The sequence below is a fragment of the Cydia strobilella genome, chromosome 4 (assembly GCF_947568885.1).
Source record: "Cydia strobilella chromosome 4, ilCydStro3.1, whole genome shotgun sequence".
Lineage (NCBI taxonomy): Eukaryota > Metazoa > Arthropoda > Insecta > Lepidoptera > Tortricidae > Cydia > Cydia strobilella.
In genome coordinates this window covers 2112080-2234335 of record NC_086044.1, presented here as the reverse complement: position 1 = coordinate 2234335, position 122256 = coordinate 2112080, and the positions used below count along the sequence as shown (strand labels likewise).

At 43.2% G+C, this 122256-nt stretch overlaps 4 protein-coding genes across 4 annotated transcripts; 2 read left to right on the top strand and 2 right to left on the bottom strand.

The window, feature by feature from the left end:
• Nucleotides 1–21528: 21528 nt before the first annotated feature.
• Nucleotides 21529–78705, bottom strand: LOC134740512 (dedicator of cytokinesis protein 7). Its single transcript, XM_063673018.1, has 39 exons — nt 78551–78705; nt 78392–78464; nt 75830–75990; nt 74380–74557; nt 73512–73708; nt 72581–72721; nt 71664–71943; nt 70863–71016; nt 65266–65441; nt 64089–64269; nt 63253–63407; nt 59811–59929; nt 58443–58596; nt 54501–54689; nt 53608–53711; nt 53021–53189; nt 51656–51788; nt 50733–50832; nt 48689–48838; nt 48285–48462; nt 47342–47559; nt 46370–46548; nt 45993–46072; nt 45653–45829; nt 45090–45216; nt 44810–44973; nt 40533–40667; nt 39817–39957; nt 35056–35214; nt 32741–32917; nt 32169–32342; nt 30778–30908; nt 29810–29981; nt 26693–26873; nt 25533–25660; nt 24233–24298; nt 22982–23098; nt 22543–22631; nt 21529–21683 (listed from the first exon to the last, which is right to left on the bottom strand). Exons 1-39 carry the CDS (start codon nt 78583–78585, stop codon nt 21530–21532), a joined length of 5796 nt encoding a protein of 1931 aa, XP_063529088.1. The 5' UTR covers nt 78586–78705; the 3' UTR covers nt 21529.
• A 3437-nt stretch (nt 78706–82142) lies between these two features.
• LOC134741127 (uncharacterized) lies at nt 82143–91422 on the top strand. Its single transcript, XM_063673896.1, has 8 exons — nt 82143–82497; nt 82613–82772; nt 83027–83223; nt 84321–84419; nt 87049–87496; nt 88157–88290; nt 89568–89705; nt 90148–91422. The coding sequence occupies exons 2-8, from the start codon at nt 82613–82615 to the stop codon at nt 90223–90225; spliced, it is 1254 nt and encodes a 417-aa protein (XP_063529966.1). The 5' UTR covers nt 82143–82497; the 3' UTR covers nt 90226–91422.
• Nucleotides 91423–91886: 464 nt separating this feature from the next.
• Nucleotides 91887–102798, bottom strand: LOC134741126 (uncharacterized). The gene is made up of 8 exons (XM_063673894.1): nt 102672–102798; nt 102423–102579; nt 101499–101704; nt 100198–100290; nt 98976–99384; nt 97837–97964; nt 94619–94801; nt 91887–92359 (listed from the first exon to the last, which is right to left on the bottom strand). The coding sequence occupies exons 2-8, from the start codon at nt 102577–102579 to the stop codon at nt 92156–92158; spliced, it is 1380 nt and encodes a 459-aa protein (XP_063529964.1). The 5' UTR covers nt 102672–102798; the 3' UTR covers nt 91887–92155.
• Nucleotides 102799–103675: 877 nt separating this feature from the next.
• Nucleotides 103676–120478, top strand: LOC134740446 (uncharacterized). The gene is made up of 8 exons (XM_063672881.1): nt 103676–103829; nt 103931–104087; nt 104685–104887; nt 105702–105800; nt 113227–113674; nt 115144–115277; nt 116901–117038; nt 119424–120478. Exons 2-8 carry the CDS (start codon nt 103931–103933, stop codon nt 119490–119492), a joined length of 1248 nt encoding a protein of 415 aa, XP_063528951.1. The 5' UTR covers nt 103676–103829; the 3' UTR covers nt 119493–120478.
• The last annotated feature ends 1778 nt before the right edge of the window (nt 120479–122256 follow it).

Below are 122256 nucleotides of genomic sequence, written 5' to 3'. Positions count from 1 at the left end.
TATAAGTGAACATATAGTAGTCATAGCGTAATTATTTGTATAAAGAGGAAATCAAATAGTAAAATTAATTTCAATTAATCTCATGCATTGTAGGACACGATGTAAGTTAATGTCGCTTTTGATAGCAATGACTATGTTTTGAAAAAAATATTGCCTTCAAATAAATTGTATAAATAAAAACTATTACAACGATTTTGCCGTGACCGTATGCTAGCCAGCATTTTATTGAAACTACCAAATACGTAAATTATCTTTATCTTGACTCGTATTCGTGTCGTATTTTGGAGGGAAAAGGTTGCCGAGAAACGAGACACGGCAGTTTATAGTATAGCTATATTCCGATTGACAAGACTGTTGCCGGGTGCAACCGGCTGACATGAATCATCTACCCGATATCTTAAACCTAACACGTATATTATGAATGGTATTAGTGCGCGTTTTTTCTAACTTTTCAGAATGTAACTGATGGTTTTTGTCATAGCTAAATTGTTGTAATGTGGCCAAAGGATGGCGTATTTAAGAACGGCACGAGTATGGGCTTTAATTAGCGCGGGAGGACATAATACTTGCGACTGAAGAAAACCTTGGAAATTAATCCCGAATTTAACGGCGGGTGCTTTCTCAAGTTCATCATTACTTATTAGTAAAAACAATATTAACGTGTATCTACACTGTTATTCCTAAATATCTCTCAGGTAGGTCTCGTATTATTATCGTCGGAATTACCTAAAAAAATGTTTTGATTCTCACTACTAGGTAGGCAATCTTTACTATATTCAGTCTTAGTATACCTATAAGTACTATAATTACTATTGTTATATATACTTTTTCTACTCGTCGAGTATAATCTGTGTATTACGACTTCACATGCAACACTACAACCTTACTCTTTTCAACGTTGGATAGTCTATGGCACTTCCGACGCAAGCATAAGAATTTTATCGATAAGGTTTAGTCAATGAGGGCTATCGTTTTTTTGCTCACCAGTTGGCGCCTCTGTTGATGGTGGTCCAAAAGACTATAGAAAAGCTGTCAGTCATTGAAGTGACAAGTGACATTTGACATTTCGAACTATGGAAAAGACCACCATCTACACTAGCGCCCCTAGCGGCGAATTCATACGCGTTAGCCCTCATTATAAAAATTTTGAAAATAAAACTTCATACATTTCAGTAAAATATTTCTTGTTTAAGGAGACTCGATTCAATGCAAATTAGTCTACTTAAACACGCTGCTGCGTCGTATCTGCTTTGTGATTGGTTGGCCAACAATTGCTTCATAAGTCATAAACGCGCATGTGACACCCTTCATATAGCAACATCCATATCCTACGAAAACCGCTTAGCGTTGCTTGTTAGTCTCCATAGGCTACGGTGGCCAAAATCGAGAAAAAAACTGTCTTAAAATTGAATTTAGCGCGGAGCAGGTACCAGGGTCTCATGAGTTACGAGGTGTCGTTGACCAACCCGCCGGGGGCGCCGGGCCCGGCGGCCGGTGCGCGTACGAGTATGAAGGTATCGCGGGCTGCGGCAGCTCGCGTATAGCTGTATACTTTTGGTTTGTTTACCTAAGTATATGATTCTACTAGTTGAAAGTATTATTTTTTTGTCTCGTAGAAAAAGTATTGTATACAATAGTGATATAATCAAGCTTTTCAATCTCGTACCTTGACTTAAGCAACTCAGCAAGCTTCGTTGCTTAAACACGGTACTCGACTGAAAAGCTCTCTATTATATCACGATTGTATAAAATACTATTGCACACGTCAATATTGGTTTTACAATAAATATATTTGAGAATGTTACCGGTCGAAGTTAGGTCACATACTTTCGCCACTACATGTCCGCAAATTGTGATATGTAACGAAAAATATTATTAGCTTAATGTCGACATAGTAGCTAAATATGTAAGTGTAAGGAAAACTGTACTGATGTGATTAGAGCAAAGATTTATTGTAATCATATAACAGATACTTTTTATAGTATGTTGAATGCTACATGTTAAATGTGCCATTACTGTGTGTAACCTTTAGTATAGTTAATGTAAGTGTAAATGACCCCTGAACCAAGACACTCACTGACAATTGTGACATGACAATGATGTTAAATACAATTAATAAATAATAAATCAAAGATATGTAGTTAAAAAGCTATCTTTATATCTGTCGCTTTTTGCGTAATCGGATAATAGACCATCCAATTATAAGGTATTTAGGACTGAACAGCTTGATTTTATTCGCTGACAGTAATTTTATAAAATTTCAAAAGTGAAAGCTTGATTTAAAGAGGAACTTTTCTTTACATATTAGACAGTTATGAATTGATCTTTATATATAAGAAGCTAAGCTAAGACCTACCGTTTAACTGATAGCCTTGACATCGTACCTATATACCCATATATGTGTCAATTCATAACTGTCAATGTATATAATATACTCTAATAGCAAGAGTAAAGTGACGAGCCGACGTACAGTCGCCATCAGATATATCGGAGCGGACGAGGTGCTCAAAAATATCTGAACAAGCACTCTAGCGCCTTGACAATAAGGGCGTGTTCAGATATTTGTGAGTACCTTGGCCGGTCCGATGTATCTGATGACGACTGTACATCCACTGAAAAAGCAAGATCAATAATTATTATGCTATCAAACTATCTAGCTTGCTTGTCATGTCATAGTTACCAGTTCTAAGTTTTGGTTTAGGGTAATTCATTTCGGCCGACTTGTACAACTTTTAATACATAACTGACATTTTTGAAAATCGAATACGCAACGTATACAGGAATAGGTGTGGTCTCAAAAAATCTGCCAAAAATTAAAATAATGACAATGTAACATGCACAGCGTATATGAACATACCTGTCCACAATTTTACTATAAGAGTGCCTTCAACTCGACACACAGAACCGATTTCAGGGACCAGAAACAATATAATTGTTCAATAGAATAAGGCTACGACAGGGGATATCAGTGCAATTAAAGTTTACAAAAGATTTCTTACATTTAGGACCAAAATAGCCAAGAGTTTACACTCAAGCACTTTAAACATTTTTGTATTAATCAATCAATTGAAACTTTCATTAAAATTTACCAGCTATATAAAAAACGCTTTGTTAAAAAAAATACGATTAAGTACCTATTATCAAATCGTTTAAAATAAAAATATTGATATACTTCAATAAAATAAATATTTGTAGATGAACAAGTTTGGGAACAAATCAAATTATTTTATTAAATATTTCGATTTGTGTTTTTTAAGTAGTCACACTACTATATATAGGCCTTTGCCCAGCAGTGGGACACTAAATTTGGCTAGTAAAAAAAAAAAAAACTGTAATAGATGTCATATATTAAAGAAAAAGTGACGAAGCCCACATCAATATAAACTCAACGAATAAACAGTACTTAACCGTAAATATTTTTTCAATGCACCATGCAAGGGATAATGCATTTGCATGCCACCAAAAAAAAAATAGAATATCTAACCTCTCTCTAATAGTTATAAAAATAGTTTGGTGTGTTCATTACCTTGAAATGTTCTCTAACATATCACAATTAGGTCAAAGTTCAAATTAATGATAGTCACAAATGATACAATTTATCGTCGTTTAGATGGTTGATGGATGGTTTATTTAAAATAAATTAAAATTAAAGGAAAATATATTTTGATTAAGAGAAAAGTTACAATGAAATGAAAGTTATATTTTGTTATACTTATAAGTTATAGCGCCAACTCTGGATCGTTAACCGGCTTGGTCGCCGAATGTTAAGTATGAGGTTGCCAGGCAACCGGCATACCGGCTTTGTCGCCGAATGTTAAGTATGAGGTTGCCAGGCAACCGACATACCGGCTTGGTTGCCGAATGTTAAGTATGAGATTGCCAGGCAACCGGCATACCGGCTTTGTCGCCGAATGTTAAGTATGAGATTGCCAGGCAACCGGCATACCGGCTTTGTCGCCGAATGTTAAGTATGAGGTTGCCAGGCAACCGACATGAATTTGTGATCGAGCCAATATTTTTCTATTTGAAAATTCAGTTGTAAACGTTTCAATGGACCAAGTCCCGTGTTAATGGTAACTTGTTAAATTTTCTAACATTATATAGTTCAAAACCTTATACCTAACATTAGTTAAATTTTCCAACATTATATAGTTCAAAACCTTATACCTATCATAAAGGGCGAAGGGAGCAAGCTTTGCAACCAAAAATTTTAATAACGTTATAAAGGTTACAAGTTTAAAAGGAACTTATTTATCCTTTTGGTTCACGTTTTCTTTTATGTTATCCTTGAACTCTTTGTTACTGGTTAAAGTAGTTGATCTCTCAAATCAAATTATATCGGTCACTGTTGTCTTCCAATTTGTATTAAGCGTTCACGAGAAAAATATTGCCGAGCTTATGTTTAAAATTAAATCATTGTATTCTCATCATAAATTAACACCTCATATTGTTTCTGTTTTGTCTTGATGCATCAGAAAATGGTACGACTGAAATTTTCAATTATACTTTATAATTTTGCATGTAAAATGCTGGTTGGATATTTTTCATGTGAACGTACATTTTTATCATGGATCTGATTCAATGCAATGTAATTTAAAATTCACCACTCGATATATTATTATATGGGAAAACGAAAGAAACTCGGTTGTTTGTTTAAATAAAATAAGAAAATAATACTATTCTATTCTTTCCATGTGTCCCTCTCAACTGTTTAGGAATAAAGATCATGAGTACTCTGAGAATTGATATCCAATATTGTGCTATTTTAACATTCAATTAATACGCCGCGCGCTCAGTAATATAAATACCAGTTAATAAACAAGTGTATTTAAATTTGAACCGTATGTTCATTTAGTTTTAGATTAAATTTTGAACGAATATTCCGTGTTTATATTACTAAACGTGTGATTCTGTATCGCTCGGTAGATCTCTAGTCGGTCCAATACATTCAATGCAACTTGCCGAAATGTATGTTATTTGTTTTGATGTACTAATTAATTAAATGTTTTGAAAATATATTAGTTTTATTTCCTTTTGATGATTACTAAAACCCTTATTAGTATACCTAAGGCGAGGAGTTAATACTTTCTGGGTAAACTGTCTATCGTTCCTAATTAGAAAGTAAAGTTCACAATGACCAGTTGAAGGCATCACTGCCATCACTACACCTTATATAAAACATAGTCCCCCGCCGCGTCTGTCTGTTTGTGTGTATGTACCTATATGTTCGCGATAAACTCGAAAACTTCAAAACGGATATTCATGCGGTTTTTACCTATCAATAGAGTGATTATTGAGGAAGGATTAGGTGTATAATTTGTTAAGGGTTTGTGTAACCCGTGCGATTAGTGACGATCGCTAGGCTGCATTCTTAACGCGTACGAATTATAAGGTATTTCGTCTTAGCGTGAAATCTTATTCAGGTTTAATCTGTAGGTATGTATAAATAAAATAGATTTTGATCATAAATTTGGATGTTTTATTTGGAATCGCATGTATACATGTCATGGAATAATCTACAAATATCTACAGACATAGAAAAATATTGAAATCTTGCACCATCAAGGTTAGGGAGAACCTGTGCCCTAAATCGTAAAGGTTTTCTACGTGGTCTACACGAGTCGCTTAACTTCAAACTCGGGCGCAGAATATATATAGTAGTAGGTACAGAAGATTCACTCCCTAACAAAACGCGACTACTACGCGCAAGGCGGCGCAAGCGCGTGCAGGCGTCCGTTCCATAGCGGTGTGCGGCAATTACTAAGGCAAAACCTCAAAATTGAGGCGGCCGCAGGTACTTGTAGCGACGCGACGAAATCGCGGAGTGAGACACGCCTGACACTGGTAATTCTATTCGACCCTCTTAGCAAATATCTACCCTATTACCTTTTCTTAATACCAAAATCGTATAATCTAACAGTTGGATTTACCCGAATTTGAAGTTAAGCGACACATTATTATGGTCCATTTCACCCTTAATCTGACACAAAGGGATTTCAAGTCAGTTCAAACTAATTCCTTAGCGCGCGTTTTTTTGTTTTTTCTATTCCAGATACTAATAACATTTAACCTTTTGACCGCCAAAGACGGTAAATCACGTCGTCGACATTTTGTGCCACTCACGCCGCCGACGTCATTTGCCGTCCAAACTTAATTTATCAAAAACTCTTTAATAAATAACTATATTTCTTTGTTTGTATTTGCATTATTTTATTTTGCCCTTCTACTTTATTGTATAACTTTATTACAATTCAACTATGAATAGAAGGTTAAAAAAAAACAACATTATGTTATAATACGACTTACCCAGTAAATAGCATAGCTAGCCACGCCAAAAACGGCACTTGACGTCGCCTAGTGATGTGACGAGTCATGGAGGAATAATATTATTATATGAAAGTAACAATCTCCTAATAGAAATCGTTTCGCGCAGTTCCGACAAACACGCTAGCGCCATCAATAATAGATATGGCTTAATCCCATACATTTTGTAATAGGAGTTGTTTTTGCTAAAATAACTGCTATTTGTGCTGTTACGGTACTTGTTTTCGTGCTTAATTTAAACAACTTGGTTTGAAAGACGGTACTGACCTTTTGTGATAATGTAACCCCTTATGCATTTATTTTATTGTAACGATACTGCAGTTTGCTAATTAGTAGGTAATAATAATCGACAACGGGTTTGCACATCTCTGAGTAACGCGCGCTTATCAGTGTTCCGTGCGCCCATGACGGCACTTCACGTCCGATGCCTGACGTCACCACCAAGTAGTGATGTGGCATTATTGAGAGATTTGAGTGGAAGTTACAAGTACATTTTGATATTTAAATACGTTATTTAAAGGTTTTTAGTAGAGCTAAAAGCCAGAATTATCTAATATTATATTGTAAAACACCTGTGTAGTGGTTCTTCTAATCTAAGTATGTCAAAAACGAAATCAGTGAAAATATCGATATCCTGTTTTGTAATCACTATTTGGTAGTGCCTTTATACCAATATTTAAGCGGAAAAAAAAGATGCGGGGAGATATGTATGGGAGCCCTCAAGACACCAGAAGGGAATTGAAATATTAAGTGGACTGTATCTAAAATTAACGAGAAGTACTTGTTTGACGCTTAGAATTAAGGGTGTTAGAAGAAATGCCTGCGCACATACCTTTGGAGCTCGTTGTGTGTCTCTTCGGCTGGCCAGCACTTCATAAAACTTTCACCAAGACTTCAGCGTCAATCACGTGTATCACATTCACTCCAGTTCAACAGTTTTTGCTAGTTTTCACACATTTTGATTTATTCAAATTAGAGACGATGCTGTTAGTCAAGCATCAATTCGGGAACTGACTTCGCCAAGATGGCGTCTCATATAAGTGCCGTAAAACGAGACGGCGATACGGCTTTGTGCGTGTTGGCAAGGGATAGGTAGCTTGGAAGGGTTTAGAGCGTTTTCACAAGTACCTACATTTTTAAAGTATTAAGAAAAAAAATAACTACCTTAAACAAAAAATATCAAATTTGAAACTCAACATCCCCCCGGCCTTGAAGGAACCCTTTAAAGAAAAGGAAGGGGAGAGCAAAAGTGCTCAAACTATAATAATATAATCGCGGCATATGGTCATTGTGCCAAGTTACTTGCTAAGTTCGTAATAAAAATTCAAACAAAAAATTTACCGAACACCACAACCAAAGAAAAAAGGTTTAAATAACAATGCACAACAATCGTGCTAATAACTAAGTAAGTTACGTAAAACGCAAGTATAAGCTAAGCTAACTTAAGTATTATATTTAATTGGTCTATATTAGACGTGAACTAAACCTAAGATTCTTAACTAAACATAAGACTACTATTGAGTCGGTAACGGACATAACCGTATGACGGGACGTTTATACGTTCCAGTCTTCGTCTTAACTTCCGCCACGCGTACGACTCCGTCTTGGCTATTAGGATAGACGTTGGTTATGATTCCTAATGGCCATTGTAAAGGCGGGGCGTTATCAACGCTTAATATTACTACGGTACCAATTTTAATTGGATTTGAGGGAGTATTCCACTTTTCCCGTTGCTGCAAATTATGTAAATACTCCGATTTGAATCTCTTCCAATACGACTGCACTAGCGAGTCCATTAATGAAAACCGAGACAGTAAGTCGGGGCGTTCATCAGATAAATCAGCCGCGGGTAAAAATTCCAACGGAGACGTGGTCAAAAAATGAGAAGGGGTAAGCGCGAGCGGTTCGGAAGGGTCCGAGCTTAAAGCATACAAAGGTCGACTGTTGAGCAAAGCTTCTACCTGAGTAAGGACGGTTTCCATCTCCTGAAAGGTTAGGATCTGCTTTCCTATGACTCTAAACAGTAAGGTCTTAGTGCTTTTTATATTAGCTTCCCATATACCTCCGAAATGGCTAGCGGTAGGAGGATTCATTTTCCAAGTGATACGATGTTTCGCGAGCTCGTCGCTGAAAGACTTATAGTAGTCGTCCGATTGTAAAACATCGTGAATCTCTTTAAAATAAGCTTTTGCGGATACGAAATTCGTCCCGTTATCCGAGTAAACAAAATTACAGGGACCTCGTCGCGATAGAAAGCGCTTGAAAGCGTCTATAAAACATGCAGAAGTTAGATTTGAGGCCAATTCTATATGAACGGCTTTAGTTACAAGGCAAATAAAAAGGCATATATAAGCCTTAACGCTGCGTATGCCGCGCTTCCGGTAAGGAGTAACATACAGGGGTCCAGCAAAGTCTATACCTGTATGCATAAAGGCTTTGCATTGCTCTAAGCGACATTTCGGCAAATCTGACATAAGAGGAAAAGTAGGTCTAGGGTTCAACCTAAAACAACGGTTACATTTTTGAGTGCGGTGCCGAACAATGCGACGCGAGGAAATAATCCAAAATTTAGTTTTTAATATTGCAACTAAATGCTGAGGCCCTGCATGCAGGTTTTTGCGGTGATAGAAATCAATTATTAATTCTACTATATGACCTTTTTTAGGTAGAATTATAGGGTGCTTAGATCCATAATCCAGCGATGAGTTCGATAAGCGACCTCCAACGCGTAAAATCCCATCAGAAAGGAAAGGAAACAGTTTCTGTAACTTTAGCGAGCATTTACGTCCTTTAGAAATGGACTTGATGTCAGCTGAGAAGTGTGCATCTTGTACCGCTTTTATAATTTTAAGTTCAGCGGTATTTAGGTCATTAGCGGTAATTACATCATTTCGCGGTAGCTTCTTCAGAAAACGAAGCACATAAACAGTAGTTCGAAGAAGTTTGTTCCAAGTAGAACAACGGAGGGCGAGCGTTAGTAGAGGATGTTCAATTTTAGTAACCTCCGTGGTCACGTGGGACAAGGTTTTCTCCTCGGGCAGGTGTGACCGATTCGGAACGAATCTTTGTATAGGCCAACACTCTGTAGGTTGTGATAACCAAGCGGGTCCTTTAAACCAAAGCTCATGCTGGAGCAATTGGGAAGGAGTAAGACCACGTGACACGCAGTCACCGGGGTTTTGCGAGCCTGCAACGTGATATAAGTTGTCAGGTGAAATATTGGTTTGAATTTGCGAAATGCGATTCGCGACGTAAGTGTCAAATCTATGTGGAGAGGCGACCGACCAACATAAGGCGACCTCTGAGTCTGAAAATGCAAAAATATTATTTATTTTATGCCTATTCGACATGGTGTCGTGAACTTCCTTAAGAAGTTTAGAAAGAAGTAATATCCCGCAAAGTTCCAAACGAGCAAGAGTAATTTTAGGTTTAGCGGAAGCTACTCTCGATTTCGAACAAAGCAACGAGACCACAGGCGGCCCGTTGCCATTCACAACGTGGGAATATATTACGCACCCATATGCGGATTCGCTGGCATCGGAAAAACCAACCAACGAAACTTGAGACCTCATCTCAATGCCTAAATGTCGAGGAAAACTAAGGCGAGATATTTGCGGTAGCTCGGCTAAATATTGTTGCCACTGCTTAACAATATGCGAGGGGGGCTCTTCGTCCCAATCGATAGAAAGAAGCCAAAGCTGCTTAATTATCAATTTGGCGTACAAAATAACTGGGCCGACGAGTCCTAAGACATCGTACAGGCGTGCGGTAGCCGAAAGAATGGCGCGCTTGGTACAAACGGACGGGGGACTCGAGATATCAAAAACAAAGCTGTCTCGTGCAGGTAACCATTTCAAACCTAAAACCTTAAAAGTACTTCCATCGTCGAAGGAAATAGATTTAGATTGTCGGTGCGACTCAGGTATGTGTTCGAGCAATTCGCGTGAATTGGAAGACCATTTGAGTAAATCAAATCCACCTGCTTTGAAAAGGGCGATCAATTCGTCTGCTATCTTAACAGCTTCCTCGGGTGAAGAAGCAGAAGAAGCGAGGTCGTCCATGTAGACATCTCTTTCGAGCACAGAGGCTGCATTCGGCCAGTTGTGCCGCTCATCGGCCGCTAACTGACGTAACGTCCGAATTGCCAAAAAGGCTGAAGGTCGAAGTCCAAACGTCACTCTCGTGAACGTTAACACTTCGAGCGGGTCGGTATCAGAAAACCGATATAAAATCCGTTGGTATTTGCGGTGCGAAGGGTTCACATAAATGCATAAGTACATTTGTTTTACATCAGCGAAAAATGCTGTTTTATAAATGCGCACATTTAATAAAATGTGAAAAATATTAGCCTGTAGGTTACATCCGGTATGTAAAATATCATTTAAAGATAAACCTGTATCTGTCCTTGAACTTCCGTCTAGGACAGGTCTCACTTTTGTACTTATTTTATCGCTGCGTAATACAGGGTGGTGCGGTAGATAAAATCCACGAGTATTAGATTCGTCATCAGTTGACGCGCGGGTGAGTATACCTTTATCAAGATAATCGTGAATAACTTCGTCGTATCCAGACTTAAGATCAGGATTTTTAGCGAATTTCTTTTCTAAAAGTAAAAAACGCCTTTTTGCAGTATTAAAAGAATCGCCCAATGTCTGAGGATTGTCTTTAAACGGAAGGTCCACCGTATAACTGCCGTCAGTATTACGGACAGTGGTAGAAGTGTAAATATTTTCACATTTTTGATCTTCTGGACTCAAAAAGGTACGCGAAGGTATCTCTTCTACTGCCCAAAAGTTCTCAACGAGCCTATGAAGCGGATCGCTAGTAAACGCGCAAAGCGTGCGAGAAGCGGTGGGCGGGTTAGCTATAGCGGCGTCACCCATTATTACGTACCCTAAGGTCGTTTCTAGCGCGGTAGGTATTGTAGGATCCGAACTCTCAATTTTCCTAGACAGCAATATTTTGCAATAAATATTAACCCCTAAGAGTATATCTATGGGTCCAGGTTCCGAGAAGCCACCGTCGGCGAGCGGTAAGTTGCGAGCAAAATCAATAACCTCTTTATTTACGCGCGAGTCGGGTAACTGTGAGGTTATGCGATTTACTATCAACGGACGGATCGAATATTTATGTGAATCATCTAATAAAGATGAAAAGGTGAGCGCGGTATTGCCCTTTGTCTCGAGAGCTATTTCTCCCAAGCCAGAGGCTTCAGTAGCGTGTAGCGGTTTATTTATAGCAAGCGCAAGGCGATTGCAACAGGCGACAGTAATATAATCCGACATTGATCCCGGATCAATTAATGCGCGAAGGATATGCGTGCGGTTTAAGGAATCAATAACCTTAATTTTAGCGGTTGCGAGTAAAGCGGTAGTTAGGCATGGACCACTATTGTCCTTACATGCCATCGTGCGGATGGACGCGGAAATTACCTCACGAGGAGGCGGCAAGCTATTTTCGACCTTAACTGCGGCAATTGCAGGGTCTATATTAGCTTGAGCGGGGTTATCGGCCCGTACAGCTGAAAAGGCTGGGGTCGAGTCATAAGCGGTAGCGGATGCGGGAGTAACAACATTATTTGTTATTGCGGGAAAACAATTATTAGAAGCGGGTGCGGATACCACTGCACTAACGTTGCAGTGAGATTTCTCTTTCGTATTAAAATGTAACATCGTATGATGTCTTAACGAACAATGAGAACAATGATGCTTGGAAGTGCAAGCTAATGTCTTATGTTTCACACTTAAGCAGTTATTGCAAAAAGAGTTTGATTTTATGAAATTGAACCTATCGTGCGGTGTCATTTTATTAAAAGATTGACATGAATATAAATGCTCATGTTGTTTATTTTTACACAATGAACATTTATCGCTGGCGCTTGTGCTATTGGCCGCATCTGTGTTTACAAACGACTTAGTTTTTTGTAACAAGCGTTGTTTAGCAGAATTATCAACCGGTTTATTAATTGTCGCATTTGGCGAACGAGATAAAACTTTATTTTGTTCTTTAACAAATTCAATCAAATTTTGATAAGAGGGAATTTTCTCTTTGCGGTATGTAATTTCGAACAATTTAATTGTATCGGAATCCAACTTTTGCAGCGCTAAATGTAAAAGCATGAAGTCGGTTAAGTCATTCAGGTGCAACTGCTTAAGGGCTTCTACAGACGAGTTAAATTTATTTATAAACAAATCCAAGCCGGCGGCGTTGGTTGCGGTTAATTGTTTAAATGTTAGCAGCTGATTAAAATACGCTGACGCTAACGAACGTGGATCATCGTATTTTTGTATTAATGCGTTCCAAATTATTGGATAATTTTCCGCGGTTGTGGGCAAGCCGGAGCAAACATTTGCTGCATTGCCAGTTAATTTGCCAACTAAATAGTACACCTTTTCGCTGTCAGTCAGCGATGCGTTTTCGTGAATAATACTTTTAAACTGTTGGTAAAACAAAGGCCAGTTTTTGACATCTCCGTCAAAAGAAACTAACTCCAATTTAGGCAGGCGGCATTTTGGTTTCGACGAATTTGTCGGTTCAGAGGGAACCTTGGATTCGTTATCTATCAGAACTTGCTTGATATAACAATACATTTCCTCAAAGGCCGTCCATGACTCGTAATCTATTTCTGAGTCAGGATGCAATTGTAATTGCAATAAATTATATGACTCCAAAACGGCTTCGTAATCTTCACGCAATTTATCTAAATTTAATGCACTCGTGTGAAATGGCCTATATTGAGTAGCATCGGTTTCCGCCTTATAAGCAAGTTCCAAGATGTTTTCTACGCGCTTGTATATAACATCGCGCCGAACTGTATAGAGGGCAAGCTGATTTTTGTTTGTATCGCTATGAGCGTCCTCGCTGCCTTTTCCATTCTTTGTTTGTTTTGTCATTCTTATTGGGTATGAATAAGTTTTGCAATAAAACTAAATTAAAACGTCGTAAATAAATAGTGTACCTACGAGTTATTTGTATGCAGGTGTAGTGTACTATTTAGTATAGCAATTTGACTAAACGTATTTATGTGAATGGAATATAATATATGCGGTTTAAATAAATGAGTTCCCTTTAAAAATAGGTATACCTAACGAATACAAGCCGCGAGTCAACGTTATATAGCGAACGGAATATTTTTCTACCCGAAATATTTGAGCGAGCGGTGTGACGTTAACTGTGCCGTGGAACGTGCAATCGTATAGGTGCGAAACGAGCGGAATAAATGAACTAGCCGAACAAATCCGAACTATCACGAATGAATTGAAATAATTATTTAGACTATTTCCAAGATGGCTAACAATTATGGAATGTGAACAAAGAAAAAGTGGAACACGTGTATAAGTATGTTTGTCATAAAATTAAAATAAATTAGGAAATAACCTACGATCTGTCGTGCTTAGCAACGCGGAGCGGAAACAAAACGAAATAACTGCCGATGCGGGAGATATAATAGGATAAATGACAGTATATTTCAGTTACGTAAACACAATGACCATATAGTTAGCGGTATATTTATGACAAATGGATATAGATCCGGCTCGAATGGATCAAAATATATGGTAGTGCCTTTATACCAATATTTAAGCGGAAAAAAAAGATGCGGGGAGATATGTATGGGAGCCCTCAAGACACCAGAAGGGAATTGAAATATTAAGTGGACTGTATCTAAAATTAACGAGAAGTACTTGTTTGACGCTTAGAATTAAGGGTGTTAGAAGAAATGCCTGCGCACATACCTTTGGAGCTCGTTGTGTGTCTCTTCGGCTGGCCAGCACTTCATAAAACTTTCACCAAGACTTCAGCGTCAATCACGTGTATCACATTCACTCCAGTTCAACAGTTTTTGCTAGTTTTCACACATTTTGATTTATTCAAATTAGAGACGATGCTGTTAGTCAAGCATCAATTCGGGAACTGACTTCGCCAAGATGGCGTCTCATATAAGTGCCGTAAAACGAGACGGCGATACGGCTTTGTGCGTGTTGGCAAGGGATAGGTAGCTTGGAAGGGTTTAGAGCGTTTTCACAAGTACCTACATTTTTAAAGTATTAAGAAAAAAAATAACTACCTTAAACAAAAAATATCAAATTTGAAACTCAACACTATTGTTCTCTAAGGTTTTATTTTGCTTCATTGCGGTGTCACGTCGAGTTACGTCAATGCTTGGCGTTCAAAAGGTTAATCGCCCCAATCTATCATTTTAACACAAAATTAAGGTGAATAGGCGAACCGAACTGTCATTTTAGTATCTGGTATTAAGCCTAGGTGGTATGCCACTTGTTAAGATCTTTGTCCAATGTGCATTGCGTCTCACATTTTTTGAAGCAAGATCTTTGTCCAATATGCATTGCGTCTCACGTTTTGCTTCAAAAAAATGTGAAACGCAATGCACATTGGACAAAGATCTTGCTTCAAAAAATGTGAGACGCAATGCATATTGGACAAAGATCTTGCTTCAAAAAATGTGAGACGCAATGCACATTGGACAAAGATCTTGCTTCAAAAAATGTGAGACGCAATGCACATTGGACAAAGATCTTGCTTCAAAAAATGTGAGACGCAATGCACATTGGACAAAGATCTTGGACAAACGGAATACCACCTGACCGGATCCTGACCGAATTTTTACCAATGTATTTGCATTTTTTCGAGAACAATTTTTTCTACTCAGCACAACCCACGATTTTGACCACCACACACCTATGAAAGGTTACACAGTTTAATTGTGATGGCGTCGCTTAGGAAATACGATTATGTTCAGTATTTTGTTTGTTGCCAGATTAAGGTCACAATGACCACTAAATGCATGGGAAAATTATAAGGAATTTATCATCCACAGCTGATGATTTTACATACTTCGATGTAACATTTACATTCACACATTGAATACAGATCTTTAAATTTAATTTAAGACTAAATTGGTAAGTACATTTTTTTTAATCAACTGATAATTTTATAGGTAGTGATTTTTTTATTATTATCGTTTGGAACACCCCAGTTTCACAGTAGTATGGAACTCCTATACTAGCTACTGACACACGAGTGTCACTAGGGCGTTCCACGGGTTATTGGATATTTATTTTATTGAAATGCCATTTTTAGGGTTCCGTACCCAAAGGGTAAAAACGGGACCCTATTACTAAGACTCCGCTGTCCGTCTGTCTGTCTGTCACCAGGCTGTATCTCATGAACCGTGATAGCTAGACAGTTGAAATTTTCACAGATGATGTATTTCTGTTGCCGCTATAACAACAAATACTAAAAAGTACGGACCCTCGGTGGGCGGTCAAACTCGCACTTGGCCGGTTTTTTACATAATTTTCCGGGTTTAAAATAATTCTGCCTTAAAATAAATATAACACTGGGAGATTTTCACACACACAAATATCAAACTTACAAGAAATAATAATACTCTTACAAATAAGATATTTAAGAATATAAAATTATTTGAATAAAGCATTATTCTTTGTGCAAATTAATACAAATATGTCGGTGGTTATTTAGTTATTTTCTTATACTCGTATCACGTTTTGATGTTTGAAAATAGTACCTTATGCGGTACGAATACGATTCAATTAAAAAGTATTGCAATCGTCCATTGTTAAACTTAACCTCAAATTATAAATTACATATTTTAATACTATTTACTTATACGAGTATACTTATAAGGCGAGTCACATGCTGGCGCCGCAATCTGCCACCGCGTGGCGATGGCGTATTCTATGATGATCATAATCATTTATTTGCATATAAAAAGCAATTATTTGCATTTCGTCAGGTGACAACCAAAAGTCAATTACCACCACAAGTTCATAGCCATAGTGAACCGTATCATTATCCGAATAAGGTTGATTTTTGTTAATTATTTTTTAGTGATTAGTGAGTTTTGGTTGTCACCTGACGATTTATTTGCATCAGTCGGGTAATAAATTATCTCCCCCCGCACTACACCGCAACGCTTAGGGTCGGTTGCACCGAACCGTCTGTCACCGTTAAAGCGTTCGCTAAATTTTATTGTATAGGAATTTTCATAGTACTCGATCGAGTGATGTTGATCAGTCTGTTAAGTATGTTTGGTGCAACTGACCCTTAATGTTGAGACAATGGTTATGACGTCATTATGCAAAGTGAACGGGTCTTACAGGATCGTGTTGGTTGCTCGTCTTGTACAATATAATGTACTTACAGCAATACAGAATGTTAGTTGAATCCATAATTTACGCTTGAAGCTTGTAGTCTGGTTTGCTGACGCCATTGCTGTGAATAAAAAAAAAGGATTTTTCAAAAGTTCGTTATATTTAGGCGTCGTTCGTTATTTTTTTAAATTTGGCTCTTGATAGTGTGAAGTAGTGACATTACAATTATTAGAAGTGAATGTTTAACTTCTCATAGATGTAATATAAATTCCGCTCGAGCTCGTGCTGGTACTCGCGCTGGTCGCTGTGGGTCAGGTTCTGGTTCCGGTTAGTACCTGAGCTGGTACTTGCGCTGGTCGCTGTGGGTCAGGTTCCGGTTCCGGTTAGTACCTGAGCTGGTACTCGCGCTGGTCGCTGTGGGTCAGGTTCCGGTTAGTACCTGAGCTGCGCCGCGTGCGAGTGTGCGGGCAGCACGAGCGGCGCGAGGCGCTCGGCGAAGCGCGCGTAGTTCCGCTCGAGCTCGCGCTGGTACTCGCGCTGGTCGCTGTGGGTCAGGTTCTGGTTCCGGTTAGTACCTGAGCTGGTACTTGCGCTGGTCGCTGTGGGTCAGGTTCCGGTTCCGGTTAGTACCTGAGCTGGTACTCGCGCTGGTCGCTGTGGGTCAGGTTCCGGTTCCGGTTAGTACCTGAGCTGGTACTCGCGCTGGTCGCTGTGGGTCAGGTTCCGGTTCCGGTTAGTACCAGAGCTGGTACTCGCGCTGGTCGCTGTGGGTCAGGTTCCGGTTCCAGTTAGTACCTGAGCTGCGCCGCGTGCGAGTGTGCGGGCAGCACGAGCGGCGCGAGGCGCTCGGCGAAGCGCGCGTAGTTCCGCTCGAGCTCGCGCTGGTACTTGCGCTGGTCGCTGTGGGTCAGGTTCTGGTTCCGGTTAGTACCTGAGCTGGTACTTGCGCTGGTCGCTGTGGGTCAGGTTCCGGTTCCGGTCAGTACCTGAGCTGGTACTCGCGCTGGTCGCTGTGGGTCAGGTTCCGGTTCCGGTTAGTACCTGAGCTGGTACTCGCGCTGGTCGCTGTGGGTCAGGTTCCGGTTCCGGTTAGTACCAGAGCTGGTACTCGCGCTGGTCGCTGTGGGTCAGGTTCCGGTTCCGGTTAGTACCTTACTAGTACCTTAATTGTAGTGACAGAGGCCAACGTGAGCGACCAGACTAAAAACCTATTTCATCTAGAAAACTACACGATGAACACGGCGTTACGAAAACATAGAAAAGGTGGCGGCATTATAGTGTATTCCCATAAAAGTGTAACATTTATGCAGAGTGACACGAACACAGCGTCGTTCGAATGTTTAAGTGGTGAAGTGATTTTGCCGTGCGGCTATATAACGTATATATGTGCCATTTATCGTCCGCCTAGTTCTAACGTGAGTGACTTTGTTGGTGAGTTAGCCAGACTATTAACTGCAGACCCAATGAACTGTAATTTATTATTATGCGGGGACATAAACATAGACATTAGCGTATCTAATCATATGTCAAACTACTACCAAGATACTTTAGCAGATAGAGGCCTCCAATGTTGCATCTCGCAGTACACAAGGATTGAATCTACTCTAAGAGGTACTTCCAAGTCGTGCATAGACCACATTTACTTTAGAGACATCTCAAATAATAATAGGCGGTCCCAACCCCACCATGTCAGTGCTGCGGTAGTGCGTGATGCAATAGCGGACCACTTCATTACTGGCTTCTCCCTGACTAGTCAAATAGTAAAAACAAACACAGTATGTAGTAAATTAGACAATAAAATTGTTCAGCAAGAGTTAATCAAAATAAATTGGGAGCCAGCTCTGAAAATGAAGGACCCAAATTGTATATACAACTGCATAAGTAACAATTTTGAAAATATATATGACAAGTGCACTATCCAAAAAACCACCAATAGCAAACCCAGGGAAAACTGTCTCTGGATAAATGACAAACTCTTAGAAATGTCACGTGTAAAAAATAAGTTACTACAAATTCATCTAAAAGACCCCAGTAATAAACAAAATGAGTTGTTGTATAAAAAATATAGGAATAAAACAAATAAGCTCATGAATAAAGCTAAAAATAACTATACTAAAAGGGAAATCTGTGTTAATTTTAGAAACCCCAAAAAGCTATGGCAAATTATAAATAGTCTAACAGGAAGAATTCTGAAAGCCGTTGATGATGTACTGCTGAAGTCATTCAAAATGAAAGCCGCTGCCCTGTGTAACAAGTTCTCTAAAGACTTTGAAAATAATGTTAAAAATATACTAAACTTGTGTGATATTCCATTGCTCGACCAAAATACCTATCAAAACACCCCAAACCTGACACTGAAAATTAGAAAACTAAGTGAAAAAGGTATGTATAAAATTGTTAATAACTTAAATGAAAAAAAGAGTACAGGCTATGACAGAATTAGGGCTAGAGATGTAAAGTACATAAGCAAGGAAATATCACCTGTCCTTACCCATCTTGCTAACCAATGTATTAGTAATTCAGTATATCCGGACAAATTAAAGGTAGGATTAATTAGGCCAATACATAAAAAAGGGAGCTATACTGACACAGACAATTATAGGCCTATTACTATATTGCCAGTAATTGACAAAATTCTAGAAAAACACCTAGGTAAAACATTAAATGATTTCCTGTCGGGCAATGGAATATTACATGAAAAACAATTCGGTTTCCAAAAGGGGAAAAACACTACCCAATTACTAGCACAATTTACTGATGAGATTAATATGCACCTTAATGAGAAAAAACATGTCCTAGCGGTAATGATTGACTTCAGCAAAGCATTTGATACCTTAAATCTTAATAAATTATATAATAAGTTACAACAAAGCGGTATACAGGGGCCGGCTCTGAACTTGATAAAGAACTATCACACAAATAGATACAATACGGTCAGCATTGCAGGAGAGCAAAGTGAGCTGCTGCAGTCTTACCAAGGCACAGCACAAGGCTCGGTGATCGGGCCAACCGAATACTTAGTTTATGTCAACGATATGTGCAACATATTCAGAGAGGCCTCCGTATACCAATTTGCAGATGATACTTGTCTAATAACAGCTGATACTGATATCTCAGAGGCACAACGCAGGTTGCAGCGCGAATTTGATGTGTTATGCAAATGGTCCCACGATGCAGGATTAACTATCAATTACCAAAAAACTAAAATATTGCATATAAGGTCACCTTACATCAAAACCAACATAATACCCAAGATTACAGCACACAAACACCCTTGTTTGCATGGGTCAGGTTCGAGCTGCGACTGTGAGCCCCTGGACTTAGTAGAACAGCATAAATACCTTGGACTTATAATAGATAATAAATTTAATTGGAGTCCGCACATTGACCATGTATGTAAGAGACTAAGAGCTGTACTCAGTAACCTGACAATACTTAAAAACAAAATGCCATATAATACACTCCGTCTAATATACATGGCCATGGCTGACTCGGTGATAAACTATGGAATATCTAGCTATGGCAGAACCCACAAAAGTCACCTACAGCGAATATATAGTTTACAGTTAAGAATCTTAAAATCCATTGTACCACTAAAAATCAAATATAAACATAAACATAATTATGATAACTTATTCCAACATTGTAGAATAATGAATGTGTATGATAAAGTGAAACTAGCGATAGTATTAGAATATAGACATAAATTGGAAAGTCTGAATAGGTATGACAGGCCAACTAACCTTAGAGTACTGTTAAATAAAAAATATTTCAATATACCAAGTAGCAACAACTATTATGGGCAAAGAGTCTGGTCGAGTTATTTGCCACACATCTTAAATAGTCTTCCTAGAGATATAATAGATAATTTAGAAGAGGGTAAGCCCCATAAAATTAAAATCATGATAAAAAGCACTGCCTGAATATTTAAGTTAACCTCATAATTGTCTATATATAGCATATTATACGTGTTAAATAAATAAACAGTAATAATATAAATGTAATAGAAATATTAGAATTAAGACCATACTTAGCATACAATCTATTAGAATGTAGATTAGGCTAAGTCTGTAAATAGTCTTTGTAATCTTTCTTGAAATAAACAGTTTAAATTTTTAAAAATAATTTAATTTTTTTTTTTTACCTGAGCTGGTACTCGCGCTGGTCACTGTGGGTCAGGTTCCGGTTCCGGTTAGTACCTGAGCTGGTACTCGCGCTGGTCGCTGTGGGTCAGGTTCCGGTTCCGGTTAGTACCAGAGCTGGTACTCGCGCTGGTCGCTGTGGCTCAGGTTCCGGTTCCGGTTAGTACCTGAGCTGGTACTCGCGCTGGTCGCTGTGGGTCAGGTTCCGGTTCCGGTTAGTACCTGAGCTGGTACTCGCGCTGGTCGCTGTGGGTCAGGTTCCGGTTCCGGTTAGTACCAGAGCTGGTACTCGCGCTGGTCGCTGTGGGTCAGGTTCCGGTTCCGGTTAGTACCTGAGCTGGTACTCGCGCTGGTCGCTGTGGGTCAGGTTCCGGTTCCGGTTAGTACCTGAGCTGGTACTCGCGCTGGTCGCTGTGGGTCAGGTTCCGGTTCCGGTTAGTACCAGAGCTGGTACTCGCGCTGGTCGCTGTGGGTCAGGTTCCGGTTCCGGTTAGTACCAGAGCTGGTACTCGCGCTGGTCGCTGTGGGTCAGGTTCCGGTTCCGGTTAGTACCTGAGCTGGTACTCGCGCTGGTCGCTGTGGGTCAGGTTCCGGTTCCGGTTAGTACCAGAGCTGGTACTCGCGCTGGTCGCTGTGGGTCAGGTTCCGGTTCCGGTTAGTACCAGAGCTGGTACTCGCGCTGGTCGCTGTGGGTCAGGTTCCGGTTCCGGTTAGTACCTGAGCTGGTACTCGCGCTGGTCGCTGTGGGTCAGGTTCCGGTTCCGGTTAGTACCAGAGCTGGTACTCGCGCTGGTCGCTGTGGGTCAGGTTCCGGTTCCGGTTAGTACCAGAGCTGGTACTCGCGCTGGTCGCTGTGGGTCAGGTTCCGGTTCCGGTTAGTACCTGAGCTGGTACTCGCGCTGGTCGCTGTGGGTCAGGTTCCGGTTCCGGTTAGTACCTGAGCTGCGCCGCGTGCGAGTGTGCGGGCAGCACGAGCGGCGCGAGGCGCTCGGCGAAGCGCGCGTAGTTCCGCTCGAGCTCGCGCTGGTACTCGCGCTGGTCGCTGCCGATCAGGTTCTTGTTCTTCTTCAGGGCGTCGTGACATCTGGATTCAATATTTGACAATGTCAGATCTAAATTTCATTGTAGTAACTACCGGGCACCAACAGGGGCATTCCAAAAAAGTGTCGGGTGAACAGTGTTTTTCAACAAGATACCACCTAATGATCTCGACGCTGGTCTTCCGTGGAGCGCAATTACACGCTAAAGGACAAATATTATATAAATTTAATAAGCCTATATTATTCAATTAAAAACCACAATAACAATTTAATAATTTAAATTACGGTGCCTAAACATGTTTGACTGCAGTCATTAATGTATCATACAAGGTGAAATATGGGAGACGTTCATTCAAGTAGGAATGCCACAGCAGTATACACAATAGTTACAATTTCAGTAAATTTAAAATGTGTTCTTTTTTATTGACTAAATGAACCAATTGATGTCGAGTTCCTCATAGGTGGAGGTATATTGTTCCAGCACTTCGTGGCAGAGTAATTCAAATTGCCCCGAAATATCTGCGGGTTATTAAGGTTGCTGCCACATACGTCCCCGACAAAGTAGATCTTTTTTTGAAATGCCCCAATAACCCGAACCCAGGAAATAATGCAAATGTCAGTATAATTGAAAATTATTAAAATTTCATCGAACTGAATAAGACAGTTTTTTTTTAACGGAGTGGGAATGCACTTACGCATGGTGTGTGTGACTCACCGCTCCTTTTCCCTCTCTTGGCGAGAGGGGGAGAGAATTTGGCCCTACCCACTAAACCCACTCCGGTGTTTCACCCTCTTTGCCGTTCGTGAGGACGCACTGGGATCGACGACATTCCACCACGGCAAATAAGTAAGACCGTGGGCCGTAGGAGGTTTAATATGGTATAATTAATATTTGTTACGTACTTCTTGGAGAAATCCTTGAAAGCCAATCTCAGCTTGTTGGTTAATCTCGTCGGCGGCTGCGAGCCGTCCGCCACCGGCGCCAAAAACACCTGAAACATAACTGTTGTTAATACTGTGCAGAGTTCGCAGTTGTATGATTTTAGAGGCAGATAACAGCTGAAGTGAGACAGTAGTAGTTTATTTTTATGTAAGTTACTGGTGGAATACCAACGATATATGACTTGCCGCATCATCATGCTGAGTCAGCGCCTTTTCTTTGACACATGGCTTCATTGTTTGTTTAGTAATTAAGTTTGCATGGTTTTATTTTATACTTTTTTGTTTTTAATCTGATGTCAATGCCTTGTATGTTGTGGGTATGAATAAGGAAATTATCTATCTATCTAAGAGTAAGGACAAATTGCAGTCACCATCCGCATTTATCTTAGGGGTTAGTTACCTGTGCGAGCTCGAGCGGGCCCTGGTTGACGGTGGTGCCGATGCAGCCCTGCACCACCATCTGCAGGATCTTAGGGTCGGCCGGCTCTTGACTTGTCGCTGCAAATAGCTCGTTTATCTAAAAACCAACAGAATTTGTATTACCTATCTCACCGGCGCAACTAATGTCAAATAATATTTAAAAATTAAGGAAAAGTAGAAAAACTCGCGACTCTAGGATACCAGCCCATCGCTCTCCCAACTGAGCTACCGAGACACACTCGATAACTGCGAATATTTACATTTTACACCATATCCCTCATACGCGCCTTAGGGAGGCGCCTAGCGACATCTACTGTAAGAGCATTACACTTCTTAAACGGCTACCGGAGTTCCAAGTTATATTGGAAATTGGACAATTTTTTTTTTCACTTTTCCTTTATATTTAAGCATTATGGTATCGTTTACAGACGTCTCTGCTTAATACAATAGTACATTGTGCAGCGTAAGTAAGGGTAAGTTAAATATTGTCTATATATTCACGACAGCCGCAAGCTGGAGTGAATTAAACAATCGAGTACCACCATCAGGCAGGGTATAGTGCTACAAATATTTATTTACCGCCACTGTAATCAGTTTGACATATACTCACAAATAAAAACACTTTGAACTTTGAGTAACAATATTCTTACCCCCGGAGTTACACACAATCTTTTTCATCACACTTGTAAAGAAAAAGCGAAATAATTCTTGAATACGGTGACATTTCAGACATTCGTCCGCCACATTGTCATTAGGGTTTCGTACCCAAAGGGTAAAAACGGGGCCCTATTACTAAGACTCCGCTGTCCGTCTGTCCGTCTGTCACCAGGCTGTATCTCATGAACGGTGATAGCTAGACAGTTGAAATTTTCACAGATGATGTATTTCTGTTACCGCTATAACAATAAATACTAAAAAGTACGTAACCCTCGGTGTGCGAGTCCGACTCGCACTTGGCCGGGTTTTTTTTTGACTAGTTAGGCATCGAAGGCACGGATCCGTCCACATTCAGACACGATTGAGAATTGTGTAAAAATATTTTAACCTTCGCGGGAACAATATAGGCCTTTACCCTTCAGTACACCTCCATGAAATAAGATATTTTTCAATCAGGTGTGATAGAAAATTAATTAAATGTAAAATAATCGAAGCATGCGCATGACATGTTGTGAGGGCCCTGCTCGCCGTTAGAGTGTGGCCAGGATGCCGAGCCTCCACGCATACTACTGACCTTCTTCTGGATGTCTTCAATGGCCACTTCGATCGGCGTGAGGATGATCTGACTTCTGGCTACCACCTGAAATTAAATAATCAATATATAGCCGGTCAAACAAGTTTGTCACTAGAAAAAGGCGCGAAATTCAAATTTTCTATGGAATGATACTTTACTAATTTTCTTAAATTTGATAAATATCCAAGGGCCTGACACTCTTTGATAGAGAAAGATAGTCTTATTGCGATTCCTAAAAGAGGAAAGAGAAAATCGTGCCCTGCTTTGTCCTTATCACCGACCGGGTTTTTTTATGGTCGGGTTATGGCAGCATAGGTAGGAGGCGATGGCGAAATACCGAAATTTATAAGAGTGAAAGAGAAAAAGGATTATGCTGCCATACATTAACCTGTCAATACATGAATATGTCTTTCTCTTACCCCTGGTCGCTCGGTTTCATGTCTATAACTACTATACTATGTCTATGTAAATATCTATTATTTAATTTTTACTTGATAGCCGCATAGCGCATTATTTATTTATTTATTTATTTTCGGAGAACCAACAGCTATCAATTATACAATAGTTATATAAGTAAATAACAAAAAGCCAATTATAGGTTCCCACCAATAGCAACAAGTTAACACATAATTGGTGGTTAGCACTAAAATTTTACAGCGTATTCAACTAATACTAATTTCAAAATGTGAATACCTACTTATCAAATACCCACAATTCAATACTCTTAATATACTGAGCTAAGAAAAACAAAACTTATTAATAAAATACATCAATCGATACAGTGATATTATTATGAATATGCTATCGCATACGACTCGCTCACTTAGGTAATTTGTTTGCCAGAATCCGTCTTATAGTTGTGATGTTACTATTAAAAACGTCAATATCACACTTTTTCGTTAGTTCATTTAGACTTTTACCAGCTCGCAATAGAAAGCTATTCTTTCTGTAATTACGTGATGAAAATGGAATTGAGAGGGGAGGGAAGTATCTTTTAGGTCTAGATGGAGTATTGAAGGAGAGCTTAGCGAGCAATTCAGGACAATCAATGTTACCATTTAAAATTATTAGATACATTGTGCGGTTCATGGAATTCTGAGCATCTTTCTCTAGCACCAAATCTCACAGACATCAATAGTTGAGCAAAAAGAATGCGCCATTAAGCTTTTTCATTTCGCCATTTTTCACAAGTAAATTTCTAGTTTCTGTTTCCGTGTGCTTGTCTGTCTGTGTGTACGTATATGCGCACCTCGACTAACGGAAAATCACTGTTTATCTGTCTGTCTGCTAGTGTGTGTACCTGTATGCGTGTCTTGACGTATGGGAAGTGGTGTGCGGTGGTGAGGATGGTCTTGCGCTTGCACTGCTCCGCGATGTCGCCGTGAGCGCGCCCGCCCACAGTGAATGGTGTCGCGTACATAAACCGCTCTGGAAATGAACAGAATATACTTGTTATACAGGGTGGCTAAAAATAAGTGCATTTCCGTTGCCAGGGAGGTTTTGGAATTATACTGAGCAACTTTTACTATGGGACCAACCACGAAATCGCGAAAAATTACCCTCCCATAGAAAATGGACCAGCCAAAATGTATGAAACAGACAAAAATTTTTGCGATTTCGGGTTTGGTCCCATAGTAAAAGTTGCTCAGTATAATCCCAAAACCTCCCTGGCAACGGGAATGCACTTATTTTTTAGCCATCGTGTGTAAGTAAAAAAGTAGCTTTGAATAATTTGAATAGTTGCTTAAACGTGTGAAATGCTAATTTTCCTTAAGCAAACTGTTACAAAAGAATTCATTCGTCGGAGAAATGAATTTGTGAGCAGATGTACTTTGAAAAAACCATACGAATGAGAAATATGTTTCCATACGGGAATAGTTATTTGGTTTACAAGGAGGCAAAGTTGTTGTTTAACCTCTCGTGCTAATATTGATACCCGAGCAAGCGAAAAAATCCAAAATTGAACCACAAGCGTAGCTAGTGGTTCGAAAAATGGAATCTTGAGCGTTACGAGGGTTTCAAGGCACGAGGGTTAAACAAATTTTGCCACCGAGTGGAACACAAAAAAAGTGTTGGTGCGACACAAAAAAAAATACTAACTGTAAAATATCAAACAAAATCAAAGCAAATCGATTCAAAATTAATGTTAATAAATATTTATCATTCAAAATCATCATTTAAAAGTCAATTCTACCAGCAAACATAAGAAAACAACTCAAAATTTGCATTTGATTACATTGCCTCAGTTTTTGTACGCCACCAGACAGGGTATAGTGCTACAAATATTTATTTACCGCCACTGTAATCAGTTTGACATATACTTACAAATAAAAACACTTTGAACTTTGTGCAAAAATGCAACTTTCTTATCAGTTTTTGAACAATCAAAAGAGCCTTTACCAGCTGGTGTGGTGAAAATAATCAAACACTATAATAAGTTCCTCGTATATTACGACTCACTGATGTTATAGTTCCGCTCCGAGTGTGTGGTCCGCGTGCGAAGCTCGTGGGGTTCGAAGTAGGGCTCCACGTATGTGATCTGAATGTGTGCCTTATCAGCTGGTAGTGTTGAAGAGTCCACGATGTTGCTGTCCTTTATTATCACCACGTTTTCGGCGCCGAAACGCTGACCGTAGAAGTTCTGTGGAAAACTTGATTAGTTTAGCACTTAAATCTTGAAAGTACAAGTTACTGAATAATGTGTGGAGGATCACGAAATTTAAAATGGGATTATTTATTTATTTATTTATGTTAAGGAGCACCAACAGCTACACTTACAATAAAAAACAAGATTAAAACAGGACGCCAATTATAGGAACTCACAGGTAGTTACAAAATATTCAATTTTAAACTAATGCTAGCAATTACGCACACACACATGCGTACAAAAAGGAGAGAAAAAAAAAGCACCTAATTGAAAATTAATGGCAATAGAACCCTTACAATAATCCTAAGCTTTGAACACTTAGTTCATTAGCCGAGGGGCTTCTAGTTATAGTTATTCCATAGAGTAACAAATACTAGAGCGGTACTGTTATAGTAAATTTTGAAACCCCAGTAAATTCACTACCATCTGTCGACACACTTTAAAACTAAAATTGAAGATTTGTAAAAATACGATAAAACGTATTTAAATATAGATAATGTTTTTTTTTATTTGCATTAATTATTTTGATGATTTTGACCCATGTTCTTTCACTGATATGCGTTAAAATTGTTAAATAACAAACGAAACCGTCAACGCCATCTATACGACTGTAGGCCAAAACTAGTAGCGCCCTCTGAACGAGAATCAAATTTTCTTGATTTTCGAGGCACGTTTTTTCCTTAGACTGTATCCATCTATTACGGAGTTATATCTATCTTTGGTTATTCTAATAACAACAGAGGTCTCAGAGTTCAAGATGAAAACAAACTAAAGTAAAATTTATCAGATTCAAATGAAGTTACAGAATACATATTTAGTGACAAGGCGCCAATACACTAAGTTGATAAATTCAATGCATTTCTTCGCGTAGTGAAAACGAAACAAAAAAAATTTACATGTACGAGTAACAATACATTAATAGAATCACGTGTGTTTGTCCGTATAAAAAAATAAAATTTCAAAATGTTTTGTTGTTTGTGAGGTCGGATGTTGGAATTGTTGGGTGAGGAGGGCGCTTTCTGATTTGAATCGTATTTCGAGCCCGCAAAACAAAGTGGGACCCTAGCAGGATCACAAATTTAGCCCCTGCGCTGTCGCAATACCCGAATCACGTTTTCACTAGAACATTTTGTCAAATAATACTTATTAATTAATTAAAGTATAACTTTTATTCTGTCGCCCCAAAATTTTTGGAATGTAGCGTGAAGCATTACATCATTAGTAAAATTCTACTTTATTCCTAGTACTCAGAGTTCATAGTCTTTAAAATAAGCATACGACTTTTTGTTTTTGAACATCACGGATCCAATGCTTAATTATTTAAGGCCGATATTAAAAAAAAAAAAAAAATATTTTCGTAAAATATACAGGTGTTTATAAGTAGGGGATGGTGCTGCCCGGTAAGCAAAATTTTCCTGTGTTGGGCAACTCCGCTCTTCCTTAATTAACAGATTGTTACACGAAACATTTTTTTAAGTACTAGTTTAAGTAATATAACATGTATACAATTAAAATTATATATAACATTTGTTTATAGAACTAAGTGAATAACTGGGTTGTTAGACATGCAGTAATAAAAAAGGAATTAAAGGAATTAAAAAAGGAGTAAAGGAGCCAGTAATTTTGTGTGTGTGTGTGTGTGTGTGTGTGTGTGTGTGTGTGTGTGTGTGTGTGTGTGTGTGTGTGTGTGTGTGAGCGTTTGTGTGCGTATGTATGTATGTATTTAGTAAGTTGATGTGTGAATCTCTAGTACCATATAGTATTTTGTATTTTATTTTTGTAAGTCTTCTATTTCCGCGTAGCTTTTGATATTTAGCTGTTATACACAATTTTAAGGACAGTAGACCTTATTAACCTTAAATACGGTAGCTTAAGCGGTAGGTAGCTTAAGGCACGTGGGAGGAACTAGAGCGCATCTAATGGAGGTACCTGCTTATACAAGAGATAAGACCTATGCCTGAAATTCTTCAGCTGCAAGATGGACCCGAATTATAACATTCATAACATCATTAATCATGTGTTAATTTTAAATACCCGGAGAGGTATGGGCACTGCGAATGACATCTCGCTTTGTGTGGTAGGGCACAGGACAGCGGATGTCATTCCAAATCTAGAGCAGAGCCCAACTGGGGAAGTACCTCCTCCTTACAGAAAACCGCAGCCAAATAACACTAGACCCTACTCATAGTGTTGTGTTCCTGCCGGTAAGTAAGGTTGCCAGAGCTCGAGGGAGAGGAGTGTTAGGGTCGGCAACGCGCATGTAACTTCTCTGGAGTTGCAGGCGTACATAGGCTACGGAGACTGCTTAACATCAGGCGGGCCGTATGCTTGTTTGCCACCGACGTAGAAAAAAAAAATATGGAGCAAACTGTGTGCGGAGCTACAGAGCGTGGCGTGGCGATATTACCCGAAATTATCCTAATGTGATACCTAATTATTGCAAAGAAAATGGATATCGAGTCAAAAGCTGCAAGCGGTGGATTTAACCTACTTGGTACTTACACCTGCTCTTATTAGTTATTATCTTTGTGTACCAAATTGAAAGCAATAAAAATACTTAATTTACTATTAGGTTTGTGTTATTTTCATTCCACTCTTTAAAACCTTTTGTACATAATATTCATTAAAATATAGAATTTTTCGAAAAATTTCAGTTAAATGCCTGCAATTTGAAAAAAGTTTCACTTGCACCGTGGTTTCCTAAAACCACACAATTATTTTCAGGGTTCCGTACCCAAAGGGTAAAAACGGGACCCTATTACTAAGACTCCGCTGTCCGTCTGTCTGTCTGTCACCGGGCTGTATCTCATGAACCGTGATAGCTAGACAGTTGAAATTTTCACAGATGATGTATTTCTGTTGCCGCTATAACAACAAGTACTAAAAAGTCCGACTCTCACTTGGCCGATTTTTTTTGATTAGTGTTTTACCTCGAGCCTGCTGAATATCTCGGGCAGCTTGGTGAGCGCGTGCTCCTTGTAGATGAACTCCTCGCCGTGCAGGTCGCCGAACAGCGCGCCGTAGAAGGACACTCTGAAGTAGGTCCCGAACACGCGCTTGCCGTGCAGCTGGTCGATGCGGGTGAACGCTTCGTTCAGTTTACTACAATAATGCATTATAAATAAAAATTAAATTCATTTATTTCCGACAATTCGGAATCCATATATCACATACATTAAAACTATATTACAAAATTACATTAAAATTAAATTTTAATCAATTGATATTATCATGTAATGAGTTCCTAAATTCCAATCTCCAGCAGATTCGTATTGACAGAAGTTAGAGTTCAAATCTCACGCTGGTGAATATATCCACTTTGACCTAAATATATATAAAAAAATCTGTTCACCAATTTGGTACCTATCACATTTTCCCACGAAACCTTACTCGACTCTACTTAGGATTTACTAAGGATCTTTGTTATTCTCGAATTTCAATCCATTTAGAAATAAATAAAATACGAATTTAATGTGATTAATAAAATTTAATAAGAACTGATCAAATATAAAAATAATACCTACGACCAACAGTGTGTAGAAGATTTAAGATTTATATCATATTATTATTATTAATCCATACTAATATTATAAATGCGAAAGTCTGTCTGTGTGTTACCTCTTAACGCTTAAACCGCTGAACCGATTTAGTTGATATTTGGCATAGAGATAGTTAGAGTCCCGGGAAAGGACATAGGATAGATTTATGTCGGAAATCATCAGGGTGAAACGGGGTGTGGAATTGAGATAATTAATGAAATGCCTGTTAAGCAATTAAGCATATGCTCGAATTGAATGATTGCCATTAGACTTTGTCCAGGCGCTACACTCACTTTAGCTGCTGTCACTAATTCCACGCAGACAAAGTGGCGGGCAAAAGCTAGTTATATAATAATTACCCGTGTATGTTAGCGAGTTTCTTATAATCGCGGTGTTCCTCGGCGATGGGTATGAGCACCTTGTACACTTCGTTGACGGCTTCATACATCCCCGCCGTCATCAGCTCACTCGCGGCGTGCTCCAGGAGTGCCTGCAAACGATTTTCAACTTTATGTTCTATGTAACAACGGCGCTTTTAGCACAGTTTTATTAGATCGACTTGTATGTAACTAACTATGTAATGGAATTTAAGGTAACTAATTTATCCATATTCCCGGTTTCCGACGAAGCTGAAAATTTGCATAGGCATGTGAGTCGGGTGACAATGCAATATTATGGTACCATCGAGCTGATCTGATGATGAAGACAGGAGGTGGTCATAGGAACACTGTGATTAAACAACGCAACCTAATTGTGTTTGGGGTTTTTAGAATTGTCTCCTAGTTGCCTGTGGAAAAAAAGTACAGTCAGCTATAAAAGCTTGTACCAAAAATGAAATTTTTGCCAAAAACCTATTAAAATTTGTGCCTTCTGGCACTTACGAAAGTATATATTAAGTAAGTTTATATTATGCATTTTTTTGTATGAAAAGGTAAAACGATTATTTTAAAAATCATATATCTCGTCCCTAAATTATACGAAAATGATATATAACTTGCCCTAGTTGCTGAGAGCAGGTAGAGAAATATAGCGTTGATTGGACCTGGGGAGCCGACTTTCCCTCGCCTCTTCATGGGGGGTACCCGCGGCACGGCTAGACGTGCGCGCCGCCGCCGCCGGTAGTTTAAAATTCGCCGAGACAGCGACGCGAAAGAGTGTTTTTGGTTGCTGGATTGCTTTTTACAGCCAAAAGGTCCCGGCTTAGTCCTTTTAGGGTGAACAAATAAATTTTTGTTCACGACAACTATAAAAATTGCAAACAAAATATTTCTATCACTAAGTGATCGAGTCATCTTTTCAGTTTACTTGTTATTTTGTTTAAGCGTGGTTTTTCATTATACGTCTTAATATTGCAAAGTTGAAAAATCCCACGCCGCCGCCGTGGATTTTTTCGTGGCGCGCCGCCGCACGATTCTTTTCAACCGGCGCGCGCGACTACCGGCACGACCTCGCGGCTACCGGCACGACCTCGCGGCTACCGGCACGACCTCGCGGCTACCGGCACGACCTCGCGGCTACCGGCACGACCTCGCGGCTACCGGCACGACCTCGCGGCTACCGGCACGACCTCGCGGCTACCGGCACGACCTCGCGGCTACCGGCACGACCTCGCGGCTACCGGCACGACCTCGCGGCTACCGGCACGACCTCGCGGCTACCGGCACGACCTCGCGGCTACCGGCTTCGCTAAAATTCAAAAGTGCATACTCACTGCACTTACTCACTATGTATATTGTCAATGTACTGTTACCTGCAGCTCGTGGTGTGTGAGGTGGTGGTGCAGCGTGTCGGCGCAGGACTCGTCGAGCGCGTTGTGGGTGACCTTCTCCAGGAGCGCGGCACCGCGGCCGCGCGCGTTCATCTGCTCCGCCACGAGCGCTGCTCCGTGCACGAGGCACATGCCCGCCTCGGTGTGGTTCGAACGCTGTAAAAAAAATTACGTTAATCTCTGTAATAAAATGTTCAAAAATTTGTAAATAGTAACGGCATAGTCAAACCAGCTCAACACAATCACTGCCAAGAACACGCTAGATGTGTTCGTTTTGTATTATAAATGGGGCGATTGGCACTGAAAGTGCCAAGGGAGTATTAACCTCCATGTGTTTCTGCGCCATGTTGTTCAGCCAGAACCAATACCATCTAATCGTGTCCGAAGAATTCTTTCATATAAACGCTGTACAGAGGGCAGCGATTTCTACGTCGCGCTAATGAATTTTTATTGGGATTGTATATATTAAGAGCGCCCCTTTTTTAAGGTATTAGGACTACGTATACCCTCGATTAGGTCTAGCATCTCTGGGTTCTGAACAGCAGCAGACTGACCTCCATGTGTTTCTGCGCCATGTTGTTGAGCCAGGTGAGCCTGAGGTCCGGGCTGTGCTGGTACCCGCGCGCGATGCGGTGCATGAGGTCCAGCAGCATCTCAGGGTCCTCCTGGAACTCCTTCATCTTCACCGTGTCCGACAGGATCATGTGCAGGTTGAACACGAGGTCCTTTACCTATAATTGTATGGATTATTTATAGTTTTTAAAGTTTAGACGGAAATATTTGCGAAGTTGTCTTTGAATTTTTTTAGATTGAAAATAAGTATAAAGTCTTACATAAAAACAATATTAAAAAAATCATAATTATGAAAGCTATTTTACGGAAAGATGACTACTACACCACATTACTTTATGTTCAATATGGAATATTCTATGTTATTTCTTCTGGAATAAGCTCACAACCGGGAGGAGTGGAAGGAGAGGGGGGAGGCCTTTGCCCAGCAGTGGGACACAATAGGCTCGTAATAATAATAAATAATATTTCTTTCATTTCAGAATCAGAGTTCTTTCAATCCTTATAAGAGGAAATAAAATTCCCAACCTGTTTCCATTCTTATACCATATTTAATACATTTATTTTTAAATGACTTATATTTATTTTATTATTTGTGTCGGAATGGATAGTACAAAAAAAGGCCATTTTGGGACATTTTTTTCTGCTATCAGGTTCGTTAGACTCGTTATTTCGAGTACAAATAATATAAAAAATTAAAAAAAACCAGTGATACGTATTGTATGGTACAAATGTCCGTAAAGTAACCCATTATTAATATTAAATAATTTCACGGTTTAGACACTTGTTTTAGTCACTCGCGCGACATGTTTGATGTTTGCGAGTGACTAAAACAAGTGAGGCTAAACCGTGAAATTGTTTAATGTTAGTATGTCTCACAACAGTTTAAATTCGACCATAAATAATAGTTCAGTATTACAATCGTGCTCATTACACCAAGAGATTGCAGTTGCATGCTTGCATAGTAAACTGACATGGCGGATCATTTTATTCAATTTGAGTGCTTTATACCGACTACCCAAAAACTAATAAATTTATTCAAAATGCTTACAAGAAACACGTCTTTAATGATGTTCGGGTCTTATTTACAACATGAATACGAAACAAAACAGAAAACCTTTCTTCCTTTTTTACACCATTTCTGAATTTTTGCTGTATAATTTTAACGCTTCTGATTTGACATGATAATAACTAGGTATTTATATAGATATGTAAATTTATATCGCAAGTTAGTATGTAAGGAAATTATTCAAGTTTTTGTACGCCATCAGGCAGGGTATAGTGCTACAAATATTTATTTACCGCCACTGTAATCAGTTTGACATATACTCACAAATAAAAACACTTTGAACTTTGAACTTTGAAGGATCATGACAATTTTAATTTACAAAATTATTATTTATTTCACTTGAAAAAGATTAACACACATTACATTAATTTGATTGATATGAGTTCATAATCGTTGTGCCATTATGACCTTACACTATATTGAAATGCTGTGTTTAAAGAATTGAATCAAAAATCGTGTTATTCTAGTAAACAAGGGTAATTCAAATAGTACATAACACAAGTATTTTTGCCTCGGTTCATGCTGATTTAAATGCTATGAAAATGAAGAAATGAAGGGGGTCAAACCAACTTACACCATCGGGACTATCGTCCCCATCTGTTCCCTGTATGAGATATAGCATCAGTATATATGTTACATATTATAAATTAATAGATAAGAATACACGTATGCATAAGTCAGTTTTTTGAAGACTTTTTACCATTGGCATAAGAGTTCCATGCTTCTCACAAGCGAATCGTGTTACGCATATTCTTATGCCTCTATATGTAAAGTTATTAGATGTAACCCCTTAGCTGGCATGTAGTTAGATGTACATACATTACATACTAGTAAATAGGGGTTTTCAGAAAAAATTGTAACATTTACTTTTTTTTTTAAACCATCAACTTTTCTCACTCACTGAGACTCAGAATCACGAGTACTATTGAATGAGACAAAGAAGAGTTTTTCATACAAATTTTGGGTGTCAGTTTTGTAACGGTCCATACAAAATGTATGTGAAAATGCGTTACAAAACTGTAATCTTTTTAAATCGATAGTCCTCGTGATTCCGAGTAGAAATAACCCAAAAGTTGATGCATTTTCTAAATAAAAACACTAAATGGTACACTTTTAAGTGAAAATGCCCTAACGTAGATTGAAAATATGTCAGATATTACTTCATATGCTTATAAAAATATAAAAAAGCTCATCAGCTGGGCGTATCGCGGTTGTGCGGCGGTGGGTTACCTGTTCAGGGAAGCTGGTCTGCTGCAGGTCGGGGTCCCTCTCGGCGTACACGAGGATAGTCTTGAGCGCGCGCCGCAGCGACTCCTCGCTGAAGGTGGTGGACGTGCCCACGAGCGATGACAGCGACATCGTCACTTGCATCTTCACGCGGCTGAAGCTCTGTGGACGCAGACAAAATAATATCCTCTTAGAATATAATAGAATAGAATACATTTATTAACGTCACATAATATGATGGATACATAAGAAAGTGTAAAAAAAGGAGCGGACGAAAAAAGGATGCCACGGCCGGCCGCAGCGCTAATTTTCAGTAGGGACCTGACTAATAACTAACTTAACATTAACATTAAAGTAACAACAAACAAACAATGAGAGAAAAAAGTAAACAACGAAAACAACAAACAAATAATGAGAAAAAAAGAAAACAATAAAAATGAATAGATTATTACAATTTACTGCCGTCGCTAAGTTTAAATTGGTTCAATGTCTATTGCAATTTTGCTTAGTGCGTGGAGGAGATGAAGGAAGTAAGTAATTCAGAAAAAAATAAAAAAGGTATGTAGTTGCTGTCGTTAGGTATTCTGTTGAGTCTTGAAAAACGTAATTCGACATTTTGTTTTGAAGGTGTTAAGTGTTTTAAGCGTTCGAACAGGTGGAGGCAGGTTGTTCCAACATTTGGTAGCGGCATATCTAAAACTGCCGCGAAATGCGGCTGTTTGGTGGGCAGGACAGATTGGGGTTCAATGTCCTAATACTAGTACAAGTTACTAATTTGAATCTTAATAAAATGGAACAGAGTTGCACAGCGCGGCGCAGTGCCGCAGCAGCACGCGGCAGATGCCGGACTCCTCGCCGCAGCACGACCACCCGAGCTGGTAGTACTCACGTTGCCGAGCTGGTAGTGGTGGCGCATGAGCGCGTAGAGCGCGGCGGCGGCGTGCGCGCGCGTGGCGGGGCACAGCGCGGCGCAGTGCCGCAGCAGCACGCGGCAGATGCCGGACTCCTCGCCGCAGCACGAGCACCCGAGCTGGTAGTACTCACGTTGCCGAGCTGGTAGTGGTGGCGCATGAGCGCGTAGAGCGCGGCGGCGGCGTGCGCGCGCGTGGCGGGGCACAGCGCGGCGCAGTGCCGCAGCAGCACGCGGCAGATGCCGGACTCCTCGCCGCAGCACGACCACCCGAGCTGGTAGTACTCACGTTGCCGAGCTGGTAGTGGTGGCGCATGAGCGCGTAGAGCGCGGCGGCGGCGTGCGCGCGCGTGGCGGGGCACAGCGCGGCGCAGTGCCGCAGCAGCACGCGGCAGATGCCGGACTCCTCGCCGCAGCACGACCACCCGAGCTGGTAGTACTCACGTTGCCGAGCTGGTAGTGGTGGCGCATGAGCGCGTAGAGCGCGGCGGCGGCGTGCGCGCGCGTGGCGGGGCACAGCGCGGCGCAGTGCCGCAGCAGCACGCGGCAGATGCCGGACTCCTCGCCGCAGCACGAGCACCCGAGCTGGTAGTACTCACGTTGCCGAGCTGGTAGTGGTGGCGCATGAGCGCGTAGAGCGCGGCGGCGGCGTGCGCGCGCGTGGCGGGGCACAGCGCGGCGCAGTGCCGCAGCAGCACGCGGCAGATGCCGGACTCCTCGCCGCAGCACGAGCACCCGAGCTGGTAGTACTCACGTTGCCGAGCTGGTAGTGGTGGCGCATGAGCGCGTAGAGCGCGGCGGCGGCGTGCGCGCGCGTGGCGGGGCACAGCGCGGCGCAGTGCCGCAGCAGCACGCGGCAGATGCCGGACTCCTCGCCGCAGCACGACCACCCGAGCTGGTAGTACTCACGTTGCCGAGCTGGTAGTGGTGGCGCATGAGCGCGTAGAGCGCGGCGGCGGCGTGCGCGCGCGTGGCGGGGCACAGCGCGGCGCAGTGCCGCAGCAGCACGCGGCAGATGCCGGACTCCTCGCCGCAGCACGACCACCCGAGCTGGTAGTACTCACGTTGCCGAGCTGGTAGTGGTGGCGCATGAGCGCGTAGAGCGCGGCGGCGGCGTGCGCGCGCGTGGCGGGGCACAGCGCGGCGCAGTGCCGCAGCAGCACGCGGCAGATGCCGGACTCCTCGCCGCAGCACGAGCACCCGAGCTGGTAGTACTCACGTTGCCGAGCTGGTAGTGGTGGCGCATGAGCGCGTAGAGCGCGGCGGCGGCGTGCGCGCGCGTGGCGGGGCACAGCGCGGCGCAGTGCCGCAGCAGCACGCGGCAGATGCCGGACTCCTCGCCGCAGCACGACCACCCGAGCTGGTAGTACTCACGTTGCCGAGCTGGTAGTGGTGGCGCATGAGCGCGTAGAGCGCGGCGGCGGCGTGCGCGCGCGTGGCGGGGCACAGCGCGGCGCAGTGCCGCAGCAGCACGCGGCAGATGCCGGACTCCTCGCCGCAGCACGACCACCCGAGCTGGTAGTACTCACGTTGCCGAGCTGGTAGTGGTGGCGCATGAGCGCGTAGAGCGCGGCGGCGGCGTGCGCGCGCTTGGCGGGGCACAGCGCGGCGCAGTGCCGCAGCAGCACGCGGCAGATGCCGGACTCCTCGCCGCAGCACGACCACCCGAGCTGGTAGTACTCACGTTGCCGAGCTGGTAGTGGTGGCGCATGAGCGCGTAGAGCGCGGCGGCGGCGTGCGCGCGCGTGGCGGGGCACAGCGCGGCGCAGTGCCGCAGCAGCACGCGGCAGATGCCGGACTCCTCGCCGCAGCACGAGCACCCGAGCTGGTAGTACTCACGTTGCCGAGCTGGTAGTGGTGGCGCATGAGCGCGTAGAGCGCGGCGGCGGCGTGCGCGCGCGTGGCGGGGCACAGCGCGGCGCAGTGCCGCAGCAGCACGCGGCAGATGCCGGACTCCTCGCCGCAGCACGACCACCCGAGCTGGTAGTACTCACGTTGCCGAGCTGGTAGTGGTGGCGCATGAGCGCGTAGAGCGCGGCGGCGGCGTGCGCGCGCGTGGCGGGGCACAGCGCGGCGCAGTGCCGCAGCAGCACGCGGCAGATGCCGGACTCCTCGCCGCAGCACGAGCACCCGAGCTGGTAGTACTCACGTTGCCGAGCTGGTAGTGGTGGCGCATGAGCGCGTAGAGCGCGGCGGCGGCGTGCGCGCGCGTGGCGGGGCACAGCGCGGCGCAGTGCCGCAGCAGCACGCGGCAGATGCCGGACTCCTCGCCGCAGCACGAGCACCCGAGCTGGTAGTACTCACGTTGCCGAGCTGGTAGTGGTGGCGCATGAGCGCGTAGAGCGCGGCGGCGGCGTGCGCGCGCTTGGCGGGGCACAGCGCGGCGCAGTGCCGCAGCAGCACGCGGCAGATGCCGGACTCCTCGCCGCAGCACGACCACCCGAGCTGGTAGTACTCACGTTGCCGAGCTGGTAGTGGTGGCGCATGAGCGCGTAGAGCGCGGCGGCGGCGTGCGCGCGCGTGGCGGGGCACAGCGCGGCGCAGTGCCGCAGCAGCACGCGGCAGATGCCGGACTCCTCGCCGCAGCACGAGCACCCGAGCTGGTAGTACTCACGTTGCCGAGCTGGTAGTGGTGGCGCATGAGCGCGTAGAGCGCGGCGGCGGCGTGCGCGCGCGTGGCGGGGCACAGCGCGGCGCAGTGCCGCAGCAGCACGCGGCAGATGCCGGACTCCTCGCCGCAGCACGAGCACCCGAGCTGGTAGTACTCACGTTGCCGAGCTGGTAGTGGTGGCGCATGAGCGCGTAGAGCGCGGCGGCGGCGTGCGCGCGCTTGGCGGGGCACAGCGCGGCGCAGTGCCGCAGCAGCACGCGGCAGATGCCGGACTCCTCGCCGCAGCACGACCACCCGAGCTGGTAGTACTCACGTTGCCGAGCTGGTAGTGGTGGCGCATGAGCGCGTAGAGCGCGGCGGCGGCGTGCGCACGCGTGGCGGGGCACAGCGCGGCGCAGTGCCGCAGCAGCACGCGGCAGATGCCGGACTCCTCGCCGCAGCACGAGCACCCGAGCTGGTAGTACTCACGTTGCCGAGCTGGTAGTGGTGGCGCATGAGCGCGTAGAGCGCGGCGGCGGCGTGCGCGCGCGTGGCGGGGCACAGCGCGGCGCAGTGCCGCAGCAGCACGCGGCAGATGCCGGACTCCTCGCCGCAGCACGACCACCCGAGCTGGTAGTACTCACGTTGCCGAGCTGGTAGTGGTGGCGCATGAGCGCGTAGAGCGCGGCGGCGGCGTGCGCGCGCGTGGCGGGGCACAGCGCGGCGCAGTGCCGCAGCAGCACGCGGCAGATGCCGGACTCCTCGCCGCAGCACGAGCACCCGAGCTGGTAGTACTCACGTTGCCGAGCTGGTAGTGGTGGCGCATGAGCGCGTAGAGCGCGGCGGCGGCGTGCGCGCGCGTGGCGGGGCACAGCGCGGCGCAGTGCCGCAGCAGCACGCGGCAGATGCCGGACTCCTCGCCGCAGCACGAGCACCCGAGCTGGTAGTACTCACGTTGCCGAGCTGGTAGTGGTGGCGCATGAGCGCGTAGAGCGCGGCGGCGGCGTGCGCGCGCGTGGCGGGGCACAGCGCGGCGCAGTGCCGCAGCAGCACGCGGCAGATGCCGGACTCCTCGCCGCAGCACGAGCACCCGAGCTGGTAGTACTCACGTTGCCGAGCTGGTAGTGGTGGCGCATGAGCGCGTAGAGCGCGGCGGCGGCGTGCGCGCGCGTGGCGGGGCACAGCGCGGCGCAGTGCCGCAGCAGCACGCGGCAGATGCCGGACTCCTCGCCGCAGCACGACCACCCGAGCTGGTAGTACTCACGTTGCCGAGCTGGTAGTGGTGGCGCATGAGCGCGTAGAGCGCGGCGGCGGCGTGCGCGCGCGTGGCGGGGCACAGCGCGGCGCAGTGCCGCAGCAGCACGCGGCAGATGCCGGACTCCTCGCCGCAGCACGACCACCCGAGCTGGTAGATAAAAATGTGGTTGCATATTAGATACTACTACTGTACCCTATGGAGGAACCTGGTCTTCAACAGAAGGACGTAACGATCCTCAGTATTGAGGGACCGACTGAAGAAGAAGACTAGTACTGTTGGACGGTCTAAATTTGAAATTGATTGAACAAAAACTACATTAAAAAATAGACGCTAGGAGCCTTTGTCAAATCCCAAGATTCGTTGCGTCAGTAAGAAATGAAGTAAAGAGATCCTTCTCGCGATCAGCGAGCGAACTGTAGCGAACATGTACTGCAGGATCGCGCTCTGGTTGAAAGTTGAAACACGACTCGAATCGCGGTATGTCATGAACTCATGAGATTTTTGTACAAATATTATACAAATTAAAATTACTTTTTTGGCGTGGCTTTATACATTTATTCATAAATATGCGGACTGCTACGAATATCTAATAGATGTTTACGTAGATATATTACGCGAACGAGTGTATTTTTCCATACAAATAAATAAATACGACTGAATCCAAAAATATTTTCAAACTGCTGTTAGTTCACTGTTTCTAATTTGAAGTATCAGATCCTCACCTTGACGATCAGCGAGCGAACTGTAGCGAACATATGTTGCAGCACAGCTGCACTCTGGTTGCGCTGCATAGCGCGCAACACGACCTGCAGCGCCGCGCTGCATACAGCTTGCCCCGATTCCAAGTTACTGCATGACTGTAAAAGAAAACAATATTTTAAAATTTATAAAATTACAATAAATAAATATTATAGGACAATTTTACTCAGACCGACCTAGTCCACAGCAAAGATAGATATAACTCCGTAATAGATGGATACAGTCTAAGGAAAAAACGTGCCTCGAAAATCAAGAAAATTTGATTCTCGTTCAGAGGGCGCTACTAGTTTTGGCCTACAGTCGTATAGATGGCGTTGACGGTTTCGTTTGTTATTTAACAATTTTAACGCATATTAGTGAAAGAACATGGGTAAAAATCATCAAAATAATTAATGCAAATAAAAAAAATCATTTATCTATATTTAAATACATTTTATCGTACTTTTACAAATCTTCAATTTTAGTTTTAAAGTGTGTCGACAGATGGCAGTGAATTTAATGGGGTTACAAAATTTACTATGACAGTACCGCTCTAGTATAAGTTACTCTATGTCCACAGTAAGCTCAATAAGGCTTGTGTTGTGGTACATAGGTATATATTAATAGTTATATACATAGTGCCGTCTCACCTGCACGATGGTCTCTAGCGCGTGCAGCAGAGTGAGCGAGACCTCGGCGGCGAGCGCGGCGGGCAGCGCGGGGTGCGGCGCGAGCGGGGAGGGGGGCGCGTCGCGGGCGCCGCGCCAGTCCTTGTCGTGTACACTGTAGACTATAGTGCCGTCTCACCTGCACGATGGTCTCTAGCGCGTGCAGCAGAGTGAGCGAGACCTCGGCGGCGAGCGCGGCGGGCAGCGCGGGGTGCGGCGCGAGCGGGGAGGGGGGCGCGTCGCGGGCGCCGCGCCAGTCCTTGTCGTGTACACTGTAGACTATAGTGCCGTCTCACCTGCACGATGGTCTCTAGCGCGTGCAGCAGAGTGAGCGAGACCTCGGCGGCGAGCGCGGCGGGCAGCGCGGGGTGCGGCGCGAGCGGGGAGGGGGGCGCGTCGCGGGCGCCGCGCCAGTCCTTGTCGTGTACACTGTAGACTATAGTGCCGTCTCACCTGCACGATGGTCTCTAGCGCGTGCAGCAGAGTGAGCGAGACCTCGGCGGCGAGCGCGGCGGGCAGCGCGGGGTGCGGCGCGAGCGGGGAGGGGGGCGCGTCGCGGGCGCCGCGCCAGTCCTTGTCGTGTACACTGTAGACTATAGTGCCGTCTCACCTGCACGATGGTCTCTAGCGCGTGCAGCAGAGTGAGCGAGACCTCAGCGGCGAGCGCGGCGGGCAGCGCGGGGTGCGGCGCGAGCGGGGAGGGGGGCGCGTCGCGGGCGCCGCGCCAGTCCTTGTCGTGTACACTGTAGACTATAGTGCCGTCTCACCTGCACGATGGTCTCTAGCGCGTGCAGCAGAGTGAGCGAGACCTCGGCGGCGAGCGCGGCGGGCAGCGCGGGGTGCGGCGCGAGCGGGGAGGGGGGCGCGTCGCGGGCGCCGCGCCAGTCCTTGTCGTGTACACTGTAGACTATAGTGCCGTCTCACCTGCACGATGGTCTCTAGCGCGTGCAGCAGAGTGAGCGAGACCTCGGCGGCGAGCGCGGCGGGCAGCGCGGGGTGCGGCGCGAGCGGGGAGGGGGGCGCGTCGCGGGCGCCGCGCCAGTCCTTGTCGTGTACACTGTAGACTATAGTGCCGTCTCACCTGCACGATGGTCTCTAGCGCGTGCAGCAGAGTGAGCGAGACCTCAGCGGCGAGCGCGGCGGGCAGCGCGGGGTGCGGCGCGAGCGGGGAGGGGGGCGCGTCGCGGGCGCCGCGCCAGTCCTTGTCGTGTACACTGTAGACTATAGTGCCGTCTCACCTGCACGATGGTCTCTAGCGCGTGCAGCAGAGTGAGCGAGACCTCGGCGGCGAGCGCGGCGGGCAGCGCGGGGTGCGGCGCGAGCGGGGAGGGGGGCGCGTCGCGGGCGCCGCGCCAGTCCTTGTCGTGTACACTGTAGACTATAGTGCCGTCTCACCTGCACGATGGTCTCTAGCGCGTGCAGCAGAGTGAGCGAGACCTCGGCGGCGAGCGCGGCGGGCAGCGCGGGGTGCGGCGCGAGCGGGGAGGGGGGCGCGTCGCGGGCGCCGCGCCAGTCCTTGTCGTGTACACTGTAGACTATAGTGCCGTCTCACCTGCACGATGGTCTCTAGCGCGTGCAGCAGAGTGAGCGAGACCTCGGCGGCGAGCGCGGCGGGCAGCGCGGGGTGCGGCGCGAGCGGGGAGGGGGGCGCGTCGCGGGCGCCGCGCCAGTCCTTGTCGTGTACACTGTAGACTATAGTGCCGTCTCACCTGCACGATGGTCTCGAGCGCGTGCAGCAGAGTGAGCGAGACCTCGGCGGCGAGCGCGGCGGGCAGCGCGGGGTGCGGCGCGAGCGGGGAGGGGGGCGCGTCGCGGGCGCCGCGCCAGTCCTTGTCGTGTACACTGTAGACTATAGTGCCGTCTCACCTGCACGATGGTCTCTAGCGCGTGCAGCAGAGTGAGCGAGACCTCGGCGGCGAGCGCGGCGGGCAGCGCGGGGTGCGGCGCGAGCGGGGAGGGGGGCGCGTCGCGGGCGCCGCGCCAGTCCTTGTCGTGTACACTGTAGACTATAGTGCCGTCTCACCTGCACGATGGTCTCTAGCGCGTGCAGCAGAGTGAGCGAGACCTCGGCGGCGAGCGCGGCGGGCAGCGCGGGGTGCGGCGCGAGCGGGGAGGGGGGCGCGTCGCGGGCGCCGCGCCAGTCCTTGTCGTGTACACTGTAGACTATAGTGCCGTCTCACCTGCACGATGGTCTCTAGCGCGTGCAGCAGAGTGAGCGAGACCTCGGCGGCGAGCGCGGCGGGCAGCGCGGGGTGCGGCGCGAGCGGGGAGGGGGGCGCGTCGCGGGCGCCGCGCCAGTCCTTGTCGTGTACACTGTAGACTATAGTGCCGTCTCACCTGCACGATGGTCTCTAGCGCGTGCAGCAGAGTGAGCGAGACCTCGGCGGCGAGCGCGGCGGGCAGCGCGGGGTGCGGCGCGAGCGGGGAGGGGGGCGCGTCGCGGGCGCCGCGCCAGTCCTTGTCGTGTACACTGTAGACTATAGTGCCGTCTCACCTGCACGATGGTCTCGAGCGCGTGCAGCAGAGTGAGCGAGACCTCGGCGGCGAGCGCGGCGGGCAGCGCGGGGTGCGGCGCGAGCGGGGAGGGGGGCGCGTCGCGGGCGCCGCGCCAGTCCTTGTCGTGTACACTGTAGACTATAGTGCCGTCTCACCTGCACGATGGTCTCTAGCGCGTGCAGCAGAGTGAGCGAGACCTCGGCGGCGAGCGCGGCGGGCAGCGCGGGGTGCGGCGCGAGCGGGGAGGGGGGCGCGTCGCGGGCGCCGCGCCAGTCCTTGTCGTGTACACTGTAGACTATAGTGCCGTCTCACCTGCACGATGGTCTCTAGCGCGTGCAGCAGAGTGAGCGAGACCTCGGCGGCGAGCGCGGCGGGCAGCGCGGGGTGCGGCGCGAGCGGGGAGGGGGGCGCGTCGCGGGCGCCGCGCCAGTCCTTGTCGTGTACACTGTAGACTATAGTGCCGTCTCACCTGCACGATGGTCTCTAGCGCGTGCAGCAGAGTGAGCGAGACCTCGGCGGCGAGCGCGGCGGGCAGCGCGGGGTGCGGCGCGAGCGGGGAGGGGGGCGCGTCGCGGGCGCCGCGCCAGTCCTTGTCGTGTACACTGTAGACTATAGTGCCGTCTCACCTGCACGATGGTCTCTAGCGCGTGCAGCAGAGTGAGCGAGACCTCGGCGGCGAGCGCGGCGGGCAGCGCGGGGTGCGGCGCGAGCGGGGAGGGGGGCGCGTCGCGGGCGCCGCGCCAGTCCTTGTCGTGTACACTGTAGACTATAGTGCCGTCTCACCTGCACGATGGTCTCTAGCGCGTGCAGCAGAGTGAGCGAGACCTCGGCGGCGAGCGCGGCGGGCAGCGCGGGGTGCGGCGCGAGCGGGGAGGGGGGCGCGTCGCGGGCGCCGCGCCAGTCCTTGTCGTGTACACTGTAGACTATAGTGCCGTCTCACCTGCACGATGGTCTCTAGCGCGTGCAGCAGAGTGAGCGAGACCTCGGCGGCGAGCGCGGCGGGCAGCGCGGGGTGCGGCGCGAGCGGGGAGGGGGGCGCGTCGCGGGCGCCGCGCCAGTCCTTGTCGTGTACACTGTAGACTATAGTGCCGTCTCACCTGCACGATGGTCTCTAGCGCGTGCAGCAGAGTGAGCGAGACCTCGGCGGCGAGCGCGGCGGGCAGCGCGGGGTGCGGCGCGAGCGGGGAGGGGGGCGCGTCGCGGGCGCCGCGCCAGTCCTTGCGCCAGCGCTCGCGCCGCCCCGGGACCGCCATAGACCCGCCTAAGAACCGATCACAACCTTATAATTTTTATAACGTTTGTCTTATTATAAATAGTTTCACATTTACACGTGCTAAATATTCTACCATTTATATATTTATTTTTACACAAACTAACCTTTCCGCCTCATAATTAAATCGGAGCGCGCAGATCCCTGCCCCAAGATGACATCTTCCAGTTTAGCTTTGATGTCGGTCGTCTTGCGTACATTCTGCTGCTGGCATTTGAGGAGCTCCTTGCGACCCTGTTGAGAATGTGTTAACGTAAATAACACAACCGTCGTTTACCGCTGCCTTAACATCCAGAGAAGTGGGCTAAACTGGCTGTATATATTTTTTTTTGAGAAATTTAAATAATATTTTAACAAATTTAAATAATATTTAGTATTAAAAGGTACATATCTCAAGTTGCATTCACCTTGTACACAAACTATTTTCATAACTTCGCTATAAGCGGAATGATAATTACAATTTATTAATAAGGTTTATATTTACAAAACAGATGGCACGCGCCGGAGGCGAAGCCCCGCTTCGCGGAGTTTTTGCGCTTACTTAGAAGAACAAGAGGTAACCTAACGAACCAAGCTCGGTACAGCTCCGTCAAGATTATAATCTGGGGGCAGGTTGTAGCAGCAGTGGTGTTGCACGGTGCGGGTGACGGGTGACGGGTGACGGGTGTACCTTGTACTCGTGCGCGATGAAGCAGAGATGCAGCAGGTGCAGCAGCGCGGGCAGGCGCGCGGGCGGCAGCTCGGCGCAGCACTGCGCCAGCGCGGCGCGGGAGCAGCTCTTCAGCAGCCACACGAGGCACATTAGCAGGTTGCGGTGGGTCTCGCTGTTGTATGGCGGTCGACCGGTCTGCAGAGAAAAAATGAAAATTGACTAAAATAGCATAAAACTAATCCTAGGAATTTTATAGATTCCGAGCGAAACGAGGAACATTTATGCGTATAATGTATATGTTTTTTGTATTTAAATGTCTAATTTTGAAATATTATATTTGCAAGTGTTTAAAACTCACCTGCTTACTGTCCGGATCGTTAGCCGACGGGTTATATAAACTGTTCAATTGACCCATCTCTCCATCAAATTGCATGACATCTGTAAAAAAGTTTTCACGTAAAAAAGAGGTATAAATTAAGCACTCGCTTAATATTTTTCTTTGAACCCATTCCTTTCTTGGTATTTCTCATAACAGTTTTTAGTACATTTCAACCCTTTTTTAATTTATTTAACCTACAAGCCTAACCTATACCGACGTTAGATATCATATCCTAGCTAATAAGATCAGTTATATAATTAGGCAACATGCGTCGTCAATACACATAGAAGGGCGTTTACAGCATTGAAATACAAGTCTCCTAGGCATTACAGCATGAAATCGCTAATGAAACTCACCTCTAGCCCCGGCCGAGCGGCTCAGCATGGGCGCGGCGTCGAGCACGATGCCCAGCAGAGGCATGTACAGCTGCGCCACCCGAGCGCGCACCTCCGGCGTCGCCAGGCGCGGGTCGGCATCGTGCGCCGTCAGTAGAGACAGGAGCGCGTTCACAGCGGCGCATTGAAGCACCGGACTCCTGGTGGACATTAAAGGAACTATTTTAGTTTGTGAAGACTGAAGACCATAAATGAAAGGGTAAGGCGATTCATGAGTGTGTGAGCGCGTGCGGTGGCGGGGCGGACGAGTGCGAGTGGGACGGCTAGTGTATACTGACTGCAGCTCCAGCGCGCCGGTGAGGTCGTGCAGCAGCAGCCCCGCGAGGTAGTGCCGCGAGCGGTGCTCGTGTGTGAGAGCGTGGGGTGGCGGGGCCGACGAGTGCGAGTGGGACGGCTAGTGTATACTGACTGCAGCTCCAGCGCGCCGGTGAGGTCGTGCAGCAGCAGCCCCGCGAGGTAGTGCCGCGAGCGGTGCTCGTGTGTGAGAGCGTGGGGTGGCGGGGCCGACGAGTGCGAGTGGGACGGCTAGTGTATACTGACTGCAGCTCCAGCGCGCCGGTGAGGTCGTGCAGCAGCAGCCCCGCGAGGTAGTGCCGCGAGCGGTGCTCGTGTGTGAGAGCGTGGGGTGGCGGGGCCGACGAGTGCGAGTGGGACGGCTAGTGTATACTGACTGCAGCTCCAGCGCGCCGGTGAGGTCGTGCAGCAGCAGCCCCGCGAGGTAGTGCCGCGAGCGGTGCTCGTGTGTGAGAGCGTGGGGTGGCGGGGCCGACGAGTGCGAGTGGGACGGCTAGTGTATACTGACTGCAGCTCCAGCGCGCCGGTGAGGTCGTGCAGCAGCAGCCCCGCGAGGTAGTGCCGCGAGCGGTGCTCGTGTGTGAGAGCGTGGGGTGGCGGGGCCGACGAGTGCGAGTGGGACGGCTAGTGTATACTGACTGCAGCTCCAGCGCGCCGGTGAGGTCGTGCAGCAGCAGCCCCGCGAGGTAGTGCCGCGAGCGGTGCTCGTGTGTGAGAGCGTGGGGTGGCGGGGCCGACGAGTGCGACGCGTGCGAGTGCACGGAGGGTGCGGGAGAGGCCGCGCCCGAGCTGGACCCCATGGGCAGGTTCAGGGCCACGTAGTGCTCGTGCGAGCAGATTATGCGGAGGAACGCCAGCTGGGGATAACAAAGTTTAGATAAGTTTAGAATGTCCCGATAGAAACAGTAAAGTTCAGAGTAGTATTCGTTGAACTGCTAGGAACTAGTTAAGAGGGGCATTCCAGAAAACTATCAAGTACGTGACGGTATTTTTTTTAACACTTTAGCATAAGTAAAAGCAGAAACTACACACAGCTTGTATCACGTAAGCAGGTTTCCTGGTTAAGTTGGTGGCTGAGCATATACTGTTTAAGTTTAGACTTAAAACCATAAATACTTTGCAGATTCCTCACTGGCGGTGGAAAGTTATTACAACATTTGGAAGCAGCATAATGGAAACTACCCCGGAAAGCTGCCGCAGCGTGCACCGCAGCACTTAATTTAAGGGGATGTCAAATTACTTTGACATAGTGTTCAATAAACATTATACACAACTAGAAAACATTAAGTTTAGACCAGTGTGTTGTCTGACGCAACTATATATGCTGTAACAATAATTTATTATTTCCTTAAATTAAGTGCTCGGACACAAAAATAATGGCAACTGGTAACAATAAAAACTCATAGTATTTTTGTACGCGATTATTTATTTCTACCTCTAAGGTTTTCTACTTTATAATGGATGGATGGAAGTTTACTTGGTGCTCATCTGTTTGTGGTAGCTGCGGATCAGGTTAAACACATAACATCGGTGTGAATGTATTTGAACAGGGATATTTCTCTCTACCTCTAAACTTTCCTACCTTATATTGGACAAGAGGCACGGCATCCGGCAGAGATGCGATCTTGGCGCTCATCTGCTTATGATAGCTGCGGATCAGGTTAAAGACATAACCTCGATCCGCGATATTGAGCAGATCGAATAAGAAGAACGCCAGGCTGTTGTTCAAGCTTTGGGTGAGACGACTGTTTTTGCCGTATCTGGAAAAAACAATGTTAGTGAGATTTCTATTTAGAAGGATATGAGGATATCCCAGGTTACTTATATGGGGATATTCAGAAAAAAAGGAAAATAAAATGTTTTGTGATGCATTTTCACATAGGTATACACATTTTGTATGGACAGTCACAAAACTGATATCTAAATTCTGGATTTTTTTCTTTTTTTTTTATATGGACTGAATTTTGAATGGGAGTCCATTCTTACCTAGAAATGATTTCCGTGGTAACATTATTGACCAGAGTAGTGATGTCGTCGGTGAACTGGTCAGGGAAGCGTGCTTTACGCGGGGCCTCATGAGCCCCGCTCCAATACAGATACTCGCACATGGACTTTATCATTAGCTCGAACAGCGCCCTAGAAAGGAGTAAACATTATTAAGTGTATATAACATTGTGTGCAGGATTCGGTGGTTTTCCAGGGTCCATTCAATGAAGACGTTTATTGTAACGTACCGTAGAAAATTCGTTTATTACGAAAAGTGGCTTTATATAAGCTTAGATTTGAAATGTAACGAGTAACGTGTTTATCGTGCCGTATATCGAGGCGAATGAACGAGACAAGATGAGCGCGGAGGGGCGGTATAGTAGTTGTCGTCGCAGTGCCGCTAGGTGTCGCTAGAAGGTGCGCGAACACATTGTAAAGATTATTGGCGTTATTCATAAACGCGTTACTGGCCTGAATTAGCAATGAACCGTTTGTCTGTATCTGTAATTTTGACTTATGTATTTGTAAGAAAGGGATAAAACATAATTTAACTAAATCAGGCCCGTAAAGTTTTATAAATAAGGGGGTATATGTATAGTGTAAAGGCGGGATTCCACCAGTGTGCGGCACAAGCATTTTTGTACTGAATATGCTTGTGCCACCGAATCACTGTCCAATGTCGGGTAATTGAGGTAATTCTCAATTTTAAAAAGCGTAAAATACAAATCAGGAAAAAGCTCTTAAGGGTCCCCGGCAAGCTTGATTCACCATACAAACGCAGTTCTGCTCTCACTTTAAACGACTAGCTAGATTGCTCTGAAACTTTGTACTTACAATAGGATAAGGTATATCTATGTCTGTAATTAGTTCATGTAGCTTCATATACCATAGTTAAAAAAATACAGCGAATTTAAGTTTTTCATACAAAACTTTTTTTTAAGGGTGGAATTATAAAGTAATTACAGACAGATATACCTCATGTCATTGTATGTGCAGTTTCATTGGGGCCACTGACTATCAGTCCGCCGGATGATATCGGCCTGTCAGTTAGAACAAAAATTTGACAGTTCCGAACAACTGACAGGCCGATATCGTCCGGCGGACTGATAGTCAGCGGGCCCCTTTAGAATATAACACGTAGTTTTTAAATGAGAGCGGAACTACGTTTGTATGGGAAGGTGCAATTTGGCCGAGATTGCCGGGAAATAAATATTTATCAGTACGGTTTTTACTCACTATTATTTTTAGTCGCTTTTGGCGACATGGGTATACGAGATACCTTGCGATTGTGGTAGGGCGTATGTCGGTGAGACCGGAAGGAATGTCTCCACTAGGTTGTCGGAACACATACGCAGCGTAAAGAACATGGACAACAGGAACTCAGCTGTGGCAGAGCATGCGAACGATATAGGCGCGTCCCATTTCATTCGTTTCGATAAAGCGAGATTACTGGTACGGGAGAAATGTTTTGTGCCGCGTAAGATTCGCGAGGCGATTGAAATTGCACGCCGCCCTAATTTCAATCGGGACGGAGGCTGGATGTTGCCACCTGCATGGAAGCCTATAATACCTAGGGTCAAGCGGCAAGTGTGTTGTGACGATCGCGGGGACATAGTGAGTGCAGTGTGCTTGACTTCGTTCGATACAGCCGCCCTACCAGACCTTCACTTGACGACTCCATCTGCGGACTGCCCCGCGCCCCCCGCCCCCGCCCCCGCCCCATCAGCGCGCGCGTAACGAGCGACGAGGCGGGCGGCGCGGGCAGTGCACGACGAACAACCGCCGCGGACACTCGTGCCTGAGGATGGATTCCCAAAGAATCCGAAACATGTCGCCAAAAGCGACTAAAAATAATAGTGAGTAAAAACCGTACTGATAAATATTTTGAAATATGTCTCACGATAGTTTAAGTGCGATTATTGCCGGGGACTTAAAGTAAACCCAGAAGTATTTAAGATATACATTATAACCCGAAATAAACAGGATCCCTTGCTTTTCCTAGGTCTGTTTTAACGTAAAAATCAAATAAGACAATATGCCATACCATGAGTTGTGCATCGCGAGGTCTCGGGTGGCGCCGCTGGCCACCACCCACTGCAGCGCCAGCTCCTCGTGTAGAATCTTACACGAGCCGTCGCTCATCACTGAAAACATTACTCTTTGAATATGGAACTTATACAACTAAAAATAACATTCAGAATTGTGTACACTCGTATACAGAATGAGAGATTACCATGTTATCGTAATTTAAGTACATATAATAGTTATTTACGATACAAGTGCGGAAAAGAGGAAATTCGAAACGAGTGGCGATAAATTAAAACACGACCGCAGGGAGTATTTTAAATCGACACGAGTTTCACAGTACATATGGCCCTTTAAACTTTCGACATATGCACGAAAAGTGCTCTTTACGCACTAGTGCGAAAAAGTAGCACCATATGTACTGTAAATATTTCTACTAACTTTCGCTACTACTTTTCGCTTGAATCAATCCATTTGTCTTAATTGTCAGTAACGACACTGTAAATAAAAACTTAACAGTCGGTTGAGAAATGTGACCTGAAATGTTATCCAGTTGTTCTCCTATACAGCGGTGGCAGCACGGTCGCATTTTTATCACCTGTCACCATGCCTGTCACGTTCTAACAAGTATGTAAGTGCGAAAGTGACAGGCATAGTGACAGGCGATTAAAATGAACCATGCTGCCACCGCTGTATAGGAGAACAACTGGATACCTGAAAGCATATTTGCCCGACGCATATTTGCGAAGCTGAAACGGAGACGCTTTGCGCTCGCTTATACTATTCGCAAACCAAAATGACAACCGAGATCATATTTCCATTTCTTTCTCTCCTGCTACGACTAATGCAAGTAAGAATGAGAAGTTTTACGACCCCAGTCGGCAGTTTGGTTTGCAGATAATATATTTAAAAAAAGTCAAATGATCTATAGTCTATGGTTACCTGCAGGTGGTAGGGGCAGGCCTATGTCCCTGTCCGCCAACGAAGGCCGAGGGATGGTGCACTGGTACTGGATGTACGCCGTGATGAGGCTGCTGCGGCCGTGGGGGTCGCAGGTGACGCCTTCGTTCATATTCTGCAACAAATGTAACATTTTCTGTCTACACGATTCATCATCATCACACGCTTGGGTTCGGCACAGGTATTTTTCTTCCATACCGAGAGAGATGATAAATGATGATGATGAGAGATGTTGCCTGTCATCTGATCACTCACATACTTTATTTTATATAATCTCCCACACAATCCATCCACAATGATGTGTGCAAAATAATGTCTCAGCTATAGGTATCAGCAGGAGAGTTGAGGTGAATAGCAAATTATTGAATGAAATATTTTTGATTTGTGTGTTTTAAGTAGTCACACTACTATACTGAGTCATTATTGAGTTACGAATACTAACATAGTTTTTAGGTTTTAGTTTGTAGAATACTAACAAAATGGATCTTGTTATCTAAATAAATAAACGTTTTATTTATTTATACACGGTGGCTAACAAATAAGTGCATTTTTTTTCCCGTTGCCAGGGAGATTCTGGGATTATACTGAGCAACTTTTACTATGGGACCAACCCCGAAATCGTGAAAAAAAATTTGGCTGTTTCATACATTTTGGCTGGTCCATTTTCTATGGGAGGGTAAAATTTTTTTTCGTGATTTCGGGGTTTGTTCCATAGTAAAAGTTGTTCAGTATAATCCCAAAACCTCCCTGGCAACGCGAATGCACTTATTTTTTAGCCACCCTTTATATAAATTATAAACTGAAATAGATAACATACAATTTTAATAACAAAACTTCCATGAAACACAGGCATATTAAATATATTAATAACGGGTCACTCACGTATTTTAAATCGAAAACGCTCGACATGTTTCACTCCGTACCGAGTAGCGTCATCAGGAGCATGCGTCGACGGTGACGGTGCTCCTGATGACGCTCCTCGGTACGGAGTGAAACATGTCGAGCGTTTTCGATTTAAAATACGTGAGTGACCCGTTATTAATATATTTAATATTTAGATAACATACACTAAAGAAACTGTTAGGTGGGTGAGGTGAATGATTACACAATACACACACATACTCGTAGAGTACTATTTGTAAAATTTGAATGAATGAGTGAGTGATTTAAGTGCACGATATTTATTATTTACGACTAAGCTGTATAGGTTTACCGTTTAAGTGAGGTGGTTCTTACGGTCAGCTACGGACTGGTTACAGTACTCATGCACACGTCCTCCGCTAAAGATAGTGGCGCCACTAGTCGGTGGAGAAGTTTGTCCAGAAGGGGGAGGGGGGATGTACTCACACACACGTCCGTGAACACGTTCGCTAGACAAGTGAACACATCTTGAGCTATGTTGAGCGGGACGCCCGCTAAAGATGGTGGCGCCACTAGTAGATGTAGAAGCTTGTCCAGTACGTAGGGGAGGTAGCGGGACAGGATCTCCACGTTGGCCGTCGGCAGCTCGGATATGCTATTGGAAAATTAAACATGCGTATAAGAAGCAATAGGTTTTTACAAGGTTCATTTAGCTTGAAATGTTCATACGTAACTATGTAAGTTGTCATCGAAATTTGCAATCCTGTTTTTGACCACTTGTTGGGCTCTATCGATGCAATTTGACATGTTTATGAAAGACTGGTGACAGAGAATGCATGTAACCTAGGAACTAGGAAATCTACCTTTTAGAACGTAATCTTTGAGTTTCGGTTTATTAAAATCGTCTCGATATATAGTAGATGACTGTTGAAAACAAATTACATTCGGCGATAAAAGCTTAAAAAAACATTTTGACAAAAAACACGTGACTTAGCTGTGTCATAATGAAATAGTCCAAAATTCCAATCTAGTCCTGAAAGTAAGTCAACTGTGTACTCGATGCATATGCCTACCTCGCTCGCAGCTCGGCCTCCATGTTGGCCAAACCTATCCTAGTGGGGATGTTGCCTTCCTGCACCGCCTCGCAGGCCACTGCGAAACGCTCGATGTAGTTGTCCTATAAAACATATGGTTTAATTGAAAGATATATCGCTATATCTTAATTCCGTAAGGGATTCGTATAGGAGGAGGAGTCTTACTAAGATGGCATATAGTAAAAAAAATAAGAAAACTAATAACTTCCATGCAATTCCGGTCGGGCCTAGTGGGTAGTGACCCTGCCTATGAAGCCGACGGTCCTGGGTTTGAATCCTGGTAAGGGCATTTATTTGTGTGATATTTGTTCTCGAGTCATGGTTGTCTATGTATTTAAGTATTTGTATATTATATATATCGTTGAGTACCCACAACACAAGCCTTCTTGAGCTTACCGTGGGAATTAGTCAAGTTGTGTATTTATTTATTTAAACCATGTTTATTGTTTATTATTGTATACATGTAGAATACATGGTGTTAAATATAATCTTAGGAATAGTACATGCTACCCTGTGAGGGCATTACAATGACTTATTTCTATAATTATGTTATGTTTGTACATCTTATGTCATTAATACTAAAGTTTGGTGAATTATATGGTATTATACAATTTAATTACATACATTTAAATTTATTCTCATTAATTATAATAGTAAATATTTGTCACATCTAATTGAATGTCTAGTTAATTTAAATTTCGTTTATACTATAATAGCATTTGCCTACTGCCTTTATTTTGTTTAGTTCAACTTCAAACCAAAATTTAACCATACCCCTTACACTATCGATTTCAAATTCGACTGCCAATTCTTCTTATATAATGAGAGGTTATTGAAAATTCTTTGGTGCGCCAATATCTTCTGCTACTTACCAAAGGATGGACGGTAGTGTGCGCGTCCAAGGTGACGCTAAATATCGGTTTGTGGTTGTCGATCCACCTCGTCCCGGGGAGTAGTACATCAGGGAAGATGTACGAGTAGTTCGGAGGGGGCTCCTCCTGCATCACGGGCAGGTTGAACTCGCCACACGTCAGCTTGCCGTTGCGGCATAGAGGGAGCCACTGTAACACAATATTAAACATCAGTTACCTAATTTTATAATCCCAGATACTAAAATAACAGCTAGTTTTCCCCATTTTTTTGACCGATCTGTCAGTTTAGTAAATCGATTGCTTATAGCACACAATGCCGTTCAAACACAACCTTAAATAATTGACATTAGCCTTCAAACCAGGGATCGGATACCGGTATTTTTTGTATGAGAACGAAAACGGTATTTTTTCGTTCTTTGTTAATTATTTCATTTCTAATTGGGCAATCTAATAATACGAAATCGTTACCTAAAAACCATAGAGTAACTTATACTAGAGCGGTACTGTCATAGTAAATTTTGTAACCCCAGTAAATTCACTGCCATCTGTCGACACACTTTAAAACTAAAAATGAAGATTTATAAAAATACGATAGAATGTATTTAAATATAGATAAATGTTTTTTTTTTATTTGCATTAATTATTTTTATGATTTTGACCCATGTTCTTTCACTGATATGCGTTAAAATTGTTAAATAACAAACGAAACCGTCAACGCCGTCTATACGACTGTAGGCCAAAACTAGTAGCGCCCTCTGAACGAGAATCAAATTTTCTTGATTTTCGAGGCACGTTTTTTCCTTAGACTGTATCCATCTATTACGGAGTTATATCTATCTTTGCTAAAAATACAACTGAGTCCTACATTTGGAGTATAAAATAATTCTGAAATATATGGTTATTTCGAGTTTTTGCAAAAAAACCGGTTCCGATCCCTGCTTCAAACCCAAATGTCCAACAGCAATATCGACCTTAATAGTTTGAGTTTTCAAAGGCTTATAAATAAATTAACCCTTAAATGCATGATTTTTTATTTTTGGTTGGAAAAAATGTTTTTATTCAGAAACTTAAGCTTTTTTCTGTTGAATCTGTGAGCTGTCCAATGCTTTGTATACATTTGGCAACAATATGCATTTAAGGGTTAAAAGAGCCCTTATTCCCTGGAGCGTTCATCGATTTCACGAAATAACACTCAATAGATGGCGTTGACGCGCGGTACGCGAGCGCCGGCAACTATAACGCGTTTTGAACGCAGAGAAGAATAATCTTGATCTTTGTCGATTTCAACAGCAAGTAACATTATTTTTTTTGTTATAGCCACTCTTTTATTTTATTTTATATGCATGGTAGTAGTAATTTCAGTTTATTATGTTAAGAACATATACATACTTGTACCCAGAGATAACCAGGGTGCCTAGCCAAGATGCCAACCGTTTAGGTACTTATAGTTTACATTAAAACCAAATCTGCAGCTGGCCTCTGAAATGGGTAATAGAAACGCGATCGAAGAGGGATAGAGAGAAATTACCCTATCGTTCGCTACGGAACGAACGACTGGCATCTTGGCTAGGTACTCTGATTATCTGGAAAGCAAAACACATGCGGAACGCGTTTCTATTACCCATTTCAGTGGCCAGCTACAGATTTGGTTTTAAGTGGTTTTAACGTAAACTGTAGGTACTAAACCCGAGTGCCTAGCCAAGATTCCAGTCGTTCGTTCCGAAGCGAACAATAGCGTAATCTCTCTCTATCACTCTTGTATATTAGTGCGACAGAGACGGTTGCGTTTCGTTCGCTACGGAGCGTAAACAGTTGGCATCTTGGCTAGGCACCCTGGTCATCTGCAAAGCGAAACACATACGGAACGCGTTTCTACTACCCATTCAGAGGCCAGCTACAGATTTGGTTTTAATGTAGACTATAGGTACCTAAACGGTTGGCATTTTGGCTAGGCACCCTGGTCATCTGGAAAGCGAAAGACATAAGGAACGCGTTTCTACTACCCATTTTAGAGGCCAGCTACAGATTTGGTTTTAATGTAAATTATATTATAGATACCTAAACGGTTGGCATCTTGGCTAGGCACCTTGGTCATCTGGAAAGGGAAAGACATACGGAACCCGTTTCTACTACCCATCCAGAGGCCAGCTACAGATTAGGTTTTAATGTAAACTATAGGTACCTAAACGGTTGGCATCTTGGCTAGGCACCTTGGTCATCTGGAAAGGGAAAGACATACGGAACCCGTTTCTACTACCCATCCAGAGGCCAGCTACAGATTTGGTTTTAATGTAAACTATAGGTACCTAAACGGTTGGCATCTTGGCTAGGCACCCTGGTCATCTAGAAAGCGAAAGATACAAGGAACGCGTTTCTACGACCCATTTTAGAGGCCAGCTACAGATTTGGTTTTAATGTAAATTATATTCTAGGTACCTAAACGGTTGGCATCTTGGCTAGGCACCTTGGTCATCTGGAAAGGGAAAGACATACGGAACCCGTTTCTACTACCCATTCAGAGGCCAGCTACAGATTTGGTTTTAATGTAAACTATAGGTACCTAAACGGTTGGCATCTTGGCTAGGCACCCTGGTCATCTAGAAAGCGAAAGATACAAGGAACGCGTTTCTACGACCCATTTTAGAGGCCAGCTACAGATTTGGTTTTAATGTAAACTATATTCTAGGTACCTAAACGGTTGGCATCTTGGCTAGGCACCTTGGTCATCTGGAAAGGGAAACACATACGGAACCCGTTTCTACTACCCATTCAGAGGCCAGCTACAGATTTGGTTTTAATGTAAACTATAGGTACCTAAACGGTTGGCATCTTGGCTAGGCACCCTAAACAGACCCGATCACCTAGGCGAAAAAATTTAATATTTGTGTTATAAAATGTACCTATGATTACATTGATCACCTAAGGATCAAGATTTTCTAATCGCAGTATACACCACTTCTCGGAACTAGCTCGTTGATTACGAACGAAACAAACGCCTGACGATCGAGCACAGGTCCGTCCCCTAAGCGCGCCCGGCGGAGACTGAGCGCGCAGTGTCGGTGCAGCGTGATTTATACGTCTTTTAAAAATATTTAAATTTACGGTAAAATAGGTCCTATAGTTATGATTATTTTTTTATGGGTTCACATAAAGTTAGAGTTTGCTATAATATTATTTTAAGGGCAAAATATAAGTACAATTTGCGATAATAAAATATAATGCGACCCTGTTTTCACCGAAAAAATGACGAAAACTCGGAAGGTATTTTATCAATTTTTTTAAATGAATCTTTGATTTTCAATCATTTTAGCCCCTCGTCCAAGATATGGTGAATTGAATTGTAATCATTCATGGACCAAATGATTCTTGTTTACTGCAAAATTGGCTACCGAAACGACACCTTTCACTGCAAATTTTGAAAAATACTCCCAGGAAAACTCATTTATTTTAGGTTTAAAAAGAGAAAATGCAAACTTTAATTATTTCAGCCGCTAGTTTAGGAAATGATTATTTAAGAACGTTGACAGTTTTTGAATAAATACTAATAGTTACGTCGTAATGTTGAATGAAAAAGGAAGCATTTTGCAAAATACGCTCGTTTGTAGGAATAAGGCCTCTTAAAAGTGGAAATAAATACTGTCTTGGGTGATATTTAATTTATTTCTAAGCTTAATAGCATTCTTTCGCAGAAGTTTCTGCTTGATTCAAAATTGTGGTATTTTCTATAAAAAGGGAGCTTATTGTCGATGACGCTGACGCCATTATAAACGATGCTCCGATATAAATACAATGCCGCGCGACGCTGTGCGGCGTAAGCGCCATCGACAATAAGGTCCCTTTTCATAAAAAATGCCCCAATTAATTTCAAAGGCTTTTTTTAGCGAACCACAAAACCATTGAATAATGAACGTTAAAACACTTGGCAATAAAGTAAAAACTTACAGAAAACCCGACGACAGTTTCAACGTTCTTCTCCTGTTCAGGAGCGACCGGTTTCCTCTGGCAGGATATGTGCAGGAACGTGAACAGCAGATGATGCTGGTCCCCTAGGTCTGCAGGTAGCTTAATCTTGATTTCATCGTAGAGAGAAGGGTTTCTGTAGAAGAAAGATCAATTTTAGTACCAAAACTTGTTTTATTAAAAGGGAAAGGAGTAAGCGAAAAGGAGTAAGTTTATTTTGTCTTTAGTCTGAAATGTTTTACGAGACAAAAACTATAATCTGACTACTTATATTTTGCGTATTGATTTAGGGCGTTGGTTAAAAATGTAGTGTATGTCGTCTGGATCATATAGGCGAGTGGACTACTGATCCATCAAAATGTAGTGTATGTCGTCTGGATCATATAGACGAGTGGACTACTGATCCCTCAAAATGTAGTGTATGTCGTCTGGATCGTATAGACGAGTGGACTACTGATCCATCAAAATGTAGTGTATGTCGTCTGGATCATATAGACGAGTGGACTACTAATCCATCAAAATGTTGTGTATGTCGTCTGGATCGTATAGACGAGTGGACTACTGATCCATCAGAATGTAGTGTATGTCGTCTGGATCATATAGACGAGTGGACTACTAATCCATCAAAATGTAGTGTATGTCGTCTGGATCATATAGACGAGTGGACTACTGATCCATCAAAATGTTGTGTATGTCGTCTGGATCGTATAGACGAGTGGACTACTGATCCATCAGAATGTAGTGTATGTCGTCTGGATCATATAGACGAGTGGACTACTAATCCATCAAAATGTAGTGTATGTCGTCTGGATCATATAGACGAGTGGACTACTGATCCATCAAAATGTAGTGTATGTCGTCTGGATCATATAGACGAGTGGACTACTGATCCATCAAAATGTAGTGTATGTCGTCTGGATCATATAGACGAGTGGACTACTGATCCATCAAAATGTAGTGTATGTCGTCTGGATCATATAGACGAGTGGACTACTGATCCCTCAAAATGTAGTGTATGTCGTCTGGATCGTATAGACGAGTGGACTACTGATTCATCAAAATGTAGTGTATGTCGATTGTCGTCTGGATCGTATAGACAAGTGGACAACTGATCTATCAAAATGGACGCTAGTTTCGTTGCTACGAAGATCCCTTCAAGGTGGTTTTCTTCTTCAGGTGATTTTCCTACGAAAATGGGTGCTTATGACTGGTATTTTTCAGTGGCAATCATTATCTAGTTTACCATACATAGCCGGCTAACATCAATCTTTCCTTTTGACTTAGCCACAGTTTGTCATAACGGAGTGTTGGCAACTTGTTACGACATCAGCCGGAGTCGAACCCACTTACTTGTTGTGGTAGAGCACGGTGGTGAAGGCCTCGCTCGTGTACTCCGGGCAGGAGCTGCGCCCGAATATCGCCGGCAGCGCGCTCGCTTGCTGCTCGCCTGACATTAGCTGGACTCGGACCTGGTTACAAATTGTTCTATTATACTTTGCCAAAGGGCTGTCTCATTTCAAACATAAACAGATAAATCTTTGACTTACACTAGAACTAGCACCGAAAAGAAAAGGATGAGTTTAGTTATTTTATGTTCTTATTTACTGACAGTTTGGTTTAACCAAATATAGCAATCAGTATTCATTCATTCATTTGTTAAAACAGTTAAAAAAAACCAGCCAAGTGCGAGTCGGACTCGCGCACCGATTGTTCCGTACTTTTTAGTATTTGTTGTTATAGCGGCAACAGAAATACATCATCTGTGAAAATTTCAACTGTCTAGCTATCACGGTTCATGAGATACAGCCTGGTGACAGACAGACGGACAGCGGAGTCTTAGTAATAGGGTCCCGTTATTACCCTTTGGGTACAGAACCCCAAAAGTAGACTTTAGATTTATAGATTATCGGTACTCACTGTGATATTTCTAGCGGAGCCGACGCGGGACGTGTACGCGTTGAGGTTGACGTTTCGCACGTTCACGTACATCAGGTTGTGTAGGGCTACAGGGTGGATCGGGAGAGGGACTCACGGTGATGTTCCTGGCCGAGCCGGCACGGGACGTGTACGCGTTGAGGTTGACGTTTCGCACGTTCACGTACATCAGGTTGTGTAGGGCTACAGGGTGGATCGGGAGAGGGACTCACGGTGATGTTCCTGGCCGAGCCGGCACGGGACGTGTACGCGTTGAGGTTGACGTTTCGCACGTTCACGTACATCAGGTTGTGTAGGGCTACAGGGTGGATCGGGAGAGGGACTCACGGTGATGTTCCTGGCCGAGCCGGCGCGGGACGTGTACGCGTTGAGGTTGATGTCGCGCACGTTCACGTACATCAGGTTGTGTAGGGCTACAGGGTGGATCGGGAGAGGGACTCACGGTGATGTTCCTGGCCGAGCCGGCGCGGGACGTGTACGCGTTGAGGTTGATGTCGCGCACGTTCACGTACATCAGGTTGTGTAGGGCTACAGAGTGGATCGGGAGAGGGACTCACGGTGATGTTCCTGGCCGAGCCGGCGCGGGACGTGTACGCGTTGAGGTTGATGTCGCGCACGTTCACGTACATCAGGTTGTGTAGGGCTACAGGGTGGATCGGGAGAGGGACTCACGGTGATGTTCCTGGCCGAGCCGGCGCGGGACGTGTACGCGTTGAGGTTGATGTCGCGCACGTTCACGTACATCAGGTTGTGTAGGGCTACAGGGTGGATCGGGAGAGGGACTCACGGTGATGTTCCTGGCCGAGCCGGCGCGGGACGTGTACGCGTTGAGGTTGATGTCGCGCACGTTCACGTACATCAGGTTGTGTAGGGCTACAGGGTGGATCGGGAGAGGGACTCACGGTGATGTTCCTGGCCGAGCCGGCGCGGGACGTGTACGCGTTGAGGTTGATGTCGCGCACGTTCACGTACATCAGGTTGTGTAGGGCTACAGGGTGGATCGGGAGAGGGACTCACGGTGATGTTCCTGGCCGAGCCGGCGCGGGACGTGTACGCGTTGAGGTTGATGTCGCGCACGTTCACGTACATCAGGTTGTGTAGGGCTACAGGGTGGATCGGGAGAGGGACTCACGGTGATGTTCCTGGCCGAGCCGGCGCGGGACGTGTACGCGTTGAGGTTGATGTCGCGCACGTTCACGTACATCAGGTTGTGTAGGGCTACAGGGTGGATCGGGAGAGGGACTCACGGTGATGTTCCTGGCCGAGCCGGCGCGGGACGTGTACGCGTTGAGGTTGATGTCGCGCACGTTCACGTACATCAGGTTGTGTAGGGCTACAGGGTGGATCGGGAGAGGGACTCACGGTGATGTTCCTGGCCGAGCCGGCACGGGACGTGTACGCGTTGAGGTTGACGTTTCGCACGTTCACGTACATCAGGTTGTGTAGGGCTACAGGGTGGATCGGGAGAGGGACTCACGGTGATGTTCCTGGCCGAGCCGGCGCGGGACGTGTACGCGTTGAGGTTGATGTCGCGCACGTTCACGTACATCAGGTTGTGTAGGGCTACAGGGTGGATCGGGAGAGGGACTCACGGTGATGTTCCTGGCCGAGCCGGCGCGGGACGTGTACGCGTTGAGGTTGATGTCGCGCACGTTCACGTACATCAGGTTGTGTAGGGCTACAGGGTGGATCGGGAGAGGGACTCACGGTGATGTTCCTGGCCGAGCCGGCGCGGGACGTGTACGCGTTGAGGTTGATGTCGCGCACGTTCACGTACATCAGGTTGTGTAGGGCTACAGGGTGGATCGGGAGAGGGACTCACGGTGATGTTCCTGGCCGAGCCGGCGCGGGACGTGTACGCGTTGAGGTTGATGTCGCGCACGTTCACGTACATCAGGTTGTGTAGGGCTACAGGGTGGATCGGGAGAGGGACTCACGGTGATGTTCCTGGCCGAGCCGGCGCGGGACGTGTACGCGTTGAGGTTGATGTCGCGCACGTTCACGTACATCAGGTTGTGTAGGGCTACAGGGTGGATCGGGAGAGGGACTCACGGTGATGTTCCTGGCCGAGCCGGCGCGGGACGTGTACGCGTTGAGGTTGATGTCGCGCACGTTCACGTACATCAGGTTGTGTAGGGCTACAGGGTGGATCGGGAGAGGGACTCACGGTGATGTTCCTGGCCGAGCCGGCACGGGACGTGTACGCGTTGAGGTTGACGTTTCGCACGTTCACGTACATCAGGTTGTGTAGGGCTACAGGGTGGATCGGGAGAGGGACTCACGGTGATGTTCCTGGCCGAGCCGGCGCGGGACGTGTACGCGTTGAGGTTGATGTCGCGCACGTTCACGTACATCAGGTTGTGTAGGGCTACAGGGTGGATCGGGAGAGGGACTCACGGTGATGTTCCTGGCCGAGCCGGCGCGGGACGTGTACGCGTTGAGGTTGATGTCGCGCACGTTCACGTACATCAGGTTGTGTAGGGCTACAGGGTGGATCGGGAGAGGGACTCACGGTGATGTTCCTGGCCGAGCCGGCGCGGGACGTGTACGCGTTGAGGTTGATGTCGCGCACGTTCACGTACATCAGGTTGTGTAGGGCTACAGGGTGGATCGGGAGAGGGACTCACGGTGATGTTCCTGGCCGAGCCGGCGCGGGACGTGTACGCGTTGAGGTTGATGTCGCGCACGTTCACGTACATCAGGTTGTGTAGGGCTACAGGGTGGATCGGGAGAGGGACTCACGGTGATGTTCCTGGCCGAGCCGGCGCGGGACGTGTACGCGTTGAGGTTGATGTCGCGCACGTTCACGTACATCAGGTTGTGTAGGGCTACAGGGTGGATCGGGAGAGGGACTCACGGTGATGTTCCTGGCCGAGCCGGCGCGGGACGTGTACGCGTTGAGGTTGATGTCGCGCACGTTCACGTACATCAGGTTGCGGTACTGCAGGTGCGGCGCCGCTACAGGGTGGATCGGGAACGGCAGCACCTCCTTGGTCGGGCGGACGTTTTCATCTGCTGGTATAATATACAAGGGAGATTCATTATAAAACTTATTTGGCACTAGAACATCCGGCACTCGTCAGTTGACGATTCTCGAAACGGATCGAAACATGGCGAGCGATTTTCCGACTATAAGGCTAATTAAAGGTTCATTAGACGATGCGCAAACTCGCTTGCCATTTTAGTCATATTGCGGACTATTGAGGTTACATCCAATTTAGCCGACCCATCAAATAACGAAATTTAATGAAATTTGCATGCGCGTTTCCGTAACGTCTAAATTAGCCCTAAGCCCCTAACCGACTATAAACATCGAGTATCGTTTAATTTTGAACCTTATCTCACCTCCATAAGGCTGCAGCTTGGCCAGCTCGGGCGTGAGTCCATTCTTGATCTCCTCCGGACACGGGGCGACTTCTATCTTCAGTATACCGGGGATACATTTGAGCTTCTTTGTTTGTTATTGATGCTGATTGTGCAATAACTGTAAATGCCATTCAATTTTGAACCTTATCTCACCTCCATAAGGCTGCAGCTTGGCCAGCTCGGGCGTGAGTCCATTCTTGATCTCCTCCGGACACGGGGCGACTTCTATCTTCAGTATACCGGGGATACATTTGAGCTTCTTTGTTTGTTATTGATGCTGATTGTGCAATAACTGTAAATGCCATTCAATTTTGAACCTTATCTCACCTCCATAAGGCTGCAGCTTGGCCAGCTCGGGCGTGAGTCCATTCTTGATCTCCTCCGGACACGGGGCGACTTCTATCTTCAGTATACCGGGGATACATTTGAGTTTTTTTGGAGCTGAGCTGGGCCGCTTGATCTCGACTAAGAACTTGTATAGGTCTTCGTCGCGGAGTTTGTCAGTTTCCTAGGAAAAAACAAATAGGTAATTACTATATAATAAATAAATATTTTACAAATTTTACAGAAATCGCAAACCCAAAACACAATCTTTACTACATTTACTGGATTGTGTTTTGAGCACAATAGACGGAGATATACATATAACAGATAGATATCTAAGATACAAATAAAAATAAAAAACCGGCCAAATGCGAGTCGGACTCGCGCACCGAGGGTTCCGTACTTTTTAGTATTTGTTGTTATAGCGGCAACAGAAATGGTGGAAATGTGAAATATCACGGTTCATGAGATACAGCCTGGTGACAGACAGACAGACGGACAGACGGACGGACAGCGGAGTCTTAGTAATAGGGTCCCGTTTTTACCCTTTGGGTACGGAACCCTGAAAAAGAAGAAAAACCGACTTCAAGGATAAAATAAAAATGGAAAAAGTCCCGGAAGTCGCAAGCTTTATGCTGAATGCGGCCATTTCGTAGCACTTTCGTGGCGTTTTGTAGAATGTCCTCTCGTGTTTGTGTTTAGGAATGAAGTATTTCCTATCCTATCGTGTAATTAGCCTCATGCATGAAGTTTATATTTGAACGAAATATGTTTTATTCGGATGTTTGTTACCGTTACATCATGTTACAAATGCATTTCCGTTTTTAAATTACCATTTAATTACTTAAAATTATAAATAAAAAGTACAAAAATTTGCCCGCGAAAAGCTAGTGAGCGAAACGCTCGAAACGCCACGTGACGTCACGCGTTCGACAGATTAGTGTCATTAGTAGCAAACGTCAGTTGGGCCGCCCAACGTGTGACGTCATCACGCTCTGTCGAATTCGCGCCAAAAATTGTGAGCGTTTCAACCGCTCAAAAATTTTCAACATTTTAAATATTTTTTAATAAAATAATGTTGAGGTTTACAAAAGTATTTTTAATCTTTTCCGGTGTTCCAACGATATAAATTATGAATCCAAAAATAAAAATAAATTCATGCATGGAGCTAATTTTATACCTGCTTGAAGAAGCTGGTGACGGTGATGGAGACGGGCTTCATGGCGTCGAGCTGCGGCGCCAGCTCGTCGGCGGGCGGCGCGCGGCGCTCCACGGAGCCCTTGCGGGTGAGGGAGCCGCCTACCTCGCCGGCTCGGCGACGCAGTTGTTCTAAACTGCTTGAAGATGCTTTACGATCTAAGGAAACAATAGTTCATTATTGCAGAGGCCGGGTAATGGCAACTCGTGGATAAGTTTCGATATTTTAGGACGATGCGAAGCAGTTTACTTATGTTTACATTAGTAGTTTAGTTAAGTCGCCGGCAAGCTCGGCCGAATTGCACTTTTTCATACAAACGTAGTTGCGCTCTCATTTTAAAACTACGTGTTGGATTGTAATGAAACTTTGCACATACAGTGACATGAGGTATATCTAGATCTGTAATTAGTTTATACAGCCTCAGTTTATAAAACAAACGAAATAGAGCAAAAACAAGTTTTGTATGAAAAACTTAAATTCGCTTTTTTTTTTTTTTAATGTTTGTTACTCCATAACTCCGTCATTTCTGGACCGATTTTGAAAATTCTTTTTTTGATTGTAAGTATATACATACAGATTGGTCCCGTTTTCGTCAAAAAGCAGTTCTGATGATGGGATCCATGAGGAATCGAGGGAACTCCTCAAATGTTAAAGGCATACATATAGTGATTTTAGTATTTTCATCAACAAATCAAGCACTTACATTTAAAAAAGTGACATTTGATGAAGTGGAATTGCTGATGATGATCAGAACGGAACTCTTCAATGACGCATAGTTCACGTTCGGCGATTTGTCCTCTTCGTTATGTTTGTTAAGCAAGTTAGGTTTTCAAGAAACATTTTTGTCAAGCTCGAGTTCTGATGATGGGATCCATGAGGAATCGAGGGAACTCCTCAAATTTGAAAGGCATACATATAGTGATTATTGTATTTTTATAAAAAAAACCAGCACTTCCATTTTAAAATGTGACATTTGATGGAGTGGAACTGCTGATGATGATCAGAACGGAACTCTTCAATGACGCATAGTTCACGTTTGGCGATTTGTCCTCTTTGTTATGTTTGTTAAGCAAGTTAGGTTTTCAAGAAACATTTTTGTCAAGCTCGAGTTCTGATGATGGTATCCATGAGGAATCGAGGGAACTCCTCAAATGTGAAAGGCATACATGTAGTGATTTTTGTAATTTTATAAACAAATCCAGCACTTCCATTTTAAAAAGTGACATTTGATGAAGTGGAACTGCTGATGATGATCAGAATGGAACTCTTTAATGACGCATAGTTTACGTTTGGCGATTTGTCCTCTTCTTTATGTTTGTTAAGCAACTTAAGTTTTTAAGACATATTTTTGTCAAGCTCGAGTTCTGATGATGAGACCCACGAGGAACCGAGGGAACTCCTCAAATGTGAAAGGCATACATATAGTGATTTTTGTTTTTTTTTCAACAAATCCAGCATTTACATTAAAAAAGTGACATTTGATGAAATGAAAACTGCTGATAATGATCAGAATGGAACTCTTCAATGACACATAGTTCACGTTTGGCGATTTGTTCTCTTCCTTATGGACCCAGACCTAAACTTGGACCCGGACTCGGACCCGGACCCGGGTCTGAACATGGACCCCAACTCGGACCCGGACCCGGACCGAACTCTGACCCAAACTTGGACCCGGACAGCCGGACACGGACCCGGACTCTGATGCGGACCCGGAAATGCTACTAGAAAAGTGGGTTAGGTGGGTGGTTGGGTTTTGAACTGCGATTCTCACAGAACAGAACTGCTATCAGAAAAGTAGGTTAGGTTAGAGCTGTGACCCTTACAGAAACGAAATGCTATCAGAAAAGTAGGTTAGGTTAGGTTAGAACTGCGACCCCTACAGAAACGAAATGCTACTAGAAAAGTGGGTGGTTTTACCTCCTTTTCTACATTATTAGGCAAAAGATGCTGTCTTTTTCATTTCATTGTCTGGAATCTAAGAGTGCACCATCAACAATAAGTGCTTTCAGCGGCATCCCCCATTGAAGACGGTTTTTTTTTCTTAAAAATTATTTTTAATATGGTATCTGAAGCTACATAAACTAATTACAGACATAGATACACCTTATCCTATTGTAAGTACAAAGTTTCAGAGCAATCTAGTTAGTCGTTTTAAAATGAGAACGGAACTACGTTTGTATGGAGAAACGAACTTGCCGGGGACTCTTAATAGTAAACAATAAACATACAAAGTTTACTTAAGTTTAACTTGAACCTTTTTGAATAGTAAATTCGTATTAATTTCGTTTGTTTGAGAAAGATGTGTCATTTGGTTTATGAAAATACCTAATTAGATTGAAACACATTGGGCCCTCGCCCTACGAGGATAGATTTTTTTTGTATCCGTAATAAAATCAAATTTACTAAAATACATTGAGAAAACGAGGTCTAAAAATGACAAAATGTTATGCGCATTCAATGATCTAAGAGCAAATCACTCATAGTATAAAACAAAGTTGCTTTCCGCTGTATTTTCCACTTGTCTCTGTCTTTTGTATGTTATATTATATATTAATTTTGTTGTTTTTTTTGTTACCTGTCGTGATTGTGTCACCGGATGGTCTCACCGGAAGATCAGCGCTGGAAGTCGCCAGCAACATGCTGAGGTGAGACCATTTCGTGGCACTTTTTCTTTTATTTATGTTTCTCTGTTCTGTATAACTTTCTATTTGTGTGTGCCAACGAATAAATTATTTCTATTCTATTCTATTCTATTCTGTCTGTCCGTCCGTCTGTCCCTATGTATGCATAGATCTTTAAAACTACGCAACGGATTTTGATGCGGTTTGTTTTAAATAGCTAGTGATTTAAGGCCGTTCCATTGATTTGCCGCTGTCTCTGTCACATTTCGCAAGAAAGAACGGGAAAGATCATGCGCGCCAAGTGTCAATTTTGATCGAATTTTGTCCATTTTTATTTATTTTAAAAACGTTACCCTACATTATCGAAATTCGAAAGCTATGAAATTATTATTTAAGTTAAGATTGTTTTTTCTTCTTTTTTTGTTTATAGTATCACATAATAAATAACTGAGTAAAGTTGGATTAAAAGTCCGAGTTAGAGGTTACTTTGGGAATTAATTGTATCGAGCGAAGTGTCATAATTCGTGTATCGGAAGCTATGATATTAAAGACAATATAGTCAAGAACTACATATATTTTTTCCACGTCTACGAATATCAACGCCTCTTAGAAAAACAGGATCATATAAGTAGATTTTTCGCCTTCTGGCTCAGGGAACCGCCTTAAGAGAAAGGTTATACGTATAATTTGTAAAGGTTTTGTGTAAATTAGTTGAAGCCGGGGCGGGTCGCTAGTACTTACATAAATCAGGTTCATTCATTGTGACGTCAAAGGATGCCATAGAAAAAAAAATGTTGTGAAGTTTCATAAAGAGTATCTGATTCGAACGGTTAGAAAAATAGCCTATTCAAGCAGGAGTCACTTATCATTATTACAAGTTTTATTTAATGAAATGAAGGCCATCTATTATTATATACTTCAGAGGGCCCGGAATTTTGGGTGCGTATTGTAGGGAGAGAACAAGACTATTTATCGATGTTATTGACAATACGATAGTTTTTTTTTTCTACTTGTCGACTATAATCTGTGTATTACAACTTAATATGCAACACTACAACCTTACTCTTTTCAACGTTGGATAGTCTATGGCACTTCCGACTCAAGCATAAGAATTTTATCGATACGGTTTAGTCAATTATAAAAATTTTGAAAATAGAACTTCATACATTTCGATAAAATATTTCTTGTTTAAGGAGACTCGATTCAATGCAAATTAGCCTACTTAAACACGCTGCGTCGCATCTGCTTTGTGATTGGTTGGCCAACAAAAACATTTTATTTCATGTTGTAGTAGAAACAATTGCTTCATAAGTCAGAAACGCGCACGTGACACCCTTCATATAGCAACATCCATACCCTACGAAAACCGCTTAGCGTTGCTTGTTAGTCTCCATAGGCTACGGTGGCAAAAATCGAGAAAAAAACTGTCTTAAAATTGAATTTAGCAAGGCGCAGGTACCAGGGCCTCATGAGTTACTCCTCGGTGTCGTTGCCAACCCGCCGGGGGCGCGCGGCCGGGCCCGGCGGCCGGGGCGCGCGCGAGTATGAAGGTATCGCGGGCTGCGGCAGCTCAAGTATCTTAGCTGTATACTTTTGGTTTGTTTACCTATATGATTCTACTAGTTGAAAGCATTATTTTTTTGTCTCGTAGAAAAAGTATTGTATACAATAGTGATATAATCAAGCTTTTCAATCTCGTACCTTACTTAAGCAACTCAGCAAGCTTCGTTGCTTAAACACGGTACTCGACTTAAAAGCTCTCTATTATATCACGATTGTATAAAATACTATTATTAGCCAAGGCAGAGGCAAGCCAAAAAGGAGATGGTGAGACGACCTGGACTCCTTTTGTGGTGACTGGCAGGAGCATGCACAAAGCCGTGACTAGTGGCGGAAGACAGGGGAGACCTTTGCCCAGCAGCGGGACACAGTATGTTAGGCTATTTAAAAAAAAACGAGGTATATCAAACTATACTCTTTACTCTTTTAAAGTTGTAAGATTGGAAAAAATTTATCACTTTAAATTGCTTTATGTAGAAATGAGTACAATTACGAAAACCTTCATATTTTATAACTTGAGAAAAGATGACTCATCATTGCTATTTTATTGAAATAAATTAACCGCATTTATACATCGATAATGTTGATAATATCGATAAAAAAACGTTGCTCTCTCCCTACAATCTGTCAATAACCGCATCCAAAATTCCGGGCCCTAGTCACATAACATTACGTGCAAAATATTTAGGCCGCAAATTTGAGAAAATAATAGAAAACAAGGTGGCGGTCGCATATTATGCACAAATTAGGTTGCCAAGCGCTAACGCATGACAACCCCCTTATATGTTGAGCAGTGAACATGCCAGTGGCCTGTATTTACCTGGCAGGCTGTTGGTATCGGTGCCGGTGTCCCGTTGGTCCCGGTGGCTGCTCAGTATGTTGAGCAGTGAACATGCCAGTGGCCTGTATTTACCTGGCAGGCTGGTATCGGTGACGGTGTCCCGTTCGTCCCGGTGGCTGCTCAGTATGTTGAGCAGTGAACATGCCAGTGGCCTGTATTTACCTGGCAGGCTGTTGGTTTCGGTGCCGGTGTCCCGTTCGTCCCGGTGGCTACTCAGTATGTTGAGCAGTGAACATGCCAGTGGCCTGTATTTACCTGGCAGGCTGTTGATATCGGTGCCAGTGTCTCGTTCGTCCCGGTGGCTGCTCAGTATGTTGAGCAGTGAACATGCCAGTGGCCTGTATTTACCTGGCAGGCTGTTGGTATCGGTGCCAGTGTCTCGTTCGTCCCGGTGGCTGCTCAGTATGTTGAGCAGTGAACATGCCAGGGTCCTGTATGTATTAGTTACCCAGGCTGTTAGTAATAGCTTGTATTTTTTCCTTCCTGTACAGGTCCCGCAGCCATCAGTAATAGCGTTCCTGCAGTCATATAAGCGATTTCCCTTTCAGAAGACTTACCTAAGCTGTTGGTATTGGTGCCGGTGTCCCGTTCGTCCCGGTCGCTGCCACTGAGTATGTTGAGCAGGGAGACCGCACTCCACGCTAGTGGCATCCTGTATTTGCCGAGACGCGAGCAAGCCGCTTGAGCCCCGGCGCGGACTTTCTCGCGGTTCTGAAAGTTAGAGGATAGTTAAACTACCAGGAAAACATGATGGGAAAGCATTCTAACTTTTAAATAGATGGACCATCTTCCTGTGTGTCCTTTGACTCAATTGAGTAGCCTGGGGTCTGCTTGGTTAACTAATCCTCTGGATTAGGTACAGGTACAGAGAAAAGGCACCCCCCCTGCATACAAACTTCTGTAAACTTGTATGGACGTGGGGTACCTTTTCTCTGCAGCTGACTGTACATTGACTGTCCTTGATATAAAGTTGGACACACACATTCACGCCCTACTGAAGTAACATCTCCATGAATTTTGCGACTAGCAGCAGTGTAGAAGTATCATTGAATCATTTTCTCCACTGAAACACAGCACTTTTACTCATAGTACTGAGATCTACGTGGGGTATTAATATAAACAAAAACGTACCTTATCGTCCTTAATATAAGGTTCCACGCACTCATTAACATCTCCTTTAAGCACTTTCTCCACTCGAACGAGCAGGAACACATCAGCAGAAGGGTTTATAATATCGAACACAGCGCTTCGACTCATAGTACAGTACTGAGATTCACGTGAAGTATAAGCGTTGTATCTTTTGCTAATTATAGTATAGTAAATTGTAGGTATCTCCAAAAATGCAAAGAAAAACGTACCTTATCGTCTTTAATATAAGGTTCCACGCACTCATTAACGTCTCCTTGAAGCACTTTCTCCACTCGAACGACCAGGAACACATCAGCAGAAGGGTTCATGATATCGAACACGGCGCTTCGACTCATAGTACTGAGATCAGCGTGGGGTACATGTGCGGACAACATTTGGCGGGTGCATTCGGAGTTGAGGTTGAAATAGAAGTTTTCGGATAGCTTCTTCTTTTCTTTGGCATCGTAGAGCGCCATCGAAGCGAAGAGAGGCTCCACGTCCACCTCGAGCCTAAATAATGAAAGGAAGATGAAAACGAGGCTTCCTCCACGGCCACGGCAAAGTAACGCGAGTCACCATTTTAATGCGTTTATTTCTAATGCAAATTTTAAGTGAATAAGTAATCGTGCATACCTACCCGTTGTCGGTAAATTAACCTGACCTTTTGTGTTTAAAGTGACCTTTTTCTAGATAGTAAGAAGGAAGTTACAAGATTTCATAGAAAACGCAGTAATTTCCTTCTTAATTAATTTTAAAAGAAATAAAACCGGCCAAGTGCGAGTCGGACTCGCGCACCAAGGGTTCCGTACTATTACGCAAAAAAAATAGCGAAATAATCACGTTTGTTGTATGGGAGCCCCACTAAAATATTTATTTTATTCTGTTTTTAGTATTTGTTGTTATAGCAGCAACAGAAATACATCATTTGTGAAAATTACAACTGTCTAGCTATCACGGTTCGTGACATACAGCCTGGCGACAGACGGACAGACAGACAGACAGACAGACAGACAGACAGACAGACAGACAGACAGACAGACAGCGGAGTCTTAGTAATAGGATTCCGTTTCTACGGACGGTACGGAACCCTAAAAAATAAGAAAAGTTAAGGAATTTGAATTTTAAACTATTTACAACTGTTACTTACTTGAGCTGGTGGCAGTGCACTAGTATCCTGTGTCCCGCGACTTCGCTCGGCATCTCGGCGGCGAGGCGCCTCTCGACCGCCTCCTCCTCGTCCAAGTAGGGCGAGTACAGACCGAGCAAGTCCGCTTGGCGGTTCTCCAGTCTGGTGGACAATACAAAATAGAATGACTATGGATTTACCTTTATAATAATTTTATAAACACGTAGATTTATTTATTAAGTAAGCATAGAGTAACTTATACTAGAGCGGTACTGTCATAGTAAATTTTGTAACCCCAGTAAATTCACTGCCATCTGTCGACACACTTTAAAACTAAAAATGAAGATTTATAAAAATACGATAGAATGTATTTAAATATAAATAAATGATATTTTTTATTTGCATTAATTATTTTTATGATTTTGACCCATGTTCTTTCACTGATATGCGTTAAAATTGTTAAATAACAAACGAAACCGTCAACGCCATCTATACGACTGTAGGCCAAAACTAGTAGCGCCCTCTGAACGAGAATCAAATTTTCTTGATTTTCGAGGCACGTTTTTTCCTTAGACTGTATCCATCTATTACGGAGTTATATCTATCTTTGTAAGTAACTATATTAAAAAAAATTACGTGTACCTACTACCGACCAACGGAGCGTTAGCTTACGTTGACGAGGCTTGATGATACTTAACCACTATAAAGTTACAATTGACGATTTTTTTACCTGGCTCGGGGTCTAAAACCTTTGCTAGGGAAGTATCAGTGCACTCACCCGAGGCAGAAGAATGCAGAAGGCACGAAAGACGAAATATACTTTTCGACACAAGGTCCGGCATCAGCGGGTCAGAGGACGAGCTGCGGAGGTCCAGGCTGGTCCAGGACCCGCGCGGGGTCAGGGTCTCGTTGCACGATGTTGATGATGATGTGTACGCTACAGTTATCATACCTCCTAGCCTCATTGATGGCATCCTGTTGCTCCGGCGGGCGTCTCTCGAAGAGGTCCGGCAGCAGCGGGTCCGAGGACGAGCTGCGGAGGTCCAGGCTGGCCCAGGACCCGCGCGGAGTCAGGGTCTCGTTGCACGATGATGATGATGATATTGACGCTACGGACTGCCGCCCGCTTGATGGCTGGGATTCTGGGACCTGAATAATATTAAAAGTTAAAAACACGACTAAAAAGCAAACTGCTTGTGTTTTGAATTGTCTTTAAAAGTTATATATTTTGATACCTCTCTCGATAAGTTGCTCGTTTGCCTCCTATAAAAAAAATTATTTCGGCACAGTTGCACATACCGTCTCTTTCGAGGGTACTGTCCGCGCGCGAATTCCGTGCACGGCTGAGGAATGTTAGGATTGTTGGGCGTCATGACAGAGTGGTGTGTGAACTTTTGTACGTAAGGGCGTCCCTCCACTTCCTCGACCTCCGAATGCACGGAATTGGCGCGCGGACAGTACGTGGGTACGTCCTGCAAGTTTTAATTGTCACACTCTAAACTCTTTCGGATTCGTTTGTTTCACACGATGTCACTGGTACTGGTATCGTCTCCATTCTCACTAGGAACTCACTTGGTCCTCGTCGACCTCGTACCTACAATCGGCGCGGCACGGTGGCCAGCCGCTCGAGGCGCGCGCCGAGCCGCTCGTGGCCGAGCGTGGAGAGTGAGACGGGTATATGTTAGAGAGAGTCAGCACCTGGTCCTCGTCGACCTCGTACAGCTGGCGCGGCGCGGTGGCCAGCCGCTCGAGGCGCGCGCCGAGCCGCTCGTGGCCGAGCGTGGAGAGTGAGACGGGTATATGTTAGAGAGAGTCAGCACCTGGTCCTCGTCGACCTCGTACAGCTGGCGCGGCGCGGTGGCCAGCCGCTCGAGGCGCGCGCCGAGCCGCTCGCGGCCGAGCGTGGAGCCCGAGTGCTGCCGGTGCTTGTGCTCCACCACGGTGTAGTCGGACGTGTACGTGCGGATGCAGTCGCGAACGAACATTGGCGCTTTGATCCTATAATACGAGGAATAAATGTCAAAAAACCGGCCAAGTGCGAGTCGGACTCGCGCACCGAGAGTTTCCGTACTTTTTTGTATTTGTTGTTATAGCGGCAACAGAAATACATCATCTGTGAAAATTTCAACTGTCTAGCTATCACGGTTCATGAGATACAGCCTGGTGCCAGACAGACGGACAGCGGAGTAAAAGGGGAGTAGGAACCCTAAAAATGTAAGCCCTGATAGGTTATAGCTACAAATGTAGTGAATAATTATTTCTTACTCGGATTATTGACTTTTTTAGTTTTTAGGGTTTCATAGTCAACTGGGAACCCTTATACATTCGTCATGTCCGTCTGTCTGTGAAAGCTAGGCAAAGATAAATAAATCAATGGAGACAAAACATCCTAGGCTACCTCCCTCCCTCCTGGTGTGGCGTGTTATTGGATAGGTCTTTCGAAACGAATAGGGGTCTCCAACAAATTTTTTTTTGTAAAGTGCATATTTTCCAAAATAATCGCTCCTAAAGAAAAAAATATGCTTCCCATCCCCCATCCAACTTTTGTCCCATGTTACCAAAAAATATATAAAAATCGTGAAACAAACTCGTCATTTTATAAATAAATAAATAATTCATTTATTCTTAGTAAACTACATTTCATACAAACGTATTACAATAAAAAAGTATATTTAAAAAATATAATAGTAGTAGTTTCATAGTATATTAAATCTTCTCGGGTCCGAGGTGTAGGGTTGAAGCCGGCGTAGTTATTATCGCGTATATATCTAATATATCTTTGCTTGAAAATAGTTGTATTGTATAACTAGCCTTATGAACCGATTTTGCATGTACAACCAGCCTTAAAGTTTATAGTCTATGATGGTTCATTATTTTTATAGTATGTGGGTATTTTTGCACTTTGTAGTGACTGATGACTGACGGGTGACTGAGGAAAAAGTCACCCGTTGACCACGAACGCTGTAAAGGGTTCGAAACGTCGGGATGTATTATAAATTCAATATACGCGATATAATCCGTTTTCATAGTTTTATTTTATATTTAAAAAGTATAGTTATAGTTTACCACAAAATGGTTCCGCCTCAGCATAATGCTAACCCTAAAGTCAGCACTGGTCTTCCGGTGAGACCATTTGTGGGCCACGAACGCAAACATGCAACACGGCCTTATCTATCAGCGAACGCTTCCACATTGCGATTTGCGGTGGCGTCAGCGCCATCTAACCTGCTATTTTATATCAAATACTCACGAAAGTGGATGAAAACTTACAGGTCCTCGTCTGGGAGCACGTGTGTGACTGTCCGTATGCGCCGGGGCACCGTGCACAGCTCCATGTCGTGGGGGGGATAAGCCAGGGGGTCCCGGGGCCCCATGAGCCTGTCCGCCACCTCCTCATAGTCCGGTGGTTCGATCATATCGCACAGTGATATCTGTTGGACAAATATTATGATAAAGGACAAAATACATGCAACACGACCGATCTGGCCTAGTGGGTAGTGACCCTGCCTGTGAAGCCGATGGTCCTGGGTTCGAATCCCGGTCAGGGCATTTACCGCATTTATTTGTGTGATGAACACAAATATTTGTTTCTGAGTCATGGGTGTTTTCTATGTATATGAGTATGTATTTATCTATATAAGTATGTATATCGTCGCCTAGCACCCATAGTACAAGCTTTGCTTAGTTTGGGGCTAGGTTGATCTGTGTGAGATGTCCCTGACCGTCGGTCGAGCACTGTTTCCAGCCTAATTTAATTTATTTAACACGCAAAGTATTTAAACTCGGAACCGGAATACGATTTTGCGCTATAGAAACCCTTGGTATGTACGCCGAAGCAAAATATTTCGTTAAAAAGTTTGGATTTGGATTGGACAACACATTAGGAAAAAGAAAGTGGCAACCCCAGGGCCGGCGCATTCTTATTTCAGCAGATATTGTATATCTGGTAGTTAGGTTAGTCTAAAAGCAAGTTACTTTTTTAGGGTTCCGTAGTCAACTAGGAACCCTTAGTTTCGCCATGTCCGTCCGTCTGTCCTTCCGCGGCTTTCCTCCGTCATCGTTATGGCATCGGCATGGATACATAAATCATACATAGCGACAAAACGGTACAATAAAAAGTCCAAAAAGAATTAGAGTACCTCCCATACAAAATTATTATTTTTATATGTATAAAACTTTTTATGCATTAACCCAATGGTGTGGGGTATCAATGCATAGGTGTTTTAAAATTAATAAGCATCCCCAACTACCATTTTTTGATAAAGTAAAAATTTTCGGAAATAATCACTCTATTTATTTCTATTTATTTAATCTGATATTTTTTTTAAACATTTGTTTAAAAATATTCAAGGCAAATATTTATAGAATTTTAAGTAAAACAATTTATAAAAGTCATTTATTTCAATGTTATACTGCATCATCAATAGTTGGAGTATAAAATAATTTGGTTTCTCTGTTCGAACCATTCTGGCCCCTGATGATCAATCTATGGGACAATATCTGCAGTTGCCATCACATGCATTGGTAACGCTGTTCTCATATGCTTCATGATATTTTTTTTATTTTATTTATATGTGGTATTTTCTATAAAAAGGGACCTTATTGTCAATGGCGCTTTCGCCATTATAAACGATGCTCCGATATAAATACAATGCCGCGCGACCGTGTGCGGCGTAAGCGCCATCGACAATAAGGTCCCTTTTCATAGAAAATGCCCCCTATTACTCTTTGTTCTGAACATGTTTGATTTTGTGATAGTAAATTAGATTTGAATGTTTATATGAAGTCTCTTAGTTAAGTGTGCCTGTCGGCAAAGGCCTCCTCCAACTCCTTCCAGTATTTCCTCTCTCTTGTCTCCCTTGTCCAGAGTGGTCCCACTGTACGTATAATTTCATCTTCCCATCGTATTAGTTGAGGCCCTTGCGATCTTGACATGATATTACTTTAACAAACTCTATTGTAAAGGTGCCTGCATGCTTAAAGTTTTTTGAACATGTGATATATGTATAGTAAAATTAAGGAAGGAAATGTATTCCATAACCTTTACTACAAACAGTATTGAATGAATGAATGAATAATATTTATTTCAAGACAAAGGTATTAAAGAACTCAAGCATATGTGGTATTTTCTATAAAAAGGGACCTCATTGTCGATGGCATTTACGCCATTATAAACGATGCTCCGATGTAAAATACAATGCCGCGCGACGCTGTGCGGCATAAGCGCCATCGACAATAAGGTCCCTGTTCATAGAAAATGCCCCATATAGTTCGTTTTTTTTAGCATTAGAAAGAAGGTAAGTGATCTTGATGTGTCTTTTTATTAAAAATCACTTGAAAAATAAGTCACAGCAAAAATGTTACGATTATAAATCATATACGATCTTTTACATTATTTTGCTTTCATAAGTAATATAAACTATTTTTTTTGAAGCGTTTTTCAATATTTTTCAATAAAAAGACACTTCAAGATTGTTTACCTTTTTTCTAATGCTAAAAAAACTAACTATAGGAATAGACTATGAACTTTACTACTTTTAAAGCTATATTTCCTCTAAATATTAATCAATATACAATATTATCTAGATATATGTAAGTTATCGTTAAGTATCCTTATAAGAAAATATATCCAACTTAGTATTCATAATATCTATACTAATTTATTAGCCATCAATCCAGCACAAAGAGATAAAATAAATCCAAAAGGTTCACGTGAAGAACGAAATTAACAATTCTAATTATCTATTCAAGCAACGCTAAATGGAAAACTTTAGGAAGTGATTCACGACACCGTTTATGGAAGATTTTTTGTTAGAAAAAGATTAAACTTACTGAAGATGAGCAGCCCGAGAGAGTGCCGACCTTCGACTGGCTAGCATAGACCTTACGAGCGTCCCCAGCATTCCTATAAATAGGGAAAAATCAATCCTTTACCATTAGTGGGAACTCATGCAATGTTAACTTCCAGCCGAGCGTTAAGGTCTCGCTTACCCGGAGGGCTGCTGGTATTTACGTCCAAGGGTCATTTATAAATAAACCCCACACGTTTATAACAGAAAGGTCGGGTTATTTATTTATTAAAACTACGTAAATACGATTGATTGTTTATACAAACTTGCTGCGAATTGATTTCATGTTTGACAATTTTGACAGTAGTTTTTAGTGTTGCTATTGCCATTGCCATGCTAGTTATTATAGTTTTCGTGTGTGGGTTTTTGTTTGGGTCCGGTACGCCCGTCTCTTAGTCTATTATGGACTAAGAGACGGGCGTACCGGACCGCACGCTTTAGCAATTTAAACTTAACAGCGAACGAAAAATCGCTGAATTTAACCGCCTTTAATTGCATCAATGCTATTATATAGTTCATTCCTCCCAGTGCAATAGACGGTACTTATTTCACCTGGTTTCACAAGGTGGAGTCTGTGATTGACACGCTAAAGGGTGCAGTGTTTATCATCGGTGACCTAAATTTGAATCCAGTTTATTCGTCCCAAAATGTTCTAAGTTATTATTGTTATTTTTTAACTGTTTGTGGTTTGAAAGAAACGAATGAGGTGAGGAATGCTCATGGAGGTAAACTAGATGTTGTGCTGATGTCAGAGCGCATTCCTACTTGCGTGGTACTGGAGATGCCGGATGGTGGACTGGTTCCAAGGTCAGACGCATACCATCCTCCTCTGGAGATATCGGTTAAAACGAATGGTTTCATGTGTCGAGCTCCAACCGAACGCCTGGAACCTGGCAATGTGGACGGGCAGCAGGACTGGAACTTTCCTAAGGGAAACTATGAGCTTCTGTATAAATTAATCTCGGGGATTTGCTGGCAGGAAGTTTTCAGTTCTGTGAATGTTGACAATGCTGTTGATATTTTGTATAAAAAATTGTATGGGGTCTTTGATCTCTGTATACCGAAACGGATTCGACCGAGGAAACCAAGTAGGCGTTATCCCATTTGGTACACTTCAGAACTGATAAGTGACCTTAAACGAAAAGGAGAACTTCACAGAAAGTGGAAAGCCACTAAAAATAGAGACATTTACTACGAGTTTTCGAAATTGAGATCCAAAGTTAAGGAACGTATAGCGTCTGCTTATAATGATTACCTCGATCGAATCCAGAGTAGGGTAAGACACAATCCCCGTGCTTTTTGGCAACATCTTGACAGCTTGAAAACAAAGGGTGGTTTTGTCTCTAGTATAGAGTCTGGTGGGCAAAAATTTACTGGAAGCAAGGTAGCTAGTGCGTTTGCCGATTACTTTTCAGCGGTATTCTTGCCTGATATTCCGCGGCTGGAACCGAGCGGGCAGGGGATTGGAGATCAAAATCGTGATTCTAACCTCATTCACATTAAGTCCGTATCAGTGGAAGAGGTTGAAGCAGGAATTAAACGAATGAAGGCTAACTGTTCGGTCGGGCCCGATAACGTGCCGGCGTATATCTTGAAAGGGTGTGCAGAGAGCCTGAAGATTCCGTTGCATTTTATTTTCAACTTGGCCCTCAGTACTGGGTGTTACCCGCATCATTGGAAGGTATCTAGGGTAAGACCGATCCCAAAGGGGAGTGATGTTACTGCGGTGGAAAATTACAGGCCAATAGCTATTCTTCCTACGCTGGCCAAATTGTTTGAGTCTATACTCCATCGAACTCTATCAGTACAGACTAGACCTCTTTTGTGTGATGCTCAACACGGTTTCAGACCGAATCGATCGGTAAACACAAATCTCCTGATTTTGGTCGATAGCATTTCGGAACACCTTGATAGAGGTATCCAGGTTGATGTACTGTATCTCGATTTTAGGAAGGCTTTCGATCGCGTGGATAACGATGTTTTGCTGCAAAAATTAAGCTGCATTGGCTTTTCTACTGGATTGCTGAAATTCTTTGCAAGTTATCTACGTGATCGACTGCAATTTGTCCGGCACGGTTGCTTTGTCTCGGCTCCTTATCATACTCGATCGGGCGTTAGTCAAGGCTCCATACTAGGACCATTCCTGTTTGGAATAATGATTAATGACCTCCAGTCTGTTCTAAAGTCATGTCAATGCCTCCTTTACGCTGACGATTTGAAGTTAGTTTACGGGGTGGAGCAAGAAACCGACTGTGAATCATTGCAGGCGGACATCAACTTGGTCTTTCGGTGGAGTATGGAGAACAAACTTCTTTTCAACCCAGCCAAGTGCAGTGTCTGTACCTTCAGCCGTTCGCGCGCTCCAGTACTTGCGCAGTACTTTTTGGGATCAGAGCGTATAAATCGTGTGTTTTCTGTTAAGGATCTAGGCGTGGTCTTCGATACTCGTCTCACATTCCACGAGCACATAGTGTCACTTGCGACCGACTGCTATCGAAGACTGGGCTTTGTAATCCGTAACTTGCGTAACTTTAACGATCCACTGGCTATTAAGCTAGTTTATAACGCCTTGGTGAGAAGCAAGTTAGAGGCTTCGTCGATCGCATGGTTACCGTATGAATCAACTTACGCGTTACTGCTGGAGAAAGTGCAAAAAGCTTTCCTAAGGTTTTTGTACAAGAAGATTTATGGGTACTACCCGTTCCTGTATCCAACCAAGTATCTCTTGGGAACCCTTGGATACAATTCATTAGAAGTCAGACGGACCTTTAGTTTGCTATCTACTGCGTGTCGAACACTGCGCGGAGAGTCAGATTGTCCGGAACTTGTGAGCCGCCTCGTGCGACTGTTTGTTCCAGATGTCTCCAGAATAAATCTCAGGCCGCGGAGACGCGTTCTTTTAGCTGTGCCGGCTGCGCGAACTGTGTCGCGAAGAAACTCGCCACTGCCGCGCGCTCTCTCTCTACTTAATGCGCTCTTGGCGTCAGCACCGGAATGCGATTTGATTGCATGGCGATGGGTGGCTGTGAGAAACGAATGCTTGAGGTTCTGTGAGGTGATGGACGCTAGGCCCTCGAGTGTAACGTAATGTTTGTTATCCGTGTGTGAAATGTAATGTAATGATTCTATGTTGTTATGTGTTAGTTTCATGACGTATTGGTTTACTGTAAAGTCGTGTAAACGTATTTATAAAATAATAAATAAATAATAATAATAAATAGTTAACATGGCGCGTGGTGATATATTCCTGGTCAGGCTTTAATGCTAGGTCTATAAGTTAGCTCTAGATCAATATCCATGGGACCTCCACACTCATGCGCGAATCCCGGCGCGAATCCGCGAACGCGAGGTGTGGAGTCTAGTTCGCTAATCAGCGAAATCTCGAGCGGGCTCATGCTATTTTGTTAAGCCGCGTTCATTGAATTATAGAAACGGGCCTTAGTGACATTTGTGCAATCCAAATCGTATTTATTTTTGTAGCGCGAACATTTCAAGTGTTCCTTTGGGAGTAATTTTCGGAAGCATCCTGCGCATACGGACTTTTTAAATTCACGCCCTAGCGTTTGCGAAAAGTTCAACACCTTACTCAAAAGGGCTAATCAGTGAACTAGGCTCCACACTCGCGTTCGCGGCTTCGCGCCGCGATTCGCGCATGAGTGTGGAGGACCCTAAAGGCTGACCATGCTGTGCTTGTGCGTAGCCTTTATAGGTTTATAGGTCATCACACGAACGAACTGTTCACAATTTGGGGTTGGTGGCAATCAACAATCTGTAAGGGCTTAAGGTTGGAAACTGACGGGCAGTACCGCGAAAACCTATCGGAAACCGAAATTCTCAAGGCGTAATTAGACTTATTAGTGACAAAGATGCCCGCAATCTGCGAACTTAGTCTTTCGCGGTTATAGCCCTGGCCACACTTGTTCAGCTTGCTGTAAAAAAAAAATGTAACGTGAACTTGATGGACTTGATGTGAACAATCTGTTTCTTTCAAAAAAAAATTGTTTTTCTTTCGAACATGAATATCTGCTAGAATAAGTTGTTGTGAAACAAGTCATATCTTAATAAAAGTTATCTTTGACATTGATTAAAGTAAGTACAGTCTTGATTTTGCAGTTAGTAACGCTTGTACAACCATTGAACTATGATTACTACGTAGTAATAAAATTATAACTCGTGTGTCTAATCAAAAATTTTGAAATTCCAGATGTTAGAAGCAGAAGAAGATGAACGAACGATTCTGGATTACCTTAACACTAATGAGCGCTGTTGGCGCGCCGTGCTGCAATATGTGCCTGTGAAAGATCTCATAAGGACAGAGGGCACCAGCCGCCGGTGGCAGGGGGTGGTCCTGCAGTACTTCAAAGGTATGATGATATCTGCAACAGGCTTCATCATTTTTCAATATTAATGTAAGCTAAATAAAATAACATCTAAATAGATGGCCCCGACAGAAGACCAGCGCTAGCCCAGCCAGGCTAGCTCCATGCTGTCAGGACCATTTCGTGGCTTATATGTTATTTTAGGTTCTGTTTTCTTTTATTTTGCCACAAATACGCCACACTCCCTATTCTCTATTCTATTTAGATAGATTATTAACATAGAATGTTACCTTTCCCAGAAGCAGGAGTCCATATTACAATTGAGGAATATAGTAATGAAAAGGAACATAACATCTGTAGATTGAAGCGTTCATCATTCAAGTCATTTGAGAGTTGGACCAAAAAATTGGGCTCCTTGGTTGTGGCCACTTATTGCATTGGTTTGAGGAATCTAGAAATTATCAAAGAAAACTGTCCTAACATAGAAGCCCTCGAGGTAATTATTTTGTTAAAATTTAAATTTAGCATTAGCATTGCACATGCACTATTGTAGAATAGTTAGAATATGAAAGAAAATTATAAACTGCGCCATACTGAAAGCTTATCATTACTTGATATGTTCCACAAGCCATGAGGGGAGACGTATCTGCCTCCATCGTGTAGCTATACTTACTTACTGCTTACTGCTAGCCTTTCTCCACAGACGTCTTGTCTGGTTGCCCTTGGCATAGGCCTCTCCCATATCGTGTAGCTATAGATAATAGTAAGTATTTTGTTATGGATTTCATAATAAATACTTGCAGGTTGGAAGGTGGCATACCCTCAGACCCTCACCCACAACTCTCTAGAGGGTATGCCATCTTGTTGCTTAAATCAGAATTCATAGAATGATAAATGGTAGTTCACACCATGAAGCAGGGGACTCCGTGCTGTGCTGCCCCCTACAGTGAATGCATGCTCCCTTGCGTGTTGAAGGATCACCAATTGGAACTAGAAACTTAATGTTGACACTGCCAAAACTAGAAGCTCCCATGCCATCTACAATTGTATTGTATTTATTTATTGCAATACAATACAATTCCTCTCCTCTCCCTATATTCTTTTGTCTAGTTAGTCTTAGTCACTAAGAGTACACAGAGATAGTGTGTAAACAGTAGGGGGCAGCACTGGAGCCCCTTGTTTATTTGGCAATGTAGGCTATATGGAGGCAGATTGTCCAACGCGCACACTCCCTATCGACTAATGAAAGTTAACCTAATTAAATAGTATACTTTGAAGGGAAGGGAATGTTTCCACAAATAAGTTGTTTTTTCCTTGACTTAAAATTGAATGAAAAAATGAAAAAAAAAATTAAAAAAGTTTATTGTGCAAATTTGAGAAATTTGAATATGGATGGATCAACTATTTTTTGTTATTATTCTGTCCCGTTGTCCAAGGGACAATCGTGACACAAGGGACAACCGCGTTGTAGAAGAAATATTATATCACATTCTACTCACGTGCTTAATAGACGGCCCAACTACCATACATTTGAAGAGTTGTCCAAGAAAAAGGTGATTCTTCCATTTAAGTATGTTAATGTTGCTTACGCAGCTTCAGGATGTGCAATGCGGAGCACCAAAACAACTGCGCCGTCACAATATACGTGATAACTTCAAGTGCCTGCAACGGCTGACTTTAAATTCCTGTTCTGTAAGTACTACAAAAGAGAATAGATATACAATACTGTTGACTAATTTAATTTCACAGTAGATGGCGCTGCACTATCGGCTACTTCGCGCTATTAATATTTTTTTCTACCGCCCCGTATAAGGTAAATTTTAGATACGTCATGCTCTCTGGCAACACCACATTGCATTTTGGTATTTTTTTTACGTAAGAGGATTTAGTACACAATTAACTAGCATTTATAGACGTTTTATCCCGGATTATGGAGACGTGTATGGGCACAGAATAACTATAATAGTACTACCGTACAGAAAATTCACTCCTTCACAAAAGTCAGATTTAGTTATAAAATTATATCTATACTCGCCGCCTGCAAGCGAAATTGAAACTTATAACCGCGCACGAACCGTGAACCTTCTTTGCGCGCCGCAGTTTTATGACCGAGCTGCGAGTGTCGTCGGTGCACGGGGTTGTCACTTGACAAGTTTTTGTACCTATACCTACTGATTTATTCTTTTTAAGATAAATATGTAGGAATTACAAACGTTGATTTTATAAACATAATTTTTTATTTTTTATGTCTGATTCTCACGGAAGTAGGTATGCCACAGAAGTACTTATTCCTTTGAAAATATGTCGGTCAATATAGTCCGGAATTTAAAAAAAATGTTATTTCTGCTTCCTCGTTCTTCCCTTTATTCAGACATCCCTAAACAGAACAATATCTATAGAGTTAGGTTTCGGAAGCATTATGTATTTTCAATTTTGCGCGTGTCGAGCGGCAGCCCATTGCCGGCCATACGCCTGCCCGGGAGGCGCACCGGCCAAATGTACCTAAACTGCGAAGTGACACCCCCCCTGGTATGGGCCTTGCATAAGAAAAAGAACAGAACGAGCGATTCAGTGTGCAAAACTCATGCATGCGTTTCTGTCAAGATATCCCTCGCCGCTCTCATACTAGCCTATGGGACATACGTTCGCATCGACGACCGGGCGCAACTGAGGCGCGCGCTGGCGGCGCGCTTGTATTTATTCAACGGTTGGAGCGAGATAGAAGACAGGGCGTGCTACTCTCAACAGCAACATATATAGTGAGATGCTCCGCGGAAGGGTAATCCTGAATTGCTGTATTTTCCACTACCCACTTCATGTATCCGGCGATCAAGAGCGGGATAGAAGACATCGCTATCGTTAGAGGCGCGATTTACGTAAAGGGTAGATTAAATTCTACAGTTCTATGATACCTATCTTTCTGTTTTTAATAAAGTATGGAAATACTATATAAGGCGACAATTTATTACAATAAATATTCATTATAAGACTGACCGCTGTTTGCCTCACTCCTCCTGCCTGGACCCCTATAAGCCCTTGCCTTAATAAAGCGGGTAAACTGAATATGTCACACAGACGAATATTAAAGCCTGCGGCAATGGTATTTACGCTTTAACAATTTGGCATTCCACCCTATCTCTCGCGTAAACTTGAATGGAAGCCTAACCGACGTGACGGAATTTTGTGACGGCTGTATGCACCCACCACAGGAATAATGCAAAAATACTTTTTCAACACACTTGCTCAAAACGACGTTTTTATTCCACCGATTTTTGGCTCATAATCTTAGATATTAAACACGCGTGCTCTTTCATTGTATTATTCCACTCGTGCTTTTTCATTATATTATCCGACTGAGTTAAGAAGGTAACTGATTGCTAATAATATGCATGCAAAGGGAGCCTTCTTTAATTGGTCGGACTGGCGGGCACCGACGCACTCCTCGCGCCTGCGCGGTGCGCGGCCCGCCCGCCGCGCCGCCTATAGTTTTAACTATTAAAATTTGATTAATATGAAAGTTTATTTTTCTTCTCGCAAGTGTGTTGAAAAACGTCGTATGAAACGCGTGTGCATTGGTCATTACACACATCAGCTTTCTTATTGCGCGCTCGCTTACAGCTCCCGCGCACAATCACAGATTAATAAATAGTTACTACGTAACAGATACATCATTCCCATACAAAAGCGAAAATACCTACGCTATAATAGCCTACAAAATCTTAATAATAATACCTGCTGCTCAGGACGAGAAGAAATGTACCATAAGTACGCGAACAAAGAGTCGAGACTGCCTTGTTCGCCGTGCGAGTCACGTGCCAACGCGTCATCGTAAGAATGCGCTAGGGTTGTACCGTTACTTATGTTATTATTGTAATAAAACAAATGTTGCGAATCAACCATATTTTTTATTAGTCAATCAAATATTTAAAAACAACAATTATATCACCTGACTCAAAAAACTCCTTCATTTACGATTTACCTACTTATGTTCAAAGAAATAAATGGTGACAAAATTCATAAAGATAGATTTAAAATACTACTCGGTAAATACGACAAATTTTCCTTTGTTTTTTGACTTTTACACCCATCTACTGCACAATAATTTCGTGGTTTCGGCATTTCGAAGCGTAGGCGCGGGAAACGCGCGGTGCGAGCGCTCAGGCGGGCGTTCGGCGGCCCTCTGTCGGTTGAATCGTCGACGATACGCCGAGCGGTAGGCATATAGCGCGTGGCCTTGAGCGAGTGAAGGAGGCCTGGCACAATATCGCCTCGTGTGTAATGACCAACTTAGCACACTTGTATCATAATGTACTATTTCCAGATGCCAGACAGCTGTGTGAACCAATTCGTAGCAGATAAAGCTTTAGAAGGACTAAAGTTCTATTCTTGTGACGCTTTGACTGGCGCTTGCTTCAAAAATATGAACTTGTCAAATTTAAAGTCCCTTGAGATTGATATGTGTAGTGGTTTTGAGGCCAAACACATGCTGCCAGCCTTTGATCGCGTTAGCGAGCTGACGAAGTTAAAACTGAGTCATATTTCTAGTGAATTTCTTGAGGAGATTCAGGTTGGGTTGGATAAGATGCCGAAAATGGAAACGTTAGATCTGAATGATGATGAGAGAATGAGAGGGGAGTGCGGTCAGCAACTGAGTACGCTGACGCGGTTGAAGCATCTCCTACTGGCGTACCAGATGTTTGACGAGGACATAGAGGCAATAACGCGGTGCTGCAAGGAGCTGGTGACCTTGAATTTGTGGGATTGTCGATGTTAGTATAATGCCATGATATTGTACCTAAGAAGATATTCCTAACTAGTCTCTTCCTTGTTAACACATTCGGAATATTAGCAGCCACTTTTTACATTGGGGTTGCTGTAGAGTATCTCATCAGCAACCCCTACCGAATTCCACAGCATACTTTTTCAGCAAACGAAAGGTTGGAAATTAGTACTCATCTATTTCGTATTTATTTCATCCAGAATAAAGAGCTCTTCAAACTTACAAAGTTTTATTAAAATCTGACGAAAAAACTACGACAACATTACAATCGGCCCTCGTAGTGTTCATGTTTTTTTTTTTTTTATAGGACATTCTTACACAGATTGACTAAGTCCCACGGTAAGCCCAAGGAGGCTTGTGTTATGGGTACTCAGACAACGATATATATAATATATAAATACTTAAATACATAGAAAACACCCATGACTCAGGAGCAAATATCTGTGCTCATCACACAAATAAATGCCCTTACCGGGATTCGAACCCAGGACCATCGGCTTCACAGGCAGGGTCACTACCCACTAGGCCAGACCGGTCGTCAACCGGTCGTTCATGTGGGGTAAAAGAAACATAGTTTGTTTTGCTCGGGGTAAGAGAAATCCAACAAGTGTTTCTCTAACCCCCTCTAACCTTATACAAATTGTGACAGCAATGTGGCGCCCCAGCGTGAAATTGATATGGAAGAACGCGGGCGCGCGCCTCACGTCGCTGACGCTCGCGCAGTTCGACGATTTGAAGGACGCGGACATCGTGGCGCTCATCCGCGGCTGTCCGCTCCTCACGGTACTGTACTGTAGCCATGATACAGAGGTATCATAATATAGGGTAGTCCTAGTCACCCAACTTACGTTATGTTGTTTTAAGTTAACGTTAAGCGGGTTTAATTTAGCTTGCAAGATTTGACCCGAAAATACATACATACATTGCAATTTAAGAGGATCCCATGCCTCAATGGCCTTCCATCTGAATCCCTTAGTTTTCTAATGTTTTTGTAGCATATCATATTAACAGCAACAGCTTTAAGTATATAGTATCCCATATTTACTTCAAAATTCATTGTTTTCGTGATATTTGGCATCAAACATGAGCAATTTATGGCCAAAAAACAGGTTTCCGGCCATAATTTTTGTGTTAATTACTTTAAAATTAAAACCTTAGACAAATTTTAACTATCTAGCTATCACGGCTGATGAGATACAGCCTGGTGACAGACAGATGGACAGCGGAGTCTTAGTAATATGATCCCGTTTATACCCTTAGGGGGAGTCCGATTCTACGCAGTAAAGCAGTGACTTGAGGGAAGAGCTGTTCTAAGTCTACCTCACTTGGTTCAGAATGTAGACGACGCAATAAACTGGACCTGAAATAACCTGAAACATAAAACTTAGTCATTAATATATATACATTCTAGTTTAATATTATAAAAATGTAGGTACTTACCTTCTTACTTACTATTGTTGTCTTCTATGTGTGAATAAAGTGTGCGCGAGAGCATGCATATGTGTGCAACGAGCCTCGGCTATCGACCAATCATGAGTCAGTTCCCGATACGCCGCCGAGCGATACACGCATGTACATGCGCTCTAACACTTGCCTCAAAAAATCATAAATAAATTAAATTATTATTCAATTCTTTCAATATCCCGTAGACAAAAATGGAGATAAAAGATTGAAGAACCGATTACCGTTTGTCTTATATTTCTATATGTAATGCAAAAGTAGAAGATACGATTCAAAACTTGTCAAAAATCGATTAAAACCTCGGGTAGCCCCTTAAATAAAATCGTCTTCACACGCGGCGCGAGGTTCGGTCTCCCATACAAATTTTGAATTTCGTGACTTTCTTTATTGACAAAGTTGGCTTGCTCTCGTATATCCCTTAAATGCATAATGATGTATATATGCATCGTATATTTGATGGTCCGTGGCTCAATATGCAGCTATCCAAAATATTATTCCCTCAATCTATACAACATGACACATCTATTTCAATTTATTAAAAAGTTATACAAAAAATCATGCATTTAAGGGTTAAAACCCTGCTTTCCGTTTCCGTGCAGGAGCTCACGGTGACGGGTTCGCGCCAGCTGACGGCCCGCCTGCCGGCGCGGGCGGCGGCCGCGCGGCGCGCCGCGGCGCCCGGCCGAGTGCTACAGCTCGACCTCAGCTTCACCAATCTCTCCAGCGACCTTTGTGTGGTAACACTAACATCACCCCCGCCGCTTATTCTCGCCATCGACAACATGCTCGACTCTAGCGATTTCACCTTACAAAACTTAATATGAGTAAAAATATATGTAAAAAAACCGGCCAAGTGCGAGTCGGACTCGCGCACGAAGGGTTCCGTACCATTACGAAAAAAAACAGCAAAAAAATCACGTTTGTTGTATGGGAGCCCCATTTAAATATTTATATTATTCTGTTTTTAGTATTTGTTATAGCGGCAACATCACTGTTCATGAGATACAGCCTGGTGACAGACAGACAGACGGACGGACAGCGGAGTCTTAGTAATAGGATCCCGTTTTTACCCTTTGGGTACGGAACCCTATAAAAACGCTTCTATCTATAGATAGCCGTTGTGTTCCTTACTTTATAAATTGCTGTGTTGGCACACCTTCATACTGTTTTTTTTTGCAGGAAGATACTGATGCCGATGGACCATATCCAGATGTTTTAAGAAAGAAGTATGAAGGCTTAAATATAATATGCTTCTAAAATATGTTATTTTAAGCAAAGTTAAATGGTATATATGTCAATTAAAACCTAATGATGGCGAAAGAAGTACAAAGGCTCAGATATTATATTCTTCTAAAAGATATTATGCAAAGTTAAATGGTTTAATATATGTCAATACAACCTAATATTGTTGATTTAGAAAGAAGTACAAAGTTTTAGTTATAATATTCTTCTAAAATATGTTATTTTACGCAAAGTTAAATGGTATAATGTCAATACAAACTAATATTGTTGATTGAGAAAGAAGTACAAAGTTTTAGTTATAATATTCCTCTAAAATATGTTATTTTACGCAAAGTTAAATAGTATAATGTCAATACAACCTAATATTGTTGATTGAGAAAGAAGTACAAAGTTTTAGTTATAATATTCCTCTAAAATATGTTATTTTACGCAAAGTTAAATGGTATAATGTCAATACAACCTAATATTGTTAATCGAGAAAGAAGTACAAAGTTTGAGTTATAATATTCCTTTAAAATATGTTATTTTACGCAAAGTTAAATGGTATAATGTCAATACAACCTAATATTGTTGATTGAGAAAGAAGTACAAAGTTTTAGTTATAATATTCCTATAAAATATGTTATTTTACGCAAAGTTAAATGGTATAATGTCAATACAACCTAATATTGTTGATTGAGAAAGAAGTACAAAGTTTTAGTTATAATATTCCTCTAAAATATGTTATTTTACGCAAAGTTAAATGGTATAATGTCAATACAACCTAATATTGTTGATTGAGAATAAAGTACAAAGTTTTAGTTATAATATTCCTTTAAAATATGTTATTTTACGCAAAGTTAAATGGTATAATGTCAATACAACCTAATATTGTTGATTGAGAAAGAAGTACAAAGTTTTAGTTATAATATTCCTGTAAAATATGTTATTTTAAGCAAAGTTAAATGGTATAATGTCAATACAACCTAATATTGTTGATTGAGAAAGAAGTACAAAGTTTTAGTTATAATATTCCTCTAAAATATGTTATTTTAAGCAAAGTTAATAATTTTATATGTCAATACAACCCTATATCGTTGTTTGAAAGATATGTAGGTACAAAGGCTTAGATATAATATTCTTCTAGAATATGTTATTTTAAGCAAAGTCAAATATATATGTCAATAAAACCTAACATCGTTGTTCCTTTTTGAACTGGGACTCAGCCCGGAGTAGAAATCTTGGTCAGCTTCCCGAGCGATAACTCGTCAAGTGGTTATTATAGGGAAGCCCTGTTAACATTGTGAACTTGTCTCACATGTGAATAAAATGCAACTTTCTTATCAGTTTTTGAACAATCAAGAGAGCCTTTACCAGCTGGTGTGGTGAAAAAATAGTTACTGTCCAGTGGGGTTCACCTGGTGTACAGCATAGTGCAACTGACTTTTTGCAGACCCACATTGTGTCAAAAAAAAGAAAAAAAACCGGCCAAGTGCGAATCGGACTCGCGCACCGAGGGTTCCGTACTTTGTAGTATTTGTTATAGCGGCAACAGAAATACATCATCTGTGAAAATTTCAACTGTCTAGCTATCACGGTTCATGAGATACAGCCTGGTGACAGACAGACGGACAGCGGAGTCTTAGTAATAGGGTCCCGCTTTTACCCTTTGGGTACGGAACCCTAATAAAACAACATTGTATAAATCATAACAGTTTAATGTCATGGCACGATAGACTTAACAATAGCTATGAGTTTCACAACGAAAAAACAATGGAATGACATAGGGTGAGTGCTATATTATTGGCCACTTAACAAAAAAAAACAATAGAAGTCTTACTGTTAAGAGTAGCCAATTACTATGGAGTGACCGATAACTTTAGCAGTCACCCTAGTATATAAAAAAATTAAATGACATAGTCACATTTTACAAAACATTATTATTTATCAGACTTTATTATCAATCCTATTCCTCCTCCTGATCACTTTCCTCCTCCTCGACCTCGTCATAATCATCATACGAATAGTCATAATAATCGAAGTCATCCTGGAATTCTTCGTCAGACTGATCTTCGTCGTCATACTCGCCCATCGTATTCTCGAGAATTACTATCAACTCTTCATATTTTGTTTTCATTTCTTCGTATTCCTCAAGCCCTCCTCGGTCCTGCTGTAGAAAAATAAAACATGTAATTTTTCTAACAAGCAGTAAGCACATACATGCTGGATTTTTTATATGGTGCCCTTTTTTTCCTATCTGGCTTTTACTCCCTGCAATTTTGCACAGGGTGAATTTGCCAATGTCGGTTTTTGACTCACACGTGAGGAGAATGGCAGCTACCAGATCCTGTGCTGACAGGCCAGTACGGTCTTAGGAGACCTTCCCTAACGTTTTGAGTAACAGTGATTAGGGGTCATCCATTAATTACATCACACGTTTAGGGGGGTCAAGAAAATGTGACATGTTGTGACAATGGGCAGGGGGAGTCATAAACTGTGACGTCACTTTAACTTATTTAAATTATTTTATTCGCTGTACAGTTAAATAACAAGTTTTTGGAACGATAATCGTTTAATTTTCTTTTCTAATCTGTTTTGGGTTATAAAATTACTAATATTTCTTTAGTAACATTTTATGAAATATTAATAATACTTAATTCGATTTGCCGATTTCATTGAAAAAATGTGACGTCACACCAGGGGGGAGGGGTCATAAAAACCTCGAAATTCGTGTGACGTAATTAATGAATGAACCATTTTTAACCAAAAAATTTGTCAAAGACAACCGAAGATGTCAATAGAACTGTTTGATGTCAACCAGTTCTATTTATAATTTTAAAACTAACACGGGACTTAATCGCGTAAATGTTTATTTATGGCCTGACGTTTCGAACGTGACGTTAGCTTTAAAATTATGATGAATTATGATGTGTTTTTTTTAAAATTATGAGCGAAAATCGTATTAGTTTAAATCAATTCTATTTAATCCAAGATCAAGGTTAAAGCTTCTTAATGCCACTTGCACCGTTCACTAACTCGGGATTAACCGGTTAAACCTGGAGTTGCCATGGTTACCAGTACAATTTGACACTAGGTTAACGGTTTAACCGGTTAACCCCGGGTTAGTGGGATGGTGCAAGTGGCGCTTAGTGATCAAAGTTAGGGCATTAGAACACGCACAACACAACTGAAGTAAAATGTTCCTCAGCGATCTTTTCGCCAACCATTCCTAAATTCCTATTAATCTTGAGATAACATTGTAGAGACATAACAATAGGAATGTTGACATGAATCGCGAATATATAAAATGAAATGTTTATACCATAGCAGGGAATATTAGAATGCTGAAAATCATATTTTGTAAGTGTAAATATGCGTAATAAATTAATTAAAAATATTTTTTAATACAGTTTCTCAAAAAGTGCTACTTTTCGTGGCTGTTTAGCGTGCGGAAAGTTGGTTTTCGCGAACTAGTGGTTTTTACTTTTCCAATTTTTTTAAATTTTAACTTGTTCCAATTCATGACTACGTATTGATGAGTGTTAATATTAGTTTCCTTTAAACGTTGTAATCAACATTAAAACCTACTGTTGTAAGAATACGAAAAATATGCATATTTCATATTTTATTACTTACCTCGTCATCATTATAAGTACACGTTTATTTTTTAATGTTGAAAAACCGTTCTTAATAAGTTGTCTGAATGGAACGGAACGCTTGTCAAAGAAGAGGCGTATTTTCTTACTGCAAGAATGTTTTAAGTTTCCAAAGGCAACATTCGATATTGTTTTTATAACGATATTTAGGTAATAATAGTACAATGTTTTAATATTTACAATTGTTTCTCTCTTATAGAACATGCATTTGAAAAAAAAGCTTTCATTGAAGTGGGTTCAATAATAATAACAAAATCTATTCTAGTCGAATAAAAGCTAGAAAAACACCTCTTCGTAATGTCAATGTCAATGCTGTCAGTGTCACAGAATTAATAATATAAAAGTTTCTAATTCCATTCCTTACTTGTTGCTTTTCTTATTTTTTCGCAACTGTATTAAAAAACGTCGTTCGATACACGTGCGGATATGTCATTCTTCACTCGTCCCGAGTCTTGCCACGAGCCGTAGGCGAGAGAGATATCTCGGTACTCGGGAAGTAATGACATACTTTCCGCACTAGCATCGAAATGTACTATTACAAGTATTTAAAGTAATGCCCAGCATCACGAGACTGCAAACGCAAATTGGAGCGCGTTACGTCACGTTGTGAGAAACACGCACAGACAAGTTGTCAAACCTGGTGGGACTTGACACTATTGGTACTATTGGTCTATTGGTAGGATCGACAGTGGAAACCTTCAAAATGATATAGGCGCCATGTGTAAAAAGCCTTGAGCGTCCAACCCTGTAGTTGTTGTTAGAATGGCACTTACTAGTCGTAGATAATACTCGTCCGAGAGGTTAGTATAGCTGAGGTCGAGCCGCAGCGGCCGGCCGGGGCGCCCGGGGCCCCCCCCGGGGCGCCCGGGGCCCCCGGGGGCGACCTCGCGCCGCGCCGCCGCCGCGCGCGCCGGCAGCGCACTAGTCAGCCTCTCCGCACCGCCAATGGTCAGCGACTGGCAGTGAAAGTTAGCCCAATATTATTATACTTGGTCAACCAAATCCTGTCAGTAGAAAAAGGCGGCTTAAAAAATGCAGGCGCGAAGGATTACTGTTGTCCACGCATGTAAGGGTGGACGAGAAGATCTTGGGGTCGTGGATGAGGTGAGCTAAATGACACTCGTAGTCCAATACATGCACGTATAATATTAACTTGATGATACAGAGGTGTTATAATATCACGGTAAGCGGACGGGCTCGACCGTCCGTCGCAAGATTGCCGAGAGAATAGAATGGCCGTTGCCGGCCCCGCTGCCCCGCGCCCCGCACCATGCATTGCGTCGGCGACGGCTCCCGAAGATGCCCGAACAAAGACGAGTCGTTAACAACCGTCCCATAGAAAATTTAAATTTCGCGCCTTTTTCTACTAAGAAGATTTGCTTGACTTACTATAGTTCAACTCACTTCTACCACAGAATAAATAATAGTACTACCGTACAGAAAGGGCACTTCCTACAAAACCGAAGTTTGACAGCGATTCAGGGACGAATTATGATATCCCTTTCTAATGTATGCCACCATCCCTTTCGGCTATTTAGGATTGTCAAAATTCAAGTCATTATCTTATCTGTGGTCGTGCACGCAAAGAGACGTCAAGTTGTGTCAACCCTAATAATTGTTTGGAGCATTGCGGAGTCGAACGGAACCGAGTTTTTTTTTATACCACGTCGGTGGCAATCAAGCATACGGCCCGCCTGATGGTAAGCAGTTACCGTAGCCTATGGACGCCTGCAACACCGGAGATATTACACGCGCGTTGCCGACCCTAACACTCCACTCCCTCGTTGAGCTCTGGCAACCTTACTTACCGCAACTTACCGGCAGGAACACAACACTATGAGTAGGGTCTAGTGTTATTTGGCTGCGGTTTTCTGTAAGGAGGAGGTACTTCCCCAGTTGGGCTCTGCTCTAGATCTGGAATGACATTCCGCTGTCCTGTGCCCTACCACACAAAGCGAGATGTCATTCACAGTGCCCATACCTCTCTTTTGGATGTAGTTTAAGGACATATCCGGGTCCGGACGCAGTTTAAGGACATACCCGGGTCCAGGACATACCCGGATCCTAATAAATAAATGCCCGAAAGGAGGAGTGTCGCTATCTGGTTTAAATACTTCTATCTACTAAGACTAGGCAGCGACAAAGTGTGGCAGCGCCGCTGTAAATGTGCAAACCAAGTGGCCTTGACGCAAAAATATACGAATGGCTCCATTTCATTGCACGCTCGACGCATTGCAGGTTGTGGTCCCCTTAACACATATGTGGTATTTTCTATAAAAAGGGACCTTATTGTCGATGGCGCTTACGCCATTATAAACGATCTTCCGATAAATACAATACCGCGCGACGCTGTGCGGCGTAAGCGCCATCGACAATAAGGTCCCTTTTCATAAAAAATGCCCCATATTTTCGTAGAATTTAGACGTTTATTTTATTCATACTCTGTAGATACGAGTAGGTTGCCAAGTTGGTGCAGTTAGCTTAAACACTCACTGCAGACAATTAGCCTCATGCATGAAGTTTATATTTGAACGAAAAATGTTTTATTCGGATGTTTGTTACCGTTATATCATGTTACAAATGCATTTCCGTTTTTAAATTACCATTTAATTACTTAAAATTATAAATAAAAAGTACAAAAATTTGCCCGCGAAAAGCTAGTGAGCGAAACGCTCGAAACGCCACGTGACGTCACGCGTTCGACAGATTAGTGTCATTAGTAGCAAACGTCAGTTGGGCCGCCCAACGTGTGACGTCATCACGCTCTGTCGAATTCGCGCCAAAAATTATGAGCCTTTCAACCGCTCAAAAATTTTCAACATTTTAAATATTTTTTAATAAAATAATGTTAAGGTTTACAAAAGTATTTTTATCATTTTTGGTGTTCCAACGATATAAAAAATGAATCCAAAAATAAAAATAAATTCATGCATGGAGCTAATTGTGATGACGTGACGCGCCACAGCACGCACACATACAAGGCGGCACCGCAACACAGCCACGCAGAACCGGCCGCCTTTCCGCGCGCCGCGCCCCACCGCCGACCGCGCCCCGCACCCCGCGCGCCGAACCGTATATAACGCCGCGCACTCGCAGCGATCGAGGAGTGTTCTTCGCAGTCGCGGATCGGCTGCTAGGGGCACTGCATTCTAGCTGAGCGGTGTGTGATTCACGCGTCAGCCCGGGTACCTTGCTAGAGGATTCTATACCTTTCCCTTGGGGACAGTAGTGCCGGGAGCGTGGTAGACGCCCAGCACACTGTCCTTGCCCCGAGATCAGTCACTCCGCCCGAAGGAATAGTAGCGCAGCGTGTGGTTACACGTTTGTCACTCTATCCTTCGGTACAACCCCGATTCCCGTTCCGTACACCGAAAGCCTGACCCTGCCGACCGTCCCGAGGGTCAGCACAACCCCGTATGGTTGTCGCGGATAGATTAGGGATTCGCGCCCGTCATTAACATCCCGAATAAGGGATCCCGTCCCGTGCGCATTAGCGTAGGCTAGCATACAAGTTTGATCCTATTGGAAATAAACCGGCATAAAAGCCCGTAGATTGTAGAGATATAAATCAGTGTTTCTTTACTCGCCCCTCTGTCCTCTCATCCCTGAGCTGTCGAGACATAACCCGAGGTCCCGTCTGGACCGAGGGAGATCGTACATGCTGCCACACTCGTCCCGACGCGTGTGACAACATTACACAATGTTATTAAATTTTCCTACCTACTACCACAGAATAAGCAATAGTATTATACAGAACGGCCAAGCACCGCCCCGCCCCGATTCGAATTACCTCGCCCCGCGACAGCAGATTGACGACCTTTTGCCGAACGCTCAGTACTGTTTTAAGCAACTTACTCACACAATGACGCATGCCGCGTGTACAGACATGCCGTTCACACATAGAAACGCAAGTGATTTTTGATGTAGGTATAGCGTGTCCGCCCTGTGTCCCCCTACCCTGTGCCTGTGCTGTGTAGCTACTACTACCTACCTGAAGCTGGGGGCAGCCTTTGACGAGCTCTACGACGTCGTCGTCGCGCGCGATGTAGAACTGGTCCAGCTTCAGCGTCGTGAGACGGGAGCCGGCGTGCCGCCAGATCACGTCGACTCCCATCAGGTCTGTACACTCCAGGCCATTAGTGCACAACTCTATTACTTTAAATAGTTCACGTAAAAAGCTATCTGCCATCCATTTTATAAGGTGATTGATTGGCATTGAATATGATGAAGACTTTTTAGAAATATGTTTTTTTTAGATAGTTCACGTGAGTAACTGTTTTTCTTTAAATATTTTAAAATATGTCTCACGATAGTTTAATTTAGATTTATTAGAAATCCCTTTAAATCATAATTTTTCCTAGTTTTTTTATTTATGCAGGTGTTTTTTTTACAAAAGTCATACACTATTAATTCCTAGGTAATCCATGTGTCAATTTCCGTAATGGATTGCAATAGTTATTTGTGCAACAAGAGAGGAAAGTTGGTTTTTCTTGCGAGTGTTGATTTTGAGTCCCGAAAAAGCGAAAGATTATATAATAGAATCACTCGAAATTATTCTTATTCTCGCTTCGCTCGTGATTCAAAGTTAGAATCTTGATCGTAGCGAGGGACTCAAAAACACGAGATGTAAAATAACTTTGCTCTCGTGTGACACATATTCTTTTTTCACCTCAGTAGTGACAACATATTAAAGGTTAAAAGGTTAGTATTAAGTGGCAGTGAGGAAAGTGCGACTTTCTTCACTCCAGGGAGTGACGAAAGTAGGCTTGTTCGAGCTGCTGAGGTGAAAAATGTATAAAAACTAGCTTTTGCCCGCGACTTCATCTGCGTGGACTTAGTAACAGCAGCTAAAGTAAGTATAGCGCCTGGAAAAAATCTCATAGCAATCAATCAATTTGAGCATATTATGCACCCAAATTAGCAGGCACTTCATTAATTATCTCAATTCCACCCCGCTTTTTACTTTCTTAAGGGATGATTTTCGGGAAAAAAACTATCCTATGTCCTTCTCAGGGACACAACCTCAGCGGGATTCAGCGGTTTAAGTGTGAAGAGGGAACACACAGACAGAAAGACAGACAGACAGACTTTCGCATTTATAATATTATATATTAGTATGGATTTACTCACATTGACAGTCTAACAGCTCCAAGCTGCGAAGTTCCTGACAACAGCGTGTTATGACTTCCACATGCCGATACTCCAGTTGACACGTCACACTCAGTTGCTTCAACCGGGACAGCCGACTTAACTGCTCAGACAGTACATTCCCATGCACATACCCACCATGCAGCTCTAGGCATTCCAATTTGGGCATTTTATATAACACAGTCTGCATTTCTCCATCTGATCTTCGGTCAATGATGGAAAGTAAGTCGTTGGACGCATATAACTCGGTATTACATTCAAGGGTGAGCGATTTTAAGTTTGACAAGTTCAAACTATCAAAACAAAGACCACGTAAATGAGCGCAATTGCGGATATCTAGTTTTTCTAAGGCTCTATCTGCTATGAATTCAGTCACATGGCTGTCTTGTATCTGAAAAAAGTATGTTTCTTTGAATTGTATAGAGTGGTGATGAAGGTTAAATATAAATATCTTTTAATTCATTTTTAGGGTTCCGTACCCAAAGGGTAAAAACGGGACCCTATTACTAAGACTCCGCTGTCCGTCTGTCTGTCACCAGGCTGTATCTCATGAACCGTGATAGCTAGACAGTTGAAATTTTCACAGATGATGTATTTCTGTTGTCGCTATAACAACAAATACTAAAAAGCACGGAACCCTCGGTGCGCGAGTCCGACTCGAACTTGGCCGGTTTTTTTTTTAATTTATAACATTTTGAATTTCCGTGGGCCCCTTTATCCCTTTAAAGATTAAAAGCCAGGTTCTTATTTTCTTTATCTTTAACTCATGGTATAATAATATACTCCGCCTGGTACTCTCTTCCGAGACTCGCGAACCGCGTGACTGACACAAGCCTACGTCATCGTGAACCTTTTAACAGCACGATGACGTAGGCTTGTTTGCTTGCTTGTGTTGCTTACGAACTCTCTGTGGTTCCCAAGATACAGGCTCGGCCTAGTTTGGGGACCACTGTCAAGTTTTCTGTGATGTAATGTTTTTTGCCTAATTAAACCTTTTTCATTTTCATTTCATTTTTTTTCATTTTGTGTCAGTCACGTGGTTCGCGAGTCTCGGAAGAGAGTACCTTGATTTTATTATACCATGCTTTAACTGCAGAGTTATCAGCCTGTATACTTGCAAATTTTAATATTTCAAAACTCTATATTTTGCCAAAAAAAAAACAAATGTCTTATAAGTAATCCATTCATTTCAGTTTATACTTACAGAGCATCCTTGGAAGGAGAGCTCGCGCAGGAACTTGAAGTTGTCATTTAAATTGTGTCGGAGCAGTTCGGGTCCACTTACAATACGGGATAACTGTAATAATTTAATTAACTGTACATAACAGTCTAGTCTTGAAGAAAGTAAGAGAGATAGAGAACCATCATACACTTGCAGTTATCTTAATTTCTTGAGGATACAGCAGCCACAGCAGGTCTTTTCTATGCTGTTATTGGTGGAAATGTTAATTAGAAATGTTCAAGAGCACATAATGGATATGTACATTCGATTTTAAGATATGGCATAACAATCTGGGGATACTGCACTGATAAACATAACGTATTCATTGTCCAAAAGCGCTGCATTAGAGCCATATTTTCAGTTCATCCTAGAGATTGATGCCGTCCATATTTTATAAAACATAACATTCTTACTTTTCCCAGTCTCTATATATATGAAGTTTCTGTTTTTGTCCACAAATATAAATACCTATTCACGGATAATAACACATTGGGTTCCCGCGTAACTAGACCTAAATACAAACATAGATTGCCTAAGCCATACGTAAACTTGTCACTCACTGCAAAAAAACGCCTATATTATGTGTATCACAATTTATAACAAGTTACTGGATCGTTTTAAAGACATGGATCTTAAACTATTCAAGTCAAACACAAAAATGTGGCTTATAGAAAAATGTTTTTACTGTGTTAATGATTATTTAAGTTAGTCATAAGTATGTGCAGTATTTAGATAAATATGTAAATATATGTGTTGCAAATGTATGTACACCTGAAAAGGTAAAGTCTCAGTGTAACTGAACGTGTAATTGTATATTCGACCTGCAATGTAACCTGATTCTTATATACAATAAAAACTAACTAACTAACTAATACCAGGAATTTGATCTGTTAAATAATAGGAAATTTTCCCAAAATTATGGCACTTTTGGAGGACCATAGTTTACGTAAATACTTCTTAAATTCCTTTATTCAAACTATGTGGCACAGTTAAAGTAAATAGCGAGGGATTAATCTGGACCAGTTTTATAATTGGGCTGATTTTTTTTTCCAAATTTCTATTTTCATTAAAATTGGTTAAAAATGTGGCAGGTTTAAAGAGCTTAAATACGAGATCTCAATTTGGGACAAAAAACGTACATATGTCATTTTCCATTGTGTAACAGTAGCATATGCATATGTTTTTGTAACTTAGAGGTAGATTTTTTTAGGATAATATACAGAATTGGTAACACTATTTATTCACCAAATTTTATCTGCAACAAAAATATTTGACAACTGTACCTGAAGGCCTTCTAAGTTGGGGCAATTTTCATTGATTATTGCTAGATTCTCCAATTTGTGGCAGTAAGTGGACACAACTGATGGGCCGAGTTTGTTGGTCCAATTTATAAACGACTTATATCTCGATGTCTTTAGACTGCAGATGTTGTATTTAAGTAGGATTTTTTCCTTGTTCAAGTCTTCTCTCTCAATGATAATTCGGACTCCTGGAAAAGAAAACATTGTAAGGTCAGATGGGGTAAGACAAACACTAGGACAAGAGTAACACTTATAGGGAATCCTCATACTGTTACTTTTACCCCGAGTAAAATAAACTATGTTTCTGTTACCCTACATGACCTTACATTTGACATTGCAGTATCCTAAACCTTATGTATAAATGTGATGTTTTCAGCCAAAAGGTACCACATTGTCGCTTGTCGATAAGGTTGATTTCGAATTGAAGCTATATGGAAAAAGCGCCTTATTGACAACCAACAATAAGTACCCTTTTGATTGAAAATCACAGAAATATTATACATTGAGTGGTGGGGGTTCCTAGAGATATGTCTAGGACCCTTGAACATATTTAAAAAACAAAAAATTATTTGTAGGCATTTGGCAGGATCCAAGCGAAGCCCTGCTGAGATGGCCACCGGTTAAATCGAAAATTAATTTAATATTTATCGGTTATTCACAAACCGAAATCAAAGATTAGCACTGTTTGTTTTAAGCTGGTCACATTATTTCTACGCTTGACATTTGTGGTTGTCATTTTAGTCTATGGAATAAAAAAACAGAATTTAGGTACTACCCCCTTACCCTTAGGTATAATGTTGATTTAAACTAACAGGATTTTTAACGTCAGGCCATATAATAAACGTAACCTTAAGCGATTAAGTCCCGTATTATTTTTAAAGTTAGTTTACTCCTTACAGTCCTTACCTTCCAAGTACGTCAGCACCATACCCTGCCACCGGCGGCTGGCGCGCTCTGTCCGTATGAGGTCCTGCACCGGCACGTACTGCAGCACGGCGCGCCAGCAGTCCTCATTCAGGTAATCCAGTATCGTCCGTTCGTTGTTTACTTCTGCTTCTAACATCTGCAATTACAATAACATTGTTTTTTTTACAACTAGGTAAGAATCTATGAACTTTAGCCATTATTTCACTGCAATATCAAGACTATACTTACTTTGGTAACTATAAAACCTAAACTTTACTTTGATTTAACTCAACATCAACAAGTTTAGCAGAAAAAAAAGCATGTTTTGGTCAATTCAAAAATTGTTTAGGTTAGCTTATGACATTGACACATCTATGACATTTCCCAAAAGATGTTGCAAGTCGAGTTCAGGGGACGTTATGCTTTAAGTTTCATGTGGAAAGAAAAGTACAGTCAGCTATAAAAGCTTGTACCAAAAATGAAATTTTTGCCAATAACTTATTTAAAGCTTATTATAGTTTGTCAAAGGACTGTCTACAGACAGAGAGAATAATACTGAGCAACATACTGTCTTAAGGTCTCTCCACACTCATGCGCGAAGCCGCGAACGTAAGCGTGGCGTCGATTTCGCAGATTGTTCACGCCTTCGCGCCTAGGTTCCCCGTTTTTTGTTGGTTTATTAGCCCGCGTCAAAGGAGGCGCGAAGCGCGAACTGGCAAGACTCCACATTACACACTATTTTGACTCATATGTGGCAAGATAAATAATAATTATATTATATAAAGCGGCTATATTTTACGGTTTTACAAAAAAACAAAATGGAAAAATAGCTAAATGACGTATGATGACATAGATAACTAGCAGTTAAGCACGATCAGCTGATGCTTTTCCGCCATTTTGGCGTGAACCAAACCAAAGAGTAACCAAACTGTGAAATCGCCGTGAAGTTTGCGAGTGTGGAGTCATACGTCAACGTCGCGACATGTTCTCTCCGCGAAGTCGCGCCGCGATTCACGCACATAGTCTGGAGGGACCTTTACACTAGTACTAGCACCCAAAAGAATAGGATGAGTATAGTTTTTTTTACGAACAAGATTTGCTTGACATATCCGTGGTTTTCTGGTGGTTTTGGTTTCATTTTATGGTTATCACATCACTAATATTTTAAGCTGGTCAAACTTATTGTAAAAAAAGCATAAAAAAAGGTTAGATTTGAATTGAAATTGGATTTGAACATTTGAACGTAGATTGAGTTTAAGTGAACATCGGTGAAATGATTGAAATGTCATGATTAAGTTTTGGGGTCCTTCAAAAATCAAACTTTAAAAGTGATTTAATTTAATTCTAAGCAGTAGTTAGTAGCATTAAGAAAAAAAATTCTTGAATTAAAAAGCTTAATCAACAAAAGTAAGTATTAAGTACAACTTTCATATTACAGTAAATCTAACCTACCTCGAAATAACGAAAAATAAATTTTTGTTACACCAACAATGTTATTGTAATTGCAGATGATAGAAGCAGAAGTGGCCAAGGAAGGGACGATTCTGGATTACCTGAATGAGGACTGCTGGCGCGCCGTGCTGCAGTACGTGCCGGTGCAGGACCTCATACGGACAGAGCGCGCCAGCCGCCGGTGGCAGGCGGTGGTGCTGACGTACTTGCAAGGTAAGTAGTTAATTATCTAGTCTATTTAAACTAACCCTTCCATGTACAGTCAACAATACTATTCGCTTAGCACCTTTGCATACAAACTTCTATGCAGGGGTGGTACCTTTTCTCTGCAGCTGACTGTACTTACAGAACTCTTGTTCATAAAATTCTTCTTCCAAATTATTGCGAGGATTCTTGTCTCATTGTGTTTAATGTATCTACGATGAGTATGATGAAAGCATGCAAAGAAGAGTATAATAAACATAAATAAATAAATATTATAGGGACATTATTACACAAATTGACTAAGTCCTACGGTAAGCTTAAGAAGGCTTGCATTGTGGGTACTCAGACAACGATATATATAATATATAAATACTTGAATACATAGAAAACACCCATGACTCGGGAACAAATATCTGTGCTCATCACACAAATTTATGCCCTTACCGGGATTCAAACGCAGGAGCCTCTTTGTAGAGCATTTATTACTCTCTAACTTAAGTATTGGGGTTAAGTATTGGATACTGATTGTTTTAGGATAACTTAAGGTTAAGTGTTGGATACCGATTATTAGTGCTACAGTATCAATGTGCTATGTTATTTTTTTAGGAATTCGTATTACAATTACTGAAAGCGAAAAAACACATCATAACACCTGCAGGTTGGAATCCTCAGAAAACACAATAAAGTCATTTGAGAGTTGGACACAAAAACTGGGCACATCGGTTGTGAGGACTTACTGCAATCTGCGACTGAGTCTTGAGAGTCTGGCAGTAATAAAAGAGAATTGCCCTAACATAGAAGCCCTTGAGGTAATGCAATAAAACTAAGGAAAGTATCTTCTATTGAGTTAAAATAAATGGAAGTTTTTTAGAAAAGGGTGTACCCTTTTACTAACAATATTTAACCTGCTTACAAAAAAATAAATTTAGATTTTTGATTTTCACAAAAACTAACAACTTTGTATTGTTTTGACACTTGACAGCAGGGATCGAATACCGTCATATTTTTCATACAATTTAACCGGTATTCAATTTCGGTATCTCGGTTGTTTATATATATTTATCCATTTCATTTAGGTGATCTGTTAACTCATTGTCCTTAGCTAAATACCATTCTACAATATCAAAGAAATATTTCGAATGCTATGTGATATTTTGATTTTAAGATATACCGGTAAAAATCGCTGCTTGACAGAATCACAAGACGATTTAATTGATTACAAAGGAAAAACAGTGCATGGCTTGTCCTTACAAAATGTGATAATAATAAATTCAAGACAACATAGGTCCAACACAATTATATTACAATGTAAAATAAAAAGCAGGATAAATAATAATAATGTAATGTAATAATGCATGCATCACGAAATTTTCATTCTTTTTGAGACACATTTTTCTTTTCCTTTTTAAATCAATAGTCCTCGTGATTCTTAGTAGAAATATCCCAAAAGTTGATAGATAATAAAAAAAAAGGAAATGGTACACTTTTTTTCTGAAATTTATTTTTATTTGGACATCATTATTCATTAAAATATGCTTGTATGCAAGCTGACAGTGCTCTGGCCTTATTTAAAATATCATAATTATACATTGATCAGTTTGTTTATGTGTTTTGCCCATATAGTTGCAGTTTGCAAATTCTCTTGCAACCGGACAACTGATCTCACACAATCTACGTGAAAACTTCAAGTTCGTGCAACAGGTGTCTTTCTCTGAGTGTTCTGTAAGTACATACTAATCTTACATATGCTCTGAAAACTGACATTAATGGGGGCTACCGCGTTTAATTTCGCCGCTAGGGGCGCTAGTGTGGGAGGTCTTTCAAAATGTCAAATGCATAGAAATTTTGGGGGTTTCAAGCTTTTTTATCGGGAATTTTCACTCCTTATTCATAATTGTGGTATAGTTATTTGTTATACAAGGGTGCAAAGTTGTATTTTACCCGCGAGTGTGCAATTGAAACACGAGCAAGCGAAAGGATTCTATAGTTGAACCACGAGCGAAGCGAGTGGTTCTAAAATAGAATCCGGAGCGTAGCGAGTGTTTCAACACACGAGAAGTAAAATACATTTGCACCCGTGTGTAACACAAAACTTTTCCCCTCACTATAGCGAGGAAAGTGCAACATCTACAGACGTTAGATCATCTTCATCACTGGAATTACTTATTTGTTTACGATATTATAACAGAAAACACTGGAAATTTTGATTTTTACGTGACTCGGTGAGAAGTGTTTTAAAGTAAAAATGTTGTTGACAATGTTGACATTTCTGTTCTGACGTATGAAATGTCAAGAATGCGTTTTGAAATTGCATCGACTCAACTTGTGCGTTCAGAATTATATTTACCAATTTTAGAAATCTAACGTTTCTTATGGAAATTTAAGGTTTATGACTTAAAATTATTAAATAAAGCTGAATTTGGTATTTTTTTTATTAGATTCTCAAATCATTTATTTAATGATAATTAATATCGAACGAACCATTATTATAAGCGTTTTACGTTTTGTTATCTGTCAAGCTACTTAAACACGCTCCATCCAAGGTCAAATTACTTTCCCCACTAGTGGATAAAATGCGTTTTACCCCGCTTGTTAAAGGATAAAAGACGGCTTTCCGAGCTAGTGAGGGGAAAAATCTTTATCCATTCTTTGATTAATCATGGTAAACAATATATATGTCGGCGGCAGATCGTAAAACCGGGCGTATCGAGATATTCCTAGGCATATCATGAAACACCGCCATTTCACGATCTGACTAGCGACTACCGGCCATATCGTTTAAACCTCAACGTTTGACGATTTGCCCGGCGACGTTTAGGCATATCAAATAAGTACGGTGTGATATTCATCATCAGCAGACCATGAAACACCGGCATTTCGTGATCTGACTAGCGACAACTAGCCATATTGTGCAATCTTCAAGGGTTTCAAGGGGAAAGATAAATATCAATTATAAATTAGAATTATATTGTATTAAGCGACTATATTTTACGGTTTTACAACAAAACAAAATGGAAAAACAGCTAAATCACATATGATGCCGTAGATAAACTAACAGTTAAACTCGATCAGCTGATGCTTTTCCGCCATTTTGTCGCAAACCAAACTGCGAAATCGCCGTGAAGGGGTGACATGCCTAGACAGATCATGAAACGCCGGCATTTCATGATCTGCCTAGCGACCACTAGCCATATCGTGCAAACTTCAAGTTGCGATATTCCTAGGCAGTAATGAAACGCCGGCATTTCATGATCTGCCTAGCGACCACCAGCCATATCGTACCAACTTCAAGGTGTGATATTCCTAGGAAGATCGTCGCATAGAAATCGCCGTGAAATTATGCGAGTGTGGAGTCATACGTCATCTCCGCGAAGTCGCGCCGCGATTTACGCACATAGTCTGGAGGGGGCTTTACCAATACACAATTTTCACAAAAGATACGTACCCACGATATTCCTTCGCGCCTACATTTTTTAAATTTGCTCTGCACTAATGGGTACGATCTGGCAACACTGGCGGACGCAGCGCCACATAGAATGCAGCGCCACCATTGGTAAAAAATGCAATTATTTTACGATGCGCCCGTTATGAAGCTAGGAATTTCGACGAATACATTGCTCCTATCGATCTGCCGCATCTTTTGTAAGGCATATCGTGATATGCCTGGGTTAATCTTAGTCAGATCATGAAATGGCGGCGTTTCATAATATGCCTAGGAATATCTCAACTTATAGTTTGCACGATATGGCTAGTGGTCGCTAGGCAGATCATGAAATGCCGGCGTTTCATGATCTGCCTAGGAATATCACCCCTTCATGGCGATTTCGCAATTTGGTTTGCGGCAAAATGGCGGAAACGCATCAGCTGATCGAGTTTAACTGTTAGTTTATCTACGGCATCATATGTGATTTAGGTGTTTTTCCATATTGTTTTGTTGTAAAACTGTTAAATATAGTCGCTTAATACAATATAATTCTAATTTATAATTGATATTTATCTTTCATACATAATCAACAAATTTTACATAAAGACAATGCATTTGGATGATGAATTGTTTGTAAAAAAAATTCAAGTTCTCTGAAAAGGACTCAAGTCTCTACAAAAGACTCGGGGTCACTAACAAGTTGAAAAGAACTCAAGTTTAGATTTAATTATAAGAGTCTGAAAAACTGACTCGAGTCTTGAAGCAGAGGGCTCAAAGTACTCGAGTCCCAACCAACACTGCTGTCAAGTATTACAAGGACAGGCAAACACCTGTCTATGCATGTTTTATGGATCTGTCGAAACCTTTCGACACGATTTCCTACGACATTCTCTGGCGTAAGATGGGTGATGGCCATATTTCATTTATTGCATCCCATTATAGTAAAAATGGATGAAGGAGAGCAAGTATTTGCTATATATATGGACATGACGAAGGCATTCGACTACGTCGATCATTCTATCCTTCTCAAGAAGCTCAGTGCCTATGGCATTCGCGGCAATGTATTGAATCTCATGAAATCGTACCTAAGTGGTAGAGAGCAGTACACTGAACTGTCACAAATATGTCTTAAATCACAAAGGCAGGTTTGTTACAGTGCCGCGGGGAAGCGTGCTAGGTCCGCTTTTATTCTTGCTGTATATCAATGACCTTCATCGTCACATTAACTACCCAATCCTAATGGTACTTTACGCCGACGACAGCACAGTAGTAATTGATTGCAAAGATGATAGAGACTATGAATATGAAATTAATTACACTTTACATACTATTTATAATTGAATGGCTCAAGATTAATTTAACGATAAATCTAAATTAAACTAAAATAATGCATTTTTATCAAAGAAAAGTAATGAGACCCATTGATTGCAATTATAAAGGAACGGTTATAGAATCAGTAAGCAATACAAGTTTTTTAGGAGTCCAGATTGACAATCATTTAAATTGGACAGCTCATACTGAGACACTTTGTAAAAAAATTAATAAATATGCTTTCGCTTTGTACAAACTTTCCAAGCAAGTTAGTACGGAAGCTGTGATGATGGCTTATCACAGTTTCGTTGGGTCAACTTTACGATATGGGATCATCTATTGGGGTAATTCAGTCAACAGGGAAGCCGTCTTTATCGCACAGAAAAGATGCGTAAAAGCGATTCTAGGGCTTCACCTAACAGATAGCTGTGTGACATTTTAAAGACCTGAAAATTCTTACATTCTCCTGCCTCTACATTTTGGAAATTGCGATGTACATCAAAACAAACCCAACACGGGACGGTCTCTGAGGTATTTGCTAGAAATTCCAGGTATCCTCAGAATTTCTTTCCTGTTTCCGCAAATACTGCCCTAATGCGCAAAAGTGTGTTCTGCTTAGCTAGTAAGATTTATAACAAATTGCCTGTCCATTTCAGAATGTTACTCTTAAATCAGTTTAAGCACAAACTGCTGACATTTTTAATTGTTTTTACACCATTTCTGAATTTTTGCTGTATAATTTTAACGCTTCTGATTTGACATGACTTTAATATTAATAATAACTAGGTATTATATATGTAAATTTATTTCGCAAGTTAGTATGTAAGGAAATTATTCTAGTTTTTGTACGCCATCAGGCAGGGTATAGTGCTACAAATATTTATTTACCGCCACTGTAATCAGTTTGACATACGAGGGTAGTCCCAGAAGTACCTGACCTGACACACTTAAAGCGGTATTTATTTTGAGTAAATGCTCTTTTTAAAAATAATGCCCTTTATAAAGTTTAAATTTGAAATTCGAACACGTTGCGTCGTTTGTCTTTTGTTTAGTAGCCATCACTAGTGGACGCTGTGAACAAATTTTCAGACATGGAGAAAATTGGCCATCGTTATGTGATACAATACTTTCATTTGAAAGGTTTTACAGCACTTTTTGAAATCCCTGCCATGTCTGCTAGCTCGCATACTTTCAATCGACGGTCATCTAATACCATTTTGTGGATTTTTCTTACAGTTTCTGGCGTAGTCACTTCATTTGGTCGGCCACATCGATGTTCATCTTCGCAACTAGAGCGACCTCGTCTAAACTCTGCCACCCAATATTTTACTGATGTAAACGATGGAGCAGACTCCCCCAAAGTAGAATCTAGCTCCGCCTTAATACTAGTATTAGTAGTCCAACTAGAACCAAAATAAAATTTAGATTTTCTTTTGTATTCTTTGTCAGGTCGGACACTTCTGGGACTACCCTCGTATACTTACAAATAAAAACACTTTGAACTTTGATATAGGGCTTCCGCCAGAGCTGATCTCACTGGTACCTGAACCAGGAGAATACGGTCAAGTGGGCGGGTGAGTTGTCGAATCCCCAGAGACTGGAGTGCGGAATAAGGCAGGGGGGGGTTGAGCTCGCCTCTGCTCTTCAGCCTATATGTCAATGCATTGATCGAGGAGCATGTATGTCGGATGCTTTGTGGACGGTGTCTGCGTCAATAATATAAGTTACGCAGACGACATGGTCCTGTTGGCCCCCCTCGGTCACTGCATTGCGCCGGCTAATTGCTGTCTGTGAGACATATGCGGCCTCGCATCGACTTTAAAGCTGGCAGCAAATGTCCTTTCTTTTTCCTCCCATTGTACTTAATGGCGTTCCACTTACGCGGGTTACTAAATTTAAATACTTAGGACATTTGCTGACAGACGACCTGAGGGACGACGCCGATATGAAGAGGGAGCGCAGAGCGTTGTCAGTCCGTGCGAACATACTGGCCCGCAGATTTGCACGTTGTACAAATTCTGTCAAAATTACCTTATTTAAGGCATACTGCACATCACTGTACTCGTCAAGTCTGTGGGTCAGTTACACGCAGCGGGCTTACAATGCTCTGCGTGTACAGTATAACAACGCATTTAGGGTGCTACTACGGCTTCCACGATACTGCAGCGCGTCGACTACGTTTGCTGAGGCGCGGACTGATAGCTTCGACGCTAGCTGGCGTAAGAAAACGGCCTCGCTTTTAAGTAGGGTACGTGGGAGCAGTAATAGCATCTTAAACATGATAGCTAATAAGCTTGATTGTCCTTTAATGTGGACACTTTGTCAAAGGACAAAATCTATGTTTATTATTAAGTACTAACGTAGGCTAGGATCAACTAACACTCATTGGACCATTTGTTGTCTTGAATAAAATAATAATAAATAGAATAAAATAAATATATGGTCTAGTCTAGAGCAATTTATAAGATTTTTAAAGGTTCTGGCAAGGAGATGTCTAATATATTAATTTGTTCTAATGAGGGCTACCGTTTTTGTACACTGTAGATGTAGGTCCACAAAAACAGATCTCAAAATTCTTCTATGCTTATTTTTATAAAATCAATATGTTCTAAACACAAAGGTGTTTTAACGTCTAAATGTGCAATTTTTTTAACCTGTTCATTTTTGCATATATTTTAGTAGGCACTTTTTTTAAACCACTAACATTTATTGAGACACTAACACTAACATTTATATGTCGGCGGCAGATCGTAAAATCGGGCATATCGAGATATTCCTAGGCATATCATGAAACGCCGCCCTTTCATGATCTGACTAAGAATAACCCAGACATATCACGATCTGTCTAATAAAAGAGGCGGCAGATCGATCATACCAATTGCATTCGTTGATATTCCTAGCTTCATACCGGGCGCATCGTAAAATAACATGAAACGCCGTCATTTCGTGATCTGACTAGCGACAACTAGCCATATCGTGCAATCTTTAAGGGTTTCAAGTGGAAAGATAAATATCAATTATAAATTAGAATTTTATTGTATTAAGCGACTATATTTTACGGTTTTACAACAAAACAATATGGAAAAACACCTAAATCACATATGATGCCGTAGATAAACTAACAGTTAAACTCGATCAGCTGATGCTTTTCCGCCATTTTGCCGCAAACCAAATTGCGAAATCGCCGTGAAGGGGTGATATTCCTAGGCAGATCATGAAACGCCGGCATTTCATGATCTGCCTAGCGACCACTAGCCATATCGTGCAAACTATAAGTTGAGATATTCCTAGGCATATCATGAAACGCCGCCATTTCATGATCTGACTAAGATTAACCCAGGCATATCACGATATGCCTTACAAAAGATGCGGCAGATCGATAGGAGCAATGTATTCGTCGAAATTCCTAGCTTCATAACGGGCGCATCGTAAAATAATTGCATTTTTTACCAATGGTGGCGCTGCATTCTATGTGGCGCTGCGTCCGCCAGTGTTGCCAGATCATACCCATTAGTGCAGAGCAAATTTAAAAAATGTAGGCGCGAAGGAATATCGTAGGTACGTATCTTTTGTGAAAATTGTGTATTGGTAAAGCCCCCTCCAGACTATGTGCGTAAATCGCGGCGCGACTTCGCGGAGATGACGTATGACTCCACACTCGCATAACTTCACGGCGATTGCGATGCGACGATCTTCCTAGGAATATCACACCTTGAAGTTGGCACGATATGGCTGGTGGTCGCTAGGTAGATCATGAAATGCCGGCGTTTCATTACTGCCTAGGAATATCGCAACTTGAAGTTTGCACGATATGGCTAGTGGTCGCTAGGCAGATCATGAAATGCCGGCGTTTCATGATCTGTCTAGGCATGTCACCCCTTCACGGCGATTTCGCAGTTTGGTTTGCGACAAAATGGCGGAAAAGCATCAGCTGATCGAGTTTAACTGTTAGTTTATCTACGGCATCATATGTGATTTAGCTGTTTTTCCATTTAGTTTTGTTGTAAAACCGTAAAATATAGTCGCTTAATACAATATAATTCTAATTTATAATTGATATTTATCTTTCCCCTTGAAACCCTTGAAGATTGCACAATATGGCTAGTTGTCGCTAGTCAGATCACGAAATGCCGGTGTTTCATGGTCTGCTGATTATGAATATCACACCCTACTTATTTGATATGCCTAAACGTCGCCGGGCAAATCGTCAAACGTTGAGGTTTGAACGATATGGCCGGTAGTCGCTAGTCAGATCGTGAAATGGCGGTGTTTCATGATATGCCTAGGAATATCTCGATATGCCCGGTTTTACGATCTGCCGCCGACATATATATATATATATATTTACTTGAAAAAAGTTTATTGTATAACTAGCCTTATTTTGAGTTTTAATGCAAACTCCCCCTTTTTCAGATATCAGACCCATGTGTCAGCGAATTTTTGGCAGATAGAGCCTTACAGCAATTGGAATTCTTTTATTGCCATGCTGTGACTGGTCTTTGTTTCAATACTATAAACTTGTCAAATTTAAAGTCACTTAAAATTCACGCTTGTCATGCCATGAAGCCAAAATACATACTTCCAATCATTGACCGCCTCGGCGAGCTTATGACGCTTGAGGTGGCTTGGGTTCCTATTGAATTGCTTGATGAAATGCAATTGGTGATAGATAAGATGTCCAGATTGGAACGGTTGGAGCTTATTGACGGGTTACGGAGAAGATGTAATTCCTCGGAGCCCATGAGTCGACTGGCCCGGTTGAAGCACCTCAAGTTATCGTGTCAACTGGGTGACTATGACGTGGAAGCCGTGACGAGGGGCTGCCAGGAGTTAACGACTTTGGATTTGTCAGACTGTCAAGGTCAGTGTATTTAGGGTCGGTTGCACCAACTGTTTGTCATCGTTAAAGAGTTCGCTAAATTTTATTGTATGGGAAGTTTCATAGTAAACCGCCGCGGCGCGCCCGGTGACGTTGATCAGTCTGTCAAGTGGGGATGGTGCAACTGGCACTAAGTGTGGTACGGCTGCGATCGTGGCGCAAAATGGTCCCGCCGGAAGATCAGCGCTGACTTTCGGGTCAGCATTATGCTGAGGCGAGACCATTTTCGTGGTAAACTTTAACTCCTACCTATTTTATAAATTCCTATAGTTTTAGTTATACTTGTATGTAATTTTAGTTTTGCTAAATTTATAATTGTATATACTTATAAATTTTAGTTTTAAGTTTATCACGAATAAAACATTTGTTTCTTGATTCTAGTGTGGTCATGTGTCCCGAAATCGAGACTGCAATGTCTTTAGCTTCTTATAATTGTGACGTTTTAGCTTTTGTTCCATTCGCGTTTTTCCCCATTCTGCTTTATAACCAGGCGTTAATTTTTTCAGTACTTAATTTAATCACAAGCGTATTTCCCAGTCGCTTTTTTCCCCAAAGAGTAATATTTTCGAGAACATTTCCATCACTACTTAACTAGACCGCGGGGCTCCTATTTCTGGGCGGTTTGTCCTTCAGGCATCTGAAGCTACCTAACGAACCTAACCTACCTATCTGTCGACTTAGTGCCAGTTGCACTTGACAGACTGATCAACGTCAACCGGCGCGCCGCGGCGGTTTACTATGAAACTTTCCATACAATGAAATTTAGCGAACTCTTTAACGATCACAAACAGTTGGTGCAACCGACCCTTAGTGTGACGTGTGACTATCGTGAAAACATTTCTCTGTGGGGAAAAAAGCGACTGGGATTTACGCGTGTGATTAAATTAACTACTGAAAAAATAAACGCCTGGTTAAAAAGCAGAATGGAACAAAAACAATTGGGAAAAAAAAATTGTGTACCTAATCTAACCAGTCAATGTGGTACCTTTTGTTGAAAATGACACAATTTTTGACTGACCATAAATTACGCACTTCGCGACTTATTTTTGAAACGGCTAAGTCGACTTTGCCATACATTTTTAGGGTTCCGTACCCAAAGGGTAAAAACGGGACCCTATTACTAACTTCACTGTCCGTCTGTCTGTCTGTCACCAGGCTGTATCTCACGAACCGTGATAGCTAGACAATTGAAAAAACCGGCCAAGTGCGTGCGTTTTAGTATTTGTTCTTATAGCGGCAACAGAAATACATCATCGGTGAAAATTTCAACTGTCTAGCTATCACGGTTCATGAGATACAGCCTGGTGAAAGACAGACGGACAGCGGAGTCTTAGTAATAGCCTAATGGGGTCCCGTTTTTACTCTTTGAGCACGAAACCTTTGGTGGGCGAGTCCGACTCGTACTTGTGGTTTTGAGAAGTTTGTTTATCGATGTTTGAATGTCGTGTCAGGGTTCACGTCGCGCAGAGTGGAGCATATATGCCGGTACCTGGGCGCGCGCATCACGCGGCTGTCCCTGGGCAACTTCTGGGAGGCCGAGGATGACGATGTGGTGGCTCTCATCCGCGGCTGCCCCGAGCTCACGGTACACTTTACAAACTTCTAGTTCTATCCTCCTAGCTAATTAGACGAATTTAAACTGTCGTGAGACATATATACTAACATTAAATAATTTCACGGTTTAGACTCACTTGTTTTAGTCACTCTCGCGGCATGTTTCGGAGAGCCTAGGTAGGTAGGTAGGCACTATTAGTGCTTGAGAAAGGAGACCTAGGCTCTCCGAAACATGTCGCGCGAGTTACTAAAACAAGTTTCTAAACCGTGAAATTATTTAATGCTATTTAGACGGTTCAAGAACTTGCGATTTTCGGTTACATTGCGGTGCGGTATTTGGCCGATAGACTGAATTCACTATACTTTGTGGTTGGCATTGTTGGCAATCTATTGAATATTAGGTGCATGGAAGTTATTGAACAGTCTAAATGGGGCTCAAGGCCCCGCCGTAAAAAAAAAGTCTAAAATTTGTTGTGACACAGTCGTTTTTACTTTGTTTTAATTAACGAAACGAAATAAATGCAACTATATTCCGATTAATAGTAGTTTATGTGACTGCTACATAATGAAAGGCATTCGAGTGTGGGTTTATCAAACGAACGTAGTGAGTTTTATAATAGAATCACACGAGTGTTTTAATGCCTAATTATGTTCAGTTACATACACTGCTTTATCTACGCACATATTATAAACTTTCTATGATATATTCACTTACCTCGTATTACAGCCGACATTGGGGCATACTTGCTCTCTAGCGGAATTCGCGGATATGAGGTGGCCTCTCCGAAATATCTTTATCGCACATTTTACACGAAACTTTTGCAGGAGTTACTTTAAAAAACAACAAAACAAATTATTTTTTACCCACAAACTAATTAAAAGATAAACTGCACGTCAAATGGCGGCAAAGAAAACTTTTTTCACGCATCCGTAGTTTTTTTTTAATTCAGAGACAAACTAGTGGGGGTCGATTGCCATATCGTTCGATTCCAACTAACAATCGAGATTTGTCAAATTTGTATGCAATTGACATTTCATTTAGAATAAAACGTCATCTCGTCTGATATTAGAATAGAGGTCAAATCAAATTTCTTTGTTTTTCAGAGATGTTCGAAATTTGAATAAAATAACATTTTTTGAAATCGATGTTATTATTTAGCAATAATAACATTTTCATAGATAAAAAATTTGCTGTAACAAAACAGTTTATCTTAATGTTGGCCATTATTTACCGATTTTGAAGGCATCATAGAGGGTTTATGATATGTGTGTAGATAAAAATGTTTTAAATTTCATCGAACTTAATAAGTACTACAGGTACTACAGGTAGGACCGTGAGCCTTACAAGCCTATATTGCGCTGATTTTTAATTTGTGGCTTTCCATCACAGAAGGAAGGGTCCTTTTGCTTCAAGTGCCATAAGGATGTTTCTCAACAGAAATTCTGATAGAAACTTTCATATTGCAGATGAAGCCTTCTCTTGAAAAGCCACATTTAGGGTCGGTTGCACCAACTGTTTGTCGTGCTTCGTCGTAAAAAAATTTATTGTATGGAAAGTTTCATAGTAAACCGCCGCGGCGCGCCCGGTGACGTTGATCAGTCTGTCAAGTGCGGATGGTGCTGGCACTTATTATGAAAATGTGTCACTTGACAGTTGTTGTTTGTTGGGGGCGCGGGGTCCCTGACGCCGGCGCTGCCGGCGCGCGCGGCGGCCGCGAGGAGCGCGGTGAGCCCGGGCCGGCGGCTGGTGCTCGACCTCGCCTACACCAACCTCGCCGACGACAGCTACCTGGTGAGTGGGGAGTACTAGTGTAGCGGTGAGCCCGGGCCGGCGGCTGGTGCTCGACCTCGCCTACACCAACCTCGCCGACGACAGCTACCTGGTGAGTGGGGAGTACTAGTGTAGCGGTGAGCCCGGGCCGGCGGCTGGTGCTCGACCTCGCCTACACCAACCTCGCCGACGACAGCTACCTGGTGAGTGGGGAGTACTAGTGTAGCGGTGAGCCCGGGCCGGCGGCTGGTGCTCGACCTCGCCTACACCAACCTCGCCGACGACAGCTACCTGGTGAGTGGGGAGTACTAGTGTAGCGGTGAGCCCGGGCCGGCGGCTGGTGCTCGACCTCGCCTACACCAACCTCGCCGACGACAGCTACCTGGTGAGTGGGGAGTACTAGTGTAGCGGTGAGCCCGGGCCGGCGGCTGGTGCTCGACCTCGCCTACACCAACCTCGCCGACGACAGCTACCTGGTGAGTGGGGGGTACTAGTGTAGTGGGGGGGGGGGGGGGGTCCCTGACGGTGCGCCCGGGCCGGCGGCTGGTGCTCGACCTCGCCTACACCAACCTCGCCGACGACAGCTACCTGGTGAGTGGGGAGTACTAGTGTAGCGGTGAGCCCGGGCCGGCGGCTGGTGCTCGACCTCGCCTACACCAACCTCGCCGACAACAGCTACCTGGTGAGTGGGGAGTACTAGTGTAGCGGTGAGCCCGGGCCGGCGGCTGGTGCTCGACCTCGCCTACACCAACCTCGCCGACGACAGCTACCTGGTGAGTGGGGAGTACTAGTGTAGCGGTGAGCCCGGGCCGGCGGCTGGTGCTCGACCTCGCCTACACCAACCTCGCCGACGACAGCTACCTGGTGAGTGGGGAGTACTAGTGTAGCGGTGAGCCCGGGCCGGCGGCTGGTGCTCGACCTCGCCTACACCAACCTCGCCGACGACAGCTACCTGGTGAGTGGGGAGTACTAGTGTAGCGGTGAGCCCGGGCCGGCGGCTGGTGCTCGACCTCGCCTACACCAACCTCGCCGACGACAGCTACCTGGTGAGTGGGGAGTACTAGTGTAGCGGTGAGCCCGGGCCGGCGGCTGGTGCTCGACCTCGCCTACACCAACCTCGCCGACGACAGCTACCTGGTGAGTGGGGAGTACTAGTGTAGCGGTGAGCCCGGGCCGGCGGCTGGTGCTCGACCTCGCCTACACCAACCTCGCCGACGACAGCTACCTGGTGAGTGGGGGGTACTAGTGTAGCGGTGAGCCCGGGCCGGCGGCTGGTGCTCGACCTCGCCTACACCAACCTCGCCGACGACAGCTACCTGGTGAGTGGGGAGTACTAGTGTAGCGGTGAGCCCGGGCCGGCGGCTGGCGCTCGACCTCGCCTACACCAACCTCGCCGACGACAGCTACCTGGTGAGTGGGGAGTACTAGTGTAGCGGTGAGCCCGGGCCGGCGGCTGGTGCTCGACCTCGCCTACACCAACCTCGCCGACGACAGCTACCTGGTGAGTGGGGGGTACTAGTGTAGTGGGGGGGGGGGGGGTCCCTGACGGTGCGCCCGGGCCGGCGGCTGGTGCTCGACCTCGCCTACACCAACCTCGCCGACGACAGCTACCTGGTGAGTGGGGAGTACTAGTGTAGCGGTGAGCCCGGGCCGGCGGCTGGTGCTCGACCTCGCCTACACCAACCTCGCCGACGACAGCTACCTGGTGAGTGGGGAGTACTAGTGTAGCGGTGAGCCCGGGCCGGCGGCTGGTGCTCGACCTCTCCTACACCAACCTCGCCGACGACAGCTACCTGGTGAGTGGGGAGTACTAGTGTAGCGGTGAGCCCGGGCCGGCGGCTGGTGCTCGACCTCGCCTACACCAACCTCGCCGACGACAGCTACCTGGTGAGTGGGGGGTACTAGTGTAGTGGGGGGGGGTCCCTGACGGTGCGCCCGGGCCGGCAGCTGGTGCTCGACCTCGCCTACACCAACCTCGCCGACGACAGCTACCTGGTGAGTGGGGGGTACTAGTGTAGTGGGGGTCGGCTGGTGCTCGACCTCGCCGACGACAGCTACCTGGTGAGTGGGGGGTACTAGACTAGTGTAGTGAGGGGGGAGTGACCCTAGTGAGCCCGGGCCGGCGGCTGGTGCTCGACCTCGCCGACGACAGGTTGCGCAAGGCAAGCGCCCCGCGCGACGCGCACGACATTCTCGCACCAACCGCGACACACGAAACACGAAGGCTCGCGCCCGTCCCGCTCGCGATATACTGTACGCGCCGCGCTAAGTTATTATTGTAACGGTCAATTTTTAGTTTAATATATTTTATAAAAGTATATACAGTCCGCTTATTTCTCTCCAGTAGCTAGACCAACAGTGTACCTAGCGAATATTGCACATTTAATCTTTTTTTTTTCTTAACAGAAAGAAGTAGAAGACCAATACGAAGAAATGAAGACGGAGTATGAAGACTTGACTGTAGTGCTAAATTAAAAACACTGGATTAAGAGTCACACAAACTCGGTCCCAATAAAGTCAATAAACTGATACCACAGAATAAATAATCAATATACAAGACCAAGTGCAGTGCAGTATGCGTGTGAGGATAGTGGTGTCGGATGGCTTACAGTCTGGCAAAAAATAATAGAATATAAAAAGTGGCAACACTGTAGTGTCGTCCCTTTCAAATCAATCTAAGAAAAACGGGACGACACTACAGTGTTGCCACTTTTTAATTTCTACTCTTTTTTGCCAGACTGTACGGCGCGGCGGAATGGGCCATAAGCCACCCGACACCACTACCCTGTGGCCCATCTCAGTGGGCCACTATGATGGTCCATCGTGTAGTGGAGCCATTAACTGATACGGATGAAGAAGTTGAAGAAATGAAGACGGAATCCCAAGATGTCCGGGCCGGGGGATCAAATCATAACAATTTGTTTATAAGGGAAGGGAAGGGTCATTCCACCTGTCAAATTTGTATTTGCGTCACACATTTTGCTTAGTGAGAGAGTGAGACGAACGGAATATTATAATATTAAAATATTTTCATAGAAAGTAATTTAAGAGTCCCCGGCAAGCTCGGCCGAATTTCACCTTTCCATACAAGCGGAGTTTCGTTCTCATTTTAAAACTACGTGTTGGATTGTAATGAATCTTTGCACATACGATGACATGAGGTATATGTAGATCTGTAATTAGTTTATATAGCTCCAGTTTATAAAACAAACGAAATAGAGCAAAAATTAATTTTGTATGAAAAAGTACAGGACAGGACTAGATATACCGTATCCTATTGTAAGTTTCAGAGCAATCTAGCTAGTCGTTTTAAAATGAGAGCGTTTGTATGGAGAACCGAGCTTGCCGGGAACTCTTTAAGGAATATTATATAGTAGGCCGTAGGACGCGCCACTAGCACAAACAGAGGGCCTACCGCGAATCACGAAATTTCATTATCTGCCTCTCTATGACTTGCACATTCGAGCAATAAGGGCCCTCCACACTCGTGCGCGAAGTGTAGAGGGCCCTTATCTTGTGCAAACGCGAGTGTGGGGCGGGTTATAGAGTGACAGATAACGGAATTTCGCGGCAGGCCCTCTATAAAAACAAACCGGTCATATTTATTTTTAACCAAAATTATCTATGAAAACGCTTTTTCAACGCGCGTTAAAAAAGCGTTTGAATGACACAAAAATGGAAATGGAAACGTGTGTGGAACATTCACACGAGGGCGATGGCGGTAGCGCTTTTTATCAAGTGTTGTTGGATTTTCAACTTTAAGCCTTGGTCTTTAAATCGAATTTAGCGTGCGGGCAGATTCAAGCGCTTTTTTAACGCGCAAGCGCTCGTGAATATGAGGCCTTATACCCCCTATTTCTGTAATATGAATGGACGCGGTGAAATAGGGTCCTAGTACTCCTAGTTGTTGCATAGCGCCTAGCGTGCTGCGTTCCCTTCATCCACGTTCATAACCAAGATTTCATAACCAGTTATGAATATGGATTTTTTTTTCACTGTTTCATAACCAGTTATCAAACAAAACTTTGTTTTCCATTTTTATTTGTGGTGCAATATATGAAAACAATAAATGTCAAATTTAATTTAATAGATTTAAAACTCTATTCATGCAATCTCCGTGTTGAATGTTAATAAGAATAACTAAACCTTTTTAGTATTCAGTTTATAAACAAATTAATTGTTAACACTGATACTCTTGCTTTTTATATTCATTATTGTTATTATTATTTTTGTTCTTGTTAGCACAAATAGCTCTGTTTTACTCTGCAAAAACTTTATTAAACATGATGTTAAAATATTTTCATTAAGGAAACTAAGTCTCATCATCATCATCATCATGTCAGCCGATAGACGCCCACTGCTGGACATAGGCCTGCCCCAAGGCTCGCCACTCCGATCAATCTTGTGCCGCTCGCATCCACCGAATTCCCGCGACCTTCACCAGATCGTCGCTCCATCTCGTTGGAGGCCTACCGGCAGTTCGTCTTCCGGTACGCGGACGCCACTCCAGAACCTTCAGGCCCCACCGGCCGTCAGTTCCGCGAGCGATGTGCCCCGCCCACTGCCACTTAAGATTCGCAATTCTGCGAGCTATGTCGGTGACCCTAGTTCTACTGCGGATATCATCATTCCGACTCGTCGAATCCGACTCGGTTGGGCAGCGTTCGGGAAGCTCCGCAGTATCTTTTCGTCCAAATTGCCGCAGTGTCTTAAGTCAAAAGTCTTTGACCAGTGTGTGTTGCCAGTGATGACATACGGATCTGAGACGTGGGCGCTAACGATGGGCCTCATAAGAAGGCTCAAGGTCACGCAAAGAGCAATGGAGAGAGCTATGCTCGGGGTTTCTCTGCGTGATAGAGTCAGAACTAAGTCTAGCTTTAAGAAAATTTCCAGTGTTATGTATTATGTATCATTATAAAAGACTGTTTCTTAAATAAATAAATTAAACTACGATTTGTTTTATTTTAAATATATTTAATATCATTGGTATATATAGTAGATTAGATCATTTCACCCTAATCAGTCTAATCACCCTATTAATTCTGTTTACCATTTCACTTATATGTCTGCACCACAGATTATTAATTAGTTACTTCGTTACTTTGACCACCAAAGGCAAAAACGTCAACTGACGCGCTTTCTTCCACAGAAGAAACAATGTGGTGTGGGTGTGTAATATTAATCTTCGTGTATTACGATAAGGTTTACAATGGCACTTTATATGTATACTCGTAATAGG

Bases quoted from the DNA above. Each gene is read 5' to 3' on its own strand.
- LOC134740512 (XM_063673018.1), bottom strand. From the start codon at position 78,585: ATGACCCTTGGACGTAAATACCAGCAGCCCTCCGG. The intron at 45,830-45,992 runs GTGAGTTTTAAA...TTTTCTCTGCAG, and splicing joins ACGATCCGGACAGTAAGCAG to ACCGGTCGACCGCCATACAA. The intron at 35,215-39,816 runs GTGAGTACTACC...CTGCGTCCACAG, and splicing joins ACCACTACCAGCTCGGCAAC to AGCTTCAGCCGCGTGAAGAT.
- LOC134741127 (XM_063673896.1), top strand. From the start codon at position 82,613: ATGTTAGAAGCAGAAGAAGATGAACGAACGATTCTGGATTACCTTAAC. The intron at 88,291-89,567 runs GTACTGTACTGT...GTTTCCGTGCAG, and splicing joins GCGGCTGTCCGCTCCTCACG to GAGCTCACGGTGACGGGTTC. The intron at 89,706-90,147 runs GTAACACTAACA...TTTTTTTTGCAG, and splicing joins TCTCCAGCGACCTTTGTGTG to GAAGATACTGATGCCGATGG.
- LOC134741126 (XM_063673894.1), bottom strand. From the start codon at position 102,579: ATGTTAGAAGCAGAAGTAAACAACGAACGGACGATACTGGATTACCTG. The intron at 101,705-102,422 runs GTAAGGACTGTA...TTTCTTTTCCAG, and splicing joins GGTGCTGACGTACTTGGAAG to GAGTCCGAATTATCATTGAG. The intron at 94,802-97,836 runs GTAGGTAGTAGT...TTTCACTGCCAG, and splicing joins AAGGCTGCCCCCAGCTTCAG to TCGCTGACCATTGGCGGTGC.
- LOC134740446 (XM_063672881.1), top strand. From the start codon at position 103,931: ATGATAGAAGCAGAAGTGGCCAAGGAAGGGACGATTCTGGATTACCTG. The intron at 105,801-113,226 runs GTAAGTACATAC...CCCCTTTTTCAG, and splicing joins TGTCTTTCTCTGAGTGTTCT to ATATCAGACCCATGTGTCAG. The intron at 115,278-116,900 runs GTACACTTTACA...GTCACTTGACAG, and splicing joins GCGGCTGCCCCGAGCTCACG to TTGTTGTTTGTTGGGGGCGC.